At 46.8% G+C, this 144,179-nt stretch overlaps 1 protein-coding gene across 1 annotated transcript; it reads left to right on the top strand.

Annotated features, from left to right (window-relative positions):
* The first annotated feature begins 66,643 nt into the window (after positions 1-66,643).
* Positions 66,644-131,087, top strand: lta4h (leukotriene A4 hydrolase). The gene is made up of 19 exons (XM_070897690.1): positions 66,644-66,864; positions 70,740-70,870; positions 72,516-72,636; positions 80,307-80,375; positions 83,328-83,432; positions 85,143-85,195; positions 88,189-88,261; positions 90,276-90,416; positions 90,709-90,732; positions 96,069-96,139; positions 104,153-104,264; positions 112,077-112,221; positions 112,343-112,446; positions 119,045-119,115; positions 120,865-120,919; positions 122,692-122,787; positions 123,858-123,940; positions 124,777-124,881; positions 130,752-131,087. Exons 1-19 carry the CDS (start codon positions 66,709-66,711, stop codon positions 130,867-130,869), a joined length of 1,833 nt encoding a protein of 610 aa, XP_070753791.1. The 5' UTR covers positions 66,644-66,708; the 3' UTR covers positions 130,870-131,087.
* The last annotated feature ends 13,092 nt before the right edge of the window (positions 131,088-144,179 follow it).

Genomic DNA, 144,179 nt, shown 5'->3' with positions numbered 1-144,179 from the left:
ACTCATTGCATCTGTCTGAACTCACTGCATCTGTCTGAACTCACTGCATCTGTCTGAACTCATTGCGCCTGTCTGAACTCACTTCGTCTGTCTGACCTCCCTGCATCTGTCGGAACTCACTGCATCTGTCTGAACTCATTGCGTCAGTCTCAACTCACTGTGTCTGTCTGAACTCACTGCGTCCGTCTGAACTCACTGTGTCTGTCTGAACTCCCTGCGTCTGTCTGAACACCCTGCATCTGTCTGAATTCACTGCGTCTGTCTGAACTCCCTACGACTGTCTGAACTCACTGTGTCTGTCTGAACTCCCACCATCTGTCTGAAATTACTGCGTCTGTCTGAACTCACTGCGTCTGTCTGAACTCGCTGCGTCTGTCTGAACTCACTGTGTCTGTCTGAACTCATTGCGTCAGTCTCAACTCACTGTGTCTGTCTGAACTCACTGCGTCTGTCTGAACTCCCTGTGTCTGTCTGAACTCGATGCGTCTGTCTGAACTCTGTGCGTCTGTCTGAACTCACTGCGTCTGTCCGATCACCCTGCATCTGTCTGAACTCATTGCGTCTGTCTGAACTCATTGCGTCTGTGTGAACTTGCTACGTCTGTCTGAACTCCCTGCGTCTGTCTGAACTCACTGTGTCTGTCTGAACTCACTGCGTCTGTCTGAACTCATTGCGTCTGTTTTAACTCCCTGTGTCTGTCTGAACTTCCTGTGTCTGTCTGAACTCACTGCGTCTGTCTGAACTCCGTGCATCTGTCTGAACTCAGTGCGTCTGTCTGAACTCCCTGTGTCTGTCTGAACTCGATATGTCTGTCTGAACTCCCTGTGTCTATCTGAACTCCCTGCATGTGTCTGAACTCACTGCGTCTGTCTGAACTCACTGCGTCTGTCTGAACTCACTGCGTCTGTCTGAACTCACTGCGTCTGTCTGAACTCACTGCGTCTGTCTGAACTCCCTGTGTCTGTCTGAACTCGATGCGTCTGTCTGACCTCATTGCGTCTGTCTGAACTCCCTGCGTATGTCTGAACTCCCTGCGTATGTCTGAACTCTCTGCGTATGTCTGAATTCCATGCATCTGACTGAACTCCCTGCGTCTGTCTGAACTCCCTGCGTCTGTCTGAACTCCCTGCGTATGTCTGAACTTCCTGCAGCTGTCTGAACTCATTGCGTCTGTCTGAACTCATTGCGTCTGTCTGAATTCCCTGCGTCTGTCTGAACTCACTGCGTCTGCCTGAACTCACTGCGTCTGTCTGAACTCATTACGTCTGTCTGAACTCCCTGTGTCTGTCTGAACTCCCTGCATCTGTCTGAACTCACTGCGTCTGTCTGAACTCCGTGCGTCTGTCTGAACTCACTGCGTCTGTCTGAACTCCCTGTGTCTGTCTGAACTCGATGCGTCTGTCTGACCTCATTGCGTCTGTCTGAACTCCCTGCGTATGTCTGAACTCCCTGCGTATGTCTGAACTCTCTGCGTATGTCTGAATTCCATGCGTCTGACTGAACTCCCTGCGTCTGTCTGAACTCCCTGCATCTGTCTGAACTCCCTGCATCTGTCTGAACTCCCTGCGTATGTCTGAACTTCCTGCAGCTGTCTGAACTCATTGCGTCTGTCTGAACTCATTGCGTCTGTCTGAATTCCCTGCGTCTGTCCGAACTCCCTGCGTATGTCTGAACTTCCTGCAGCTGTCTGAACTCATTGCGTCTGTCTGAATTCCCTGCGTCTGTCCGAACTCCCTGCGTCTGTCTGAACTCCCTGCGTCTGTCTGAACTCCCTGCGTCTGTCTGAACTCATTGCATCTGTCTGAACTCACTGCATCTGTCTGAACTCACTGCATCTGTCTGAACTCCCTGCATCTGTCTGATCTCATTGCGCCTGTCTGAACTCACTTCGTCTGTCTGAACTCCCTGCATCTGTCGGAACTCCCTGTGTCTGTCTGAACTCACTGCGTCTGTCTGAACTCACTGCGTCTGTCTGAACTCATTGTGTCTGTCAGAACTCCCTGCGTCTGTCTGAACACCCTGCATCTGTCTGATCTCCCTGCGTCTGTCTGAATTCACTGCGTCTGTCTGAACTCCCTACGACTGTCTGAACTCACTGTGTCTGTCTGAACTCCCAACATCTGTCTGAAATTACTGCGTCTGTCTGAACTCACTGCGTCTGTCTGAACTCGCTGCGTCTGTCTGAACTCACTGTGTCTGTCTGAACTCATTGCGTCAGTCTCAACTCACTGTGTCTGTCTGAACTCACTGCGTCTGTCTGAACTCCCTGCGTCTGTCTGAACTCCCTGCGTCTGTCTGAACTCATTGCGTCCGTCTGAACTCACTGTGTCTGACTGAACTCCCTGCGTCTGCCTGAACTCTCTGCGTCTATCTGAACTCATTGTGTCTGTCTGAACTCCCTGCGTCTGTCTGAACTCCCTGTGTCTGTCTGAACTACCTGCATCTGTCTGAACTCACTGCGTCTGCCTGAACTCACTGCGTCTGTCTGAACTCCCTGCATCTGTCTGAACTCACTGGGTCTGTCTGAACTGCGTGCGTCTGTCTGAACTCACTGTATCTGTCTGAACTCCCTGTGTCTGTCTGAACTCGATACGTCTGTCTGAACTCAGTGCGTCTGTCTGAACTCACTGCGTCTGTCTGAACTCACTGCATCTGTCCAAACTCTCTGCGTCTGTCTGAACTCCCTGCGTCTGTCTGAACACATTGCGTCTGTCTGAACTCGCTGTGTTTGTCTTAACTCCCTGCGTCTGTCTGAACTCATTGCATCTGTCTGACTCACTGCATCTGTCTGAACTCCCTGCGTCTGTCTGAACTACCTGCGTCCGTCTGAACTCACTGCGTCTGTCTGACCTCCCTGCGTCTGTCTGAACTTCCTGCGTCTGTCTGAACTCATTGCGTCTGTCTGAACTCACTGTGTCTGTCTGAACTACCTGCGTCTGTCTGAACTCACTGCGTCTGTCTGAACTCACTGCGTATGTCTGAACTCATTGCGTCTGTCTGAACTCCCTGTGTCTGTCTGAACTTCCTGCATCTGTCTGAACTCACTGCGTCTGTCTGAACTCCGTGCGTCTGTCTGAACTCACTGCGTCTGTCTGAACTCCGTGTCTCTCTGAACTCGATGCGTCTGTCTGAACTCAGTGCGTCTGTCTGAACTCACTGCGTCTGTCTGAACTCACTGCATCTGTCCGAACTCCCTGCGTCTGTCTGAACTCACTGCGTCTGTCTGAACTCACTGCGTCTGTCTGAACTCACTGCGTCTGTCTGAACTCCTTGCGTCTGTCTGAACTCCCTGCGTCTGTCTGAACTCATTGCGTCTGTCTGAACTCCCTGCGTCTGTCTGAACTCCCTGCATCTGTCTGAAATCATTGCGCCTGTCTGAACTCACTGCGTCTGTCTGAACTCCCTGCATCTGTCTGAACTCACTGCGTCTCTCTGAACTCATTGCGTCTCTCTGAACTGACGGCGTGTGTCTGAACTCAGTGTTTGTCTGAATTCCCTGCGTCTGTATGAATTCACTGCGTCTGTCTGAACTCACTGCGTCTGTCCGAACTCACTGCGTCTGTCCGAACTCCCACCATCTGTCTGAAATTACTGCATCCGTCTGAACTCCCTGCATCTGTCGGAACTCACTGCGTTTGTCTGAACTCACTGCGTCTGTCTGAACTCCCTTCATCTGTCTCAAATCCCTGCATCTGTCTGAACTCACTGCGTCTGTCTGAACTCCCTGCGTCTGTCTGAACTCACTGCGTCTGTCTGAACTCCGTGCGTCTGTCTGAACACTTTGCGTCTGTCTGAACTCCGTGCGTCTGTCTGAACTCACTGCGTCTGTCTGAACACATTGCGTCTGTCGGAATTCCCTGCGTCTGTCAGAACTCTCTGCGTCTGTCTGAACTCATTGCATCTGTCGGAACTCCGTGCCTCTGTCTGAACTCCGTGCGTCTGTCTGAACTCCCTGCGTCTGTCTGAACTCCCTGCGTCTGTCTGAACTCCCTGCGTCTGTCTGAACTCATTGCGTCTGTCTGAATTCACTGCATCTGTTTGAACTCCCTACGTCTGTCTGAACTCCCTGTGTCTGTCTGAACTACAACCATCTGTCTGAAAATACGGCGTCTGTCTGAACTCCCTGCGTCTGTCTGAACTCACTGCGTTTGACTGAACTCCCTGCGTCTGTCTGAACTTCCTGCGTCTGTCTGAACTCATTGCGTCTGTCTGAACTCACTGTGTCTGTCTGAACTACCTGCGTCTGTCTGAACTCACTGCGTCTGCCTGAACTCACTGCGTCTGTCTGAACTCATTACGTCTGTCTGAACTCCCTGTGTCTATCTGAACTCCCTGCATGTCTGAACTCACTGCGTCTGTCTGAACTCCGTGCGTCTGTCTGAACTCCGTGCGTCTGTCTGAACTCCGTGCGTCTGTCTGAACTCACTGCGTCTGTCTGAACTCACTGCGTCTGTCTGAACTCACTGCGTCTGTCTGAACTCACTGCGTCTGTCTGAACTCACTGCGTCTGTCTGAACTCACTGCGTATGTCTGAACTCATTGCGTCTGTCTGAACTCCCTGTGTCTGTCTGAACTTCCTGCATCTGTCTGAACTCACTGCGTCTGTCTGAACTCCGTGCGTCTGTCTGAACTCACTGCGTCTGTCTGAACTCGATGCGTCTGTCTGAACTCACTGCGTCTGTCTGAACTCACTGCGTCTGTCTGAACTCACTGCGTCTGTCCGAACTCCCTGCGTCTGTCTGAACTCACTGCGTCTGTCTGAACTCCCTGCGTCTGTCTGAACTCCCTGCGTCTGTCTGAACTCATTGCGTCTGTCTGAACTCACTGTATCTGTCTGAACTACCTGCATCTGTCTGAACTCGCTGTGTTTGTCTTAACTCATTGCGTCTGTCTGAACTCATTGCGTCTGTCTGAACTCCCTGTGTCTGTCTGAACTCCCTGCGTCTGTCTGAACTCACTGCGTCTGTCTGAACTCACTGCGTCTGTCTGAACTCCGTGCGTCTGTCTGAACTCATTGCGTCTGTCTGAAATCCCTGCGTATGTCTGAACTCTCTGCGTATGTCTGAATTCCATGCGTCTGACTAAACTCCCTGCGTCTGTCTGAACTCCCTGCGTTTGTCTGAACACCATGCGTATGTCTGAACTTCCTGCAGCTGTCTGAACTCATTGCGTCTGTCTGAATTCCCTGCATCTGTCCGAACTCCCTGCGTCTGTCCGAACACCCTGCGTCTGTCTGAACTCCCTGCGTCTGTCTGAACTCCCTGCGTCTGTCTGAACTCATTGCATCTGTCTGAACTCACTGCATCTGTCTGAACTCCCTGCGTCTGTCTGAACTCATTGCGCCTGTCTGAACTCACTTCGTCTGTCTGACCTCCCTGCATCTGTCGGAACTCACTGCATCTGTCTGAACTCATTGCGTCAGTCTCAACTCACTGTGTCTGTCTGAACTCACTGCGTCCGTCTGAACTCACTGTGTCTGTCTGAACTCCCTGCGTATGCCTGAACTCACTGTGTCTGTCTGAACTCCCAGCGTCTGTCGGAACTCCCTGCGTCTGTCTGAACTCCCTGCGTCTGTCTGAACACCCTGCATCTGTCCGATCTCCCTGCGTCTGTCTGAATTCACTGCGTCTGTCTGAACTCCCTACGACTGTCTGAACTCACTGTGTCTGTCTGAACTCCCACCATCTGTCTGAAATTACTGCGTCTGTCTGAACTCACTGCATCTGTCTGAACTCCCTGCGTCTGTCTGAACTCATTGCGCCTGTCTGAACTCACTTCGTCTGTCTGACCTCCCTGCATCTGTCGGAACTCACTGCATCTGTCTGAACTCATTGCGTCAGTCTCAACTCACTGTGTCTGTCTGAACTCACTGCGTCCGTCTGAACTCACTGTGTCTGTCTGAACTCCCTGCGTATGCCTGAACTCACTGTGTCTGTCTGAACTCCCAGCGTCTGTCGGAACTCCCTGCGTCTGTCTGAACTCCCTGCGTCTGTCTGAACACCCTGCATCTGTCCGATCTCCCTGCGTCTGTCTGAATTCACTGCGTCTGTCTGAACTCCCTACGACTGTCTGAACTCACTGTGTCTGTCTGAACTCCCAACATCTGTCTGAAATTACTGCGTCTGTCTGAACTCACTGCGTCTGTCTGAACTCGCTGCGTCTGTCTGAACTCACTGTGTCTGTCTGAACTCATTGCGTCAGTCTCAACTCACTGTGTCTGTCTGAACTCACTGCGTCTGTCTGAACTCCCTGTGTCTGTCTGAACTCGATGCGTCTGTCTGAACTCTGTGCGTCTGTCTGAACTCACTGCGTCTGTCCGATCACCCTGCATCTGTCTGAACTCATTGCGTCTGTCTGAACTCATTGCGTCTGTGTGAACTTGCTACGTCTGTCTGAACTCCCTGCGTCTGTCTGAACTCACTGTGTCTGTCTGAACTCACTGTGTCTGTCTGAACTCACTGCGTCTGTCTGAACTCATTGCGTCTGTTTTAACTCCCTGTGTCTGTCTGAACTTCCTGTGTCTGTCTGAACTCACTGCGTCTGTCTGAACTCCGTGCATCTGTCTGAACTCAGTGCGTCTGTCTGAACTCCCTGTGTCTGTCTGAACTCGATATGTCTGTCTGAACTCTGTGCGTCTGTCTGAACACACTGCATCTGTCTGAACTCATTGCATCTGTCCAAACTCTCTGCGTCTGTCTGAACTCCCTGCATCTGTCTGAACTCACTGCGTCTGTCTGAACTCGCTGTGTGTGTCTTAACTCCCTGTGTCTGTCTGAACTCATTGCAACTGTCTGACTCACTGCATCTGTCTGAACTCCCTGCGTCTGTCTGAACTCCCTGCGTCTGTCTGAACTCCCTGCGTTTGACTGAACTCCCTGCGTCTGTCTGAACTTCCTGCGTCTGTCTGAACTCATTGCGTCTGTCTGAACTCACTGCGTCTGTCTGAACTACCTGCGTCTGTCTGAACTCACTGCGTCTGCCTGAACTCACTGCGTCTGTCTGAACTCATTACGTCTGTCTGAACTCCCTGTGTCTATCTGAACTCCCTGCATGTGTCTGAACTCACTGCGTCTGTCTGAACTCCGTGCGTCTGTCTGAACTCACTGCGTCTGTCTGAACTCACTGCGTCTGTCTGAACTCGATGCGTCTGTCTGACCTCATTGCGTCTGTCTGAACTCCCTGCGTATGTCTGAACTCTCTGCGTATGTCTGAATTCCATGCATCTGACTGAACTCCCTGCGTCTGTCTGAACTCCCTGCGTCTGTCTGAACTCCCTGCGTATGTCTGAACTTCCTGCAGCTGTCTGAACTCATTGCGTCTGTCTGAACTCATTGCGTCTGTCTGAATTCCCTGCGTCTGTCTGAACTCACTGCGTCTGCCTGAACTCACTGCGTCTGTCTGAACTCATTACGTCTGTCTGAACTCACTGCGTCTGTCTGAACTCATTGTGTCTGTCAGAACTCCCTGCGTCTGTCTGAACTCCCTGCGTCTGTCTGAACACCCTGCATCTGTCTGATCTCCCTGCGTCTGTCTGAATTCACTGCATCTGTCTGAACTCCCTACGACTGTCTGAACTCACTGTGTCTGTCTGAACTCCCAACATCTGTCTGAAATTACTGCGTCTGTCTGAACTCACTGCGTCTGTCTGAACTCGCTGCGTCTGTCTGAACTCCCTGCGTCTGTCTGAACTCATTGCGTCCGTCTGAACTCACTGTGTCTGACTGAACTCACTGCGTCTGTCTGAACTCCCTGCGTCTGCCTGAACTCTCTGCGTCTATCTGAACTCATTGTGTCTGTCTGAACTCCCTGCGTCTGTCTGAATTCCCTGCATCTGTTTGAACTCCCTGTGTCTGTCTGAACTACCTGCGTCTGTCTGAACTCACTGCGTCTGCCTGAACTCACTGCGTCTGTCTGAACTCCCTGCATCTGTCTGAACTCACTGGGTCTGTCTGAACTGCGTGCGTCTGTCTGAACTCACTGTATCTGTCTGAACTCCCTGTGTCTGTCTGAACTCGATACGTCTGTCTGAACTCAGTGCGTCTGTCTGAACTCACTGCGTCTGTCTGAACTCACTGCATCTGTCCAAACTCTCTGCGTCTGTCTGAACTCCCTGCGTCTGTCTGAACACATTGCGTCTGTCTGAACTCGCTGTGTTTGTCTTAACTCCCTGCGTCTGTCTGAACTCATTGCATCTGTCTGACTCACTGCATCTGTCTGAACTCCCTGCGTCTGTCTGAACTACCTGCGTCCGTCTGAACTCACTGCGTCTGTCTGACCTCCCTGCGTCTGTCTGAACTTCCTGCGTCTGTCTGAACTCATTGCGTCTGTCTGAACTCACTGTGTCTGTCTGAACTACCTGCGTCTGTCTGAACTCACTGCGTCTGTCTGAACTCACTGCGTATGTCTGAACTCATTGCGTCTGTCTGAACTCCCTGTGTCTGACTGAACTTCCTGCATCTGTCTGAACTCACTGCGTCTGTCTGAACTCCGTGCGTCTGTCTGAACTCACTGCGTCTGTCTGAACTCCCTGTGTCTCTCTGAACTCGATGCGTCTGTCTGAACTCAGTGCGTCTGTCTGAACTCACTGCGACTGTCTGAACTCACTGCATCTGTCCGAACTCCCTGCGTCTGTCTGAACTCCCTGCGTCTGTCTGAACTCACTGCATCTGTCTGAACTCCCTGCGTCTGTCTGAACTCACTGCGTCTATCTGAACTCCCTGCATCTGTCTGAACTCACTGCGTCTGTCTGAACTCCCTGCTTCTGTCTGAACTCATTGCGTCTATCTGAACTCCCTGCAATAGTCTGAACTCACTGCGTCTGTCTGAACTCCCTGCGTCTTTCTGAACTCACTGCGTCTGTCTGAACTCACTGCGTCTGTCTGAACTCACTGCGTCTGTCTGAACTCCCTGCGTCTGCCTGAACTCACTGTGTCTGTCAGAACTCACTGCGTCTGTCTGAACTCACTGTGTCTGTCTGAACTCACTGTCTATCTGAACTCCCTGTGTCTGTCTGAACTCCCTGCGTCTATTACCCGCTCTTGCCCACTACCACCCACTATTTCCCACTATTGCCCACTACCGCTCACTATTGCCTGCTATTGCCCAATACTTCCCACTATTACCCACTATTGCAATCTATTGCCCACTATTGCTCACTACCGCCCACTATTGACGTATTGCCCAGTATTGCCCACTATTGCCTGCTATTGACCACTATTGCTGACTATTGCCCACTATTGCCCACTACTGCCCATTATTGCCCACTACTGCCCACTATTGCTCACAACCACCCACTACCGCCCACTACTGTCCACTATTGCCCATTACTGCCTACTCTTGCCCGCTATTGCCCACTATTGCCCATTACCACCCACTATTGCCCACATTTGTTCTCTACTTCCCACTATTGCACACTATTGCTCACTACTGCCCACTATTACCCACGATTGCCATTTTTACCTACTATTGACCACTATTGCCCACTACTCCCGCTATTGCCCACTATTGCCCAGTATTGGCACTACCACCCACTATTGCCCATTCTTGCCCACTACCGCCCACTATTGTGCACTTTTTCCCAGTATTGACCGCTATTGCCCACTATTGACCACTATTGCCTTCTATTGCACACTATCACCCACTACCGCCCACTATTGCTCACTACCGCCTATTATTTCCCAGTACCACCTACTCTTACCCGCTATTGCCCACTATTGACCACTATTGACCACTATTGCTCACTACCACCTACTCTTGCCTGCTATTGCCCACTATTGACCACTATTGCCCACTACCACCCACTATTGCCCACTATTACCCACTTTTGTTCTCTACTGTCCACTATTGCACACTATTGCTCACTATTGCTCACTACCACCCACTATTGCCCACAATTGCCCATTTTTACCCACTATTGACCACTATTGACCACTATTCCCGCTATTGCCTACCATTGCCCAGTATTGGCACTACCACCCACTATTGCCCATTCTTGCCCACTACCGCCCACTATTGCGCACTTTTGCCCAGTATTGACCGCTATTGCCCACTATTGCCTTCTATTGCACACTATCACCCACTACCGCCCACTATTGCTCACTACCGGCCACTATTGCCCAGTACGACCCACTATTGCCCACTACCACCCACTATTGCCCACTACCGCCCACTATTGCCCACTAATGCCCACTAGCGCCTACTCTTGCACGCTATTGCCCACTATTGACCACTATTGATCACTATTGCCCATTACCACCCAGTATTGCCCACTATTGCCCACTTTTGTTCTCTACTGTCCACTATTGCACACGATTGCCCACTATTGATCACTACCACCCACTATTGCCCAAAATTGCCCATTTTTACCCACTATTGACCACTATTGCCCACTATTCCCGCTATTTCCCACTATTGCCCAGTATTGGCACTACCATCCTCTATAGCCCACTATTCCCACTATTGCCCGCTATTGCCCACTATTGCCCACTATTGCCCCCTACCGCTCACTAATGCCCACTACTGCCCACTACTGCCCACTATTGCCCATTGCCCACTACTGCCCACTATTGCCCACTATTGCCCTCAACCACCCACTATTGCCCACTATTGCCCACTACTGCCCACTATTGCCCACTCTTGCCTACTACCGCCCACTATTGCCCACTATTGCCCACTATTGCCCACTACTGCCCACTATTGCCCACTATTGCACAATAGAGCCCACTATTGCCCGCTATTGCCTATTTCCACCCACTATTGACCACTCTTGCCCACTATTGCCCACTTTTGCCCACTATTGCCCACTATTGCCCACTACCGCCCACTATTGCACACTATTTCCCACTATTGCCCTACCGTCAACTATTGCCCACTATTGCCCACTACTGCCCACTCTTGCCTACTACCGCCCACTATTGCCCACTACCGCCCACTATTGCCCACTATTAACCACTACTGCCCACTATTTCCCACTATTGCACAATAGAGCCCACTATACCCGCTATTGCCTATTTCCACCCACTATTGACCACTCTTGCCCACTATTGCCCACTTTTGCCCACTACCGGCCACTATTGCTGCAATTGCCCACTATTGCCCAGTATTGCCACTACCGCCCACTATTGCCCACTATTGCCCACTACTGCCCACTATTGCCCACTCTTGCCCACTACTGCCCACTACTGCCCACTATTGCCGACTACTGCCCACTACTGCCCACTATTGACTACTATTGCCCACTATTGCCCACTACCACACACTATTGCCCACTATTGCCCACTACCACACAATATTGCCCACTACTGCCCAGTATTGTCCGCTATTTCCCACTGCCACCCACTAGCGCCCACTATTGCCCACTATTGCCCACTATCGCCCACAAACGTCCACGATTGTCCACTATTGCCCACTACCGTCCAATACTGCTCACTATTGCCCACTATTGCCCAATCTTGCCTACTACCACCCACTAGCGCCCATTATTGCTCACTATTGCCCACTATTGCCCACAATTGCCCACTACCGCCCACTATTGCCCACTATTGACCACTATTGACCACTGTTGCCCACTATTGCCCACTACTGTCCACTATTGCCCACTATTGCTTATTACCACCCACTATTGTCCAATATTGCACACTACCACCCACTGCTGCCTACTATTGCCCATTACTGCCCACTATTTCCCACTTCCGCCCACTATTGCCCACTACCGCCCACTATTTTCCCCCGCTATTGCCCACTACTGTCCACTATTGCCCACTATTGCCCACTATTACCCACTAGCGGCCACTATTGCCCGCTATTGCCCATTATTGCCCACTATTGCCCACTATTGCCCATTACCACCCACTATTGCCCACTATTGCCCACTTTTGCCTACTACCGCCCACTATTGCCCATTATTGCCCACTATTGCTCGCTATTCCTGCTATTGCCCACTATTGCCCAGTATTGCCACTACTGCCCACTATTGCCCACTACTGCCCGCTATTGCCCACTATTGTGCACTATTGTCCAATATTGCCCACTACATCTCACTACCACCCACTATTGCCCACTACTGCCCGCTATTGCCCACTATTGTGCACTATTGTCCAATATTGCCCACTACATCTCACTACCACCCACTATTGCCCACTACTGCCCACTATTGCCCACTATTGCCCATTATTGCCCGCTATTGCCCACTATTGAGCACTATTGTCCAATATTGCCCACTACATCTCACTACCACCCACTATTGCCCACTATTGCCCACTACCGCCCACTATTGCACACTATTTCCCACTATTGCCCTACCGTCAACTATTGCCCACTATTGCCCACTACTGCCCACTATCGCCCACTCTTGCCTACTACCGCCCACTATAGCCCACTATAGCCCACTATTGCCCACTACTGCCCACTATTGCCGCCTATTGCCCACTCTTGCCCACTACTGCCCACTATTGCCCATTATTGCCCACTATTGACTACTATTGCCCACTATTGCCCACTACCGCACACTATTGCCCATTATTGCCCACTACCACACACTACCACCCAATATTGCCCACTACTGCCCAGTATTGCCCGCTATTGCCCACTGCCACCCACTAGCGCCCACTATTGCACACTATTGCCCACTATTGCACACTATTGCCCACTATCGCCCACAACCGTCCACGATTGTCCACTATTGTCCACTACCGTCCAATACTGCTCATTATTGCCCACTCTTGCCTACTACCACCTACTAGCACCCACTATTGCTCACTATTGCCCACTATTGCCCACAATTGCCCTCTACCGCCCACTATTGCCCCCTATTGCCACTATTGCCCACTTCCGCCCACTACCAACCACTATTGCCCACTATTGTCCACTACCGCCCACTATTACCCGCTATTGCCCACTATTGTCCACTAATGCCCAGTATTTCCCTCTCCTGCCCACTATTGCCCGCTGTTGCCCGCTATTGCCCATTACCATCCACTATTGCCCACTCTTGCCCAGTTTTCCTGCTACCGCTCATTATTGCCCACTATTGCACACTATTGCCTACTATTGCTCACTACCACCCACTATTGCCCACTATTGCCCATTATTACCCACTATTGCCCACTATTGCCCACTATTGCCCACTATTCCTGCTATTGCCCACTATTGTCCTCTATTGCCCACTCTTGCCTACTACCACCCACTATTGCCCACTATTGCCCACTTCTGCCCACTACCGCCCACTATTGCCCACAATTGCAAACTATTACCACTATTGCCCACTATTGCCCGCTATTGCCCACTGCCACCCACGCGCACCCACTATTGCCCACTACCGCCCACTATTGCACACTATTTCCCACTATTGCACTACCATCAACTATTGCCCACTATTGCCACTACTGCACACTATTGCCCACTATTGCCCACTATTGCGCAATAGAGCCCACTATTACATACTATTTCCCACTATTGCCCACTATCACCCACTACCGTCCATATTGCCCACTACCATCCACTACCGCCCACTATTGCCCACTATTGCCCACTATTGCCCACTATTGCCCACTATTGGCCACTACCACCCACTACCGTCCACTATTGCCCACTGCCGCCCACTATTGGCCACTATTGCATACTACCGCCCACTATTGCCCACCATTGCACACTACCACCCACTACCGCCCACTATTGCCCACTACTGCCCACTATTGTCCACCATTGCCCACTATTGACTGTTATTGATCACTGATGCCCACTACTGTCCACTATTGCCCACATTCACCCACTACCACCCACTATTGCCCACTGCTGCCCAATATTGTCCCCTATTGCCCACTACCGCCCAATATTGCACATCATTTCCCACTATTGCCCACTACTGCCCACTATTGCCCACCATTGCACACTACCACCCACTACCGCCCACTATTGCCCACTACTGCCCACTATTGTCCACCATTGCCCACTATTGACTGCTGTTGATCACTGATGCCCACTACTGTCCACTATTGCCCACATTCACCCTCTACCACCCACTATTGCCCACTGCTGCCCAATATTGTCCCCTATTGCCCACTACCGCCCAATATTGCACATCATTTCCCACTATTGCCCACTACTGCCCACTATTGTCCACCATTGCCCACTATTGACTACTATTGCCCACTGTTGCTCACTATTGTCCACTATTGCCCACTACCACCCATTACCACCCACTATTGCCCACTGCTGCCCACTATTGCCCATCATTGACCACTATTGCCCACTATTGCCCATTACCACCCACTATTGCCTACTTTTGCCAACTACCGCCCACTATTGCCCACTATTGCTCACTATTTCTGCTATTGCCCACTATTGCCCAGTATTGCCACTACTGCCCACTATTGCCTACTACTGCCCACTATTGCCCACTACTGCCCATTATTGCCCGCTATTGCCCACTATTGAGCACTATTGTCCAATATTGCCCACTACATCTCACTACCACCCACTACTGTCCACTATTGCCCATTATTGCCCGCTATTGCCCGCTATTGAGCACTATTGTCCAATATTGCCCAGTACATCTCACTACCACCCACTATTGCCCACTACTGCCCAGTATTGCCCACTACCGCCCACTATTGCACACTATTTCCCACTATTGCCCTACCGTCAACTATTGCCAACTATTGCCCACTACTGCCCACTATCGCCCACTCTTGCCTACTACCGCCCACTATTGCCCACTATTGCCCACTACCACCCACTATTGCCCACTATCGCCCACTCTTGCCTACTACCGCCCACTATTGCCCACTATTGCCCACTACCGCCCACTATTGCCCACTACTGCCCACTATTGCCCACTATTGCGCAATAGAGCCCACTATTGCCCGCTATTGCCTATTTCCACCCACTATTGACCACTCTTGCCCACTATTGCCCACTTTTGCCCACTACCGCCCACTATTGCCCACTATTGCCCATTATTACCCACTATTTCCCACTATTGCTCACTATTGCTGCAATTGCCCACTATTGTCCAGTATTGCCACTACCGCCCACTATTGCCCACTATTGCCCTCTATTGCCATCTATTGCCCACTATTGCCCACTACTGCCCACTATTGCCCACTATTAACCATTATTTCCCACTATTGACTACTATTGCCCACTATTGCCCACTACCGCACACTATTGAACACTATTGCCCACTACCACACATTACCACCCAATATTGCCCACTACAGCCCAGTATTGTCCGCTATTGCCCACTGCCACCCACTAGCGCCCACTATTGCCCACTATCGCCCACAACCGTCCACGATTGTTCACTATTGCCCACTACCATCCAATACTGCTCACTATTGCCCACTATTGCCCACCCTTGCCTACTACCACCCACTAGCGCCCACTATTGCCCACTATTTCTCACTACCGCCCACTATTGCCCACTATTGACCACTATTGCCCACTATTAACCACTACTGTCCACTATTGCCCACTATTGCTTATTACCACCCACTATTGTCCAATATTGCACACTACCACCCACTGCTGCCTACTATTGCCCATTACTGCCCACTATTTCCCACTTCCGCCCACTATTGCCCCTACCACCCACTATTTTCCCCCGCTATTGCCCACTACTGTCCACTATTGCCCACTATTGCCCACTACCGCCCACTATTGCCCGCTAATGCCCATTATTGCCCACTATTGCTCACTATTCCTGCTATTGCCCACTATTGCCCAGTATTGCCACTACTGCCCACTATTGCCCACTACTGCCCACTATTGCCCGCTATTGCCCACTATTGCCCATTATTGCCTGCTATTGCGCACTATTGAGCACTATTGTCCAATATTGCCCACTACATCTCACTACCACCCACTACATCTCACTACCACCCACTATTGCCCACTACTGCCCACTATTGCCCACTACTGCCCACTATTGCCCATTATTGCCCGCTATTGCCCACTATTGAGCACTATTGTCCAATATTGCCCACTACATCTCACTACCACCCACTACTGCCCATTACTGCCCAGTATTGCCCACTATTGCCCACTGCCGCCCAATATTGCACACTATTTCCCACTATTGCCCTACCATCAACTATTGCCCACTACTGCCCACTCTTGCCTACTACCATCCACTATTGCCCACTACTGCCCACTTTTCCGCCTATTGCCCACTCTTGCCCACTATTGTCCAATATTGCCCACTACATCTCACTACCACCCACTATTGCCCACTACTGTCCACTATTGGCCATTATTGCCCGCTATTGAGCACTATTGTCCAATATTGCCCAGTACATCTCACTACCACCCACTATTGCCCACTACTGCCCAGTATTGCCCACTACCGCCCACTATTGCACACTATTTCCCACTATTGCCCTACCGTCAACTATTGCCCACTATTGCCCACTACTGCCCACTATCGCCCACTCTTGCCTACTACCGCCCACTACTGCCCACTATCGCCCACTCTTGCCTACTACCGCCCACTATTGCCCACTACCGCCCACTATTGCCCACTATCGCCCACTCTTGCCTACTACCGCCCACTATTGCCCACTATTGCCCATTACCGCCCACTATTGCCCACTATTGCCCACTATTGCGCAATAGAGCCCACTATTGCCCGCTATTGCCTATTTCCACCCACTATTGACCACTCTTGCCCACTATTGCCCACTACCGCCCACTATTGCCCACTATTGCCATCTATTGCCCACTATTGCCCACTACTGCCCACTATTGCCCACTATTGCCCATTATTTCCCACTATTGACTACTATTGCCCACTACCGCACACTATTGAACACTATTGCCCACTACCACACATTACCACCCAATATTGCCCACTACAGCCCAGTATTGTCCGCTATTGCCCACTGCCACCCACTAGCGCCCACTATTGCCCACTATCGCCCACAACCGTCCACGATTGTCCACTATTGCCCACTACCATCCAATACTGCTCACTATTGCCCACCCTTGCCTACTACCACCCACTAGCGCCCACTATTGCTCACTATTGCCCACTATTGCCCACAATTGCCCACTATTGACCACTATTGCCCACTATTAACCACTACTGTCCACTATTGCCCACTATTGCTTATTACCACCCACTATTGTCCAATATTGCACACTACCACCCACTGCTGCCTACTATTGCCCATTACTGCCCACTATTTCCCACTTCCGCCCACTACCGCCCACTATTTTCCCCCGCTATTGCCCACTACTGTCCACTATTGCCCACTATTGCCCACTTTTGCCAACTACCGCCCACTATTGCCCGCTAATGCCCATTATTGCCCACTATTGCTCACTATTCCTGCTATTGCCCACTATTGCCCAGTATTGCCACTACTGCCCACTATTGACCACTATTGCCCACTATTGCCCACTATTGCCTGCTATTGCGCACTATTGAGCACTATTGTCCAATATTGCCCACTACATCTCACTACCACCCACTATTGCCCACTACTGCCCACTACTGCCCACTATTGCCCATTATTGCCCGCTATTGCCCACTATTGAGCACTATTGTCCAATATTGCCCACTACATCTCACTACCACCCACTATTGCCCATTACTGCCCAGTATTGCCCACTATTGCCCACTGCCGCCCAATATTGCACACTATTTCCCACTATTGCCCTACCATCAACTATTGCCCACTACTGCCCACTCTTGCCTACTACCATCCACTATTGCCCACTATTGCCCACTACTGCCCACTATTGCCGCCTATTGCCCACTCTTGCCCACTATTGCCCACTATTGACTACTATTGCCCACTATTGCCCACTACCGCACACTATTGCCCATTATTGACCACTACCACACACTACCACCCAATATTGCCCACTACTGCCCAGTATTGCCCGCTATTTCCCACTGCCACCCACTAGCGCCCACTATTGCCCACTATCACCCACAACCGTCCACGATTGTCCACTATTGCCCACTACCGTCCAATACTGCTCACTATTGCCCACTATTGCCCACTCTTGCCTACTACCACCCACTAGCGCCCACCATTGCTCACTATTGCCCACAATTGCCCACTACCGCCCACTATTGACCACTACTGTCCACTATTGCCCACTATTGCTTATTACCACCCACTATTGTTCAATATTGCACACTACCACCCACTGCTGCCTACTATTGTCCATTACTGCCCACTATTGCCCACTACCGCCCACTATTTCCCACTATTGCCCGCCATTGCCGACTACCACCCACTACTGTCCACTATTGCCCACTACCAACCACTATTGTCCACTACCGCCCACTATTACCCACTATTGCCCACTATTGTCCACTAATGCCCAGTATTTCCCTCTCCTGCCCACTATTGCCCGCTGTTGCCCACTATTGCCCATTACCATCCACTATTGCCCACTCTTGCCCAGTTTTCCCGCTACCGCTCATTATTGCCCACTATTGCCTACTATTGCTCACTACCACCCACTATTTCCCACTATTGCCCATTATTACCCACTATTGCCCACTATTCCCGCAATTGCCCACTATTGCCCTCTATTGCCCACTCTTGCCTACTACCACCCACTATTGCCCACTTTTGCCCACTACTGCCCACTATTGCCCACAATTGCAAACTATTACCACTATTGCCCACTATTGGCCACCATTGCCCACTATTGCCCACCATTGCCCACTATTGCCCACTATTGACCACGAACCGCCCACTATTGCCCGCTATTTCCCACTGCCACCCACTAGCACTCACAATTGCCCACTACCGCCAACTATTGCACAGTATTTCCCACTATTGACCACCACCGTCCACTATTGCCCACTATTGTCCATATCGCCCACTATTGCCCACTTTACCCCACTACCGCCCACTATTGCCCAGTATTGCACACTATTGCCCGCTATTGCCCACTACCACCCACTATTGCCCACTATTGCCAACTACTGCCCACTATTTCCCACTATTGCCCACTCTTGCCCACTACCATCCACTATTGCTCACTCTTGCCCACTATTGCCCACCATTGCCCACTACCGGCCACTATTGCCTATTATTGGCCACTATTGCCCACTATTGCACAGTACCGCCCACTATTGCCCACTACCACATACTATTGCCCATTATTGCCTAGTATTGCCCACTATTGCCCACTTTTGACCACTATTGCCCACTACCACCCACTATTGCCCACTACCACCCTACCATCCATTATTGCCCACTATTTCCCACTACCATCCACTATTGCCCACTATTCACCACTATTGCACACTATTGCCCGCTGCCATCCACTACCGCCCACTATTGTCCACTACTGACCACTATTGCCCACTGCCGCCCATTAGAACGCACTATTGCTCACTATTGCCCACTGCTGCCCACTATTACACACTATTTCCCACTATTGCCCACTACCGCCCACTATTGCCCAGTTCCGCCCATTTTACCCACTATTGCCCACTACTGCCCACTATTGCTCACTATTGCCCACTATTGCCTATTATTACCCACTATTGCCCAGTATTGCCCACTACCGCCCACTATTGCACACTATTGCCCACTACCGCTCACTATTGCCCATTATTGCCCAGTACCGCCCATTTTACCCACTATTGCCCACTACTGCCCACTATTGCACGCTATTGCCCACTATTGCGCGCTATTGCCCACTATTGCTCACTATTGCCCACTATTGCCTATTATTACCCACTATTGGCCAGTATTGCCCACTCTTCCCGCTAGGGCCCACTATTGCCCACTCTTGCCCAGTATTTCCACCACCACCCACTTTTGCCCACTACTACCCACTATTGCCCACTATTGCTCACTCTTGCCCACTACCGCCCACTATTGCCCACTCCTGCCCACTTTTGCCCACTACCACCAACTATTGTCCATTATTGCTCACTAGCGCCCATTATTACCCACTATTGCCCACTACCGCCAACTATTACCCACTCTTGCCCACTTTTCCCCACTACCACCCACTATTGCCCATTATTGCTCACTAGCGCCCATTATTACCCACTATTGCCCACTATTCCCCACTATTGCCCATTATTACCACTATTGCCCACTATTGCACACTACCGCCCACTATTGTCCACTGTTGCCCACTATTGCCCACTACCACCCACTATTGCCTAGTATTGCCCACTATTGCCTGGTATTCCCACTATTGCCCACTCTTGCCCACTATTGCCCACGCTTGCCCACTATTGCCCACTACCACTCACTATTGCTCCTTACCGCCCACTGCCATCCATAATTGCCCACTATTGCCCACTATTGCCCACTTCCAACCACTGCCACCCACTATTGTTCATTAATGCCCACTGCCACTCACTATTGCCCACTATTGCCCACTACTGCCCACTATTGCTCACTACCACCCACTATTGCCCACTACCAACCACTACCGCTCACTATTGACCATTAATGACCACTACCGTCCACTATTGCCCACTACCGCCCACAATTGCCCACTACCACCCACTATTGCCCATTATTGCTCACTAGCGCCCATTATTACCCACTATTGCCCAATATTGCCCACTATTATCCACTCTTGCCCACTACCACCCACTATTGCCCATTATTGCTCACTAACACCCACTATTGCCCACTATTCCCCACTATTACCACTATTGCCAACTATTGACCATTATTGGCCACTATTGCACACTATTGCCCACTACCGCCCACTATTGCCCATTATTGCCTAGTGTTTCCCACTATTGGCCATTATTGGCCACTATTGCCCACTACCGCCCACTATTGCACACTATTCCCGCTATTCCCCACTATTGCACAATATTACCACTATTGCCCACTATTGCCCACTACCGCGCACTATCACCCACTAGTGCCATCTATTGCGCACTTTTGCCCACTACCACCCACTATTGCCCACTTTTGCCCGCTATTGCGCACTACCGCCCACTATTGGCCACTATTGCCCACTATCACACACTAGTGCCCACTATTGCTCACGTTTGCCCACTACCACCCACTATTGCCCACTACTGCCCACTATTGCCCACTGCCGCCCATTAGCACCCACTATTGCCCACTATTGTCCACTATTGCCCACTACCGCCCACTATTGCACACTATTTCCCACTACCGTCCACTATTGCCCAATGTTGCCCACTACCGTCCACTACTGCCCACTAATGCCCACTATTACTTACTATTGCCCGCTATTGCCCACTATTGCCCACTATTCCCGCTATTGCCCACTATTACCCAGTATTGCCACTACCGCCCACTATTGCCCACCATTGCCCACTATTGCTCACTACCACCCACTATTGCCCACTAACGCCCACTATTGCCCAGTATTGCCCACTATTGCCCACTACTGCTCACTACTGCCCACTATTACCCAGTACGGCCCTCTATTGCCCTCTATTGCCCACTACCGCCGAGTTACCACACAAAAATCCCAGTTTGGCGGAGACAACTCACGGACCGCCGACCTACTGCCCAGCCACTGCCCGGCGGGAAATCCATTGGAGATGTACCGCCATGGGTAGACCATACTGCCCGCCTAGGGGGAAATCCCCAAAATGCCAGTTTGAACATTAGGATCCTGTAAGATCCCGTTACTGCCCACTAGAAAGACCATTCTGAAAAAGGTTGTCTTAGTCGATCTTGAGCGGACGGTGCAGACAATGGAGCTGATCCATCCAGAACAGCATGCCCTAGGTCTGACTCACTATTTGAGTGGTAGTAGGGATCACTGTAACGGTCTCTGCTCACACCATTACACGATGTAAGCCTGTGTTGAGGTAGAACAAATTCATTTTTTGGGACATGAAAATTTCGTCCGACCATTTTTTATTCCAGACGCCTCCGGAATTGAATGTTGTAGTAGGGAATGCAGGGATCAGAGTTTGGCTGCATGATCTTGGTCATTTCAATATTGATGTTCATCTCCGAGCTGTCAGTTTGTCTTTGCGGTTTGAGAACGACTCCTGGGATAGATTCACAGGCAGGTAGAGTATGGTGCCGTCCAAAGCGGTGACTTGTCCAGTAACTGGGCAATGCTGCTTCAACATACCACAGTGTATATTCCGAAATTTTATATTGGGCCTGAGGGTGACATGGTACTGATACACGGCCTTGTTCCTGCAGGGTATTTTGAGATCGTTTACTGCCAGAGTTATGGGCGTCTCCGATGATTCTTCTTCACTGCCAGCTCCTTGTGAGTTATCTTCTGATTGGGCATCTGAAAAGCCCACTTGGTCATTGAGACCCACTTGGTCATTGGCTTATTCAGTCTGGCAACGTACCACCGACCGACTGCTTTCCCCCCACAGCCCTCAACAGTGGCTCAGCAGCAGGAATTATCGGGAGCTGGCAGGGAACGTGGTCATTTTATTACACTGCACTACATTTAAAGGACATTTGTGTGTTTCTCAGCACAAACCCCTCATTATCTAAAAGTTAGATACTGACCAAGAATGGTAAAGGAAAATATCTGTGTTGAATTGTGCAACATTCAAAAATGGCAGAAGATTCAAACATGTCAAGCAAAATATTTTACACTATTTCCAAAAACAGGACAAAAGGCAACATCTTGAACATCAAAAACAACATGAACAATATATACAAACATCACCAACACCCAACCCTCTACCCATGCCCACCACCTCTCTCCCCCCCCCCCCCAACCCCTCCAAGTGAACCCCACTCTCCTGTTGATGGGTTGGCCATCCCCAAGCCGACCCGCACACAGCCCCTCACTGTGTCGGTACCAGCACGTGGGGCAGGAGTGCCCCCGGAGCGTGCTGTCATGTTTGTCGGGGAGAGAATGGAGGCGATGAGATGGAAGACACTGGCATCTCTGAACCCTCTGGTTCTGTCGGCCTGGCTGGTATGGCATCGGGAAGGTTCCATGCCATATCCTGAGACCATCGATTGCCGCATGGCATCGACAGAGTCGCCGGTTCGCTGCTGCTCTGCAAACATAGCGATGTTGGCAGCTATCCCAGCCGTGGTCAGAAGCAGCTCTCGACCTAGGCCGACGCTTGTCCTCGACAGCTGTACCATTTCCTGCATTGCTTCCGCCCATCTGGCATCATCATCTCCTGGCTGCATCAACCTGGGTGGATGCGGCTTGGTGACTATAACGGTACGGTGCAGCACTGCACAACGCTTGGTCCCACTTCCTCTGACTCAAAACCCTAAAACTCGGACCGCGACACCGATGTTGGGCACACGGGTGGCACACATGTCAGGAGGGAGGAGTCCTCCTCTTCCACCTCCTCGAGCTCAAGTGAGACAAACACTAGGCCTTCTCCCTGCTCTTCCTCCTGGTCTTCGTCTTTGTGGGTTGCGGAGGTGGATGCGGGGGCTATGGAGGATGTTGAGGGGGGTGGGGGAAGAAGGAGCTGCTGATGAGGTCGAGCTGGACGGTGTTGGTATTGCATGTGGCCTTTGCTTTCCAGAGGCGGATGGGGTGCCTAAGTCGGTGCTCTCCGATTCATCATCTGCAAGTACAAGACAACATTTCAGTATTTAGCAACGGTGGTCGGACTGGTTCGTAATGCTGACATGAGTACCGTGACGTTTCACAACGCGGTCCGTCAGGAGCTGCAGGTGGATGCACTTCCCGCACACGTAGTCGTCAGGGACACCGGAAGCGTCCCTGACTTACCACATAGTACAGGAGGAGCATATCACGTGTCCGAGCTGTTCTGCCATTGACTTAGTGGCATTGGTGAGGCCTATAAAAGGCCCAGCAGCAGCGAAAGGCGGCAGCAGTTGAGAGCCGGGAGTTCGTGGCGTTGGTGAGGCCTATAAAAGGCCCAGCGTGGTGAGTTCGGCGAGAGGCAGCTTGTTAGCTTCAACGAGGAGAGAAGGCAAAAAAGAAGTAGAAAGAAATTGAAAGGTGACATCACAGCCAAGGGAGTAAGTGATTGGCTGGTGATTGGTGAGTAGCTTTTCTTTTTTCTTTTCTATATCAGTAAGTAACCTTTAACCTTGTTGTTGCCAGATTAAGTTTATCTAAGGATTAAGTCAATGGCAGGACAGCTCGGACACATGTTATGCTCCTCCTGTAAAGTCCTGTCCCCTCAGTACAGATTCACACGAGGCATGTAGTGAAGTCAAGGTCACTCTGGACCTGCACCTTTATTTCACAGCTCTGGAATGCTGCACTTGCCTGAGACCTGTCCTTATATACCTGTCTCTTGCAAGTGCACCCTGGTGGTAAGGTATGCTGGTGGTTACAGGTCATATCTTATTACAGTCATGTATAGCATGTTAGGATACAGTTATATATAATAATGTAAGATACATGACACCTCCTGTACTATGTGGGAAGTCAGGGACGCTTCCGGTGTCGCTGACGACTACGTGTGCGGGAAGTGCATCCGCCTGCAGCTCCTGACGGACCGCGTTGCGAAACTGGAGCTGCGGGTGGATTTACTCTGGAGCACCCACGATGCTGAGAATGACGTGAATAGCATGTTTAGTTAGTTGGTCTTACCACAGGAGAAGGGTACACAGCCAGATAGGGAATGTAAGAACAACAGGAAGAGCAGTGCAAGGAAGGTAGTGCAGGGGTCCCCTGCGGTCATCCCCCTGCAAAACAGATACACTGTTTTGGGTACTGTTGAAGGGATGACTCATCAGGGGAGGGCAGCAGCAGCCAAGTCCATGGCACCGTGGGTGGCTCTGCTGCACAGGAGGGCAGGAAAAAGAGTGGGAGAGCGATAGTGATAGGGGATTCAATTGTAAGGGGAATAGATAGGTGTTTCTGTGGCCGCAACTGAGACTCCAGGATGGTATGTCGCCTCCCTGGTGCAAGGGTCAAGGATGTCTCAGAGCGGGTGCAGGACATTCTGAAAAGGGAGGGTGAACAGCTAGTTGTCGTGGTACATATAGGTACCAACGATATAGGTAAAAAAAACGGGATGAGGTCCTACGAGACAAATTTATGGAGCTAGGAGTTAAATTAAAAAGCAGGACCTCAAAGGTAATAATCTCAATATTGCTACCAGTGCCACATACTAGTCAGAGTAGGAATCGCAGGATAGCTCAGATGAATATGTGGCTTGAGGAGTGGTGCAGAAGGGACGGATTCAAATTCCTGGGGCATTGGAACCGGTTCTGGGGGAGGTGGGACTAGTACAAACTGGACGGTCTGCACCTGGGCAGGACCGGAAGCAATGTCCTCAGAAGAGTGTTTGCTGGTGCTGTTGAGGAGGAGTTAAACTAATATGGCAGGGGGATGGGAACCTATGCAGGGAGACAGAGGGAAAGAAAATGGAGGCAGAAGCAAAAGACAGAAAGGAGCTGAGTAAAAATGGAGGGCAGAGAAACCCAAGGCAAAAAACAAAAAGGGCCAACTTGCAGCAAAATTCTAAAGGGTCAAAGTGTGTTAAAAAGACAAGCCTGAAGGCTCTGTGCCTCAATGCGAGGAGTATTCAGAATAAGGTGGACGAATTAACTGCGCAGATAGCAGTTAACGGATACGATGTGATTGGCATCACGGACACATGGCTCTAGGGTGACCAAGGCTGGGAACTCAACATACAAGGGTATTCAACATTTAGGAAGAACAGACAGAAAGGAAAAGGAGGCGGGGTGGCGTTGCTGGTTAAAGAGGAAATTAATGCAATTGAAAGGAAGGACATTAGCTTGGATGATGTGGAATCTGTATGGGTGGAGCTACGGAATACCAACGGGCAGAAAACGCTAGTGGGAGTTGTGTATAGGCCACCAAATAGTAGATAGGCCACCAAATAGTAAGGTTGGGGACAGCATCAAAGAAGAAATAAGGGATGTGTGCAATAAAGGTACAGCAGTTATCATGGGCGACTTTAATCGACATATTGATTGGGCTAACCTAACTGGTAGCAATGCGGTGGAGGACTATTTCCTGGAGTGTATTAGGGATGGTTTTCTAGACCAACATGTTGAGGAACCAACCAGAGAGCTGGCCATCCTAGACTGGGTGATGTGTAATGAGAAGGGACTAATTAGCAATCTTGTTGTGTGAGGCCCCTTGGGGAAGAGTGACCATAATATGGTAGAATTCCTTATTAAGATGGAGAGTGACAAAGTTAATTCAGAAACTAGGATCCTGAACTTAAGGAAAGGTAACTTCTCAGAGAGCTGTGGAAGCTGGGATATTGAATAAATTTAAGACAGAAATAGACAGGTTCTTAAATGATAAGGGGATAAGGGGTTATGGGGAGTGGGCGGGGAAGTGGAGCTGAGTCCATGATCAGACCAGCCATGATCTAATGGCAGAGCAGGCTCGAGGGGCCATATAGCCTACTCCTGCCCCTATTTCTTATGAAACTTAAATTTTAACTGTCACCAAGATGATGCATGAGCTGCAGACACAGCAGTGATGCAGCTTTGTAAATACCAGCAATGTTATTTCAAGCAAAGCGCCCATTTATGAGTCTTGCAGCTATGTAGCCACCATGGGCCCTTTCCTGCGGTCTAGAGGGGGGCGGGGGCATGGTTTCAGCGTGAGCCTGATTGTCTGGCCCGAGGTCAGCGTCCACCTCCTCGTCCTCCTCTTCCTCTCTCCCCTGAGGTGGACCGGCAGTCCCTTCTGGCAATTCTTGTCCTCTCCTGATAGTCAAGTTGTGCTGCATGGAGCAGACCACCACGAATTAAGCTACCTGCTCAGAGTGGTATTGTAGCTCACCTCCTGAGTGGTCCAGGCATCTAACGCGCTGCTTAAGCACTCCAATGGTCTTCTCCATGATATTGCGTGTGGCTCTGAGGCTCTCGTTGTATCAATTCTCGGCTTCTGTCTGGGTGTTACGCAGAGGGGGTCATCAGCCAGGTGGCGAGGCCATATCCTTTGTCACCAAGCATCCAGCATTGACCTTGTGGCTGACTGGTAAACATGTCAGTTACAGCGCTCTCACGCAGGATGTGAGCATCATGGATGCTGCCCGGAAATTTTGCATTCACTGCCATAATAATTTGCTGGTGGTCGATAACGAGTTGCACATTCAGGGAGTGGAATCCCTTTCAGTTCCGAAAAACCTCTGCATCCTGAAAAGGTGCCCTCATGCCGATGTGTGTACAGTCTATTTCTTCCTGCACCTTGGGGAAGTTTGCAATTCGGTAGAATCCTAGAGCCTTCTCAGTCTGTGCCTCCCTGGTCATAGGGAAGCTGATAAAGTCCATCCTGCAGGCGTAAAGGGCTTCAGTCACCTGTTGAATGCAGCACTGTATGGCATGCTGAGATATAGCGCCAATGTCGCCAGCTGAGGCCTGAATGGAACCCGATGCGTAGAACGTAAGTGCCAGGGACAGTGTGGTCCTGATGGTGCTGGCAGGCTGCACATCTCCCCTGATGAGCTGGCATACCTCACTGATAACCTCTTTGTGGAAGCGCAGTCTCCTAAGGCACGTGTTATCGGACAAGTTCAGGTAAGACGGCTTCTCCCTGTAAGTGCGTGGGGTGTAAGATCTCGTCCTCCTCAGCAGTCTGGCACGTCCTAGACTGGGCACATAATGCTGTTGAATATATCTTCTGCCATCTCTAGTCTACAGCATGTGCATGGTCATCAAGACAGGCTGAGAAATGACAAGCCCCATTCCAATAACAGACAATAATATTTCCCACTAAGACAGCTAAACTAACCTAAATTAAATTCCAATCATCCACAGTATAATAAGATGTTTGTTCAGATGTTCACGTCACCGTAAAAGAACACCACAGTACATCAAAACTCCCCAGAAGTTGAAGCAGCCTTTTATATGAACCGACCTCCGATTTACAAAATGGCGTACATAGCGCTGGGTTTAGGTCAGGTGTGAGCAACTTTTTCTCAGCGTTTTTTTCGGCGATCGATATTTTCGCCGATATGTGGGCGAGGTGTAGAAAGTAACGCGCGGTGATATTATGGGCGTTAGTTTCGCCCATTCTGATCTTTACGGCAAAATAAGTGGGTGGGCGGTATTATTAATTCTCGGCATTAACTACATGCTGAAAGTAACGTTGGGCGATAAGTGAGCGCTATACCTCATCTCAGTGTTAAAATGGACGTTAAGTGGGCGGTATCAATGCAAAAATAATGGAACGTCTAGTCCCATATCTTTTGTTATGTATAACTATGCATGTTATGTATGATGATTATTTTGTTATGATTACTTCTTCATTAAGGAGGGAGAATTGTGGACTACTGCTCCACCTAGTGGACTAATGTGGTAATGCAACTGCTGATGTATTTAATAAAAGCATCATGTGACAAGGTCACATGGCAAGTTCCTTTAGGGCTATCTTGTAGTCAGTGTGTTTGTGATATTGTAAATAATATATTACACTGTATAAAACACTGGTTAGGCCGCAGCTGGAGTATTGAGTCCAATTCTGGACACCACACTTTAGGAAGGATGTCAAGGCCTTGGAGAGGGTGCAGAGGAGATTTACTAGCATGGTACCAGGGATTAGGGACTTCAGTTATGTGGAGAGACTGGAGAAGCTCGGTTTGTTCTCCTTAGAGCAGAGAAGGATAAGAGGAGATTTAATAGAAGTGTTCAAAGTTATAAGGGATTTTGATGGAGGAGATAGGTCGAAACAGTTTCCACTGGCAGGAGGGTTGGTAACCAGGAGGAAATGAGCAGACATTATTTATACAGCGAGTTGTTGTGGTTTGGAACGCACTGCCTGAAAGGCCAGTGAAGCACCTTCAATAGTAACGTTCAAAAGGGAATTGGATATCAACTTGAAATGGGAACATTTGCTGGGGTATGGAAAAAGATGAGAGGTATGGGGCTAAAGGGCTGACAGAGGCATTATGGGCCCAATGACCTCCTTCTGTACTCTATGATTCTATGATCCCGGGTGACTTTGACTGGAATTTTCTGGGGTACGTGCGGATACGATTGAAGGCAGATCGAGAGGGAAATTTGAAAAACCTTGGAGTGGGTCGGGAACCCACCGCCCTCCTGCCCCCACGCACCTTTCCCGCGTTGCAGGTGCGGCACTGAGCTGAACGGCAGAGGCGGGCGAGGTCATTGAGATCATTATCTCGTACTTGTCGGACCCTTAAACCTCTTTTTAACCCAAGCTTTCAAATTTCCCTGGATGAGCTCGAGATTCACACAGCTCAGGAACCATGTCTGTGAACCCGAGGCAGAAGTTCAGTGGCCATTGATCCAGCTGATTAGTGCTTAGCATGGAAAGCACAATAAATACTCCCACCTCACACCTGCTCACTTTGCTCAGGCAGGTGCTGTTGCTAAGTGAATTATCAGCACAGATTTAGCTTTCTAGAGGTTGCAAGTGTTTTCAGAAAAGTCGGGATCCACTATTGATCGAGCCTATCACACTATTGACAGATTGCTTCTCTCATCTCTACCTGACTTCCATCAATTACATCAGAATGGATGCTATTTATACTGTCTCACCTTGGTCCTCAGAATTGGACCACGATCAGCCCCAACACCAGCAGCACCAGGCATACCAGCAGCACCAATACCACCAACCTTCTCCACACCAACCTTCTCCGCACCAACCTGATGCTGCACAAGACAGAGGGCATCAACGTGGAGCTTCATCACGCCAGAGGCGATAGCCCCAACACAAGGTATACAGGCAGAGGATGAGCTTCCTCAAAGGAGGCTTGGCTATTGCTCCATGTCATTGCAGACATTTGCACAATGCTGGAGCAATACCTGAGCCCAGAGGAGCGAGTGAACATGCCTTATCACTGGCTATCAAAGTCACCAGCACCCTCAACTTCTTTGCCTCAGGTTTCTTCCAGGGATCTGCAGCAGATGTTTGCAGCACCTCGCAGTTGGCCACCCACAGATACATTACACCGTTCACCAATGCCCTGTTTGGCAAGTCAGCCGATTATATCAACTTTGCCACATATGAAGCCAGTGTTACCGAGCGGGTGCTTCGCTTTGCCAATCTGGCTAGCTTCCCACGGGTGCAAGACGTCATCGACTGTACACATGTGGCCATCAGGATACCCCATCATCACCCAGGAGACTTTGTCAACCACAAGGGCTTCCACTCCTTCAATGTGCAGCTTGTCTCCAACCATAGGAAGATCATCATGCAATTCCCTGGCAACTGCCATGACTGTTTCATCCTGCATCAGTCTACACTCCCTCAGCTCTACGCTCCTCCAAACAGACTTTCCGGCTGGCTGCTTGAAGACAAGGGCTACCCTCGGAAGACGTGGCTCATGACACCTTTGAGGAGGCCAAGTACTGAGGCCGAGGAGAGATATAATGAAAGCCCCATTTCCACCAGATGTGTCATAGAACAGACAATAGGCATGCTGAAAATACGCTTCAGGAGGAGCCCTTCAATACGTACCAGCCAGGGTCTCCAGAATCATCATCGTCTGCTGCGCTCTGCAGCAAAGATTAGTACTGTATGAGGAGCAAGGCTCTGAGCACAAAGCCTCTTCAGAGGAGGAGGAGGAGATGCATCAGCTGGATGAGGAGGAATCTGAAGTTCAGATCCCACCAGCACCCAAACTCATTGCTGCTTGGGAGGCCACGGATGGTCTCATCATGGCCAGATTTATTTATCTTCAGGCATTACACCCAAATGGCTGCCATATGCTGCACTAGGCTCCCAACACCACACAGCAACATCATAAAGCATCCCCACCATGACCAGGTCATTCCTTTCACACTGACCACCATTGCTGGAGGTATCGCTATGTATCACCATTCACTCCAACTCACTAAGCCACTTCTAAAGTTGCAGACGCAATTGGCATGACTGGAAAGTGGTGAAAATAAACAATTTTATCGGTGACATAACATTAGCAGAAACGTCACAGTTATTAAAACACCCCAGTGATTACTCTTGTGCATCTACTTGTGTGTCATCTTTTTTTCTTTCGTGTGCTTCTACAAGGTGCGACCCCTGTGGCTTCAGCAGAGGTAGAGGCAGCCTGCTCACTTCCCCGCTGAGACCACACAGGCACTTTTGACAGATGTCCTCTGGGTCTTGGAGGCCGTGAGTGCCTCGCCAAAGTGTGCTCCTTCTGCGACTGTGCAGGGGCAGACTTGGCCATCGCGATCCCTGGAGGTATGTGGAGCTCTGACTGAAGAGGAAGCAATGGGAGAGAAGTGAGAGTGGAGCCCCCACTTCCATGTCCTCTCTCACCGTCATCCCTCTCAAAGGCCCACCCGCACTTCCCTGCTAGCAAGAGCTGGAGGGCATCTTACTGCACGACAGGGTTCCCCTTGTCCTCACCTTTCACCCCACCAGCCTCCACGTTCAACGGATCACCTTCCGCCATTTCCGCCACCTCCAGCGTGATCCCACCACCAATCACATCTTCCCCTCTCCTCCCCTCTCAGCATTCCAAAAGGACTGCTCCCTCCGCGACACCCTGGTCCACTCCTCAATCACCCCCAGCACCCCCTACCCTTCCCACAGCACCTTCCCATGTAAGCGCAGGAGATGCAACACCTGCTCTTTTACCTCCTCCGTCTTCTCTACATCGGGGAGACCAAACATAGATTGAGTGAGACGCTTTGCGGAACATCTCCGTTCAGTCCATAAACGTGACCCCGAGCTTCTAGTCGCCTGTCACTTTAATTCCCTGCTCCACTCCCACTCCGACCTCTCCGTCCTCGGCCTCCTACACTGTTCCAATGAAGCTCAACGTAAGCTCGAGGAACAGCAGCTCATCTTTCGATTAGACACTTTACAACCTTCTGGACTCAACATCGAGTTCAACAACTTCAGAGCATAACCTTTACTTCCATTTTCTCACACGGTAGTTGTTGATCATTCTGCGTTCCTACTTACACCCTATCCAGACTCATCTTTTGTTTCTTTACTTGTCCTATTAGCGTCTCCTTTTGCCTCACACCATCATCCCTTTTGTCTCTCTAATCTCTCCTGCCTTCCACCCTACCACAGACCTTCCCTTTTGTTCTTTCCTCCCCTCCGCCTTTCCCTGCCCTTACACTTCCGCAAAACCTGTTACATCTCAAACTTATTCCAGTTCTGATGAAAGGGCATCGACCCGAAACGTTAACTCTGTTTCGCTCTCCACAGTTGCTGCCCGACCCACTGAGTATTTCCAGCATTTTCTGTTTTTATTTCAGATTTCCAGTATCCGCAGTATTTTGCTTTTGTCTTAAGTTCTTATAACGCCCCTGCTCTTCTTCAAAATAGTGTCATGGGATCTTTTAAGTCCACCCAGAGAAGCAGGTGGGGCCTCGGTTCAACATCTCATCTAAAAGACGGCACCTCTGACAGTGCGGCGCTCCCTCAGCACTGCCCTGGAGTGTGAGTCAAGTCTCTGGAGTGGGATTTGAACCCACAACCTTATATAGACAGAAAGACTAAAAGAAATACTTACATTTATATAGCGCCTTTCACGATCACCGGACGTCGCAAAGCGCTTTACAGCCAATGAAGTATTTTTGGAGTGTAGTCACTGTTGTAATGTGGGAAATATAGGTGCTAGCCAGTGAGCCAAGCTGTTAAATTCTCATCCATGTTTTCCATATCCTTCATGGCCTCACCCCTCCCTATCCCTGTAACCTCCTCCAGCCCCTGTACCCCTCCCTATCACTGTAACCATCTCCAGCCCCTACATCTCTCCCTATCTCTGTAACCTCCTCCAGCCCCTGTACCCCTCCCTATCTCTGTAACCGTCTCCAGCCCTACATCCCTCCCTATCTCTGTAACCTCCTCCAGCCCCTACACCCCTCCCTATCTCTGTAACCTCATCCAGCCCCACCCCCATCAATATCTCTGTAACCTCCTCCAGTCCCTACACCCCTCCCTATCTCTGTAACCTCCTCAACCCTACACCCCTCCCTATTTCTGTAAACTCATCCAGCCCCTACACCCCTCCCTATCTGTGTAACCTCCTCCAGCCCTACACCCCTTCCTATCTCTGTAACCTCCTCCATGGCCTTACCCCTCCCTATCTCTGTAACCTCCTCCAGCCCTACACCCTTCCCTATCTCTGCAACCAATCCATGGCCTCAGTACTCCCTATCTCTGTAAACTCCTCCAGCCCTACACCCCTCCCTATCTCTGTAACGTCCTCCAGCCCTACACCCCTCCCTATCTCTGTAACCTCCTCCAGCCCAACACCCTTCCTATCTCTGTAACCTCCTCCAGCCCAACACCCTCCCTATCTCTGTAACCTCCTCCAGCCCAACACCCTTCCTATCTCTGTAACCTCCTCCAGCCCTACACACCTCCCTATCTCTGTAACTTCCTCCAGCCCCTACACCCCTCCCTATCTCTGTAACCTCCTCCAGCCCCTACACCCCTCCCTATCTCTGTAACCTCCTCCAACCCTACACCCCTCCCTATCTCTGTAACTGTTATGTATGCATGTTAATGTATGTACTGTAACACTAGACCATTGAATGTACCTTCACCCTGTATGCACTATACCTGTACCACCAGAGGGTGCTGCTGCTGGAGACCTAAGGGTCACCTATATGCTGCAGGTAACCAAGTATAAAAGGGAGCTCACCTCTTGGTGTCCTCACTCTAGGAACTGCAATAAAGGACTAAAGTCACTACTGTTCAAGTACTATACCCTTACCTCATGGAGTTGTTATTAGCGTGCTTGCATACACAACAACTGGCGATGAGGTTACAAATTTCCACGCCCAATATGCCTAACCTAAGCAACTCCCAACAATTCACTGATGGGGAAGATTGGGGTGCCTTTGTGGAAAGGCTAGAACACTTTTTCATTGCGAACGACCTGGCTGGGGACTCACCGACTTTGCTGGCAGAGCCATCCTGCTCAGCAGTTGTGGACCCAAAGTCCACAGCCTCGTCAGAGACCTGCTAGCCCCAGCGAAGACGACAACCAAGAGCTATGTGGAGCTCGTAACTTTAATACAAGAACAACTCAAACCTAGAGAGCATCCTCACAGCCAGACACCGGTTCTACACCCACAGGCAGCCCGAAGGCCAAGAAATTGCTAAATATGCTGCAGATCTGAGAAGATTGGCTGCACCGTGTGATTTTGGTGACCACCTCACCGAAGCACTAAGGGACATCTTCGTTATTGGAATTGGCCACGAGGGCCTCCTCCATAAACTGCTCTCTGCGGACACTACGGTCACCCTGCAGAAGGCAATCAAAGTGAGCCAGGCTTTCATGATTTCGGTCTGTGACTCCAAACGGTCGATGACTCATACCCAGGACTCTAACCCGACGAGTACAGTGAACCGAATGGCGACTTTCAAAGGCAAGGCTGCTGCCCCGAGTCCCGCAACCCTGAGTCCGCCACATGGGGCCAACCGGCTAGCCCTGTGCTGGTGCTGTGGAGGAAACCACAAGGCCCACCAGTGCTGATACAAAGACTATACCTGCAAAGCTGCAACACTAAAGGTCACCTTCAGCAAATGTGTAGAAGAAGTTTTACTCACCGAGTCGCTGAAGAGTTGGCCAATCTCCTGGGCTCCAGCACTGATGAACACAAAGCTGCTCCTCCACCGAGAGTTCCACGTGGAAAATGGAAGTAGAATTCAATGGTGTTCCAGTTTCGATGGAGATCGACACAGGGGCGAGCCAGTCATTGATGAATCAGACGGCCTTTGAGACACTCTGGGACAATCCCGCCAAACGATCCAAAATGTCCCCAATCCAGGCGAAGCTGCTCACCTGCACAAAAGGCACCATCCCAGTAGTTGGCAGCGTGGAGGTCCAGGTGTCCCATGGTGGCGCGATACACAAGCTTCCCTTGTGGATCGTTGCCGGTGATGGTCCAACGTTGCTGGGAAGAAGATGGATGAAGCAAGTCCAAATCCGTCGGAGCGATGAAGGCCTCCGGGCCCCAACGATCGACATCCTACGCGGCCCCAAACTTGGATCCATCGCAGCACCTGAAAATCCTACCGTCCGACTCAACTGTGTGGCGACGACACAGGCTGCACAACTCAACGGCGAGCTGATCCAACCTGAACGACCAGACCTCACCTTCCGGGCTCCAGTGGCAGGACTCCGAGGAAGAAGATCGACGCAGAAAGTAGATTCCCAGCGTCCGTGGCAGAACCTGGGGAGAAAAGGATCACCGCAGCCTACCTCATGGAGAGAGAGAAGATGGAGCCCGCACCATGAGGCGAAACACCTGGAATCAAGATGGCCGTGATCAGACCACGAGGGGCAGCGTTGAGGGAGCAACACATGTCACTGAATGGCGAACCGGATTGGGGTAAAGATTGCAAGGCCCTCTTAAAGGAGACCGGCAACCCAGAACAGTTAAAGGGACAGTTCCACTCCTGGCACAGCGATGCCGGTGATATTAAAGATAAAAGTGTAATTAATGAATGCAGGTATATAAATGTACTATTGAATGGTGATGCCAGCAATACTAATGGGAGAAATATAACGAATGCTTCAAAGAGTGATGTAAGTGACAAGTTTGTACTGTTGAACAGTGATGCCAGTACTGCTAACATGACACATGTAACCAACAAAGGCAGGTATCCTAATGTAACCTTGTACAGAGATACTGATAGCACACAAGAAAACATTGTAAGTGGCGAATGTGAAAGTGTAAAAAAGTATAACAATGTCGAGTCGGCTAGTTGCGATCAGAGCCAATGTGTCATGTGTGCTAATGATAGAATGAGAAATGATACCGGGTTCTACATGTGTACTGACAATCGCAAAGGTAACCCCCCGTGGGAAACACCCCGGTCCAGCGGGCTACCTGATCATGTAGCCTGTGCTTCCGCGACCAATGTGATGCCCCAGGAAGGGTTCACACACACACCCTGTGGGAGCATACCCACTGCAGGGACAGCGGTCAATGGGCAGCACAGCCAGCACCACTGGCAACCTGCCTAGGATCGGCCTTACCCCCCCCCCCGGCCACCAGGGCCAGCACCGGGAGCAAGAGGCCAGTACCCTCCAGCTTTCCCGGTGTAACCTGGGATGACCAGACTTCCATCACCAATGGAGGACAAGGAGACCACACCACCCTGTGGCCCTGCCCACCAGTAAACACCACCACCTACCCATTCTACAATGTATGTACCTTACCCATAACAACATGTACTTGCTCCACCACTGCGGAATCCTCCAACAGTGACACCCACATGGTCTATGTATGGGGGGAGAAAATGGATGTGTTCAGCCACAGACACATGGATCACACCCGGCACACACACAACCCTTACCACAACCTCCCACTGTCCACTACTGATCACCTCCCCATGTCATGGCAATAAGGACTTGGGAAAGGTTAGGGGGGAGTGTTGTTATGTATGCATGTTAATGTATGTACTGTAATACTAGACCACTGAATGTTGCTTCACCCTGTATACACTATATCTGTACCACCAGAGGGTGCTGCTGCTGAAGACCTAAGGGTCACCTGGACACTGCAGGTAACCCAGTATAAAAGGGAACGCACCTCTTGGTGTCCTCACTCTAGGAGCTGCAATAAAGGACGAAGGTCACTACAGTTCGAGGACTATACCCTTACCTCGTGGAGTCGTTATTAGAGTACTTGCACACACAACAGTAACCTCCTCCAGCCCCTACAGCCCTCCCTATCTCTGTAACCTCCTCCAGCCCCTACACCCCTCCCTATCTCTGTAACCTCCTCCAGCCCCTACACCCCTCCCTATCTCTGTAACCCCCTCCAGCCCCATAACCCTCAGATCTCTGCGCACCTCCAATTCTGGCCTCTTCTGCATCCCCAATTTTAATCGCTCCACCATTGGTGGCCGTGCTGTTAGCTGCCGAGAACCTAAGCTGGAATCCCTTCCTGAGTCTGTCTGTCACTCTACCCGTCTTTCCTCCTTTCAGACGCTCTTTAAAACCTGTCTCTTTGACCTTCATCTGCCCTAATATCTCCTTACATCATGTGTCATGTATTTAACCATCTTGCAATGACATAGTCATGTAACTGTAACTCATGTACATTGTACCTGTACCCTAGAAATGCATACCCTGACCACAGGGGATGAACTTGCAGGAGACACTCCTCACCTGGGTTTTCAGGTATAAAAGGGGAGGTCCCACCCAGGGTCAGCACTCCTTGGTCCTGGCAATAAAGGTGAAGGTCACAGAGTGACCGTGTCTGATATATCCATGCCTCGTGTGAGTTTGTAGTAAGGTGCAGGGACACTACGTCATGTGTCAAATTTTGTTTGATAAGGCTCTTGTTTGATAAGTGCTTTGGGACGTTTTACTGCATAAAAGGTGCTACATAAATGAAAGTTGTTGTTGTTGGAGCAGAAACCTGAAACTGGACAAGCTGAAGCCTGTGACAAAAAGGCAGCGTTGTGCTACCTCCTTAAATCAAACTCAAACTGGAATAAAGGACCTATTGCAAACCTCGGAGAGACCATCAGAGGGCAGCAAATGGCCACATTTTCAAAAAGCATTTGATTTTCTGACGATAGCTGCAATAGAGATGTAGAGCCCGGAATTCATTCTCTCGGTAAGGCCCATAACTGACCGTTTGCAGTGTCCATGCGGCAGAATCCCGTGGCCGTCACTTGTGATCAACTGGCCACTCCGACCCAAATTCAGCTCGGGGATTTTTCGGCCTGTCCCCACTCCTGCCCCGCTGCTGCCAACCGCCGCAAGCGCGTCATCAAAGCGTGCACCGCTGCTATCGCTCACCGCCATTTTATTCCAACGGAAATTCAACTAAAAAAATCCACGAGGCGGTGGATGGTGCCCCCGGTAGCTTTTTCTGTCGGTGCACCTTGCAGGTACAGCAAGTGATCAGGAAGGCCAATGGAATCTTGGCCTTTATTGCAAAGGGGATGGAGTATAAAAGCAGGGAAGTCTTGCTACAGTTATACAGGGTATTGGTGAGGCCACACCTGGAATACTGCATGCAGTTTTGGTTTCCATATTTACGAAAGAATATACTCACTTTGGAGGCAGTTCAGAGAAGGTTCACTCGGTTGATTCCGGGGATGAGGGGGTTGACTTTTGAGGAAAGGTTGAGCAGGTTGGGCCTCTACTCATTGGAATTCAGAAGAATGAGAGGCGATCTTATCGAAACGTATAAGATTATGAGGGGGCTTGACAAAGTGGATGCAGAGAGGATGTTTCCACTGATGGGAGAGACTAGAATTAGAGGGCGTGATCTTAGAATAAGGGGCCGCCCATTTAAAACAGAGATGAGGAAAAATTTCTTCTCTCAGAGGGTTGTAAATCTGTGGAATTCACTGCCTCAGAGAGCTGTGGAAGCTGGGACATTGAATAAACTTAAGACAGAAATAGACAGTTTCTTAAACGATAAGGGGATAAGGGGTTATAGGGAGCGGGCAGGGAAGTGGAGCTGAGTCCATGATCAGATCAGCTATGATCGCATTGAATGGCGGAGCAGGCTCGAGGGGCGTATGGCCTACTTCTGTTCCTATTTCTTATGTTCTCCTCTCTCTCAGCCCTTGGGTTGTGGTGGACGTTAAAGGGGAGGGCCGAATGCAACGGGCAGCCTGGCACACACCACCTCTTGGGTACCAGGCCGCTGGCACGGTCGAAAACGTCCCTGGTGGCCCAGTGGCCGAAGTTAGAAAATGGCCAATTCGCTCCTCTTTAACGGAGGGGACAGAGCGTGGTGACGCACACGCACTGTGACATCACCACTGAGTCCCGATCCCACCCCAACTTCTGCCTTCACTATGACCGACTTCCGGTCCAACTTTAAAAAAATGGCAAAGTCCCGAAAATCATAGAATCATAGAATCATAGAAGTTTACAGTTTACAGCACGGAAGGAGGCCATTTCGGCCCATCGTGTCCGCACCAGCTAACAAGAGACTACCCAGCCTAATCCCACTTTCCAGCTCTCGGTCCGTAGCCCTGTAGGTTACAGCACTTCAAGTGAACATCCAAGTACTTTATAAATGTGGTGAGGGTTTCTGCCTCTACCACCCTTTTAGGCACTGAGTTCCAGACACCTACCACCCTCTGGGTGAAGAAATTTCCCCTCAAATCCACTCTAAACCTCTACCAATTATTTTAAATTTATGACCCCTAGTTGTTGACCTCTCTGCTAAGCAAAATAGGCCCTTTCTAACCACCATATCTAGGCCCCTCATAATTTTATACACCTCAATAAGGGAATTAAGGGTTACGGGGAGCGGGCGGGTAAGTGGAGCTGAGTCCACGGCCAGATCAGCCATGATCTTGTTGAATGGCGGAGCAGGCTCGAAGGGCTAGATGGCCTCCTCCTGTTCCTAATTCTTGTGTTCTTATGTTTTATGAGTTCTCCCCTCAGCCTCCTCTATTCCAAGGAAAAAAAATCCAGCCTATCCAATCTGTCCTCATAGCTAAGATTCTCCAGTCCCGGCAACATCCTTGTAAATCTCCTCTGTACCCTCTCCAGTGCAATCACGTCCTTCCTGTAATGTGGTGACCAGAACTGCACGCAGTACTCCAGCTGCGGCCTAACCAGTGTTTTATACAGTTCAAGCATAACCATCTGCTCTTATATTCTATGCCTCGGCTAATAAAGGCAAGTATCCCGTATGCCTTCTTAACCACCTTATCTACCTGGCCTGCTACCTTCAGGGATCTATGGACATGCACTCCAAGGTCCCTTTGTTCCTCTACACTTCTCAGTGTCCTACCATTTAATGTATATTCCCTTTCCTTGTTAGCCCTCCCCAAATACATTACCTCACACTTCTCCGGATTGAATTCCATTTGCCACTGTTCTGCCCACCTGACGAGTCCATTGATATCTTCCTGCAGTCTACAGCTTTCTCCCTCATTATCAACCACACAGCCAATTTTAGTATCATCTGTAAACTTCTTAATCATCCCCCCTACATTCAAGTCTAGATCATTGCTATATACCACAAAAAGCAAGGGACCCAGTACTGAGCTCTGCGGAACCCCACTGGAAACATTCTTCCAGTCACAAAAACACCCATCGACCATTATCCTTTGCTTCCTGCTCTGAGCCAATTTTGGATCCAACTTACCACTTTGCCCTGGATCCCATGGGCTTTTACTTTCGTGACCAGTCTGCCATGTGGGACCTTATCAAAAGCTTTGCTAAAATCCATATACACTACATCATATGCACTGCCCTCATCGACCCTCCTGGTTACCTCCTCGAAAAATTCAATCAAGTTAGTCAGACACAACCTTTCCTTAACAAATCCATGCTGACTGTCCCTGATTAATCCATGCCTTTCTAAATTAAGATTTATCCTGTCCCTCAGAATTTCTTCCAATCATTTTCCCACCACTGAGGTTAGGCTGACTGGCCTGTAATTACTCGGCCTATCCCTTTCTCCCTTCTTAACAAGGGTCCCACATTAGCAGTCCTCCAATCCTCCGGCACCACACCTGAAGCCAGAGAGGATTGGAAAATGATGGAAATCAACGGAAAGGCCGCCTCAACGATCCCAGTGGAAAAAGCCTCAAGGAAAAGGTTGGTTTGCCAGCTTTCTGGTGGTCCTGAATTTTGGCCCTGTATACTTCAGTGCATTCACAGTGCTGCAGTAACAGTCTCTGGATACAGCTTACCATATAAAGCGTTTATGTCTAGATACGCTTAAGGAATGATTGCATATTAATCAGAGATGGAAAATGCAATGACAAGTTTCTGAAACTGTGAAAATGCTATTTCAGTCAAGAGTACCTTTCACCTCCTCAGCATATTCTGATGCACTTTACCTCACTTTTATGTCGATCAAACAGAATGGCCAATTTGCACATAGCCAGCTCCCACAAACAGCAATGAGATAAATGACCAGGTAATCTGTTTTGGTGATATTGGCACAAGGATAAATGTAGGCCAGAGCACCATGGAGAACTCCCCTGCTCTTCTTCAAATAGAGTCGTGGGATCTTTTACACCACCTGAGGGGGCAGACATTTAACGTCTCATTAGAAAAACGGCACCTCTGACACTGCAGCACTCCCTCAGTACTACACTGGAGTGTCAGCCTAGATTATATCCTGGAGTGGGGCTTGAACCCACGACCTGCTAATGATAGGAGCTGAGAGTGTCACCACTGAGCCGAGGCTGATACTGGCATACTGCAAGGATAAGAACATAAGAACATAAGAACATAAGAATTAGGAACAGGAGTAGGCCATCTAGCCCTTTGAGCCTGCTCCGCCATTCAACAAGATCATGGCTGATCTGGCCGTGGACTCAGCTCCACTTACCCGCCCGCTCCCCGTAATCCTTAATTCCCTTATTGGTTAAAAATCTATCTATCTGTGATTTGAATACATTCAATGAGCTAGCCTCAACTGCTTCCTTGGGTAGAGAATTCCACAGATTCACAACCCTCTGGGAGAAGAAATTCCTTCTCAACTCAGTTTTAAATTGGCTCCCCCGTATTTTGAGGCTGTGCCCCCTAGTTCTAGTCTCCCCGACCAGTGGAAACAACCTCTCTGCCTCTATCTTGTCTATCCCTTTCATTATTTTAAATGTTTCTATAAGATCACCCCTCATCCTTCTGAACTCCAACGAGTAAAGACCCAGTCTACTCAATCTATCATCATAAGGTAACCCCCTCATCTCCGGAATCAGCCCAGTGAATCGTCTCTGTACCCCCTCCAAAGCTAGTATATCCTTCTTTAAGTAAGGTGACCAAAACTGCACGCAGTACTCCAGGTGCGGCCTCACCAATACCCTATACATTTGCAGAAGGACCTCCCTGCTTTTGTACTCCATCCCTCTCGCAATGAAGGCCAACATTCCATTCGCCTTCCTGATTACCTGCTGCACCTGCAAACTAACTTTTTGGGATTTATGCACAGGAACCCCCAGGTCCCTCTGCACCGCAGCATGTTGTAATTTCTCCCCATTCAAATAATATTCCCTTTTACTGTTTTTTTTCCCAATGGTGGATGACCTCACACTGGTTTCAATGCTGTCTGTAATATTCAGTATTGTACAGGACAGAATCTTTTAGATGATGTAGCGTCAATGAGGGAACTTGTCCAATTGAAAGAGAAATTCAAGTTGTCAAGTGGAGGATAGAAATAATATTTGAAGATTTCCAACACCCAACATGTAATGTATTTGCTTCATGGGCTCTTTGCTTAACAATCCATAGCAACACATTGCTATTAAGAACTAGTTGGTTTATTAGCAACAGTTTAACAATCACACTACACATTACCGGTTCATCCACCAGGTTCATAACCTACTACTACTGGACAGTCCCTCAAAACCAGGATGACACTCTTCACACCAAAATAAGATGGGCTCACAGGTGTTACAATGAGTTATATGTTGAAGGGTGGAAGATGCCTGTGCGTGGATTTTTTTAACTTGTGGTGACCATTGCACGCCAGCCACCACACGGGCTTGACTGAGCTAGGTCTTGGTCCAGTGGCAAGGGTTAACCAAGACAACTGGAGGTCAAGCTCTGTTGCACCTCCCCTGGGCCCCGACCCCACCGCTGTTAAATGCTGCACCGTCCCTCGCTGGGCTCGACCTCCGCCCCTCGCTGGGCTCGACTTCCACCCCCCCGCTGGGTCTGACCTCCGCCCCTCGCTGGGTCTGACCTCCGCCCCTTGCTGGGATCGACCTCCACCCCCCCCGCTGGGCTTGACCTCCGCCCCTCGCTGGGCTCGACCTCCGCCCCTCGCTGGGCTCGACTTCCACCCCCCCGCTGGGTCTGACCTCCGCCCCTCGCTGGGTCTGACCTCTGCCCCTCGCTGGGATCGACCTCCACTCCCCCGCTGGGCTCGATCTCCGCCCCTCGCTGGGCTCGACTTCCGCCCCTCGCTGGGCTCGACTTCCACCCCCTTGCTGGGCTTGACCTCCACCCCTCGCAGGGCTCGACCTCCACCCCCCCCCCCCCCCCCGCTGGGCTCGACCTCCGCCCCTCACTGCGATCGACCTCCACCCCCCACCGCTGGGCTCGACCTCCGCCCCTCGCTGGGCTCGACTTCCAACCCCTCGCTGGGCTCGACCTCCGCCCCTCGCTGGGCTCGACCTCCGCTCCTGCTGGGCATGATCCCAACGGAGCGCTGAGAGCCGAGCCCAGCAGGAGCAGCGTCCAAGCTCAGCTCACAACCACCTGCCTCAATGTGGATCCCCTGAACCCAACTGGCTGGGGTTTTATTGAGGCTTGTGAACATCACGTGACTGACTAAGCCACTCCCAACTGAACAGCTCTACAACTATTTTAATGAAACTATAAAGCCGAGTGCCCCTTTCGGGCCACTAGACCCGACAAATTAACAAATAAAACTTTGTAAACCTTAATTGAGCAAGGGTGTCTCGGAGCGGGTGCAGGACATTCTGAAAAGAGAGGGTGAACAGCCAGTTGTTGTGGTGCACATAGGTACCAACGATATAGGAAAAAAACGGGATGGGGTCCTACAAGGAATTTAGGGAGCTAGGAGCTAAATTAAAAAGTAGGACCTCAAAAGTAGTAATCTCAGGATTGCTACCAGTGCCACATGCTAGTCAGAGTAGGAAACGCAGGATAGCTCAGATGAATACGTGGCTTGAGGAGTGGTGCAAAAGGGATGGACTCAAATTCCAGGGGCATTGGAACCGGTTCTGGGGGAGGTGGAGCCAGTACAAACCGGATGGTCTACACCTGGGCAGGACCGGAACCAATGTCCTGTTTGCTAGTGCTGTTGGGGAGGAGTTAAACTAACATGGCAGGGGGATGGGAACCTATGCAGGGAGACAGAGGGAAATAAAATGGAGGCAGAAGCAAAAGATAGAAAGGAGAATAGTAAAAGTGGAGGGCAGAGAAACCCAAGGCAAAAAACAAAAACATTACAGCAAAATTCTAAAGGGGCAAAGTGTGTTAAAAAGACAAGCCTGAAGGCTCTGTGCCTCAATGCGAGGAGTATGCGTAATAAGGTGGACGAATTAACTGCGCAGATAACAGTTAATGGATACGATGTAATTGGCATCACGGAGACATGGCTCCAGGGTGACCAAGGCTGGGAACTCAACATCCAGGGGTATTCAACATTTAGGAAGGATAGGCAGAGAGAAAAAGGAGGCGGGGTGGCGTTGCTGGTTAAAGAAGAAATTACTGCAATAGTAAGGAGGGACATTAGCCTCGATGATGTGGAATCGGTATGGGTGGAGCTGCGGAATACCAAAGGGCAGAAAACACTAGTGGGAGTTGTGTACAGACCATCAAACAGTAGTAGTGAGGTTGGGGACAGCAGCAAACAAGAAATAAGGGATGTGTGCAATAAAGGTACGGCAGTTATCATGGGCGACTTTAATCTACATATTGATTTGGCTAACCAAACTGGTAGCAATGCGGTGGAGGAGGATTTCCTGGAGTGTATTAGGGATGGTTTTCTCGACCAATATGTCGAGGAACCAACTAGAGAGCTGGCTATCCTAGACCGGTTGATGTGTAATGAGAATGGACTAATTAGCAATCTTGTTGTGCGAGGCCCCTTGAGGAAGAATGACCATAATATAGTAGAATTCTTTATTAAGATGGAGAGTGACACAGTTAATTCGGAAACTAGGGTCCTGAACTTAAGGAAAGGTAACTTCAACGGTATGAGGCGTGAATTGGCTAGAATCGACTGGCAAAGGATACTTAAAGGGTTGACGGTGGATAAGCAATGGCAAACATTTAACGATCACATGGATGAACTTCAGCAATTGTACATCCCTGTCTGGAGTAAAAATAAAACCGGGAAGGTGGCTCAAACGTGGCTAACAAGGGAAATTAAGGATAGTGTTAAAACCAAGGAAGAGGCATATAAATTGGCTAGAAAAAGTAATAAACCTAAGGACTGGGAGAAATTCAGAATTCAACAGAGGAGGACTAAGGGTTTAATTAAGAGAGGGAAAATAGAATACGAGAGGAAGCTTGCAGGGAACAAAAAAACTGACTGCAAAAGCTTCTATAAATATGTGAAGAGAAAAAGATTAGTGAAGACAAACGTAGGTCCCTTGCAGTCGGATTCAGGTAAATCTATAGTGGGGAACAAAGAAATGGCAGACCAATTGAACAAATACTTCAGTTCTGTCTTCACGAAGGAAGACACAAATAACCTTCCGAATGTACTAGGGGACAGTCGGTCTAGTGAGAAGGAGGAACTGAAGGATATCCTTATTAGGCGAGAAATTGTGTTAGGGAGATTGATGGGATTGAAGGCTGATAAATCGCCAGGGCCTGATAATCTACAGCCCAGAGTACTTAAGGAAGTGGCCCTAGAAATAGTGGATGCATTGGTGATCATTTTCCAACAGTCTATCGACTCTGGATCAGTTCCTATGGACTAGAGGGTAGCTAATGTAACACCACTTTTTAAAAAAGGAGGGAGAGAGAAAACGGGTAACTATCGACTGGTTAGCCTGACATCAGTGGTGGGGAAAATGTTGGAATTAATAATTAAGGATGAAATAGCAGTGCATTTGGAAAGCAGTGACAGGATCGGTCCAAGTCAGCATGGATTTATGAAAGGGAAATCATGCTTGACGAAACTTCTGGAATTTTTTGAGGATGTAACTAGCAGAGTGGACAAGGGAGAACCAGTGGATGTGGTGTATTTGGACTTTGAAAAGGCTTTTGACAAGGTCCCGCACAAGAGATTGGTGTGCAAAATCAAAGCACATGGTATTGGGGATAATGTACTGATGTGGATAGAGAACTGGTTGGCAGACAGGAAGCAGAGAGTCGGGATAAACGGGTCCATTTCAGAATGGCAGGCAATGACTAGTGAGGTGCCGCAGGGCTCAGTGCTGGGACCCCAGCTCTTTACAATATACATTAACGATTTAGATGAAGGAATTGAGTGTAATATCTCCAAGTTTGCAGATGACACTAAACTGGGTGGCGGTGTGAGCTGTGAGGGGGACGCTAAGAGGCTGCAGGGTGACTTGGACAGGTTAGGTGAGTGGGCAAATGCATGGCAGATGCAGTATAATGTGGATAAATGTGAGCTTATCCATTTTGGGGGCAAAAACACAAAGGCAGAATATTATCTGAATGGCGGCAGATTAGGAAAAGGGGAGCTGCAACGAGACCTGGGTGTCATGGTTCATCAGTCATTGAAGATTGGCATGCAGGTATAGCAGGCAGTGAAGAAGGCAAATGGTATGTCGGCCTTCATAGCTAGGGGATTTGAGTATAGGAGCAGGGAGGTCTTACTGCAGTTGTACAGGGCCTTAGTGAGGCCTCACCTGGAATATTGTGTTCAGTTTTGGTCTCTTAATCTGAGGAAGGACGTTCTTACTATTGAGGGAGTGCAGCGAAGGTTCACCAGACTAATTCCAGGGATGGCTGGACTGTCATAGAAACATAGAAACATAGAAAATAGGTGCAGGAGCAGGCCATTCAGCCCTTCTAGCCTGCACCGCCATTCAATGAGTTCATGGCTGAATTTGAAACTTCAGTACCCCCTTCCTGCTTTCTCGCCATAACCCTTGATCCCCCGAGTAGTAAGGACTTCATCTAACTCCCTTTTGAATATATTTAGTGAATTGGCCTCAACTACTTTCTGTGGTAGAGAATTCCACAGGTTCACCACTCTCTGGGTGAAGAAGTTTCTCCTCATCTCGGTCCTAAATGGCTTACCCCTTATCCTCAGACTGTGACCCCTGGTTCTGGACTTCCCCAACATTGGGAACATTCTTTCTGCATCTGAGGAGAGACTGGATCAACTGGGCCTTTATTCACTGGAGTTTAGAAGGATGAGAGGGGATCTCATAGAAACATATAAGATTCTGACGGGACTGGACAGGTTAGATGCGGGAAGAATGTTCCCGATGTTGGGGAAGTCCAGAACCAGGGGAGATAGTCTTAGGATAAGCGGTAGGCCATTTAGGACTGAGATGAGGAGAAACTTCTTCACTCAGAGAGTTGTTAACCTGTGAAATTCCCTACCGCAGAGAGTTGTTGATGCCAGTCCATTGGATATATTCAAGAGGGAGTTAGATATGGCTCTTATGGCTAAGGGGATCAAGGGGTATGGAGAGAATGCAGGAAAGGAGTACTGAGAGAATGATCAGCCATGATCTTATTGAATGGCAGTGCAGGCTCGAAGGGCCAAATGGCCTACTCCTGCACCTATTTTCTATGTTTCTATGTTTCTATTGCATCAACCATAGCTGACGGAGACATCCCCATGAACCGAAGCATGGCTAGTCTGCGCAGTACTTAACATTTAGCAAAGCCAGACTGTGGAATTTGCAGGACTTACCCTTTCTCTCGAGTGTGGGCCCAGCTTGTGCCATGGTGGTTGCTTTTCTCCAGGCAGGACCCATCAAAGCAACGACCCTCTCTTCCAAGTGTGTCAGTGGGTGCAGATTTGCCGGTCCTCCTCCTGTTCGAGTTCTTCCTCGTTTGTTGCGTGCCACTTTCCTCTGCAAAGATGAAAACATAACTTTTTAGAAAGGGTGTCTTTCTGCTGGGTGGGACATATACAGCTGGTCACATTTACAATTGCAATTCCATTGAATAAATGAAAATGTACTTACACTAACTACTTGACCAAGGTCCTGCCACTTTTTGCACTGGCCTCCTGACCTCAGGATGGTCACCATTGCACAGTAATTTCCTGCAAGTTGGTTCCAGCGTTTTTTCATTTCTTTTGTGGAACTTTTATGTGACTTCTGCTGGTGTCCAGCTCGTGCAATCTGACCTCAATCACAATAACCAGTGCCTCCCTTCATCCTGTGAGAAATTCTTGGTCCTTGATCTGCATTGCATCTTGTATTGCAGCTCCGATTTTCCAACAAGAATTAAAGTTCTCACACATACAACTGGCTCGTTAAAAATGTCCGATTGCAGACCGGGAGCTGTACTGGGCATACGCGCCCAGAGCAATTACGTCAAAAACGTCACTTTTTTTTTCGCGCATGCGTAGAAGAGGCAATATCGTTTTTTCAGTGCCGACATTAGGCTCCACCCCCCGAGACTACAGGACAGGCTGCGCGCCACCAATTTCAAAAATAGAATGGGTAAACTTGCTACTTTTTTTTGGAGTAGTCGGGTGTAACTCTGGCAATACGCCAAAAAACGACATTGGAGAAAATTGAGCCCATGGAGTCAGTTTCCACATGTACACAGACGACACCCAGCTCTACCTTTCCACCACTTCTCTCAACACCTGCTTGGTATCTAAGTTGTCACGCTGCTTGTTCGACATCCAGTTCTGGATGAGCAGAAATTTTCTCCAATTGAATATTGGGAAGACCGAAGCCATTGTCTTTGGTCCCCGCCATAAACTGCGTTCCCTAACCACTGACTCCATCCCTCTCCCTAGCATCAATCTGTAGGTGTCATATTTGACCCCGAAATGAGTTTCCAACCACACATTCACGGCATAACTAAAACCACCTTTTCCCACCTCCGTGACATTGCCCACCTCTGCCCCTGCCTCAGCTCTTCTGCTGCTGAAACCCTCATTCATGCCTTTGTCACCTCTAGGCTTGACTACTCCAACTCACTCCTGGCCGTCCTCCCACATTCTACACTACGTAAACTTGAGGTCATCCAAAACTCAGCAGCCCGTGTAATAACTTCCACTAAGTCACGATCACCCATCACCCCTGTGCTTTCTGATTTACATTGACTCGATTTCAAAATTCTCATGCTTGTTTACAAATCACTCCACGGCCTTGCCCCTCCCTATCTCTATAATCTTTCTCAGCCTCACAACCCTACAAGATGTCTGCGCTCCTCAAATTCTGCCCTCTTGAACATCCCTCATTATAACTGCTCAACCATCGGTGGCCGTGCCTTCAGCTGCCTGGGCCCCAAGCCTTGGAACGCTCCCTAAACCTCTCCGCCTCTCTACTTCTTTTCCTCCTTTAAGGCACTCCTTAAAACCTACCTCTTTAAACAAGCTTTTGGTCATCTGCCTTAATTTCTTCTTTTGTGGCTCGGTGTCGAATTTATCTGTTTTGTCTTGTAACACTGCTGTGAAACACCTTGGGATGTTTTGCAACGTTAAAGGCGCTATATAAATAAAAGTTACTATGATTAATAAACCTAACCTTTCCATGATCAAACACCTTGACCAAATATGTGCGAGGACCACATATCTTCACTAATCTTCCTGGTAACGACTTTAACCATTTATGGTGATGGTTCTTCACTCTCACCTTCTGATTTAATTTGACACTTCTCTCTCTTACTCTCCCTCTATCATGATTCTCTTTCTGTCTTAATTGTTTCTCTTCTACTGACTGTGTCAAGTTCAGCTTTAACAATGAGAACCTGGTTCGTGGCTGTCGTTTGAGAACCAACTCTGCTGGTGTTCTACCAGTAGTTGTATGAGGAGTATTACGATAAGTAATTAGAAAATTTGCTAGTTCGTGATCTAATTACAACTGCCGTTTCTTTTGATTTTTAATTTGTACTGTGCACTCTGCTGCACCATTGAAGCAGGGTGATACGGTGGAACTTTAGTATGTTTCACACCATTTCTGCTCATGAACTGTGCAAATTCTTCTGAACAAAATTGCAGCCCATTATCAGACACAATTTTTCTGGGAGGCCATATGAAGAAAACAATCTTCGCAAATTGTCTAGTGCTTTACTTGTTGTTATTTTCCGCATCGGAAATACCCTTAACCACTTCGAATGGCTATCAATCACAATGAACAATTGCTGTCCTTCTAGCTCAGCAAAATCTACAGGTAACCTTTCCCACACCCTGGGTGACCATTTCCATGACTCTAGTGGTACTGATGGTAGTTTCTTGCTTACCGATGGACAAGTTGTACACTGACCAACGATGTACTCTGTGGGCCCGAAATTCATCGACTACCGCCCGCGTACCGCCCAAAAATGCGATTTTGATGAAAAAACACCTACATACCGCCGACATACCGCTCAGCGGAATATTCATCATTGACGTACCGGCCAAGTGGTATGCACACCGTCCACCGTGCAGGACCGCCCACATACCGCCCAAAAAGTCCGATTTACATGGCATACCGCTGACATACCACCGGAGCTGCATACCGTCCTGGAAAAAGTGGTTTTACCCAGCGTTAAGTGGGCAGGAATGGGCGGAGTGCTTGGAGCCACCATTTTGGAAATCAGGAACTGTCAGCTAAAGCAGCACCTCAGTATTTCAGAGGTGAACAGTGACTTTACAGTGCGATTTAGAGTGGAAACTGTATCTTTATTGGTACTGAGTAACTTATTTAGAAGACATTTTAGTTATATTTTTTTCATTGAAAAATATTGTGGAGGTTTAAAATGAATGGGGCCTGTACTAGCTCAGCCTGTATTGCTGACTACCTGTCTAATGGAGGAACCAGATGTGAGAAGGTTTATAAATGAACCCTTTGCTTGAATGTGGAGAGCTGCATTTTGGGACCCTGATGACTGTTACCCCAAAAGTTTGACACTGTACAAGAGTACTTAAATTCAATTCAAACATTTATGTAAAAATATCAAAAATATACAACAATTTTAAAACTTTGTAAAACGTATAACTATAAAACAACTGTAACAACTTTAATAACAACTTTAACAAAACTTTAACAACTTTAATAAACTTTTACAAATCAAACTTCAATTATTCAATGAACAAGTACAACAAAAGACCCTTTACTGTCCTCGGCCACGACCACGACCTCGACAGCGCGCTACACCACCCTTGGGCCTATTCCCCCCTTTCTTACTCCCAACTTTCCCTTTCCCAGTGCCCCTGAGACCTTACCTTCCCGTGGTGATACCAAGCCGGTGTGCAGCACCCCCAAGTACTGTTGCTGTCGTTGTGGGTGAGACTTTGCAGACGCAATAAATGGGGCTTCAGGAGAAGCTCGTGATGTGGAAGGCACGGCTTCAGGGCTGGAAGCTGCTGTCAGCTCCCCACCCTCAGGTGCTGTTGACCCGACTACTATGGCACAGGGGGATTCTGCACCATGTCCCAATCCTGTTGATTGCCGCATGGCTTCAACGGAGTCGGCGCTTCGCTCCATCGCGGTGATCATACGTGACATATCCTCGGACTGCCGCTCTGATAGAGCCGCGATGTTTGCGGCTATCATAGCCAAGGCCTTGAGCAGCTCTCGACCGATGTCGACGCTGTCCTGTGACAGACACACCATGTCCTGGTACACGCCTAGCACAGCAACCGACCTCCATCGCTAAGGCAAAGGTGCTGCAACACTGAGGATGCCTTGCTGCGCACTACTTGGTCAGGCAGAATCAGAGGAGCCATGGGGGAATCCCCTGAATACAGACTCGGTGGTGGAGGATGTTCCAGCTGGCCCACATGGAGCTGGTGTATCCTCCTCCGTCTCTACCCCCACCTCCACTGGCTCCAGGATCAGCGCCTCTTCCTCTTCCTCTTCATCGTCATCATCTCTGCCAGTGGTGAAGTCGGGAGAGGGCTGGGTGTCGCCAGAGGTGGAGGCAGTGGGTCTGTCGTCTGGTCTCTCTGTGTCTGAAAGGTCAAAATTCATGAGAACCCCCCAGTGTTTGGGCTCATTGGAAAGGAAATTTAATTTGGGACTACCTACCAGAAAGTTTGAAATCCTAAAGTGTTTATGGAAGAAACTACAAACTTTAATCAAATTTTAGACTTTTACAGGACAAATTCAAGTCTGTGGGCAGGCTTAAGGAACTAAAGAAGTTAACTTGATTATTGGAATTGTCTGGGTGTTGGGACTAAGGTAAATTGTCTGGAGGAATGGATACTCGAAAACACTTCTCCACAACAGACATTAACATTACAACAATAACTCAGAGATGGCCAGCCATTTCCAACATGAATAAGAACAAAGAGCCCACTACAGCCTGTATGCAAAAACCAAGCACAAAAGGACATTGCGATTACCAAGCTAATATTTTCATCAGGAAACAGATTTAAAAGAGCAACCCACCCAAGACATATTAACTTTTAACGAGCCCACCAAAATATTACAAAGAAAATTCGAGCCCGCCAAATTTAAACAAAGAATTCTGGACTGATTTGGCACGAAGATTATGACAACTCAAACCGTATAACTGGCCCCCTGTTTTAACAGAGGGTATGCCATACTACGCCAGATGCCATACTAAGCGTTTGCCATACTGTGCCTATGTCATCAGAAGGGAGAGAAATCAATGCGACAGTTGTAAACTAACTTCTCCAGCCTCGAAGTCCTGAAGTCCAAAAGGAAGGAAGAACATCACCATCGCGGCAGCAACTGACCACAGCCAACGTGGTACCACCGAAAAACCACCGCGATCGACCAAACTCGAAACAAAACTCCAACAGAAAGAAACCGAGGAATCGAAAGTTTACACTCTACAATCTAAGTCCTGACTACCAACAGGTGAAAACATTACCTAAAGAGACTTTGAACCTATTTCTATCAAAGAAAACTCGGTACTTGCCCCATAGATCCAAAACACGCCTTACCGCATCAGCGGACTCAACCCAACTGAAGATTGCGCAGTAAGAAGTCTTCTCCAACGTTCAGGGTACGGCAAGCAGAACCTACAGAATTCAATGAACCCCGAAATCGCGAACTACTGCTAACTGACCAGAAAGGATTGGTAAGCATAGTCCATGCCTGCCCTGGAGTCTCACCTAGCTAGGATTAGGTATTGGGAGGTGGGAGGTGTAATTTGTACTGTAACCCCCTTTGAATGTGTAATGTATTGTTCTTTATTAGAGTAATTATAAGTTTGACATTGTATTTTCTTGTCTGTAATAAAATCAAAGTTCTTTTGCATCAAACCAGTTGTCCTTTGCACTTGATCACACCCCCAAATAAATCCAGAGTCTAGAACCCAAGGGAGTGGGAGCGATTCGAACTGCTCAAGTAGGTCAGAGGTGAACCTGATCCCCAGAACCACCCCTTACAAAATGGCGACCGCGGCAGGACTCTGGTACAAGGGGTGTGATGTGGAGAGTGTTGGTTTGGGGCAAAGAACCAAGATGGAAGAGAGAATTTCCTCCTATGTGTATAAGAAGGTCAATGTCACTAAAGAATGGGTGCTTGGTCTATTGCGCGCTGAGCATCCAGCGGACACTGCAGCCCAGTGGACAGCAAGCAAGGATCAGAAAGAAGCAGTAAAGAATGCAATCTGGTTGGTCTGTCTACAGCGACAGGTCCAACTCCTGGACAAAACCAATGAGACACTACAGGCAGAGTTATGGGAATGCGCAGAGAACGCCCAAGAGAGGAAGAAAGATTATGGGGAGAACTCCGTAAGCTAAAACAGGAAAGGACCCAGCTAATGGAAAGGTTTAAAAACAGTCAGGACTATTTTCAATGTCAAGTTACCGAGGCCAAAAATAATGAACAGTCACTACGGGGGGAAAGCACTCGCCTCACCCTACAAGTAAAAGAGCGCCAGGGAAAATTAAAAGATGTGCAGGCAGCGTATAAAGTAGCTAAGCACTAATGGATTTGAATTGGGAGACCACGGTCCCTGCCAGCAACAAATCAAAAGTTTAAACCTTGCTCTATCCAAGGCAAAAGACATGGTATGCCTAATAAGCCCAGGTACGCCCAAGGTAAGTCTGGAAGAGAAGGCACCGGTGACTACACTGGTGCAGCAGCAGGAGCGGCAAATGAGCTGTGAGGCAGACAGGGATAGTGAACCACCACCACCTCTGGCACCGAGTTTCAGCTCGGTCTGGCAGTGGGGAGGAGGGGTAGATGAGCCAGAAGAGGGAGAGCCAGAACCAGGGCCAATGTGCCCGGTCCGGCAACAGAGGTTTGGCCCGCCCACCAGTGCCAGGGGTCCAGAGCACCTGGAAAGTCAGTTTGTGGGCTATGATAAGCCACCTGGGAAAGCTAACTCCAAAGGGAGACCACTCGGTCCACTTTATGGAGGCAGAACAGGCAGGGGATATTAATGGGTGCGATGAAGAAGAAATGGCAAAGGTGCTCCTCCTATCCCTAGACAACAAACTGTCCCAGTCCCTCTCTACTGAGAGCAAAAGGGGACGGAGAACGTTTGCTGCCGTCCAGAAAGACATTTTAGAAGCCATGGGCTGCAATGATGGGAGTCACTTCTCCAGAGTAGAGAAAATGGTGCAGCTCGCAGGGGAAACCCCACAGGCTTTCACAGACCGACTGTGGCCTGGTACCAGAGCACCTGTCGTGGGGATATCGACCGAGATAACTTAAGCCCGAACGAGTTAGCCCACTGGCTCCGAAGCCAGTAGCTAACAGTTTACCCCGAATAAGAGCCAAGGCTGAGGCCTGGTTCGACCCCAGAGATCCCCAAGCCACCGAACAGGAAGTGGTCAGGCAACTGACCCGAGCTTACAGAAACGGCAGAGGGACAGAAGAGCACCCACAAAAGAGAAGGGTTCACGAAATCCGATCTAGCCAAGATAAGAGGAAATGGCGCCATGAGGGGGGCAACCCCTCGATACAAAACGTACCTGCTATGGGTGCGGAAAAAATAGGCACTAGAGAAAGGATTGTAGAAATCCTTCGAAGAATAGCGCAGGAAAGAGTTCTCCAGCCCAGGCCAAAAGAGCTGAGACAGATAAGCCAGTCCCTCCCCACTCATTCGATACCTTCCTAACCGCACTCCGAAGCATGTTAGATGGCCCTGGGAAGGTAGCCACCACCACCGATACCGAAATCCCATCTGCCCCCTCCCAACCAAAACCGTGACTAGGACAGGCACAGCCTGTCCACCTGTGTGCCCTCGAGTATGATGCATGGGGGAGACCGATTGTTCAGATGGAGGTGAAAAAGGTGAAAGGGACTTATCTGCTGGACACCGGTGCCTCAAGCACCCTTTTCTATGCAGCTAACCCCGCCACCTCACCTCTGTCTAGTGGGGTCCCCTACAGCTTGATGGGTTTCACAGGCGCTCATTCTCCGTCCCGCTCTCCATTCATTTAGGTACACTCCACACTAAGTGGACTTGTGTCCAGATGAAGTGGGAGCAGGAAGGGAGAGGGATCCTGGGGGCTGACTTCATCCTAGGCCACGGAATCCTAGTGGATTTAAGGAACCACTGTCTTTGGGGGTCAGTCTGTACGAGACAGGAGAGTGAGGTCATGGCTATCCCGGGAAAACAGGGAAAAGGGACTGTGTGCACCATGAAGCCAAAGGAGGGTTACGACCTTGAATCACTGGTCAGTAACACCCCTGTAGAATATCAAGAATATGTAAGGAAAAACCTTGTAGCTTTTGCCACTCACAAACACGACTGGGAGAATAAACGGGGTCGAGGTTAGCATAGATGGAGACCCCATGACCCAACCACAGAAACAGTTCAACTTCCCCAGGGAGGCGGAGGCAGACATGGAAACAGCCTTGGGTTCGCTAGTTAAACAGGGGATATTGAGACCAATAGCTACCCATGTGAACTCTCCGTTGTGGCCGGTTAAGAAACCGGACAACTCCTGGAGAGCCACGGTGGACTATCGAGTACTCAACCGTAACAACCCCGCCTGTGCACCCACTGTTGCTGCTGTCGCCGACCTCATTGGAAGTATCCCAGCCTCCGCAACCACCTTCACGGTGCTGGATATTTCCAACGGGTTCTGGTCCATACCGTTAAGAAGGGATGATCAATACAAGTTTGCTTTTACCTTTAAAGGGCAGCAATACACTTGGAACTGTCTCCCTCAGGGCTTCCACAACAGCCCCAGTATTTTCCATCAGTGTATGCCCAACTGTTTAAGGAGTTTCAGCAGACCCCAGCAGCGAGTACAGTATGTGCTCCTGTTCACCGATGAGGGGGAGGAGTATGGCCCACTGCTGGCTGAACTGCTGCAGCTGCTGAAAGAAGAAGGGTTTAAAGTAAACCCCAAGAAGGCACAGATCGACCTGAAGGAAGTGAAATTCCTGGGACTGGCTGTGCGCACTGGGGAAAGAGCCATAGACAAAGCTAGAAGGGAAGCAGTGCAGAAGTTACCCGCTCCCAACACAGTAACAGGAGTAAGATCTTTTCTAGGGCTAACCGGGTACTGCAGAGACTTCATTGAGGATTATGCAGCCACCGCAGCCCCTCTGCACCGACTCCTACACAAGGGAGTGGAGTGGGAATGGGACAAAGATTGCGAGGCAGCATTTATCCAACTCGAAAGACCTGCAGACCGCGCCAGCTCTCGGGGCTATCGATGGGGGTAAAGAGTTTTTCCTGGCGGTAGCAGCCAGTGGGGACAGCCTGAGTGCAGTACTGCTCCAAGAGCGGCACGGCCAGCTGAGACCAGTGGCCTACTCCTCCAGGATACTCACAGATGTGGAAAAGGGATACTCCAACTGTGAGCGGCTCCTCCTAACCACTCACTGGGCTGTGAAAAGATCACAGGAGGGTCCCCTATCACACTCCTTACCCACCATACACCCACCCAAATGCTCCTGGATGAGAGAATCAAGGATGGGACAGTGAGCACTGCCCGCATTGCTCGCTGGACCCTGCTCCTCTCTCAAATGGACCTAAGGGTAAAGGGTCTCTGCGAACCAAGACTCGCAGCCAACATGATTTATCCAGGGACAGCCCACCTGTGTTCCGTAGAAGGGGTATGGGAAATTAACATAGGCTTTCGGGCTGGGTTACACCCCACAGGTCGAGAGATCTATGTCGACGGTTCAAGCACAGTATCTGCAAGTGAACGACTCACAGGCTGCGGAGTTTATGACCCCAAGGCAGGCATTGCCCTGGCGATTAAACTCCCCAGCACTATGTGTGATGTCCCTGCACCGTACTACAAACTCACACGAGGCATGTATTGCAGACACAGTCACCTCGTGACCTTAACCTTTATTCCCAGGACCAAGGAATCTTGACCCTGGGTGGGACCTCCCCTTTTATACCTGGAAACCCAGGTGAGGAGCGTCTCCCACAAGTTCACCCCCTGTGGTCAGGGTGTGCATTTCGAGGGTATAAGTACAGTGTACAGGTTACAGTTGCATGAAGGTTACAGTTACATGAAGATTACCGTTGCATGATGATAACATACATGACATCACCTCCCCCCTTACGTCTTTTTGTGTCAAAGGTTAAGTCTTTCAAGTGGTCGACGCTCTCTCGTGGAGCGCCGCAGTTGGAGCTCTGGTGGCTGAGTCTCGGCATGCGTCTCTGTCACCTGAGATGATTCCGGCCTGTCCGCAGGGACTGTGCATGCTGTGGACTGTCCTTGTTGCTCGTACACTGGCAGTGGTGTGGGTGACATCTCATGTTCTTCTTCAGGTTCCTCCGTGTCTAAGCTGAACCTTTTCTTTACTTGGTCCAAGTGTTTGCGGCATATCTGCCCATTGTTCAGTCTGACCACTATCACACTATTCCCTTCTTTGCCGATTACTGTGCCCTCAAGCCACTTGGGTCCCAAAGCATAGTTAAGAACAAACACCAGATCATCTATTTCTATACACCTCCCCTTTGAGTTTCGATCATGGAACTTGGTTTGGGACTGACGCTTGCCCTCAACAATGTCTGCCAGGTCTGGTGAATGAGGGACAGCCGCGTTTTAAGCGTGTGTTTCATGAGGAGTTCCGCTGGCGGGACTCCCGTGAGCGAGTGCAGGTGGGATCTGTAGGCCAGCAGGAGGCGAGATAGGCGGTACTGAAGGGAGGGTCCTTGGATGCGTAGTATGCCCTGTTTTATGACTTGGACCGCACGCTCCGCCTGGCCATTGGAATCCGGCTTGAATGGTGCTGTCCAGACGTGTTTGATACCATTGCCCGACATAAACTCCTGGAATTCATGGCTGATGAAACACGGGCCATTGTCGCTGACCAAGATGTCCGGCAAGCCGTGGGTCGCGAAAACCATACGCAGACTCTCCATGGTGATGGATGTCATGCACGAGTTTAATATGATGCACTCGATCCATTTCGAGTATGCATCGACAACGATCAGGAACATTTTCCCCATGAATGGGCCCACATAGTCTATGTGAATACGTGACCATGGCCCGGTGGGCCAGGGCCACGGGCTGAGTGGGGCCTCCCTGGGGGCATTGCCCAGCTGGGCATACGTCGTGCACCTGCAAACCCAGTGTTCCAGGTCTGAGTCAATCCCCGGCCACCATACATGTGACCGGGCAATGGCTTTCATTAACATGAAGCCAGGGTGCTCGCTGTGGAGTTCCCTAATGAACGCTTCCCTACCTTTCTAGGACATGAGTACCCGGTTGCCCCATAGCAGGCAGTCGGCTTGGATGGAGAGCTCATCCATCTGTCTCTGAAACGGTCTGACCTCCTCGGGGCACACCCTGTGTGCGGGCGCCCAATCCCCAGTCAGGACACATTTCTTTATCATGGATAGGAGGAGGTCTCTGTTGGTCCAGAGTTTGATCTGGCAGGCTATGATGGGGGAGCCTGCGGTGTCAAAAGCCTCAATGGCCTTGACCATCTCAGCGCTTTGCTCCGCTGCCCATTCGGTGGTGGCCAGTGGGAGCCTGCTGAGCGCGTCAGCGCAATTTTCGGTGCCTGGCCGGTGCCGTATGGTGTAGTCATAGGCATCCAGCGCGAGAGCCCATCGCTGTATGCGAGCTGACGCATTGGCATTGACAGCCTTGCTGTCGGATAACAGGGATGTTAATAGCTTGTGGTCCGTCTCTAGCTCGAACCGTCTACCGAAAAGGTTCTGGTGCATCTTTTTCACACCATAAACACAAGCGAGTGCTTCCTTTTCGACCATGCCGTATCCACGCTCTGCCTGGGAGAGTGACCTGGAGGCATAAGCCACCGGTTGGAGTCGGCTGTCATCATTACCCTGCTGCAACACACACCCAACCCCGTAGGGCAATGCATCGCAAGTTAAAACCAGTTTTTTACAGGGGTCATACAAAATCAACAGTTTGTTAGAACACAGCAGGTTCCTCACCTTATTGAAAGCCCATTCTTGACAGTCCCCCCAAAGCCATTCACAACCTTTACGCAGGAGCATGTGTAACGGCTCCAACAATGTGCTTAAGTTCGGCAGAAAGTTCCCGAAATAGTTCAAAAGTCCCAGGAATGATCGCAACTCCGATGTGTTACCGTGCCTGGGCGCCCGGCGGATCGCCTCCATTTTTGATTCAGTGGGTTGGATCCCATCTGCGGCAACCCTCCTGCCCAAAAACGTGACCTCTGGGGCCAAAAACACACACTTGGCCTTTTTCAGCCGAAAGCCTACCCGGTTCAGTCGGTATAGCACCTCCTCCAAGTTGTGGAGGTGTTCCTCAGTGTCTCGACCCGTTATAAGGATGTCGTCTTGGAATACGATTGTTCCAGGAATGGATTTGAGCAAGCTTTCCATGTTCCGCTGAAAGATAGCTGCCGCCGAACGAATGCCAAACGGACACCTGTTGTAGATAAATAATCCCTTGTGCGTCGTGATGATGGTCAGAAGCTTGGATTCTTCAGCCAGTTCCTGAGTCATGTAGGCCGAAGTGAGCTCCAGCTTCGTGAACAGCTTGCCACCTGCCAGCGTGGCAAAAAGGTCCTCCGCTCTCGGGAGCGGGTATTGGTCTTGCAGCAACACTCGGTTGATAGTGGCTTTGTAGTCGCCACAAATCCTGACCGAGCCATCTGTTTTAAGGACAGGAACGATGGGACTTGTCCAGTCGGTGAATTCAACGGCTGAAATTATGCCCTCTCTGAGCAGCCTGTCCAATTCACTTTCAATTTTCTCACGCATCACATACGGCACCGCTCTGGCTTTGTGGTGCATTGGTGTGGCATCTGGAGTGATGCGTATCACTATTTTAGTGCCCTTGAATGTTCCGATACCGGGTTGAAACAGTGACCCGAATTTTTGTAGGACCTGTGAGCATGAACTTCGCTCCACAGATGAAATGGCGTGCACATCCCACCATTTCCAATTCATCTCGGCTAGCCAACTCCTCTCCAAGAGGGCGGGGCCATTTCCCGGGACGATCCAGAGTGGCAGCCGGATATATGATCCATTATGTATTACCACCAAGTTTGCACTGCCCGGCACTGGGATGATCTCTTTGGTGTACATCCATAGCTGCGTGTCAATGCGTTCCAGTTTGGGCCTGCTAGATCTGTGTGGTTATAGTCTCTCAAATTGTTGGGCGCTCATAAGTGACTGGCTAGCTCCCATATCCAGCTCCATAGAAACATAGAAAATAGGTGCAGGAGTAGGCTATTCGGCCCTTCTAGCCTGCACCGCCATTCAATGAGTTCATGGCTGAACATGCAACTTCAGTACCCCATTCCTGCTTTCTCGCCATACCCCTTGATCCCCCTAGTAGTAAGGACTTCATCTAACTCCTTTTTGATTATATTTAGTGAATTGGCCTCAACAACTTTCTGTGGTAGAGAATTCCACAGGTTCACCACTCTCAGGGTGAAGAAATTTCTCCTCTTCTCGGTCCTAAATGGCTTACCCCTTATCCTTAGACTGTGACCCCTGGTTCTGGACTTCCCCAACATTGGGAACATTCTTCCTGCATCTAACCTGTCTGAACCCATCAGAATTTTAAACGTTTCTATGAGGTCCCCTCTCATTCTTCTGAACTCCAGAGAATACAAGCCGAGTTGATCCAGTCTTTCTTGATAGGTCAGTCCCGCCATCCCGGGAATCAGTCTGGTGAACCTTCGCTGCACTCCCTCAATAGCAAGAATGTCCTTCCTCAGGTTAGAAGACCAAAACTGTACACAATACTCCAGGTGTGGCCTCAGCAAGGCCCTGTACAACTGTAGCAACACCTCCCTGCCCCTGTACTCAAATCCCCTCGCTATGAAGGCCAACATGCCATTTGCTTTCTTAACTGCCTGCTGTACCTGCATGCCAACCTTCAATGACTGATGTACCATGACACCCAGGTCTCATTGCACCTCCCCTTTTCCTAATCTGTCACCATTCAGATAATAGTCTGTCTCTCTCTTTTTACCACCAAAGTGGATAACCTCACATTTATCCACATTATACTTCATCTGCCATGCATTTGCCCACTCACCTAACCTATCCAAGTCGCTCTGCAGCCTAATAGCATCCTCCTCGCAGCTCATACTGCCACCCAACTTTGTGTCATCCGCAAATTTGGAGATACTACATTTAATAAAACTTTCATCATCATGGGTAGCGTTTTAGTGTATGAGCTGTGGACGTCAGCCTCGTGAACCCGCTGAATTTCAGCATCCATGGCTTTTCCCCAGGCATCATCCTGCATTGCAGACCCCTTGTCTGGTTCCTCTGTCTCACAGATTAGCCTCGCCACAGCCTTTTTGCACATCCTGACCAAGTGTCCACTGACGTTACAAATCCTACAGATATACTGTTGGAACCTGCAGCTTTTCGCAGTATGTCTACGCCAGCATCTCCAGCATGAGCTGAGATTGTTATTAACAAAGGGACTGCTACCAGGCATTCCTCTCGATTGCCCATTTGGTTGTTTCTAAGCACTCTGATGGTGGGTGTTAATGGTCCCATCGCGGGACGCATTGTTTCTCGTGATGGCGTGAATTGCCGATCCCCTTTCCATTGTCCCTGTTGTGGGCCCACCCTAGAGTCTGTTGCTGCCTGGGCGGTTTCGAAATGCCCTTGCCTGTCTGCGGGGTCCCGAGCCGCGTTTACCATGTTAACTCCCTGGTCCATCGCCACGTTGGGACCAGGGCTGCGCGCGTAAATTAGCTTGGTTGCCTCTTCCCCTGCCATGAAGGTCTGAGCTATCAACGCCGCCCCTTCAAAAGTCAAATTCTTGGCCTCTATGAGCTTCCTGAAAATCCCGGCATGATTAATGCCCTCAATGAAAAAGTTCCTTAACATCTCCCCCCTGCAGGCGTCTGTGAACTTACAGAGACTTACCAAGCGCCGCAGGTCCGCAACGAAGTCCGAGATGTATTGTTCCTCCCGACGCCGGTGAGAGTAGAACTGGTACCGGGTCATGTGTACGCTACTCGCCGGCTTGAGATGCTCACTGATCAGCTGGCTGAGCTCTTCAAAGGACTTGTCCGCCGGCTTTTGGGGTGCGAGCAGGTCTTTCATCAGCGCATACGTCTGTGGACCACAGCTGGTCAGTAGATGGCCCTCCGCTTGTCAGCCGCTGTCGCTCCCAGCCAGTCCTTCGTGACAAAGCTCTGCTAGAGTCTTTCCACAAAGTCGTTCCAGTCCTCACCCACACAGTAACGTTCCTCTGTGCTACCGGTGGCCATCCTCGTGGTTCGTTGATTCCCGTTTCTCGTCACCAAATGTGGTGTCCCTGCACCTTACTACAAAATCACACGAGGCATGTACTGCAGACACAGTCACTCTGTGACCTTCACCTTTATTCCCAGGACCAAGGAGTGCTGACCCTGGGTGGGACCTCCCCTTTTACACTTGGAAACAGGTGAGGAGTGTCTCCCACAAGTTCACCCCCTGTGGTCAGGGTGTGGATTTCTAGGGTATAAGTACAGTGTACAGGACTTGCATGAAGGTTACAGTTACATGAAGATTACCGTCGCATGATGGTTACATACATGACACAGTTTTGAGGACGGGGACAGTTTTGGGGACAGCAGGGAAGGCAGGGATATCTTTGCCCCCGGACCTAAAAATGGTTCAGACCCAAGACCCCATCCTCAAAACTGTCCTGAACGCGCTAAAGGGGAAAGGATAGACGGCCCGTACGGCATCGCAGCAATTGCCATTAAAGAAGGCATGCTGTTCAGGGGGGAGCAATGGGTAGTACTGCAACAACACCGGAGAGAATTCCTCCAGCTGGCCCACGAGGGTCCAGGAGCAGGACACCCCGGACCTGAGACCACTTGGCAATGAGTGGAACAGGCAGAGTGGTGCCAGGACTCAGGGAAGACGTCCGCGAGTTCTGTGCTAGCTGTCTGGTGTGCGCGGCCAACAACACCGACCCCCAGAAAAGAAAGGTGTCTATGGGACATATCAGGAGGGTAGAGGGACCCTGGCAGTCGATCCAAATCGATTACATCGGGCCCCTACCTACTGCCCAGGGAGGTTACAAGTACTGCCTAGTATTGGTGGACGTATTCACCAAATGGGTGGAAGCCTTCCCATGTCGAACAGCCACTGCCCTGGGAACAGCCAGGATCCTGGACAGAGAAGTGTTCTCCCAATGGGGACTACCACAATTCGTGGAATCTGACCAAGGGAGTCACTTCACCAGGCAGGTGATGCAGGAGACCCTTAAGGTACTCGGCATCAAAGGAAAATGGCATGTCGCCCACAACCCGCAGTCATCCGGGCCTGTGGAGCATTTAAACCGCACCATCAAAGAAAGGCTGTGCAAGGAGACAGGGGACTCACCCAAAGGGTGGGTAAAGGTCCTACCACTTGTCCTCATGGGGATCCGGGCCAGCCAGCCAAAGAGCACGGGGTACTCCCCGTATGAGCTCTCGACCGGCAGAGCCATGCGAACCCCCACCCATGTGTTAGCCCCGGGACTCACGGAAGGTCAGCTTAGGGAGGCGAATCGGGACAGCTTTGTCAGGAATCTGTTTGAACACCTTAAACAGATTCACTGGCAGGCTGCTAACAACATGGGAAAACAGCATCGGAGCAACCGACTGCTGCTAGAACCCCGCAAGCACCACGAGTGGGAAATAGGGGACCAGGTTATGGTGAGAAACTACGCTAGTGTAGGGGTCTTTGAGGCACTGTACATGGGACCGTACCACATTGTCGACAAGGAAAGCCCCATGGTCTATGCCATAAAATTGCCCCACCGAACAAAGTGGTTCCACATAAATCAGTGCAAACTTTTCAACCCAGGGCAGCAGCAAAATGTAAGGGACAGCCAAAAACTGTAAACCGTACAAAAAACAGGGACCCCCAGCCAACAGCCCCCGACTGTGGAATTCCCACAGAGGACGTGGCAGAGCCACAGACTGCACCTAGCGGAGCGGTGGACTGTGTTACTGGAGGAGCTGTCCCCCGAATTATTTGGGACTCGGACACACCCCCAGCAACCGGAGACTTAAGAAGGACTCTCCACACACCACGGCCAAAGACACCGTGGTCATCAGTGCTCCAATTTGAATGGTTCAGCTCCGGGAAAGGGACCAGCCGCAAAAGGTTAGAGACCAGCCAGCAAGCAGGGACACCCAGCCGGTAACCTCGGGCAACGAGGGATCCTCAGAAGAGATAGCGGTGGACCAGCCACCAAGTGGGAGTCCCCAGCCTGTAGCCCTCGACCAGGCAGAACCCCCAGGGGACGAAACGAACCAGGCAGCCACCCCCAAAGGAGCGGTGTGCTGTAGCACAGAGGGGACGTACCCCAATAGTGTGGGACTCAGACCCACGTCCGGTCAGGACACTCCGGGTCCTGCAGTACAGGCCGATTTACTACCGGCCCCGCTGGACACCCAGAGGCAAAAGAAGAAAGAAAGAAGGCAGGAATTAACCTGGCCACCCGGAGACGGGTGGCAGATGTACATATATAGTACAATATGAATTTAAGAATGTTTAATAAGTAATTTAGAGTAGTGTAAGATCGCCTAGGTAATGATAGCGATATATGTATGTTACTGGGGTAAGGAAAAGAATCTACCTGTGCAACTATTAAAAGAGGCACAGGCCGGGTAACACCCGGGAGTGAGAAGAATCTACCGGTATAACTATTAAGGGAAGCACCGGTGAGATAACAACCAAAACGGCTGTGAGCTAAAAGTTAGAAGCAGACATCAGTCCACAAGGAACTGAATAAGACAGCCAGTCAAGTAAAGATATACTATGTCTGACTGGAAGAGAGCCCAATTTGAAACTCGGTCACCTTTGTCAAGCCAGAGAGCTTTCTCAGGGCGAGACAATCTGTTTTATGTGCCCCTACAGGAAAGAGATTAACATGAGAAGGGTCCTGTTCCTGCTCGCCCTGATAAGGATGAGCAGCGGCGACCGAGGAGACGTGGAAGAATCCCTCATTTACGGATGTTCAGGAGAAAGAGCACCGATCGTAACTGCCGGGGGTGGCTCCGAGACGTGGAAGAACTCGCCATTTACGCCAACGAGGGAAGATGGCCAGGGTGGCTGGGATCTAACTCTACCCGCTACTCCAGCCAGGAAGGGTTTACCTACTGGGAGGCTTCACTTCCATGCCCCTGGATACGGATCATCGCTGCCCGAGTCAGTCTTACAGAGGGAAAACGTGTATGTTTGACTTGCAAAGGAAAGATTCCCCTGGGAAGATGGTGGTGGCTCAGAAAGCTCAGCAAGGACGCATGGGACCAGGAATCGGACTGGGAAAGACCCGGTAATGATACGTACCGCACCATCACGGGGACACGGGGAGGAGTAACAGTGTGTTGGAACAAATGGTGAGAATCCGAACAAGGAATTTATGTTTACATGTGGGGATCAGAGAATATTTATCCCGCAGGCATATCGATCGCCTTCGCCAGGCAATGGCAAGATGAAGGGGAAGGGATGGGGTGGGATTCTAGCCTACACGGTGCGCGGTCCCACACTCCCCACTCCCAATTAACGCCACCGAACTAAGAGCACACATTAAGAAACCCCTTCCTAGACCAGGCCAACATCCCCAGCATCAAAGCACTGACCACACTTGATAGCGCCGCTGGGCAGACCACATAGTCCGCATGCCAGACACTAGACTCCCAAAGCAAGGGCTCTACTTGGAACTCTTTCACGGCAAACGAGCTAAAGGTGGACAGAGGAGCCGTTACAAAGACACCCTCAAAACCTCCCTGATAAAGTGCAACATCCTCACTGACACCTGGGAGTCCCTGGCCAAAGACCGCCCTAAATGGAGGAAGTGCATGCGGGAGGGCGCTGAGCACCTCGAGTCTCATCGCCGAGAGCATGCAGAAATCAAGTACAGGCAGCGGAAAGAGCGTGCAGCAAACCTGTCCCACCCACCCTTACCCTCAACTACTATCTGTCCCACCTGTGACAGGGATTGTGGTTCTTGTATTGGAATGTTCAGCCACCTAAGGACTCATTTTAAGAGTGGACGCAAGTCTTCCTTGATTCCGAGGGACTGCCTATGATGATGATGAAGATTGGGAACGCAATACCTGTTTCGATGTTCCAGTGTCACCAAGTGTCAGCCCAGTATGACTCTATTGGTCACTCCATTGGTCAGACCCAGTGTGACTCCAGTGGCCAGGCCCAGTGACCGGTTCCCGCCCTGTGCCACTCCAGTGGCCAAGCTCAGTGTGACTCCAGTGGTCAGGCCCTGTGCCGCTCCAGTGCTCAGGCCCAGTGACCGGTTCCCGCCCTGGGCCACTCCAGTGGTCAGGCCCTGTGCCGCTCCAGTGGCCAGGCCCAGTGCCCGGTTCCCGCCCTGTGCCGCTCCAGTGCTCAGGCCCAGTGACCGGTTCCCGCCCTGGGCCACTCCATGGTCAGGCCCAGTGACCGGTTCCCGCCCTGTGCCACCCCAGTGCTCAGGCCCAGTGACCGGTTCCCACCCTGGGCCACTCCATGGTCAGGCCCAGTGACCAGTTCCCGCCCTGTGCCGCTCCAGTGCTCAGGCCCAGTGACCGGTTCCCGCCCTGTGCCGCTCCAGTGCTCAGGCCCAGTGACCGGTTCCCGCCCTGTGCCGCTCCAGTGCTCAGGCCCAGTGACCGGTTCCCGCCCTGTGCCGCTCCAGTGCTCAGGCCCAGTGACCGGTTCCCGCCCTGTGCCGCTCCAGTGCTCAGGCCCAGTGACCGGTTCCCGCCCTGTGCCGCTCCAGTGCTCAGGCCCAGTGACCGGTTCCCGCCCTGGGCCACTCCATGGTCAGGCCCAGTGACCGGTTCCCGCCCTGTGCCGCTCCAGTGCTCAGGCCCAGTGACCGGTTCCCGCCCTGGGCCGCCGTGTGCTGGCCTTTCGCGGCTCGGAGTGGGCGGGAAGCTCGCGGCGCCTGCTGGGAAATCAGGAGCCCTGGGGGGACTACAACTCCCAGCGGCCGCGCGCCGCGCCTGCGCAGTGTCGTGAGTGCCCAGTGTGTGTAACGGGCAGCACGGCGGGCACGGCACGGTATGGCGGAGCGGCAGGACAACAGCTCGCACGCGGCGGTGGGAGAATGCACCACCCGGCACCTGTCGCTGACGTTACGCGTGGACTTCCAGGCCCGCTGCATCCAGGCTCGCGCCGCGCTCACAGTCGAAGCGGAGCGGGACGGGCTGTCCGAGCTGGTGAGTACTGGCTCGTGAGGGGCGAGGGGCATCTCCCGGCCCCGGGGTCTCGGGGTCCGCCCTTCACTCGCTCCTTGCACCTGCCCGCCCGGCGCCGGTTCCCCTTCAGCCGGAGCCGCTGTACATTGCTGGTATCCGCGATCCCCGCTGCTTCTCATTCCGAAACTGTGGCTCTGGGCACTGGTTTCTATATGGGGGGGGGTGGTCTGGGCACTGGTTTCTATATGGGGGGGGGGTCTGGGCACTGGTTTCTATATGGGGGTCTATGGGCACTGGTTTCTATATGGTTCACTGGGCGCTGCTTTCTATATGGGGGTCTCTGGGCGCTGCTTTCTATATGGGGGGGTCTGGGCAATGGTTTCTATATGGGGGTGTCTGGGCACTGGTTTCTATATGGGGCGTCTCTGGGCACTGGTTTCTATATGGGGGTCTCTGGGCGCTGCTTTCTATATGGGGGTCTCTGGGCGCTGCTTTCTATATGGGGGTCTCTGGGTGCTGCTTTCTATATGGGGGGGTCTGGGCACTGGTTTCTATATGGGGTTCACTGGGCGCTGCTTTCTATATGGGGGTTTCTGGGCGCTGCTTTCTATATGGGGGGGGCGTCTGGGCACTGGTTTCTATATGGGGGGGGGTCTGAGCACTGGTTTCTATATGGGAGTCTCTGGGCACTGGTTTCTATATGGGGGTCTCTGGGCACTGGTTTCTATATGGGGATCTCTGGGCACTGGTTTCTATATGGGGGTCTCTGGGCACTACTTTCTATATGGGGTTCACTGTGCGCTGGTTTCTATATAGGGGTCTCTAGGTGCTAGTTTCTGTATGGGGGTTATTTGGTGCAAGGAGCAGCCCCTATTGTAATTGATAGTGGCCGTTGCTTGATGTGATGGCTGCTGTTTTACAATAAGGAATTAACCCATTGAAAGTATAATCGATAGTGAACTGAACGTCTGTCAGAATAGTTTCAGGCAGGAGAAGCCCTTCGATCCATCTCGCCCACCTGTCTGCAGTATCCCCTTGGTAGGTTTGAACCTGTCCAGTTCATCCTTAAAGCCCATTAGGTTTCTTGTTCCATCATCTGTGCCAGTAATCTCTTCGACCCTATTAGTTTTATTTAAAAACATTTCTGCAGTTCCTATAGCAGACAGAGTAATGTTGTGAATGCATTAAGCACCTGTCTTATTGGTACAGTATTGATATTTTAAAAATGTATGTCTGATATTGCAATAGGATGTCAAGACCAAGTACAGTATTCAGGTCAAACGGTTGGAGGGTGGGCTCTCGTAATGCAATTCTACAGACAAAAACTGCAAACAGTTGTACTCTGGTTAAAATTGCTCTTTTTATGACCAACACAATTCTTGTCAGCTCAGCTGGATTGACTGCTCTCTGGACTATATTGACGCCTCAGATTAACGGAATGGGATGTATGCATCTAAATGTCTCGTTGTCTGCAAACTTTCTCACTCCAAAGTCCACCTAAATTTTCTCCGTGGAAAGTTGCTCATGTTTGTCCTGTCTTTTGGAAAGAGATTCCAATTCCCTTCCAACTATCCCTATTATTGGAAATTGCTATTAACTTCAAAATTATGCATCACCTTGAAAGTTCTGACCTGGTCCACGATTGCTCGTATTGTTTTCAGTGACATTCATCCACTGATTATCATCTTACCTGTGTTACCCACTTTTGGAACCCTGAATGCATTGGTTTGGATCTGTCCAAAGCTTTTGACTGGGTTTGGCACCGTTGACTTGTAAATGTGTTAGCATTATATGGATTCCCATCTAGTTTCCTCTTTAATCACTTTATCCGTGCTATAGCTCATTTTGCTAAATTAAATATTTGTAATGCTTTGTTTGAAAATAACAGTGGATGACTAAAATTACTACCAGGATTTAGACCTCAGAGACTCGTGTGATCAATGACTCACAGGTGAATTTCCGAGGAGGTTGTCCTGATCGGCAAACCTTGCTTTTTGAGCCACTGTATAAACCGTGTTTTCGCTAAAGTTACGACTAGCTGATTGAGAACTCCTGAGGAAATTCTCAGCAAAAGTATTGGCTGAGGAGTAAGCCAGTTATTGTCGTCTTCCATTAGATCATTTTGGCGAGCCCCTTCCTAAATACAACCTTGGTACATGGACTTTGCGATTATGATGTGATAATTAACTCTCTGAATTTTGCTTATGTGCAATTTAATATCGCACATGGTTGTAAAACAGAATGTCCCCAACGCTGATAAGCCATTATCACTGTTGAAACGCTGCTAGTGATGACTTTGCATAATTGATTTCTAAAAATAAGTACGTAGTGTTGCTACCATTGTTTTTTTCCAATTTTCTCTTCTCTGGGACCTTTCCCAAGTGTCCATTTCTTCTCTACAGCTAGTTCTTTCTAAATGGGTTTATAATTTTGTTGCACCTAGCAAACACAGGAAATCTTTGCCACCTTGGTATTTGAGCATTTTAATTTTTACAATGTGGCATGCAGTTGTGAAAGACCCTTAACTTAAGCGGTAATCTTATCTAAAAGATCAGTTGATCCAAGGTCCGGTAAATCACGTGTAGTTGTCTGAAGATTGGGCCTATTCACTTGCACATTAACTGTTCATTCAGTGCTGAAAGTGTTGGGCGTTTTACATTTATTGTTTACTCGTCAATCTCCCATGGTGTTGCCCAAGGGGGTTCTCTGAAAGTGCAATCATTTTGAAGTAAAGTCAATCAAACAGGCTGGATTTTGCATTCGGTGGCATACCTAGAGAGTACGCAGGCATCCAAATAGAATTTGCACTTACCTGATGGGGACCCTCCTTCATCAATCTGCTCTTTGACGCTGCGTACTAGATGGCAGCTTAATGACCCACGGCTCCCGGGGGTGCAGCGCACACTGGCACGTATCTGCGATCACGTGGGCCGGTGCTCCAATCAGCAAACAGAAGCAACATGTATTTGGAGGATTGATTTTTTGAAGCTTTACATTTGGTGAATTAATCTTTGCCACTTTCTCAAAGAATAAAACTAACTAAAAAGAGTAAACAATCCAAGACAGAGAGGAGGCAGATTCCAGTAGTTGACTGGCACTCTGGAGAACCAGGGTAAAATTCAGTTAAATTTATGCCAAAAGTCTATTTCCCCCCCCCACCCCCCTCCATGCCCAGTGCTACTCCTAACCCTGGCCGAAAAGCCTTTCTTCCTCCCCCCGCCCCCGCCCCCGCCCTTCTCTCTCCTCTTTACCCCCCACCACCTCTGCTGCTGCTGCCTGGGCCGTGGAACTGCATCTGCTGTGCTGATTCTCTGACCTGTGCTGATTTTGTTAACTCCCAGAAGGTTTTTCCAGAGCGGTCACATACGCCGTTCTAAGAAAAATTGGAGTAAATCGGAGCTGGCCAAACTTGCTTAAATGGCGAGGGTGACCGGTTACGCCCCCAATGAGGTTTAAAAAAAAAAATCGTAGCCTAAAAAAATCCTACCTAAGTGAATTACACTAGTGCAGAAACTTTAGGGAAACTTGGAGATTTGAATTTACTCAAAAAAAAACAGTGCACGCCAAAAAAATGGCACCGATAATTGGGGAAAATTGAGCCCAATGTATGGTACACCAGTTACACCAAAAGCGGAATAAATGGAGGTTATTTCAAAACAGCTGGCTTTGTTGCAGTCCTGATGCCACACAGTATAACAACCTATGTGGTTGACAAGCAGTAGTGAACCTTTGGGGTTTTCAGTTGCTTAGTTAAAGGCAAGTTTTTAAATAGGGCTTAAGATCCCTGTTCATTTGATTTAGCTAAAACGTCAATGGAGCTGATTTATGTAAAACTGAGTGTTGATATTTAGCTGTGATTATTTTGTATAGTTTCAATATTTGCATTTTATTTACAGACTTTGGATACAAGAGACCTTAAAATTCTCAAGGCTACCACCAATGGACTGGAAGCCAAGTTTTCACTTGGAGATAAGCACTCCTTTAAAGGAACACCCTTGACGATTACACTTCCATTTAAATTGCTACGGTACGGATGTTAAAACCTAGGAAAAGCTCTCTCTCTACTTTGTTTAATCTTCACTCATTTAATATTGGTGTTGGATCTTGTCATTTAATGCTGCTCGATTTTCCATGGAGTTGCAGATGGGAGTCAAGATTGAGTAGTTTTCGGATGAAGCGAGGTTAGAGGGTGGGGGTAATTGGACCAGACTGAAAGGATTTAGCCTCCATTTTAAAGGAATATATTGTGTCCTTTATTTTTATATGCTTTCATTATAAACTTCTAAGTCTACATTTATAATAACTGCCTTTCTAAAGCTTGTTGCACTTTAATTACCCCCTCCTGCTCATGATGCTGCAGCTGTGCCTCGGCAGAGTTTGTCATTCTAACCTGACCAGTATAACATCGGCAGTTTCCATTATAAATCTGGAGACAGGAATAAGGACATTTAGAATAGTTCTTTCACTGTACTTTGTTTTTAAATTTGTTTGTTAGGATTCCATTTGTCTTTGTGTTCACACCCAGATCTGGAATTGATATACCAACACGTGGCATGTTTACACTGAACCAGAGATATTTTTAAAGACAATTGTTTTCAGATTTCTTTTACATTCATTTTCTATGGTTCTGAAGAGCCCAGTTTTGCCCATCCCTCCCTGCCCCTTCTGCAGACAGCAGCTTCTGAACATACGAAAAGACCAGCTCGTCCATCAAGCCCGCCCCACACTCGTGACTGCTGGAGCATCATGACTAGACACTTCCCAACCCCTGCAGCCATATGATCTCCTGGGATAAGTAGAAAACAAGAGAAAAACTCAGCACTAATAAGGGAAAAAATACTCTGGAAATTTTCTCTTGTACATATATATGGTTCCAAGGGTAGAGACTAAAGGCTGTGGGTGTTGGGAGTCAATGACATTTTCAGACAGATCGATAGAATTTTGTTCGGTAAGGGGATCAAGGGATATGGAGTTATATGTGGTAATCTACACACTGAATGTTGGTAAAGAAAGAAAAAGGAACTTGCAATTATAAAGCAGCGTTCATGTTCTTGGGACATCCTAATGTGCTTTTGAATTCACAAACGAGCCAGTCGACATGCACAGCATGATCCCACAATAACAAATTAGCTAAATCATCAGTTTGTCTGTTTTCATATTGGCAAAGGGATGAATATTGGCCAGGGAGAGTTCCCCTACTTATCCGAGTAGTGATATGGGAGCCTTTTATGCCCACTAGAGCAGGCAGACATGGCCTATGTTTTAAGTCTCATCTGAAAGGTGACACTCCTTCAGTAGTGCATTAAAATATCGGGCTAGATTGTGTGCTCAAGTCCTGCAATGGTTTGTGCCTCTGACGGATGAGAGTGCTACCATCTGAGCTAAACTGACGCAGGTGATCGAGTCCAACATGGGCGGCATTACAGCTGAGCCCAATCCTGTTTTCATTCCATATCCGCATACAAGCTTCTCACAGGAAACACAAGTGGAAGTGGGAATCCTGGCGTATTTACTTTTTCCTCCATTCGGGGCAATGAAGGCAGTTGAACTACTGTAGTTGCTCAGACCTGGGATCTTCTGGTCTCTGTGCTTTGTACTGCACTATGCTATTGAAAGAGTGATGTGAGACTCATGCTAACGGCTACTAATTTATACAATTTCTAATCCTACAGAGGCCAGCAGGCAGTGGTAGAGGTTTCATATGAGACATCGCCAGAAGCTTCAGCTCTGCAGTGGCTCACTGCTGAGCAAACGGCTGGGAAGGCGCACCCCTACCTGTTTAGCCAATGTCAGGTACGGTCCTTATGATAACCCACCCTTTACTAAGTAATACTGTGCGATAGACTTTTCTGCATTTCAATGCAGATGACATTTTTTTTATTAGTTTAAACAAGCTTGACCAAGTTTCTGATGAGTATGAGTTCACACCCTAAATTGCTCACAATTAGTACTAAATTGAGAATTTTACTCCGAACTTGGAACAATAGCTGCTGTGGGAAATTTATAAAAACACTGGTGTATCATTGTTGTTGAGTTTGCATTGAGGCATATTGTTGGGAACAGTAGAAAATGCTTTGTTTGTTATTTAACTTAGAAACATAGAAAATAGGTGCAGGAGTAGGCCATTCGGCCCTTCGAGCCTGCACCGCCATTCAATGAGTTCATGGCTGAACATGCAACTTCAGTACCCCATTCCTGCTTTCTCGCCATACCCCTTGATCCCCCTAGTAGTAAGGACTACATCTAACTCCTTTTTGAATATATTTAGTGAATTGGCCTCAACAACTCTCTGCGGTAGAGAATTCCACAGGTTCACCACTCTCTGGGTGAAGAAGTTTCTCCTCATCTCGGTCCGAAATGGCTTACCCTTTATCCTTAGACTGTGACCCCTGGTTCTGGACTTCCCCAACATTGGGAACATTCTTCCTGCATCTAATCTGTCTAAACCCGTCAGAATTTTAAACATTTCTATGAGATCCCCTCTCATTCTTCTGAACTCCAGTGAATACAAGCCCAGTTGATCCAGTCTTTCTTGATATGTCAGTCCTGCCATCCCGGGAATCGGTCTGGTGAACCTTCGCTGCACTCCCTGAATAACAAGAATGTCCTTCCTCAAGTTAGGAGACCAAAACTGTACACAATACTCCAGGTGTGGCCTCACCAAGGCCCTGTACAACTGTAGTAACACCTCCCTGCCCCTGTACTCAAATCCCCTCACTATGAAAGCCAACATGCCATTTGCTTTCTTAACCGCCTGCTGTACCTACATGCCAACCTTCAATGACCGATGCACCATGACACTCGGGTCTCGTTGCACCTCCCCTTTTCCTAATCTGTCACCATTCAGATAATAGTCTGTCTCTCTATTTTTACCACCAAAGTGGATAACCTCACATTTATCCAATTATACTTCATCTGCCATGCATTTGCCCTCTCACCTAACCTTATCCAAGTCACTCTGCAGCCTCAAAGCATCCTCCTCGCAGCTCACACTGCCACCCAACTTAGTGTCATCTGCAAATTTGGAGATACTGCATTTAATCCCCTCGTCTAAATCATTAATGTACAGTGTAAACAGCTGGGGCCCCAGCACAGAACCTTGCGGTACCCCACTAGTCACTGCCTGCCATTGTGAAAAGTACCCATTTACTTCTACTCTTTGCTTCCTGTCTGCCAACCAGTTCTCAATCCATGTCAGCACACTACCCCCAATCCATGTGCTTTAACTTTGCACATTAATCTCTTGTGTGGGACCTTGTCGAAAGCCTTCTGAAAGTCCAAATACACCACATCAACTGGTTCTCCCTTGTCCACTCGACTGGAAACATTCTCAAAAAATTCCAGAAGATTTGTCAAGCATGATTTCCCTTTCACAAATCCATGCTGGCTTGGACCTATCATGTCCCCTCTTTCCAAATGCGCCGCTATGACATTCTTAATAATTGATTCCCTCATTTTACCCACTACTGATGTCAGGCTGACCGGTCTATAATTCCCTGTTTTCTCCATTTTTAAAAAGTGGGGTTACATTGGCTACCCTCCACTCCATAGGAACTGATCCAGAGTCTATGGAATGTTGTAAAATGACGGTCAATGCATCCGCTATTTCCAAGGCCACCTCCTTAAGTACTCTGGGATGCAGTCCATCAGGCCCTGGGGATTTATCGGCCTTCAATCCCATCAATTTCCCCAACACAATTTTCCGACTAATGAGGATTTCCCTCAGTTCCTACTTCTTACTAGACTCTCTGACCCCTTTTATATCCGGAAGGTTGTTTGTGTCCTCGTTAGTGAATACCAAACCAATGTACTTGTTCAATTGGTCTGCCATTTCTTTGTTCCCCGTTATGACTTCCCCTGATTCTGACTGCAGGGGACCTACGTCTGTCTTTATTAACCTTTTTCTCTTTACATATCTATAGAAGCTTTTGCAGTCCGTCTTAATGTTCCCTGCAAGCTTCCTCTCGTACTCTATTTTCCCTGCCCTAATCAAACCCTTTGTCCTCCTCTGCTGAGTTCTAAATTTCTCCCAGTCCCCGGGTTCGCTGCTATTTCTGACCAATTTGTATGCCACTTCCTTGGCTTTAATACTATCCCTGATTTCCCTTGATCGCCACGGTTGAGCCACTTTCCCTTTTTTTATTTTTACACCAGACAGGGATGTACAATTGTTGTAGTTCATCGATGCGGTCTCTAAATGTCTGCCATTGCCCATCCACTGTCAACCCCTTAAGTATCATTCGCCAATCTATCCTAGCCAATTCATGCCTCATACCTTCAAAGTTACCCTTCTTTAAGTTCTGGACCATGGTCTCTGAATTAACTGTTTCATTCTCCATCCTAATGTAGAATTCCACCAGATTATGGTCACTCTTGTCCAAGGGGTCTCGCACAACGAGATTTCTAATTAATCCTCTCATTACACAACACCCAGTCTAAGATGGCCTCCCCCCTAGTTGGTTCCTCGACATATTGGTCTAGAAAACCATCTCTTATGCACTCCAGGAAATCCTCCTCCACCGGATTGCTTCCAGTTTGGTTAGCCCAATCTATATGCATAATAAAGTCACCCATGATAATTGCTGCACCTTTATTGCATGCACCCCTAATTTCCTGTTTGATGTCCTCCCCAACATCACTACTACTGTTTGGAGGTCTGTACACAACTCCCACTAACATTTTTTGCCCTTTGGTGTTCTGCAACTCTACCCATATAGATTCCACATCATCCAAGCTAATGTCCTTCCTAACTATTGCATTTATCTCCCCTTTAACCAGCAATGCTACCCACCACCTTTTCCTTTTATTCTATCCTTCCTGAATGTTGAATACCCTTGGATGTTGAGTTCCCAGCCCTGATCATCCTGGAGCCACGTCTCTGTAATCCCAATCACATCATATCTGTTAACATCTATTTGCACAGTTAATTCATCCACCTTATTACGGATACTCCTTGCATTAAGACACAAAGCCTTCAGGCTTGTTTTTTTAACACCCTTTGTCCTTTTAGAATTATGATGTAGTGTGGCCCTTTTTGTTTCTTGCCTTTGTTTACTCGACCTTCCACTATTGCTTTTTACCTTTCTACCATCTGTTTCTGACTCCATATTACTTCGCCCTGTCTCGCTGCATAGGTTCCCATCCCCCTGCCATATTAGTTTAAACACTCCCGAACTGCATTAGCAAATGTTACCCCCAGGACATCAGTTCCAGTCCTGCCCAAGTGTAAACCGTCCCCTTTGTACAGATCCCACTTCCCCCAGAACTGGTTCCAGTGTCCCAGGAATTTGAATCCCTCCCTCTTGTACCACTGCTCAAGCCACATATTTATTCTAACTATCCTGCTCCCTCTACTCTGATTAGCACATGGCACTGGTAGCAATCCAGAGATTACTACCTTTTGAGGTCCTACTTTTTAATTTAACTCCTAGCTCCCTAAATTCAGCTTGTAGGACCTCTTCCTGCTTACCTATATTGTTGGTACCTACATGTACCACGACAACTGGCTGTTCACCCTCCCTCTCCAGAATGCTCTGCAGCTGCTCCGAGACCCTTGCACCAGGAGGCAACATACCATCCTGGAGTCTCGGTTGCGGCCGCAGAAACTCCTATCTGTTCCCCTTACAATAGAGTCCCCTATCACTATAGCTCTCCCACTCTTTTTCCCACCCTTCTGTGCAGCAGAGCCACCCATGATGCCATGAACCTGGCTGCTGGTGTCTTCCCTTGGTAAGTCATCTCCCCCAACAGTATCCAAAATGGTATATCTGTTTTGGAGGGAGATGACTGCAGAGGACTCCTGCACTACCTTCCTGCTCTTGCCTTGTCTCTTAGTCACCCATTCTCTATCTGTCCTGCGGTGTGACCAACTCACTAAATGTGCTATCCACAACATTCTCACCACCGCGCATGCTCCAGAGTGAGTCCATGCGCAGCTCCAGTGCCGCAATGCATTGTGGGCATTGCTGGCAAGGCTCGCATTTATTGCCCATATCTAGTTGCATTGAGAAAGTGATGGAACCTTTGAACTGCCAGTAGCATTTTGTTACAACAGGGGGTTGATATGGACAGCATGTTGCTTTCTCTAAAGATCATTGATGAACCAGTTGGATTTTTATGACTTTCTGGCAGCTTTATGGTCACTTACTGATACCAGCTTTACATTTCCAGATTTTTTTAAGTTGAATTCAAAGTCTCAAATTGCCATGGTGAGATTTTAACTTATTGAATCATAGAAAAATTATGACACAGAAGGAGGCCATTCGGCCCATCATGTCCGTGCCAGTCGAAAAAGAGCTACCCAGCCTAATCCCACATTCCAGCACTAGGTCCGTAGCCCTGTAGGTTACGGCTCTTTAAGTGCACATCCAAGTACTTTTTAAATGTGATGAGGATTTCTGCCTCTACCACCCTTTCAGGCAGTGAGTTCCAGACCCCACCACTCACTGGGTAAAAATTGTTTTCCACATCTTCCCTCTAGTCTTTCTACCAACTCCTTTAAATCTATGTCCCCTGGTTATTGACCCCTCTGCTAAGGGAAATAGGTCCTTCCTAGCCACTCTATCTAGGCTCCTCATCATTTTATACACCTCAATTAAATCTCCCCTCAGCCTCCTCTGTTCCAAAGAAAACAAACCCCAGCCTATCCAATCTTTCCTCATACCTAAAACTTTCCACTCCCGGCAACATCCTCGTAAGTCTCCTCTGTACCCTCTCTAGTGCAATCACATCCTTCCTGTAATGTGGTGACCAGAACTGCACGCAGTACTCAAGCTGTGGCCTAACTAGTGTTGTATACAGTTCAAGCAAAGCTTCCCTGCTCTTATATTCTATGCCTCGGCTAATAAAGCAAAGCATTCCATATGCGTTTTTAACTACCTTATCGACCTGTCCTGCTACCTTTAAGGATCTGTGGACATACAATCCTAAGGTCCCTCTGTTCGTCCATACCTCTCGGTATCCTCCCATTTATTGTGTATTCCTTTGCCTTGTCTTTCGGATGAGACGTTAAACCGAGGCCCCGTCTGCACTCTCAAGTGGATGTAAAAGATCCCATGACATTATTTCGAAGAAGAGCAGGGGAGTTATCCCCGGTGTCCTGGCCAATATTTATCCCTCAATCAACAAAACAAAAACAGATTATCTGGTCATTATCACATTGCTGTTTGTGGGAGCTTGCTTGTGTGCAAATTGGCTGCAAGGGACTGAGTACTGAGTCATGTGAAGCCCCACTGGAAACAGTCTTCCAGTCGCAAAAACACCTGTAAGCCATTACCCTTTACTTCCTGCCACTGAACCAATTTTGGATCCAATTTGCCACTCTCCCTTAGATCCCATGGGCTTTTACTTTTTTGATCAGTCTACCATGTCATCATCATCATCCTAGGTGGTCCCTCGTATCGAGAATGACCTGCCCAAAAGGAATGAGTTTGCAGGTGTTTCAATGAAGTACCTAATATTCCAGGTCCTGAACTGCATGTTGAAGGGTGGGAGATGCCTGTGCGTGATTTTTTTTTTTAAACGTGTGGTGACCGTTGCACACGGTCCTTGCCAAGTGGGTCCTTGTCAAAAGCCTTGCTAAAATCCATGTAGATGACATCAAATGCAATGCCCTTATCGACCCTCCTTGTTACCTCCTCAAACAATTCAATCAAGTTAGGCAGGCACGACCTTCCCTTAACAAATCCATGCTGACTGTGATTAATCTGTGTCTTTCTAAATGAAGATTTATACTGACCCTCAGAATTGATTCCAATAATTTGCCTATCACCAAGGTTAAACTAACAGGCCTGTAATTACTCGGTTTATTCCTTCCTCCCTTTTTTAACAATGGTACAATGTTGGCAGTTCTCCAATCCTCTGGCACAACTCCTGCAGCCAGGGAGGATTGGAAAATGATGGTCAGAGCCTCCGCAATCTCCTCCCTTTTTTTAAATAGCCTCGGATATAGTTCATCTGGTCCTGGCGATTTATCTACTTTCAAGGATGCTAAAACACCTTAATAATTCCTCTCTTACTATGTTTATCCCGTCCAATATTTCACTCTCTTCCTGCTTAATTACAATGTCGGCAACGTCCCCCTCTTTGTGAAGACAGCCGCAAAGTATTCATTAAGTTCCTAGCTGCGAAACAAACTTACAAAAAAATGTTCATCTGAGAGAATCTAGGTGAGGGAGATGATTTGGACAGCTGTGCTTTCTTTAATTGAAATTTAGAATTTGAAACTTTTTATAGAAAATATATTTATTTTCTCAGTGGGAAAAGTCAGATTGTCTTTTTTGACCCAAAGCTTCACAAGGAAGCTAGTATCTTTTATTTTACTTCAGAAAGATAGTCTATCTGAAAGAGAGGCCTGGATTACAGCTCTTAATATTGAGAATTCCAAAACAGTTATTGTTTACATAAAGAATGTGTGTTTATATAACACCATATTCAATCCCCAGGCCATCCATTAGCATTTTACAACAGTCGCTGTGAGTAGGCAAACATGGCAGCCAATTTTACACACAGCAAGTCCCACCAACAGCAAATACATTAATGACCAGGTAATGTTTTCTGGTGGCGCTGGTTGAGTGAGAAGTGTTGACCAAGACTCCGGGGGAAACTCACTGCTCTTCATCTTTCTCCTTGCCCTCTCTCTCTCTCTCTCTTACTTTCTTTTTCTCTCTCTCTCTCTCTCTCTCTCTCTCTCTCGCTCTCGCTCTTTCTTTCTTTCTTTCTTTTTCTCTCTCCCCTTGCCCCCGTGCCCTCCCCTCACGCCCGCCTCGCGCTCTCGCTCTTGTCCTCTCGCCACAAGCGCGCACGCACGCGCTCTCGCTCTCTCTCACACGCTCGCTCACTCGCATCACTCACAGGGCTGTGGATGCTCAGTCGTTGAGTATATTCAAGACAGATTCATACATTGTTGGATATTAATGGAATCCAAGGTTATGGGGATAGTGCAGAAAGGTGGATTTGAGGTAGAGGATCAGCCAGCAATAGCGGAGCAGGCTTGAATGGATGAATAGTCTACACATGCTCCTATTTATTATGTTCCTAAAAACAATGTGATACTATGGGTAAATAATCACCTCCCGTTTCTGATTGGTTGTTTCAGTCCTTGTTACTATGAAATGACAAAACTGGAACATTCCTGTTGCTGAACAAATTAGTGCGTTTTGATATGGTTTCCAATCCGACCCGCTGCTGGAGGACTCCGTTTTATTACAACGATATGTCTGAATGATGCTTATGCTAATGATAAAACAAGATTTTGGTTCTGAGAGTTGCCCTCCAGTAAGTCACTGTTTGGGATTGTAGCTTTACAATAAAAGTTGAGTATCCCTAATCTACAAAATTATAGTGGGGTTGATTTTTTTTTTCCAATTCATATAAATGCACAGGTGTTAGATTATTTCTATCTATTAAAGCTGAGTCTTAGTGACTGGACTGTGTAACTTTATTCTGTTTTTATATATTTATAGGCTATACATTGCAGAAGCATGATCCCTTGTCAGGACACACCAGCTGTGAAAAGCACGTACTCTGCTCGGGTATGTAACTACACATATAACCATAAAATGAATGGAGATTTATTGCCCAAAGCAAACTAAGGTGATGACATGATTGCATTGGTGGCAGTACCTGGGTGCTAGAGCTTGTTGCTCAGTACTTGCTACCTTTCTTTAAGCAGTGCTCAATTTATGTGGAAAGAGCAGACTTATCTATATTTGGTTCGTTTTGATTGGTCACTTTTCAAGTTTCAATAGGACAATTTGTAAAACTGATCAACTTTACAACCTAGTCTCTGTGTGCTGTCTCCTCTTGCCTGGAAAGGTCACTGAGTCTTGGGCTATAGCTTGCTGTAAGCATTGCTTTTATTGGACAACAGAAGGCATGTCTCTTGGGGTGCGATCACTCTTTGACATTTTTCTGACACTTAACTTACCCAATCTGCCTGATCACACCTCTCCCTCCCAAAATATGTTCATGCTATTAGATGCTTTGGAGACAAGCTGACATTTATTGAAGCTTGGCTGTGCTGAAGAGTATTTGTCTTGGCACGGTTTTTGTTTCCATTTATACAGTCTTTCACTTGCTCTTTAGAACAAAAAGTGAAAATGAACTTGTGCAAAAAGTGGAAGATTACAGTAAAGAACGAAATTGAGGGGACTGGATACCAGCACTCAATTTAAGGATAATATTCATGCTGTTATCCTCCTCGGAGCTCTGCTTTTTAATTAAATGTGTTTGTTTCACTGCTGTATCTACAGATATTGTTTTTAAAGTTAAAAACCGCTTTACCATCCAAACAAGCCGTTGTAACTTCAGTAAATTATTTGACTTTTTATTTCACTATGTAGTTCGTAGTGTTAGGAATATTTTCCAATGGATCATTGCTACTGGATAGAGAGGCTTCTCTTGCTTCCAGTATAATCTAATTTATTCTCTTTCCCCCTTTTTAGCAGCAGTTCTTTAATATCCATGTTAATATAACTGTTGAGGAAGCAATCTGTTCCCAGCTTGTAACTTTGGGGCACTGTATTTGAGCAGTAGTACAGGGGTTCACAACCTTTTTGCTTCTGAGGCCCCCCTCCCTTGTTACAAAAATTCCACAGACTCCCTGTGACACAACACAAGTATTTTTTCTGTACAAAAAATTATTTTACTATTGTTTAACTTACTTAATGTGAAACTTGTTGCTGGTGCTGAACAGCCATTTTCAAGAGGTGGAGGTATCTTGGACAAGTCGTCACTCCACTGTCCACCAGAGCGGCCTGACCAGGAGGGAGAGCCTCCACAAGGCTGAGCAGGTTGCGAGACAGTTGCTACTTTTTCAACAACAAAAAACAACCAGAAAAGGAGAGCACTTTAAAGTTTTAAAAGTTTGTGTTGGGATTGTTAGTGCAACTTTTTTTTTTTTAGAGGTGCAAACAAACATTGTGTGTGAACTTCACCGACTTTGCCCTCTTTCGCAGTACAATAACAATTTTAATACTAAGCTTTTGCTTGAGAAATAAAAAATCGGGATTTTATCTCGCATACTGACATGAGCAATAATCTTTAGCTAAAGAGCAAAGCCATTATAACTCTTCTTACCACTAAAAAAAAAAGTCCTTTTACTCGTTCCAACCTAAATTAGCAACAGCGTGCCTGCTATCGTGCACTGTTGCTTTCTCAAATTCCTATTGGACTCCCTCGACTATCAATCACGGCATTGCCCCGCCCAAGTCATGCTCTTTATTTGCTCCATTGGTCGGTTGCATCCGGCGTTTTGCTCGCAACACCCTGGGATGTAAACGGATGAAGGTTGTGACCTGAGCAAATGGCGACAGTTGTGGCGTGGAATCTGATGCTTGAGCCTTCTCGTGTGGGTCGGGACGTGGTGCTGGGCAATAGTGAGGGAAGATTGGGTATGACTAACTGAGTTCAGACTTCTAGTGGGTACAGTACGGGTTTATTATTTACAGAATGGAATCACCAACTGATGAATTTGAAATTCGAAGATGCACAGCAGGTCAGCCAGAAACTAGGCTTTCTTTATCGTGGTGGGATAGTTGGTCTGTATATTTTTGGCGGACCTCTTGAAACCTACTCGTGGATCCCTAGGGGCCGCACCCCCCCCCCCGGTTGAGAACCTCTGAACTAAATGGTACGATTTTAAAATGGGTGCAAGAACAAAGATCTGGGGCTTCACATACACAAATCTTTGAAGGAGGCAGAACAACTTGATAACGCAGTTTTTAAAAAGAAAAAGTGCATGGGATCCTTGGCTGTATAAATAAAGTACAAAAGTAAGGAAGTTATGCTAAACCTTTATAAAACACCCAGGTTAGACCTCAGCTAGAGCATTGTGAACAATTCTGGGTACCACACTTTAAGAAGGTGTCATGGCCTGGCAGAGGATGTAGAGGAGGTTTACCAAAATAATACCAGGGATGAGGATCTTCAGTTATGTAGAGAGACTAGAGAGCTGAAATTGTTCTCCTTTAGACAGAGCAGTTTGAGGGGAAATTTAAGAGGTGCTCAAAATTATGAGGGGTTTTGATGGAATAAATAAGGAGAAGCTGTTTCCAGTGGCAGAAGGGTTGGTAACCAGAGGACACAGATTTATGATAATTGGCAAAAGAACCAGAGCGGAGATGAAAGGTTTTTTTTATTCAGCAAGTTGTTATGATCTGGAATGCACTGCCTGAAAGGGTGGTGGAAGCAGATTCAATAATAACTTTCAATGGAGAATTGGAGATAAACTTGAAAAAGAAAAATTTGCTGAGCTCCGAGCAGGGAAGTGAGTTTAATTGGATAGCTCTTTTAAAGAGCAACACAGACACGCTGAGCTGAATGGTCTGTGTTGTAAGATTCTATGATTGCCTTTGTCTGAGGGAAAGCAGTTAACTTTTGCTTCAGAATTGTATTAAAACTATTGTATTTTTATCCATTGGGCTATTACTTTTCCACACTAAATACTGAGATAAGTGGACAGTTCTCTTATTTTTTCCAATTAGGTATCTGTTCCAAAAGAGCTTATTGCCCTTATGAGTGCTAACCGAGACGGGGAGTTGGTTGATGACCAGGATGAGAGCAGAAAGATTTACTGCTTTCGGCAAATGGTAAGCATGGGATATAAGATACTTGGAACTGTATACAGTAGAATCTCATTACAAGATCGCGGCTAAAATGGTGAAAAACATTTTACCTCAAAATAGTTTAGCAGGGTTGGAGTTTTGAATCAAAAAGCTTCAGTCTGTAATGCTTTAAATGGTTACCATGTTCACAATAAATCATTCTGTGTGCATGTATGTGTGTTGAAGTAAATAGCTATTTGTAACATTTTAAAGTTTGGGGACCAGAGTAGCAAAACAATGTCTCGTTTCTACGCTGCTCTCTCTCTCCATGGCGTACTCTTGGTCGATGTACTGGAAACCTTGTACAGTAGGGAGCGAGCAGTCCAATTGAGCATTTAAGCTTTCTTGGTTACATTCTTAATTTTTGTTTTGGATGGGGAGAGGGCTGTGGTGGCAGTGATGTAATTTTTGAAACCAAGGAAGTTCCTAGTTTTTGTTGTCTTGATGCCTTTGCTCCCTCAAGGTATGTAATGGTTATGTAAAGAAAATGGAATAATGTAGAAATCTATGTTGCCTGAAACAGCCCCCCTCCCCGATCTGTGAGCTAGATACATCTTAAAGTAGTGTGCGGAACAAAAACTGAAGATGCAACTAGATTCGTAAAAGGATTTTGATATTTAATGGGGTTGGGAATACAAATAGCAAATTAAATGTACAGTGACTGCTGCCAATGTATCGGAAGTTGCGCAGAAACATTCTGCACATAACTATTAACTCAACAGTTAGAGGACCTGATGGTGATAAACACACTCTGCAAGAGTACACTAAAACTTTCTCAATCTAACAACATTCTAATATCACCAAGTCACATTACAGACCTCAATATCTCACATTTCCACCCCCTTACCAACTTTCCTTCACCAATCTGTGGGACGTCCAGCGAGAACAGCCAAAAAAACCACTGGAACAGTGCAACTACTTTATTTCATTGGCAGCAGCCATGCCCTTATGTTTAACACTGATCAGTGTAAAGTATTCTCCCAAGGCTTGAATGTCCAGGCAATATGGTGAAGCAATTTAAAAAAAGATAACCATATTGAGGATACATAGCAAGAAGTGTGGAAGTTATGGTAAGATCACACTGAAGAGTACTGTGCTGAGTATGTTCAGGCCCAAGGAAGAATATCCTTTGATCATCGGGCCGGCCTCTTGGGTGGTGCAGCGTCGCGTCTGGGGCCTGAAAACAGACCCAGTCTCATTTCTAGGCCCATACTTCTCACTAATCCAGGAAATTGTTGAAAGGTAACTTTAAAGAAAGAATATCTGAAAGAAATTACTCAAAGTATGATAAATGTGTAGAGGGAAAAGCTCTGGGATTGTTCAAAATATAATTACATACTGTGATGGGGGAGTTATGGTTGATGGAACAAATGATTTTATTCCTAGCTGGCGTCTCTTATGTTAGTGAACCACTTAATCAAAACAGCATTTTATGAATTTCTCCATTACCAATTACTGAAATACAGTTTTAAAATTAAAGTGGAAATCACATGGACAACATGCCGCTCCCCCAGTAATATTGTCGCAGATTTGCATGTTGTTAAAGTGAGAAGTGAAGCTTGTGTGTTAGATTTTATATATCGTGTTCTAACCATTGCTATTTGTTATTGCGAAATCTTGGCAACAGACCGCGAATTTATGGAACAACTACAAAAAGTATTGTCTCCAACATTGAATTATATTTTTTTTCTCTAGGTTCCAATGCCAAGCTACTTAATTGCATTGGTTGTTGGATCTTTGGAGAGCAGGTACGTTGTTGAAATGATTTCAGTATTTAAATACCAGACCTAACATTTCCTGAAAGTACATAATCCTGACTTTACTTGTTTTATTTAGATATGAGTAATTGTAGGAAGTGTGAAATATTCAGCTTGCTAGTCTTAAGTGCCATGTCCTCTCTGTTCCTGAATGGTGTGCTGCAGTTAGAATGTGCTGATCGTTTTTGGTTTTCTTGGTAATTTTTTGAATCTGTATCCTGTAAACTTTAACAATGGTGTTAGCCAATGTTCCCTGCGCAGCTGTCTGGAGGTTCAGCACAGGCTGCTCAGTTGGTCACCGACCACGTGAGAAATTTTGAATGGGTTGTGCAGTCTGTTAAAAGAATGGCATCCCCCCCCGCCCCCCCCCCCAAAAAAAATTGGGGCGAACATTGGTGTTAGCTGTCCAAAGTAGCTCCAAAAAATGTTTTTCAGTAGCCTTTTTTCTTTTTCGGTAGACTATTGCAGTTTCGGGTGTTACCATATCAGCTTCAGGAGGGGAAAAATCCTCTTCTGTTTCTGTACTTGACCTTCGACCTTGATACAGGACATGTTTCACAGAAAGCATTAGCTGAACTGCAGGGGAAGTTGAGTCTTTTGAGTTCATAAATTGTTTACAAGTATAAAATGTTCAAGCAGATCGCACTGATTGCATTTTAAGGACATCATGTGGAAGGATGACCATTCTATGTGGTGCAGTAAAGGACAGAGATGCTAAAGGAAATTGAACTGATTACTTGCATCAAAGTGGAAGAGTACTCTAAACACTGTTTCACACTGGCCAATGAGAGAGCCTGATTCCGACTGGTATGTGTGCAGACATATTCCTTGTTGCAGGTGAAAGTAACTTGCTTACAGTGCAATCAACTATTGTCTAACACAGGATCAGAGAATTGTGGATGAGGAAAGTCATTCAACCCATCTTGATTCATCCATCCAGAAAAGCCCTACAGCTCCTCCATTGTGGTTCTTAAATGATCTGGGCTTTTCACCTCCATTGCTCTCTCTGGAGTCCATTCAGAGTGTTGATCTGTCTTTGTTTGCAGAAGAACTTCCTGAAATCAGTTCAGTAAAATGCCTGACGATTAGGGTTTTTAAAGTTTACAAAGTTGGCTTTGCGGCAACTGCTTGGGAGGGTAGTGAGGGATAAGTGGATAACGTGACCTTCCTAGTACAGAGGGGCTGGTGGGATAGGAAGCTTGGGTTGCATTAGCCAACAGGAAGAAATCCACATTGTTTGGTTATGTTACCAGCACGAGGCACAGTCTGTGTTTATATGTTCAGGTTACACATGCTTTTCCACAATATGTCTGTAGCTGAGGGGTTGCGTTGTGCCATTGCTGAGTTATGCATCTTCAGAAGCTGGAAATCTGAAATAAAAACACACAATGCCAGACAGACCATCCCTTTTGTTCTTTCCTACTCCTTCTTTCCCTGCCCCTGCACGTGCAGAAAAGCTGCTATATCTCTTAACTTTTTCCAGTTCTGATGAAAGATCATTGATCTGAAAAGTGAACTGTTTTTGTAAACTCTTTCTCTCTCCACAGATGCTGCCTGACCTGCTGAGTATTTCCAGCATTTTCTGTTGTTATTATGTCTTGTTGGTAGTGATGAGCATGTATGTGTGCATGCTCCAGGAATGCTTATCTTTGATCATTTATTTTCCAAGCATTTACTGAAGCAGATGGTGACTCCACCACGGATTGGGGGCGACATAGGCAGAAAGCACTGCCTGATGTAGTATTGAGGGATACAGAATGGTTCATTGATTGCAGATTTAACCTATCTCAGCTGGGACAGCAGTGGGAGAGCTGCAATTGGCCGATGTTCCGAGGCTAGAGTGAGGATAAATCCAAGTTCCTGATTTGGATCCAGTGGCTCTTGCTGGAAAGTGCACGTGGATATCAGTGAGAACTGGCTTTGAGCTGATATCCCCCATGGGTGAATCCCCTGCCGACATTTACTGTCTTTGCTCATACATGAAGTATGTTGAGATGTCAGCTTGGTTCAGTGGTGTCATTCGCCTGAATCGAGCTTGTGGGTTCAAGCCCCGCTAGAGTCTTCAGCACATAATAAGAACATAAGAAATTGGAGCAGGAGTAGCCCATACGGCCCCTCGAGCCTGCTCCGCCAATCAATAACATCATGTCTGATCTGATCATGGACTCAGCGCCACTTCCCCGCCCGCTCCCCATAACCCCTTATCGCTCAAGAAACTGTCTATTTCTGTCTTAAATTTATTCAATGTCCCAGCTTCCACAGCTCTCTGAGACAGCAAATTCCACAGATTTACAACCCTCAGAAGAAATTTCTCCTCATCTGTTTTAAATGGGCAGCCCCTTATTCTAAGATCAGGCTCTCTAGTTCTAGTCTCCTCATCAGTGGAAACATCCTCTCTGCATCCACCTTGTCAAGCCCCCTCATAATTTTATACGTTTCGATAAGATCACCTCTCTAGGCAAACACTGGAGTGCAGCACTGTCTGAGGAGTCGTCCTTCAGATGAGACATTAAACCGAGGCCCTGTCTGATCTCTGAGGTGGATGTAAAACATCCCGTGGCACTATTCAAAGAAGAGCAGGGAGCTCTCCTGGTGTCTTGGCCAATATTTATCCCTCGACCACCACCAAAAAAGCAGATAATCTAGTTCTTTCTTTTATGATCACTTTGACGAGGTACCCCAACATGAGTCAGCACTTTTGAGAATAGAGTACCCAAAAAGGGGAGAAAAATTGAGAGCAGGCATAAAGCAGAGTTCAACTGAGTACTGCAATATCGAGATCAATTAGTGCCCATTGGAGGACCTGGAATGGATTTTACACTATTTAAATGTAGTCATTACCAATTCCAGTGCAGTTGCTAAACTATAACCATAACCTTTTAATGCTCCCCTCCTCAATCAGAAACTAGGTATGTGTGTCACACTTTTATTTAAAAAAAATCTTATCTATTACTTATTTATATAAAACTGAATTTGCTTTGCAGAGTAATTGGCCCAAGGTCTAGAGTCTGGTCAGAGAAAGAGATGGTGGATGCTGCTGCATATGAATTTGAAGAGGTTTGTTTCAAGTGCTTTTTAATGTGTACTGTTCCTGGAGTGCAGTTCTTGTAGTATACCTTATCCACCTTACTGCAACCACACCATCCTCCTCCAACACATCCTGTTGTCCAGCTCGTTGGCACTGTCCTTGGTTGGTTCCACTCTTACCTATTTGATTGTAGCCAGGGCATCTCCACCAATGCTCCCATATCTGGAGTCCTCCATTTCCCCTGCCCATCTTAATCAACATGCTGCCCATTGGTAACATCATCCAAAAACATGGTCAGCTTCTACATGTACGCTGATGACCCAGCTCTACCTCGCCACCAACTCTTATCGACCCTCTTTTAGTCGGACTGCTTGAAAATATTCAGTCTTGGATGAGCTGCAATTTCCACCAGCTAATCATTAGGAAGACTGAACCATCATCATAGTTCTTGCCACAAACTCTCTCTTTGTTACCAATTCCATCCCCCTTCCCAGCCACTGTCTCAGGCTGAATCAGACTCTGCAACCTACTTGATCCCGAGCTGAGTTTCTAACCCTATACCATCTCCATCACAAATACTGCCTACTTCCACCTCCATTAACATCATCTGCTGCCACCCTTGCCTCATAAACCTTCACCCATGCCTTTGTCACCTCCAGACTCAACTATTCCAATGCTGTCCTGGCTGAATTCCCATCCTCCAACCTTCATAACTTCAGCTCTTCCAAATTGCTGCTGCTTTACCTACCCTGCTGCAGTTCTGCTTGCCCATCACCTTGTCCTTGCTGACTCTCAGTGGCTCTCAGTCCCCCAACATCTCAAGTTTAAATTCTTCCTCTTGTTTAAATCCCTTCACAACCCTGCCCTTTCTTACCTCTCTCACCTTTTCCAACCGCCTCCTAAACTCTCCATTCCTCTATCTCCCTCTTGTGCATCTTCCCCCTCCATCCTCAAACACCCAGCCATTGGCAACTGTGCTTTCAGCTGCATAGGCTCCACACTGTGGAATTTCCTCCCTAAACACCTCTGCCACTCCATCTCAGTTCCTTCTTTACGACACTACTTAAAACTCACCCTTTGACCACGCTTTTGGTCAGCCCTCCTAGGCCTGGGGGACAAAATTCAGGGTCTCGGAAACCTGTTGGTGCCCATTTGTAGCGGCCATTCCTAAAAATCGAATGGCCGCCGCTTTGGGGTCAACAGGCCGACTCGACCTAAATTCAGGTCGGGGATTTTTCGGCCTGGACCCAATCCCACCCAAGTGGTTGCATTGCCAATGAAAACAATTTTAAAAAAGCAATAAAAATACTTACTCATCAATTTTCACCTGAATCTGTCGTGGCCGCCCTTAAAGGGGAGGGCCCACTGCCGTGGCCGCAATGGAAACATTTTTGCCGGCCGACTTGCCGATCGGGTGGCAAACTGCTGCCCCCGGGCCGCCAACGAGCAGCCTGGCACCCCCTCTTGGATGCCAGGCCGCTGGCCCGGCCCAGTGGCTAAAGTTTAAAAAATGATAGAATCTCTCCCCTTTTAACAGAGGGGAGAGAGCGTGGTGACACATGCGCTGTGACATCACCGCGACTCCAGCGCTGTGGCGAATGGCCCCGACCGACCCATTTTCAGCCAGTCAATCTGGCTTTGAGTCTAAGACCCGCCCCCATTATGATCCATTTCCTGTAGGACTTTGAAAAGTACCACTCCAAAACTCATAAGTTCGCCAGCTTTCTTGTGCACCTGAATTTCGACCTCCTGGTCTTTCCACTATAGAACAGCAAGGGAAATTGGAGGGAGAGTTGTTGAGGCACACTCATGAAGATCCTAGCATCGATTTTACAGCAGCATTGCTGGAGAGGGGTCTGAGAATACAGTATGCTTTCTCCTGAAAAAGTGGCAAAGGGATAAGCTTTAGTAGTTACACATGGGTTTAACTTGTTGAAGAGAAGCTCACAGTATTTGTAACTGGCAAAACAGAATGCCTTCCTGAAACGCTTCGTCTGCATGTCCCAAATACACATGTACTAATAAATTATTTGTGGTTAACAGACTGAAACCATGCTGAAGACTGCTGAAAATCTTGTGGGCCCGTATGTGTGGGGACAGTACGATCTCCTGGTCCTTCCTCCATCGTTTCCCTTTGGTGGAATGGAGAACCCTTGCCTCACCTTTGTCACACCAACTTTGCTGGTAAGATGTGAAAATGCACATTTGGTTTTATGGCAGCTGTTTGATTCTGTCCCAAAATGCATGTGTTCCTTTGAACTGATGGATGGAACTAAATCTGATATTTGGCCATAAATGATTATTTGTAATTGTTTGTGCCAAAATGTTATCTTTAAAATTCTTAGGAATTTTATTGAATCTTGATTTATTTGGGTTCAGGGTAATTAACATCATAGTGATAACATGTAATGAGTATTAATTTCTCGTTCAGCTGGCTAAAGGTTGTAGAATGTAATATATTTTTATCTTGTTCTAGGCCGGTGATAAAAGTCTTTCTAATGTAAGTATAATATTTTATTAAAATGAATCATACTGAATAACCTGCTCATAACAGGACCGACAAGACTATCTCTTCAGATACTGTCATTGGCCTATATCAGCAACTTGAGCAAAAAAAATCAAACATAGTGAAAGCATGTCTTGTTGTCAGATTTCAGCTTACATACATTGATTGTTCCTTGAATTGTGAATGTGTTTTGTAGTGGAAAGGGGAAGAACAGCTGTGAGCAGTTTCCTTTTTATGGTTTGCTAAGTATTTTTGTTTTACTTGACACTAAAGCAGCAAATGTTAACCATTTTTGCAAGGGGGTTACAGTACAAGGTAAGGAGGTCTTGCTGCAATTATATAGAGCTTTGGTGAGAACACTGGAGTACTGTGCACAGTTTTGGTCTCCTTACCTAAGGAAGGATATACTTGCCTTAGAAGGGGTGCAATGAAGGTTCAGCAGACTAATCCCTGGGATGAGAGGGTTGTCCTATGAGGAGAGATTGAGTAGATTGGGTCTATACTCTCGAGTTTGGAAGAATGAGGTGATCTCATTGAAAAGTATAAAATTCTTTGAGGGCTTGACGGGGTAAATGCTGAGAGGCTGTTTTCCCTGGCTGGAGAGTCTAGAACCAGGGGTCACCGTCTCCGAAAAAGGGATCGATAATTTAGGACTGAGATGAGGACAAATTTCTTCACTCGGAGGGTTGTGAATCTTTGGAATTGTCTACCCTGGAGGACTGTGGATGCTCAGTCGTTAAGTATATTCAAGACTGAAATAGATAGGTTTTTGGGCACTGAGGGAATCAAGGAATATAGGGATCGGGTGGGAAAGTGGAGCTGATGTAAAAGTTCAGCCATGATCTTATTGAATGGCAGAGCAGGCTTAAGGGGCTGTAAGGCCTACTCCTGCTCCTATTTCTTATGTTCTTGTGTACTTGTGTTCTTAATTGCTTTTTGTCCTGGCTGCTATGTAACATAGAAAATAGGTGCAAGAGTAGGCCATTCGGCCCTTTGAGCCTGCACCACCATTCAATAAGATCATGGCTGATCATTACCTCAGTACCCCTTTCCTGCTTTCTCTCCATACCCCTTGATCCTTTTAGCCATAAGGGCCATGTCTAACTCCCTCTTTAATATATCCAATCACCTGGCATTAACAACTCTCTGCGGTAGGGAATTCCGCAGGTTAACAACTCTCGAGTGAAGAAGTTTCTCATCTCAGTCCTAAATGGCCTACCCCTTATCCTAAGACTGTGTCCCCTGGTTCTGGACTTCCCCAACATCGGGAACATTCTTCCCACATCTAACCTGTCCAGTCCCATCAGAATCTTATGTTTCTATGAGATCCCCTCTCATCCTTCTAAACTCCAGTGAATACAAGCCCAGTTGATCCAGTCTCTCCTCATGGGTCAGTCCAGCCATCCCGGGAGTCAGTCTGGTGAACCGTCGCTGCACTCCCTCAATAGCAAGAACGTCCTTCCTCAGATTAGGAGACCAAAACTGAACACAATATTCCAGGTGAGGCTTCACCAAGGCCCTGTACAACTGCAGTAAGACCTCCCTGCTCCTATACTCAAATCCCCTAGCTATGAAGGCCAACATACCATTTGCCGCCTTCACTGCCTGCTGTACCTGCATGCCAACTTTCAATGACTGATGAACCATAACACCCAGGCCTTGTTGCACCTCCCCTTTTCCTAATCTGCCGCCATTCAGATAATATTCTACCTTCGTGTTTTTGCCCCGAAAGTGGATAACCTCACGTTTATCCACATTATACTGCATCTGCCATGCATTTGCCCACTCACCTAACCTGTCCAAGTCACCCTGCAGCCTCTTAGCATCCTCCTCACAGTTCACACTGCCACCCAGTTTAGTGTCATCTGCAAACTTGGAGATATTACACTCAATTCCTTCATCTAAATCATTAATGTATATTGTAAAGAGCTGGGGTCCCAACACTGAGCCCTGCGGCACCCCACTAGTCACTGCCTGCCATTCTGAAAAGGACCCGTTTATCCCGACTCTCTGCTTCCTGTCTGCCAACCAGTTCTCTATCCACGTCAGTACATTACCCCCAATACCATGTGCTTTAATTTTGCACACCAATCTCTTGTGTGTGACCTTGTCAAAAGCCTTTTGAAAGTCCAAATATACCACATCCACTGATTCTCCCTTGTCCACTCTACTGTTACATCCTCAAAAAATTCCAGAAGATTTGTCAAGCATGATTTTCCTTTCATAAATCCATGCTGACTTGGACCGATCCTGTCACTGCTTTCCAAATGCGCCACTATTTCATCTTTAATAACTGATTCCAACATTTTCCCCACTACTGATGTCGGGCTAACCGGTCTATAATTACCCGTTTTCTCTCTCCCTTTTTTAAAAAGTGGTGTTACATTAGCTACCCTCCAGTCCAAAGGAACTGATCCAGAGTCGATAGACTGTTGGAAAATGATCACCAATGCATCCACTATTTCTATAGCCACTTCCTTAAGTACGCTGGGATGCAAACTATCAGGTCCTGGGGATTTATCGGCCTTCAATCCCATCAATGACCCTAACACAATTTCCTGCCGAATAAGGATATCCTTCAGTTCCTCCTTCTCACTAGACACTTGGTCCCCTAGTACTTTCAGAAGGTTATTTGTGTCTTCCTTCGTGAAGACAGAACCAAAGTATTTGTTCAACTGGTCTGCCATTTCTTTGTTCCCCATTATAAATTCACCTGAATCTGACTGCAAGGGACCTACGTTTCACTAATCTTTTTCTCTTCACATATCTATAGAAGCTTTTGCAGTCAGTTTTTTTTATGTTCCAGGCAAGCTTCCTCTCGTACTCTATTTCCCCCCTCCTAATTAAACCCTTTGTCCTCCTCTGCCGATTCTAAATTTCTCCCAGTCCTCAGTTTTGCTGCTTTTTCTGGCCAATTTATATGCCTCTTCCTTGGATTTAACACAATCCTTAATTTCCCTTGTTAGCCACAGTTGACACCGTCAACCCTTTAAGTATCATTTGCCAGTCTGTTCTAGCCAATTCACGCCTCATACTATCGAAGTTACCTTTCCCCAAGTTCAGGACCCCAGTCTCTGAATTAACTGTGTCTCTCTCCATCTTAGTAAAGAATTCTACCATATTATGGTCACTCTTCCCCAAGGGGCTTCGCACAACAATATTGCTAATTAGTCCTTTCTCATTACACATCACCCAGTCTAGGATGGCCAGCCCTCTAGTTGGTTCCTTGACATATTGGTCTCGAAAACCATCCCGAATTTACGGCAGGAAATCCTCCTCCACCGTATTGCTACCAGTTTGTTTAGCCCAATCTATATGTAAATTAAAATCGCCCATGAAAACTGCTGTACCTTTTATTGCACGCGTCCCTAATTTCTTGTTTGATGCTGTCCCCAACCCCTCTACTACTGTTTGGTGGTCTGTACACAACTCCCACTAGCGTTTTCTGCCCTTTGTTATTCCGCAGCTCCACCCATACAGATTCCACATCATCCAAGCTAATGTCCTTCCTTACTATTGCGTTAATTTCCTCTTTAACCAGCAACGCTATCCCACCTCCTTTTCCTTTCTGTCAATCCTCCCTGGATGTTGAGTTCCCAGCCTTGGTCACCCTGGAGCCATGTCTCTGTGATGCCAATTATATCATATTCATTAATTGCTGCCTGTGCAGTTAATTCATCCACCTTAGTATGAATACTCCTCACAATGAGGCACAGAGCCTTCAGGCTTGTCTTTTTAACACACTTTGCCCTTTTGGAATTTTTCTGTAATGTGGCCCTTTTTGATTTTTGCCTTGGGTTTCTCTGCCCTCCACTTTTACTTTTCTTCTTTCTATCTTTTGCTTCTGCCCCCGTTCTACTTCCCTCTGTCTCCCTGCATAGGTTCCCATCCCCCTGCCATATTAATTTAACTCCTCCCCAACAGCACTAGCAAACACTCCCCCAAGTTGGGGGACTCCCCCAACATTGGTTCCGGTCCTACCCAGGTGCAAACCGTCTGGTTTGTACTGGCCCCACCTCCCCCAGAACCGGTTCCAATGTCCCAGGAATTTGAATCCCTACCTTCTGCACCACTCCTCAAGCCACTTATTCATCTGAGCTATCCTGCGATTCCTACTCTGACTAGCACGTGGCACTGCTAGCAATCCTGAGATTACCACCTTTTGAGGTCCTACTTTTTAAATTTAGCTCCTAGCTCCCTAAATTCATCTTGAGGACCTCATCCTGTTTTTTACCTATATTGTTGATACCTATATGCACCACAACAACTGGCTGTTCACCCTTCTGCTCCAAAATGTCCTGCAACTGCTCCGAGACATCCTTGACCCTTGCACCAGGGAGGCAGCATACTATCCTGAAGTCTCGATTGCGGCCGCAGAAACCTCTATCTCTTCCCCTTACAATAGAATCCCCTACCACTATAGCTCTCCCACTCTTTTTCCTGCCCTCCTGTGTAGCAGAGCCACCCACGGTGCCATGGACGTGGCTGCTGCCCCCCTCTCCTGATGAGTCATCCCCCCCTGCCCCCCCCCCCCCCCCAAAAATACCCAAAACGATGTATCTGTTTTGGAGGGGGATGACCACAGAGGACCTCTACACTACCTTCCTTCCACTGCTCTTCCTGTTGGTGACCCATTCCCTATCTGGCTGTGTAACCCTTACCTGCGGTCTGACCAACTCACTAAACGTGCTATTCACGATATCCTCAGCATCGTGGATGCTCCAGAGTGAATCCACCCGCAGCTCCAGTGCTGCAATGCGGTCTGTCAGGAGCTGCAGGAGGACACGCTTCCCGCACATGTAGTCGTCAGGGACACTGGAAGCGTCCCTGAGTTCCCACATCGCAAAGGAGGAGCATAACACATGTCTGAGCTCTCCTGCCATTACTTAACCCTGTGTACATTGCTTTGAAGTATGATGTAATGTTCTTCATTGAGTACCATTTTGAATTTAGTCATGTTGAAATTGTTTTTTGCTCTTCTGAAGGCTGGGCTTTCGCAGTGTTTTTTGAGAAGCATGTGGGATAGGGAGGAAATGAAACAAAAGCAGTAATTTGTGTTCAGCTGTTATTGGTTATCGGCTGTTCAAAGTGAATTTGATTTTATGTTTTAAAGTTTAATTTGTTTTAATTGCTGGGTTTTAGTGTCCCCCTCCCCTTTTATAGGGGGCACTTGTAAATTATATGATTTTAATGCCCCAAAAAAATCAGTGTTAGAAATGGAGAACCTCTTCAGGTCCGTGAGCACAGCTGCTTTCATTCTAATGCATAAACATTAATGATTGAATATCTAAGGTTTAAGTGATTGAACAGGAAAACATTTGTATTTGTAGGTAATTGCACATGAAATTTCCCACAGTTGGACAGGAAATCTGGTCACCAACAAAAACTGGGAGCATTTTTGGTATGTACATGAACAATGACTGGAATCTAAGTGAATACTTTTCCCTTGTTTGATCTTAGTGGTTCTTAATCACTTGAAAGTTGAACATATTTGGCAGAAATGATGCAGCGTCTTAAATTTTCTTCATTTATGGACTAAATATTGAGAGGGGGGAGGGTAATTTTCAACTTTTCCACCTGGGCACTAACCTGGCAGGGCAGATTATCTGCCCGTTGTAGAACCTGCCCGATGTCTGTTTCATTGAAACCAATGGATGAAAATTAGGCATTTTCAATCAAGGCTGGCCAATCCATTGGCAAAGTGGGAAAATTTATATCAATGGCTTAAATTCAAAAATGAATGCAAATTAGTCAAACTTGTAGGCCTAATGCAATCTAAGGAGGCAGGGGTTAGATAAATATGTATGTGGACAGAATAATGGCAGATAACTTTTAATGCAGATGAGTATAAACTCCTGCACAAAGAAAAGAGTAACGGATAATCAATGTTGTTAGAATAAGTAAGGATGACCGTGTTGTCTCCTCCCAAATCTGTGCCGATCTTCCCACAATCAGGTTTCCGCCCCTGCCACAGTACTGAAATGGCCCTTTCAAAGTCACAAATCACATTATATGTGACTGTGACCGTGGAAACTATCCCTCCTCATCCTCTTGACCTGTCTGCAGCCTTTGTCATGGTTGACCACATTATCCTCCTCTAACGCCTTGTCATCCAGCAGGGTGGGACTGCCTTTGCCTGGTACCATTCTTATCTATCAAGTCGTAGGTAGAAAATCACCTGTAATGGTTGCTCTTCCTGCTAATGTATTGCTACCTCGAGTGCCCCCAAGGATCTATCCTTGGCGCCCTCCTATTTCTTTTCTACATGCTGCCCCTCTGTGACATCAACTAAAAAGACAATGTCAGGTTCCACATGTACACTGACGACTCCCAGCTCTACCTCACCATCACCTCTCTTGCCTCTGTCAGACTGCTTGTCCGACATCCAATCCTGGATGATCAGAAATTTCTTCCAACTAAATATTGGGAAGACCGAAGCTCTTGTCTTTGGTCCTTGCCACAAGCTCCGTTCCGTAGCCATCGACTCCTCCCTGGCAACTGTTTGAGGCTGACCCAGACCATTTGCAACCTTGCTGTCGTATTTGACCTTGAGATGAGCTTCCGACCACATATCCGCTCCATCAAGGGGTATGGTGAGAAAGCAGGAATGGGATACTGAAGTTGCATGTTCAGCCATGAACTCATTGAATGGCGGTGCAGGCTAGAAGGGCCGAATGGCCTACTCCTGCACCTATTTTCTATGTTTCTATCACCAAGACTGCCTACTTCCACCTCTAACATCAGCCAACTCTGCCTCTGCCTCAGCTCATCTGCTGCTGAAACCCTCATCCATGTCATGATAGATTTTTGTTGGGTCAGGGTGTCAAGGGATATGGAATAACAGTGGTTAAATGGAGTTGAGGTGCAGATCAGCCATGATCTAACTGAATGGCAAAACATATTCGAGGGGCTGAATGGCCTATTCCTGTTCCTATATAAGTTTGTTTGTCTGCTTTCTTCCTTCCATTCTCCCTCCCCAAATCCCTAACAATTTGAGTTCACCTAATTATCTTTTGTGTGGAACTTTGACAGGAGCCTTTGTACATCTAGGTACATCATATTATAGGACTTCCCATGGGCCACTTGGTTTGTTACTTCCTCAAAGAACTTGACCAATTGTCAGACTGGATTTTTCCCTCTGAAGCAGTGTTCACTGCTGTTCAGTGGGTTATTATTATACAGATAATATTCCAGTTTTCTCCTGATTGATTCTATTGTTTTACGTGGAATAGATGCAAGACTTGTGGGTCTGTCATTGTCTGCACCTGTGGGCAAATTACTGGAATCAATTTTGAGGGACAGTATAAACCTTCAATTAGAGACACAGATTAATCGAGGACAGTCAGCATTGATTTGTTAAGGGAAGGTCGTGCCTGACTAACTTGATTGAGTTCTTTTGAAGAGGATCGATGAGGGCAGTGCATTTGATGTAGGCTACGTGGATTTTAGCAAGGCTTTTGACAAGGTCCCACATGGCAGACTGATCAGAAAAGTAAAAGCCCAGTGATCCAAGGGGGAGTAGCAAATTGGATCCAAAATTGGCTCAGTGGCAGGAAACAGAGGAAGCAGGAAGGTTGAGGGGAGTTTTTGCGACTGGAAGGCTCTTTCCAATGGGTTTCCACAGGGTTCAGTACTCGGTCCCTTACTTTTTGTCGTATATATTAATGATTTAGATTTAAATGTAGGGGGCGAGATAAAGAAATTTGCAGATGATACAAAAATTAGCCGTGTGGTTAACTGTGAGGAGGAAGATATCGATGAACTGGTCAGTTGGGCGGAAAAGTGTGAGATCATGCATTTGGTGAGGTACAATAAGGCAAGGAAATACGCAATAAATGGGAGGATACCGAGGTGTGGAGGGACGTTGGAGTATATGTCCAGGGATCCTTAAAGGTAGCAGGACAGGTCGATAGGGTAGTTAAAAAGGCATACACAATGCTTTCCTTTATTAGCCGAGGCATAGAATGCAAGAGCAGGGAGGTTATGCTTGAACTGTATACAACACTAGTTAGGCCACAGCTGGAGTACTGCATGCAGTCCTCGTCGCCACATTACAGGAAGGATGTGATTGCATTAGAAAGGATGCAGAGCAGATTTATGAGGATGTTGCCTGGACTGGAAAACTTTAGCTATGAGGAAAGATTGGATATGCTGGGGTTGTTTTCCTTGGAACAGAGTAGGTTGAGTGGAGATTTAATTGAGGGGTCTAAATAAAGTGGATAGGAAAGACCTATTTCCCATTAGCAGAGGGGTCATTAACCAGGGGGCATAGCTTTAAAGTAGTTGATAGAAGGATTAGAGGGTAGATGAGGAGGAATTTCTTCACCCAGAAGGTTGTGGGGGTCTGGAACTCACTGCGTGAAAGGGTGGTAGAGGCAGAAACCCTCACCACATTTAAAAAATACTTGGATGTGCATTTGAAGTGCCATAACCTACAGGGCTATGGACCAAGAGCTGGAAGATGGGATTAGGCTGGGTAGCTCTTTTTAAACGGGCACGGACACGATGTGCCGAATCATGTTCTGTGATTCTATAACATAAAACTAAAAGGAAAAGCATGCAAAAACTGGTACAGATCCTGGCAACTATGAGAGATTCCAAAGAACAACAAAGGTGACAAAATAGCTGGGGCAAGAACTACAAAAAGGAGTATGAAAAGAAACTTGCAAGGGATATCAAAATCAACACAATTTTCTACAATTGTATTCGGGAAAAAAAGGGTCATCAGGGGCAATGGTAGGTCCCTTAAACGGATATCGGCGATATTGTCAATTAGAGGACTATTGAATAATTACTGTCAGTATTTACAGTAGAAGAGGATAGCATGCCGGACATCCCAAGGAAACTAATATTGAATCAAGGATAGGGGCTCAACAAAATTAACGTAAGCAAAACAACAGTAATGAAGAAAATAATGGCACTAAAGGGGGGCAAATCCCCAGAATCAGACGGTTTCCATCCCAGGGGTTTAAAGGAAGTAGGTGAGAACATTGCAGATGCCCTAACTAAAATCTTCCAAAGTTCTCTCTTCGGGAATGATTCCTTTACATTGGAAAATTGTGCATGTTACTCTGCTATTTAAGAATGGTGAGAGAAAGAAACCAGGGAATTATAGACCAGTTAGCCTAATGGCTGTAGTCGGGAAATTACTGGAGTCTATAATTAATGATAGTGACTGACTACCTTTAACATTTTCAGCTGATCAGAGAGGGCCAGCGTGGATTTGTAAAGGTAGGTTATGCCTGGTGAACCTTAGTTCATTTTTTGAAGAGGTGACTAAAGTAATGCACACAGGAATGTTATTTATCTGGATTTCCAGAGGCATTTGATAAAGTCCCACATAAGAGTTAAGTTGAAGTTCATGGAATTGAAGGCAAATTATTGACCTAGTTAGGAAATTGGCTGAGAAGAGAGTAGGGATAATGGGCAGGTACTCTCATTGGCATTTGTGACTAGTAGTGTCCTGCAGGGGGTCTGTGTTGGGGCCTCAACTATTCACCGTATTAACGAGTTACAGATGATGGCTTAGAAAGTCACAAAAACAAATTTGCTGAAGCCACAGCGATAGGCGGCATTGTAAACAGTATAGATGGAAGCATAAAATGACTAAGATATTAAATAGATTAAGTGAATGGGCAAAACTGTGGTAATGGATTTCAGTATGGAGAAGTGTGAGATCATCCACTTTGGACCTAAAAAAGATAAAACAAGATACGTTCTAAATGGTGAAAAGCTAAATACATTGGAGGTCCAAAGAGACTTGGGGTCCAGGTACATTGTCCATTAAAATGTCATGGACAGGTACAGAAAATAATCAAAAAGGCTAATAGAATGCTGGCCTTAATATCCAGAGGACTAGAATACAAGGGGGTAGAAGTTATGCTGCAGCTGTAACAAAGCCCTGGTTAGACCACACCTGGAGCACTGTGAGCAGTTCTGAGCCCCACACCTGGAGCACTGTGAGCAGTTCTGGGCCCCACACCTGGAGCACTGTGAGCAGTTCTGGGCCCCACACCTGGAGCACTGTGAGCAGTTCTGGGCCCCACACCTGGAGTACTGAGACCAGTTCTGGGCCCCACACCTGGAGCACTGTGAGCAGTTCTGGGCCCTGCACCTGGAGCACTGTGAGCAGTTCTGGGCCCTGCACCTGGAGCACTGTGAGCAATTCTGGGCCCCACACCTGGAGCACTGTGAGCAGTTCTGGGCCCCGCACCTGGAGCACTGAGCAGTTCTAGGCCCTGCACCTGGAGCACTGTGAGCAGTTCTGGGCCCCGCACCTGGAGTACTGTGAGCAGTTCTGGGCCCCGCACCTGGAGCACTGTGAGCAGTTCTGGGCCCTGCACCTGGAGCACTGTGAGCAGTTCTGGGCCCTGCACCTGGAGCACTGTGAGCAGTTCTGGGCCCTGCACCTGGAGTACTGTGAGCAGTTCTGGGCCCTGCACCTGGAGTACTGTGAGCAGTTCTGGGCCCTGCACCTGGAGCACTGTGAGCAGTTCTGGGCCCTGCACCTGGAGTACTGTGAGCAGTTCTGGGCCACCACACCTGAGGAAGGATATATTGGCCCAGGAGGGACAGCAAAAATTTATCAGAATCATTCTCGGACTCCAGGAATTAAATTACAAGAGATGACACAATCTAGAGTTGTTTATACCTTGAATTTAGAAGGTTTAAGGGGTGATCTGATCGAAGCTTTCAAGATATTAAGGGTACAAAAGCAAAACATGACAGATGCTGGAAATCTGAAATAAAACCAGACAATGCGGGAAATACTCAGCAGGTCAGGCAGCATGTGTGGAGAGAGAAATAGAGTTAGCGTTTCAGGTCGATGACGAAAGATCAACAACCGAAACGTTAACACTGATTCTCTTTTCACAGATGCTGCCTGATCTGAGTATTTCCAGCGTTTTCTGAAGATATTAAGGGTAACTGATTGAGCAGATAGAGAGAAACTCTGCATTTTGGGAGTCTAGAACTAGGGGGCATAGTCTAACGATTAGAGCCAGACCTTTCAAGAGTGAAGTTCGGAAACATTTCTACGCTCAAAAGGTAGTAGAAGTTTGGAACTTTCTTCCGCCAACGGTAATTAATGCTAGGTCAGTTGTTCATTTTAAATCTGAGATGGATACATTTTAGTTAACCAGAGGTACAAGGAATATGGACCAAAGGCGGGTATAAGGAGAGCGGTCACAGATCAGCCATACACTCATTGGCCAGAATCTTCTCAGCCCTGCGAATGCCAGTTTGGAGGCGGGCCTGCTGTTAAAATGGCCCTGATTGACAGCAGGGCGGAACAGTGATCTGAACCCGCTTCCGTGTCAGTTTCTCAGCCTGCGGCTCTCGGACCCGGCAGCAAGTGGCCGGCCCGTCAATTAAGATACTTTATGGGTAGTTTAAAGGTATTTAAGAGGATTATAACCAGGCATTTCCCATTTTACCAAAGGATCCTCTGAGGAGTCTTGTTCCTCTTGCTCCAGATGGACCTGTTGGAGAGTAAAGACATGATTTAAATATGAGACATCTCTGGTGCAGACCATAATACACATCATCACCATTAATTTTCTGATCACATAATACCCTATATGAATGCCTGATGAAAGGCATGTAACTGTATGCATGGATAATAATTCTGTCACCAGCTTCTATTGAGCCGCTCTCTCCGGCCCCCACTTCCTACACCACACCAGCAATATCGAGTGCTGCCTCCTCCGCGCTTGACAACTGAAAGATCGACTGAGGGCCTCCTTCCATTCTCTCCCTCTTATTGTGAGAAATCTTTTCCTGCAAGGAGGCAAAGAGAAGGTTTAAAGAGACAGATGGAATTACCGTCATTAATGGAATGGCATACAGCTTCACAGGGACACTTGGATGGAGTGGCTTGGCGATACCAAGTTGCCTCCTTTTGTGCTGTTACTTGATTTCATTGCATAACGATGATGTGGAGTGTGAGGGGTGGAAATTAAGATGGGGACCTTGTACTGTAATGTAAATAGAGATGGGTGGATGAAGGTCTAAGGGATTTTGAGCTGAGTAACATCGTGCAGGAGTATGGTTGGCAATGCACAGTGGTGGGGAAGTGATTACAGGCACAGCATCATCAAGGTAAGTGTAGGTTTATACTTTTCCTGATCTTAGAAGATCATGAAACCTTTTCCTGCACTGTATCCAGGTGCGAGGCACTACTGAATTCGCCGTAATCTCTTCGGCTATATGAAGTCAAGCTGATTTAGTCTGTTGGGGAGGCCTCTTCCTGCCATCTGCAGGGAAGAGAACCTCCCTACATGCCCTCACTCCCTCAACAAGATGCTGGAGGGACTCATCAGTAAAACGAGGCACAGATCTGCCTTTCAGATGTCATGGTACAGATCCCCACTCACTAACACAAGGTTCACGAAAGAAAGTCCAACGGTCAGCAAACGGGGCCATGGTCGTTTTAAATATACCGGCAAGAAGCGTGTTATCCGGTGATGTCACCAGGACCCGCTTTCATTAATGGAAACGCGCAGGATGGTCCTAACCAGGCCCTTTATGGTAAGATCTTATTTTTGGCCGGGATTGCCACAGGAGCGGGTCCGTCACCCGCCACCGCCATCTCCCGCCTTCACTCCACCCAGGTAGGGAAAATCACAGCCACCGAATGGCGCAACAGGCTCAAAGGGCTAAATGGTCTACTTCCTGTTCCTATGGTATCTGACCATTGTCCAGTGACTCCCTCATAGTCATCAGTGCCTCCTAAATCAGATCATTTAAGAAAAAATTAGATGCTGCAATGAGGGTAATTAGAGTCTTTCTGGATGGATGGACTGAATGGCTTACATGGTGTGTAATGGTCTCAAAGATGCAGTTAATATAGCTCCTTGGCTGACCCACCAGCAGGCTTGCTTAACTGCTCCACATCATCTGTACCTATTTGCATTCAACTTAGTAGTTGACTGCATCTTGTTTTCTTGCTATCGTACCTGACTCCGCTACTTCTGTTCACAAAGAAAATCGTTTCTCTGAAGGGAAGGATTGTGTGTCAACTATTATTTGGACATAGTTTAGAGACTTGCTTTATTCTGTGTGTGTTTTTATACATAACTTCATTGTGCTAGGCAATTCAAAGTCATGTTGCCAGTTTTAAGTTAATTTTCTAATTTTGTTATGACTGATCGTTTTTTCAGGTACATAGCGTTAGCATATTCTAATGCCACAGAAAGCTTGCTGCACCAATTGGGGGTGTGCTGGTTATAAATTGTGCTCCCTTGGAGATTGAGTAGCTGGCTGCTCTTCCAGTCAGACATGCGTGAAGACTAACTTCTCTAGTCATAAAATAATCCTCTGTTGGTCCTAGCATTGCATTAAAAAGTGTTTTTTATGGAGCTCTTGATCACATTTGATGAAGTGAAACAGTGATATATTTCTTTAATGATGCTAGGTTAAATGAGGGCCATACAGTGTACCTAGAGCGCATGATATGCCGTTCCATGTTTGACGAGAAATTCAGGCAATTTGTAGCCATGGGAGGCTGGAAGGATCTGCTCGAAGCGGTGAGTTCACTCATGGTTATAGTAGCCTTTCTAATAACTGCACAGTGGTGTACATGTTATGGGTTTATTCTCATTCTGACTATAGCGTATTTTGTACTTAAAAAAAAATATAGTAATTAGACCATTCAGATGCTTAGTACAATGTTGCACCCCTCTCCAGGTAATTGGAGAGAAATTGGAATAATGTTGCTCACCATTGATTGGAGTGATATTTTGTATATGTAAGTTGATGTGAGATGAAGACTGACCACAGTACCTCTGTTGGATCCCTCTTTCTGCCATTCTATGACGACCATTTTGAGTCCTCCTTTGTGCCTGTGATTACAGCCCCTTTTCTTTACTATCTTGCTATCGGCACAGCAGGAGCGGGGGTCAGGTATGAGCTGGGGCTAAGGGGCAGGCAGACTGGACAAGGAATTGGCTCAACAGTGGCAGCAGCTGATAAGGGTGGTATCAGACATTCCTGATGACTGGAACAGCATTGTCAATGACCACAAGTGCATTTATATAGCACTTTTAACATAGTAAACTATCCCAAGGAGCTTCACAGGAGTATAATTGGACAACAATTGAGACTGAACCAAAGAAAAAGACATTAGGACAGGTGCCCAAATGCTTGGTCAAAGAGGTAGGTTTTAAGGAGCGTCTTAAGGAGGAGAGAGAGGCGGAGAGGTTTCGGGAATGAATTCCAGAGCGTGGGCCCTAGACGGCTGAAGACATGACTGATGATGATACGGGGGCGGGGGGGGGTGGTTGCACAAGGGATTCATGAATAGACATCACTAGAGAGAAACGACCAAAGGAGGTTTCCAGGATCTGTATGTATGTCGGTGACCATTTTTAAAAGTCTGTCTTTCGCTTGTTCCTGCAGCATTATCTTTCCAGTGGGTGGTGCTGTTGGCTTGCTTAAATTGTGTGTGAACTTTTATCACAAGTTTTGTGTGGAGTTCTCAGCTTTACCTAGTTCTAACCCTAACCCTAAATGCAGAAGTGAAAAGTATTCTTTTCCTTTCCTTCATTTGAGAACATTATTTACTAATTTCCACTTTCTAAACTGTGCACAAGTTTGTAATTATTTGTACAAATATAACTAAACAGCACATCTAGTGGACAGAATTGTTTCTGCATTTTTGTGGGCTCCAATGGCTAAAATTATGCAGTTGTACCTCTCATGTATCGAGGCAATGCAACTTGTACTGGATAATTTAAATCTGGATTTTTATAAAAACCTTTTTAATCAAGATATTTGTATTCACTTCCAAGCTGAATTTTCCTTGCTTTGAAAATAAAAGACAAAGTAAGGTCAGTTTCAGCAAGGTTTCTATTACACAAAGGTCAGCTCTCTTGAGAAATTCCAGTACTTTATCTTGTACATTTCTGAAAAGCTAGAGTTAGAATAGATACCTTCCTAAAATACAAAATGGAGGTTGGGAATCCTGGTCTACAAGTGAGGATATGGAGCTTTTGTTCCACTTGCTAATGAATTTGTACATGGCCACAAAATTAATAGGTCCTCAGAAATATATGCACCAGTTTGCACCATTATGTCTTTAATTAGGGATGATGGGTAATGAACATAAGAAATTAGGAGTAGGCCATACGGCCCCTCGAGCCTGCTCTGCCATTTAATAAGATCATGGCTGATCGGGTCCACTTCCCTGCCTGCTCCCCATAACCCCTTATTCCCTTATCGGTCAAGAAACCGTCTAGCTCTGTCTTAAAATTTATTCAATTATCCAGCTTCCACAGCTCTCTGAGGCAGCGAATTCCACAGATTTAGAACCCTCTGAGAGAAGAAATTTCTATTCATCTCAGTTTTAAATGGGCGGCCCCTTATTCTAAGATCATGCCTTCTAGTTCTAGTCTCCCCCATCAGTGGAAACATAGTCTCTGCATCCACCTTGTCAAGCCCCCTCATAATCTTATACGTTTCATAGAAACATAGAAAATAGGTGCAGGAGTAGGCCATTCAGCCCTTCTAGCCTGCACCGCCATTCAATGAGTTCATGGCTGAACATGCACTTCAGTACCCCCTTCCTGCTTTCTCGCCATACCCCTTGATCCCCCGAGTAGTAAGGACTTCATCTAACTCCCTTTTGAATATATTTAGTGAATTGGCCTCAACTACTTTCTGTGGTAGAGAATTCCACAGGTTCACCACTCTGGGTGAAGAAGTTTCTCCTCATCTCGGTCCTAAATGGCTTACCCCTTATCCTTAGACTGTGACCCCTGGTTCTGGACTTCCTCAACATTGGGAACATTCTTCCTGCATCTAACCTGTCTAAACCCGTCAGAATTTTAAACGTTTCTATGAGGTCCCCTCTCATTCTTCTGAACTCCAGTGAATACAAGCCCAGTTGATCCAGTCTTTCTTGATAGGTCAGTCCCACCATCCCGGGAATCAGTCTGGTGAATCTTCGCTGCACTCCCTCAATAGCAAGAATGTCCTTCCTCAAGTTAGGAGACCAAAACTGTACACAATACTCCAGGTGTGACCTCACCAAGGCCCTGTACAACTGTAGCAACACCTCCCTGCCCCTGTACTCAAATCCCCTCGCTATGAAGGCCAACATGCCATTTGCTTTCTTAACCGCCTGCTGTACCTGCATGCCAACCTTCAATGACTGATGTACCATGACATTCGGGTCTCGTTGCACCTCCCCTTTTCCTAATCTGTCACCATTCAGATAATAATCTGTCTCTCTGTTTTTACCACCAAAGTGGATAACCTCACATTTATCCACATTATACTTCATCTGCCATGCATTTGCCCACTCACCTAACCTATCCAAGTCACTCTGCAGCCTCATAGCATCCTCCTCGCAGCTCACACTGCCACCCAACTTAGTGTCATCTGCAAATTTGGAGATACTACATTTAATCCCCTCGTCTAAATCATTAATGTACAATGTAAACAGCTGGGGCCCCAGCACAGAACCTTGCGGTACCCCACTAGTCACTGCCTGCCATTCTGAAAAGTACCCATTTACTCCTACTCTTTGCTTCCTGTCTGCCAACCAGTTCTCAATCCACGTCAGCACACTACCCCCAATCCCATGTGCTTTAACTTTGCACATTAATCTCTTGTGTGGGACCTTGTCGAAAGCCTTCTGAAAGTCCAAATATACCACATCAACTGGTTCTCCCTTGTCCACTTTACTGGAAACATCCTCAAAAAATTCCAGAAGGTTTGTCAAGCATGATTTCCCTTTCACAAATCCATGCTGACTTGGACCTAACATGTCACCATTTTCCAAATGCACTGCTATGACATCCTTAATAATTGATTCCATCATTTAACCCACTACTGATGTCAGGCTGACCAGTCTATAATTCCCTGTTTTCTCTCTCCCTCCTTTTTTAAAAAGTGGGGTTACATTGGCTACCCTCCACTCGATAGGAACTGATCCAGAGTCAATGGAATGTTGGAAAATGACTGTCAATGCATCCGCTATTTCCAAGGCCACCTCCTTAAGTACTCTGGGATGCAATCCATCAGGCCCTGGGGATTTATCGGCCTTCAATCCCATCAATTTCCCCAACACAATTTCCCGACTGATAAAGATTTCCCTCAGTTCCTCCTCCTTACTAGACCCTCTGACCCCTTTTTATATCCGGAAGGTTGTTGGTGTCCTCCTTCGTGAATACCGAACCAAAGTACTTGTTCAATTGGTCTGCCATTTCTTTGTTCCCAGTTATGACTTCCCCTGATTCTGACTGCAGGGGACCTACGTTTGTCTTTACTAACCTTTTTCTCTTTACATACCTATAGAAACTTTTGCAATCCGCCTTAATGTTCCCTGCAAGCTTCTTCTCGTACTCCATTTTCCCTGCCCTAATCAAACCCTTTGTCTTCCTCTGCTGAGTTCTAAATTTCTCCCAGTCCCTGGGTTCACTGCTATTTCTGGCCAATTTGTATGCCACTTCCTTGGCTTTAATACTATCCCTGATTTTCCTTGATAGCCACGGTTGAGCCACCTTCCCTTTTTTATTTTTACGCCAGACAGGAATGTACAATTGTTGTAGTTCATCCATGCGGTCTCTAAATGTCTGCCATTGCCCATCCACAGTCAACCCCTTAAGTATCATTCGCCAATCTATCCTAGCCAATTCATGCCTCATACCTTCAAAGTTACCCTTCTTTAAGTTCTGGACCATGGTCTCTGAATTAACTGTTTCATTCTCCATCCTAATGCAGAATTCCACCATATTATGGTCACTCTTCCCCAAGGGGCCTCGCACAATGAGATTGCTAATTAATCCTCTCTCATTACACAACACCCAGTCTAAGATGGCCTCCCCCCTAGTTGGTTCCTCGACATATTGGTCGAGAAAACCATCCCTTATGCACTCCAGGAAATCCTCCTCCACCGTATTGCTTCCAGTTTGGCTCGCCCAATCTATGTGCATATTAACGTCACCCATTATAACTGCTGCACCTTTATTGCATGCACCCCTAATTTCCTGTTTGATGCCCTCCCCAACATCACTACTACTGTTTGGAGGTCTGTACACAACTCCCACTAATGTTTTTTGCCCTTTGGTGTTCTGCAGCTCTACCCATATAGATTCCACATCATCCAAGCTAATGTCCTTCCTAACTATTGCATTAATCTCCTCTTTAACCAGCAATGCTACCCCACCTCCTTTTCCTTTTATTCTATCCTTCCTGAATGTTGAATACCCCTGGATGTTGAGTTCCCAGCCCTGATCATCCTGGAGCCACGTCTCCGTAATCCCAATCACATCATATTTGTTAACATCTATTTGCACAGTTAATTCATCCACCTTATTGCGGATACTCCTTGCATTAAGACACACAGCCTTCAGGCTTGTTTTTTTAACACCCTTTGTCATTTTAGAATTTTGCTGTACGGTGGCCCTTTTTGTTCTTTGCCTTGGGTTTCTCTGCCCTCCACTTTTCCTCATCTCCTTTCTGTTTTTTGCTTTTGCCTCCTTTTTGTCTCCCTCTGTCTCCCTGCATTGGTTCCCATTCCCCTGCCATATTAGTTTAACTCCTCCCCAACAGCACTAGCAAACACTCCCCCTAGGACATTGGTTCCGGTCCTGCCCGCGGCCGGTTTGTACTGGTCCCACCTCCCCCAGAACCACCTTCCAATGCCCCAGGAATTTGAATCCCTCCCTGCTGCACCACTGCTCAAGCCACGTATTCATCTGCGCTATCCTGCGATTCATTCTCTGACTAGCACGTGGCACTGGTAGCAATCCCGAGATTACTACTTTTGTGGTCCTACTTTTTAATTTAGCTCCTAGCTCCTTAAATTCGTTTCGTAGGACCTTTTTTTACCTATGTCGTTGGTACCAATGTGCACCACGACAACTGGCTGTTCTCCCTCCCTTTTCAGAATGACCTGCACCCGCTCCGAGACATCCTTGACCCTTGCACCAGGGAGGCAACATACCATCCTGGAGTCTCGGTTGCGGCCGCAGAAACGCCTATCTATTCCCCTCACCATTGAATCCCCTATCACTATTGCTCTCCCACTCTTTTTCCTGCTCTTCTGTGCAACAGAGCCAGCCACGGTGCCATGAACTTGGCTGCTGCTGCCCTCCCCTGATGAGTCATTCCCCCCCCCCCCAACAGTACTCAAAGCGGTGTATCTGTTTTGCAGGGGGATGACCATAGGGGACCCCTGCACTACCTTCCTTGCACTACTCTTCCTGCTGGTCTTCCTTTCCCTATCTGGCTGTGGACCCTTCTCCTGCGGTAAGACCAACTCGCTACACGTACTACTCACGTCATTCTCAGCATCGTGGATGCTCCAGAGTGAATCCACCCTCAGCTCCAACTCCGCAACGCGGACCGTCAGGAGCTCGAGGCGGACACACTTCCCGCACACGTAGTCGTCAGGGACACCGGAAGTCCCTGAGTTCCCACATGGTACAGGAGGAGCATAACACCCGACCGAGCTCTCCTGCCATGACTTAACCCTTAGATACACTTAAATAAGATCACCTCTCATTCCTCTGAATTCCAATGAGTAGAGGCCCAACCTACTCATCCTTTCCTCATAAGTCAACCCTCTCATCTCCGGAATTAACTGAGTGAACCTTCTCTGAACTGCCTCCAAAGCAAGTATATCCTTTCGTAAATATGGAAATCAGAACTGCACGCAGTATTCCAGGTGTGGCCTCACCAATATCTTATATAGCTGTAGCAAGACTTCCCTGCTTTTATACTCCATCCCCTTTGCAATAAAGGCCAAGATGTCATTGGCCTTCCTGATCACTTGCTGTACCTGCATACTAACCTTTTGTGTTTCATGCACAAGTATCCCCAGGTCCCACTGTACTGCGGTACTTTGCAATCTTTCTCCATTTAAATAATAACTTGCTCTTTGATTTTTTTTCTTACCCCCCCCCCTTTCTCTTACACCCCTTCCTTTCTCTCTTTACTCCCCTCCCACCCCCCCACCTCTCCCTCCCTCTCTCTCTCCCTCTCTTTCTCCCTCTCTCTCTCCCTCTCTCCCTCCCTCTCTTTCTCCCTCTCTCCCTCCCTCTCTTTCTCCCTCTCCTTCCCTCTCTTTCTCCCTTTCCCTCTCTTTCTCCCTTTCCCTATCTTTCTCCCCTCTTTCCCTCCCCCTCTCTTCCCTCCCCTCTCTTTCCCCCCTCTCTTTCCTCCCCCTCTCTTTCCTCCCCTCTCTTTCCTCCCCCTCCCTTCCTCCCCTCTCTTCCTCCCCCTCTCTTTCTCCCCCTCTCTTTCTCCCCCTCTCTTTCCTCCCCCCTCTCTTTCCTCCCCCTCTCTTTTCCTCCCCCTCTCTTTCCTCCCCCTCTCTTTCCTCCCCCTCTCTTTCCCTCCCCCTCTCTTTCCTCCCCTCTCTTTCCTCCCCCTCTCTTTCCTCCCCCTCTCTTTCCTCCCCCTCTCTTTCCCCCCTCTCTTCTCCTCCCCTCTCTTTCCTCCCCCTCTCTTTCCTCCCCCTCTCTTTCCTCCCCCTCTCTTTCCTCCCCTCTCTTTCCTCCCCCTCTCTTTCCTCCCCTCTCTTTCCTCCCCCTCTCTTTCCTCCCCCTCTCTTTCCTCCCCCTCTCTTTCCTCCCTCTCTTTCCTCCCCCTCTCTTTCCTCCCCTCTCTTTCCTCCCCCTCTCTCCTCCCCTCTCTTTCCTCCCCCTCTCTTTCCTCCCCCTCTCTTTCCTCCCCTCTCTTTCCTCCCCCTCTCTTTCCTCCCCCTCTCTTTCCTCCCCCTCTCTTTCTCCCCTCTCTTTCCTCCCCCTCTCTTTCCCTCCCCCTCTCTTTCCTCCCCCTCTCTTTCTCCCCTCTCTTCTCCCCCCTCTCTTTCCTCCCCCTCTCTTTCCTCCCCCTCTCTTTCCTCCCCTCTCTTTCCTCCCCCTCTCTTTCCTCCCCTCTCTTTCCTCCCCCTCTCTTTCCTCCCCCTCTCTTTCCTCCCCCTCTCTTTCCTCCCCCTCTCTTTCCTCCCCCTCTCTTTCCTCCCCCTCTCTTTCCTCCCCCTCTCTTTCCTCCCCCTCTCTTTCCTCCCCCTCTCTTTCCTCCCCCTCTCTTTCCTCCCCCTCTCTTTCCTCCCCCTCTCTTTCCTCCCCTCTCTTTCCTCCCCCTCTCTTTCCTCCCCCTCTCTTTCCTCCCCCTCTCTTTCCTCCCCCTCTCTTTCCCTCCCCTCTCTTCCTCCCCCTCTCTTTCCTCCCCCTCTCTTTCCTCCCCCTCTCTTTCCTCCCCCTCTCTTTCCTCCCCCTCTCTTATATTTTTCTGTGTATAAGAATGAAGCATAAACTTTAAACTGGTCCATATAACATTAGTTGGTGGTAGGAATTGATTGTTAATTGAAATCCATGTTTTGTTAGATTGAGACATTTGGTCCTACTGATCCACTGACCTGTCTGGTCCCTGGGCTCCGTGACACTGATCCTGATGATGCATTTTCATCAGTTCCGTATGAAAAGGGATTTGCTTTACTTTATCATTTGGAGGAGCAGCTTGGAGGACCAGGTAAATGCTACACATTGGGAATTAATATTCAGCTTTATAAATGAACATTTTTATCTGAATTGCTATAAATTTGTAAACAGAAGAAATCTGTTTCTTTGTATTTTTCTGTGCTTATTGCTAGATATCTTCATGGGGTTCCTCAAGGCCTATATTCAGATATTTGCCTACAACAGTGTAACCACAGAAGAGTGGAAGAAATGCCTGTATTCATATTTTAATGATAAGGTGAGTGCCTTTAGAACAGTATGTGGAATAAACCTTGTAGAGGCCCCCACGCTGCCCATGGCCGCTGCTTGCCGCTCCTTTTATGGCCCCGACCTGCCACTGGACCAAGACCTCGCTCTGTCAAGCCCGTGTGGTAGCTGGTGTGCAATGGCCACCCCACGTTAAAAAAAATTCATGCACAGGCATCTTCCATCCTTCAGGATGTAGTAGGGTCCTTCATCGAAACACCTGTGAACTCATCCATTTTTTGGCGTGAAAGCAAGTCATCCTCGTTTCGAGGGACCGCCCATGATGGAATAAAATAATTAAGAATTTCTCTGTGTCTCTGTAAATGTCAGTGATCCCGAAAATTGAAATCTGAAAGTTATCAGCTTGTAGATGGAATTAGTGATGGGGAACATGGAGATGGCAGAAACTCTGAACAAATATTTTGTGTCTGTCTTTACGGTAGAGTGCACTTTTTAAAAAATGTTTTTAAAAATCCCAACTGTGGATAGTCAAGGGGCTATGGAGTGGGGAGGGGGGGGGGAGAGGAACTTAACACAATCACTAAGGAGGTGGTACTCAAGTAAGATAATGGGACTAAAGGCGGATAAATCCCCTGGACCTGATGGCTTGCATCCTCGGGTCTTAAGAGAAGTAGCAGCAGGGATAGTGGATGCATTGGTTGTAATTTACCAAAATTCCCTGGATTCTGGGGAGGTCCCAGCAGATTGGAAAACTGCAAATGTAACACCCCTATTTTTTTTTAATAAAAAGGAGGCAGACAAAAAGCAGGAAACTATAGACCAGTTAACCTAACATCTGTGGTTGGGAAAATGTTGCACTCCATTATTAAAGAAGCAGTAACAGGACATTTGGAAAAGCGTAATTCAGTCAGGCAGAGTCAGCATGGATTTATGAAGGGAAAGTCGTGTTTGACAAATTTGCTGGAATTCTTTGAGGATGTAACGAACAGGGTGGATAAAGGGAACCAGTGAATGTGGTGTATTTGGACTTCCAGAAGGCATTTGACAAGGTGCCACATAAAAGGTTACTACACAAGATAAAAGTTCACGGGGCTGGGGGTAATATATTAGCATGGATAGAGGATTGGCTAACTAACAGAAAACAGAGAGTCGGGATAAATGGTTAATTCTCGGGTTGGCAATCTGTAACTAATGGGCTGCCGCAGGGATCAATGCTGGGACCCCAACTATTTACAATCTATATTAACGACTTGGATGAAGGGACTGAGTGTAACGTAGCCAAGTTTGCTGACGATACAAAGATGGGAGGAAAAGCAATGTGTGAGGAGGACACAAAAAACCTACAAAAGGACATCGACAGGCTAAGTGAGTGGGCAAAAATTTGGCAGATGGAGTATAATATTGGAAAGTGTGAGATTATGCACTTTGGCAGAAAAAAATCGAAGAGCAAATTATTATTTAAATGGAGAAAAATTGCAAAGTGCTGCAGTACAATGGGACCTGGAGGTCCTTGTGCATGAAACACAAAAGGTTAGTATCCATCATCATCATTATCATCATCATCATCATCATAGGCAGTCGCTCGAAACGAGGATGACTTGCTTCCAGGCCAAAAAGGGATGAGTTCACAGGTGTTTCAATGAAGGACCTAATATTCCAGATCCTGAACTACATGTTGAAGGGTGGAAGATGTCTATGCGTGGATTTTTTTAACATGTGATGGCCGTTGCACACCAGCCACCACACGGGCATGACCGAGCTAGGTCTTGGTCCAGTGGCAAGGATTAACCAAGATGACTGGAGACCTGCTCTGCTGCAAGTCCTGGTGCGCACACATATTGCAATGTGGGCTGGTCCGTGCTGCCCCTGGGCCCTCGCCTCTCCTGGGCCCCGATTATGTTGTTCCACGATCACTCACCGCTCCTTCGTCCCGACCTCGCCGCTCCTGCTGTACCTGCCCACGCTCCAATCACTGACCTGAACCTTGGTGACGTCCCTTTTCGCTGCAGTCTCTCTCCTGCACCAGCTCGCGCTGTACCTTGAAGTGGTATGTCGCCATGTTGTCCAGGGGTCGCTGCTCCTTTTATGGCCTCGACCTGCCGCTGATGGTCTCTCGCATGCCGGGGCCGCCACGGAAAGGTTAGTATACAGGTACAGCAAGTGATCAGGAAGGCCAATAGAATCTTGGCCTTTATTGCAAAGGGGATGGAATATAAAAGCAGGGAAGTCTTGCTACAGTTATACAGGGTATTGGTGAGGCCACACCTGGAATACTGCGTGCAGTTTTGGTTTCTATGGGCCCAAGTTTCCACACAATAAAAAACGGGCACCCCTCCGAGCTGGGTGCCCGTTTTTCGTGCCGAAAACAGCGCCGGAAAAAAAACACGCGATTCTGCACGTAGCCCCAGTGAGGCCATCCGGCCAGGGCTAGTGGCTGCGTGCTTCGGGCCCCTCCCACACAGTTTTGGGCACCTGGAGCTACTGCACATGCGCGTCCACTGTAGAGCGCCTGTGCAGCGGTCCCGGCACTGTTTTCGGCGCAGGGACCTGGCTCCGTCCCCAACAGCTCATGCTGCGCTATGCCCGGCTGCAGAAGACCTGCAGGGAGCCGGAGAATAGGGAAGGTTTTTTTAGGTGCACTTTCTGGCGCGAAAAACGGGCGTCCAGGTCCGGGCTGCGCCGTTTTAGGCGCGTCCCGAAACTTGGGCCCCATATGTCTACTGGAACTTTGTTAAAGGTGTTTGACATCGGACTCTAGAAATTCAGTGGCGTCGTGCCCTTTTTACGGGCACAAAACGAGCAACTAAACCTCCAACATGATGGGCAGGGTGCATGTGGTCATGACGGGTCGGAGGGGCACCGTCTGCCATATTAATATCGGCAGAAATAAACATTCGAATGTAGGAGGTTGTTCTGCAAGACAATCCATTGATTGGGCAACTGTAACATGTTCATTGTATTGCATCATTGCGTGAATAAGGTTGTTCTGACTGAATGGAGTGAGTCCGATCGCAACTTGCTTTGCCTGTTCTCTCTTGGAAATAAAATGGCTTAATATTTTGATTCGGCCTCAATGGCTTTCCCACCCATAACTCCTCCCTGCTTGGAAACCCTATCCCAGTAAATAGGGACAGAAATATCTTATTTGTATGTCAAGACATAAGAACATAAGAATTAGGAACAGGAGTAGGCCATCTAGCCCCTCGAGCCTGCTCCGCCATTCAACAAGATCATGGCTGATCTGGCCGTGGACTCAGTTCCACTTACCCGCCCGCTCCCCATAACCCTTAATTCCCTTATTGGTTAAAAATCTATCTATCTGTGATTTGAATACATTCAATGAGCTAGCCTCAACTGCTTCCTTGGGCAGAGAATTCCACAGATTCACAACCCTCTGGGAGAAAAAATTCCTTCTCAACTTGGTTTTAAATTGGCTCCCCCGTATTTTGAGGCTGTGCCCCCTAGTTCTAGTCTCCCCGACCAGTGGAAACAACCTCTCTGCCTCTATCTTGTCTATCCCTTTCATTATTTTAAATGTTTCTATAAGATCACCCCTCATCCTTCTGAACTCCAACGAGTAAAGACCCAGTCTACTCAATCTATCATCTCCAGAATCAGCCTAGTGAATCGTCTCTGTACCCCTCCAAATCTCGGATATCCTTCCTTAAGAAAGGTGACCAAAACTGCACGCAGTACTTAAGGTGCGGCCTCATCAATACCCTATACAGTTGCAGCAGGACCTCCCTGTTTTTGTGCTCCATCCCTCTCGCAATGAAGGCCAACATTCCATTCGCCTTCCTGCACCTACAAACTAGCTTTTTGGGATTCATGCACAAGGACCCCCAGGTCCCTCTGCACCGCAGCAGGTTGTAATTTCTCCCCATTCAAATAATATTCCCTTTTACTGTTTATCTTTCCAAGGTGGATGACCTCACATTTTCTGACATTGTATTCCATCTGCCAAACCTTAGCCCATTCGCTTAACCTATCTAAATCTCTTTGCAGGCTCTCTCTGTCCTCTACACAACCCGCTTTCCCACTAATCTTTGTCATCTGCAAATTTTGTTGCACTACACTCTGTCCCCTCTTCCAGGTCATCTATGTATATTGTGAACAGTTGTGGTCACAGCACCGATCCCTGTGGCGCACCACTAACCACCGATTTTCAACCCGAAAAGGACCCATTTATCCCGACTCTCTGTTTTCTGTTAGCCAGCCAATTCTCTATCCATGCTAATACATTTCCTCTGACTCCGCGTACCTTTATCTTCTGCAGTAACCTTTTGTGAGGCACCTTATCGAATGCCTTTTGGAAATCTAAATACACCACATCCATCGGTACACCTCTATCCACCATGCTCGTTATATCCTCAAAGAATTCCAGTAAATTAGTTAAACATGGTTTCCCCTTCATGAATCCATGTTGCATCTGCTTGATTGCACTATTCCTATCTCGATGTCCCGCTATTTCTTCCTTAATGATAGCTTCAAGCATTTTCCCCGCTACAGATGTTAAACTAACCGGCCTATAGTTACCTGCCTTTTGTCTGCCCCCTTTTTAAAACAGAGGTGTTACATTAGCTGCTTTCCAATCCGCTGGTACCTCCCCAGAGTCCAGAGAATTTTGGTAGATTATAATGAATGCGTCTGCTATAACTTCCGCCATCTCTTTTAATACCCTGGGATGCATTCCATCAGGACCAGGGGACTTGTCTACCTTGAGTCCTATTAGCCTGTACAGCACTACCCCCCCTAGTGATTGTGATTGTCTCAAGGTCCTCCCTTCCCACATTCCCGTGACCAGCAATTTTTGGCAAGTTTTTTCTGTCTTCCACTGTGAAGACCGAAGCAAAATAATTGTTTTAAGGTCTTGGCCATTTCCACATTTCCCATTATTAATTTCCCATTCTCATCTTCTAAGGGACCAACATTTACTTTAGTCACTCTTTTCCATTTTATATATCTGGAAGCTTTTACTATCTGTTTTTATGTTTTGCGCAAGTTTACTTTCGTAATCTATCTTTCCTTTCTTTATTGCTTTCTTAGTCATTCTTTGCTGTCGTTTAAAATTTTCCCAATCTTCTAGTTTCCCACTAACCTTGGCCACCTTATACGCATTGGTTTTTAATTTGATACTCTCCTTTATTTCCTTGGTTATCCACGGCTGGTTATCCCTTCTCTTACCGCCCTTTTTCACTGGAATATATTTTTGTTGAGCACTATGAAAGAGCTCCTTAAAAGTCCTCCATTGTTCCTCAATTTTGCCACCGTTTAGTCTGTGTTTCCAGTCTACTTAGCCAACTCTGCCCTCATCCCACTGTAGTCCCCTTTGTTTAAGCATAGTACGCTCGTTTGAGACACTACTTCCTCACCCTCAATCTGTATTACAAATTCAACCATACTGTGATCACTCATTCCAAGAGGATCTTTTACTAGGAGATCGTTTATTATTCCTGTCTCATTACACAGGACCAGATCTAAGATCGCTTGCTCCCTTGTAGGTTCTGTAACATACTGTTCTAAGAAACAATCCCGTATACATTCTATGAATTCCTCCTCAAGGCTACCCGGTGCGATTTGATTTGACCAATCGATATGTAGGTTAAAATCCCCCATGATTACTGCCGTTCCTTTTTCACACGCCTCCATTATTCCCTTGATTATTGCCCGCCCCACCGTGAAGTTATTATTTGGGGGCCTATAAACTACGCCCACCAGTGACTTTTTCCCCCTTACTATCTCTAATCTCCACCCACAATGATTCAACATTTTGTTCATTAGAGCCAATATCGTCTCTCACAACTGCCCTGATATCTTCCTTTATTAACAGAGCTACCCCACCTCCTTTCCCTTCTTGTCTGTCTTTCCGAATTGTCAGATACCCCTGTATGTTTAATTCCCAGTCTTGGCCACCCTACAACCACGTTTCTGTAATGGCCACCAAATCATACCCATTTGTAATGATTTGTGCCGTCAACTCATTTACTTTATTTCGAATGCTGCGTGCGTTTAGGTAGAGTGTTTTAATACTAGTTTTTCAATCATGATTTTTAGTTTTGACCCTTCCTGAAGCCCCTTTATATTCATACATATTGTCCCTTCCTATCACCTTGTGGTTTACACTTACCCCAGTGCTACTCTGCTCTGTTGCCTCCTGCCTTTTGCATTCTTTCTTGGGGTCCTGTTCATCTGAGCTCCCACCCACTCTAACTAGCTCAGAGCCCTCTCCTGGGTTCCGAATACTCCTTGCATTGAGGCACCGAGCTTTCATGCTTGCCTTTTTATTGCACTTTGACCCTTTAGAATTTTGCTGTACAGTGGATTGGATTGTGATATCAGTTCGGTTTTGCTAGCAGATATTTGGCAATGTGAGTCAACTTCCGAATGTCGGGATCTATTTACAGGAGTGACTGATGCTACTGAACCCAAGGTACCTTGGGCAGACTCAAATTTGTCACGTGGGTTATGAATGCTCAAAGAGCCCGACATGAAACTGCAACCTTAAATGTATTCTGATCGATTACATTAGAGAATCAAATGAGAATATTTTCTTTACATTAGAAGCTAGGACATTGATCAATATACGTGTTATACAGCACTATTTATTCATTATTTTTACTTTTCACTAGACTAAGATTTTGGATCAGGTTGACTGGAATGCCTGGTTTCATTCTCCTGGGATACCACCATTCACACCACAGTGAGTCTCTTCTCCCTTATGTCAGAAAGGTTTCTGAATTTAAACCATGGCATATAAATAGGTTTAACACTTCTGCTAAAATTGAGTGGAATTTCAGCATATGATTGCTTAAATGTGTTCAACTAATATTTCAGGGCTAAATTATGTCCGCAAACACAGAAAGACTAGCACTTCCTTTACAAAGTGGCCAGATGGTTCACACAATTAAAACTATTTGGAATTCTATAATTTGGTAGTTTTTAAAATTCCCTACATTGGACTGAAAACCTTTTGATAACTTAATTTAAAAGAAATCATTGTAGAACCCGAGTGAACAAATGCATACAGTGTATTCTCTTCAGTGTAAAAATGCGTTTATATAGAATGATGCCACCTGGCAGGGTCTCCTCTGCCTGAGAGGGGAGGGCAGTTCATAAGTTACTTTTGTAGTTTATTCAATTCTCCTGCTGATTTTCCATTTCACTTCAAGAAGACCATGCTGCACATCATTTTTAATCGTTTCCATCTCTATTCGAAGTGTTATGTCTTGGAGAGGTAAACTTAAAAATCATTTGACCCGTTTCAATTCCCCCAACAGCTCCCACAGTGTTTCTTTATATATATATATATATATATATATACACCTGTAATTGGCAGCATGTCACTCCAACAACTTTAAACTGCGCTTTGGGAGAATTTTCACTACATTTCACAGTAATTTATCCTGTAATTTTTGGAAATAAGGATACTGAGCGATTTATGTTTTGGTTCATATGTCTAAACATTCCTGATCTGAGCATTAACTTGTCAACATTTTATTTTAAACGTTTTATCGGATTGTATGGGCTGGATGTTGTGCTGGTCTCCCTTCACACATTTGATCCCTTTCCACACCATATCAGACAAACTGAAAACCATATCTACATATGCTTGTGCCACAAGTACACATATGTTACTTTACTCAAAAAAATTGTTGCTTTTAAAAGGACTTAAATGGCTTTTCAAAATAAGGCTCTATTCGCTTTACTAAAGTAATCAATACCTTGGGCTAAACATTGCTGGAACCCATTCCACCACCGAGGTGTGATGGGTGGGACATTTGGCTACATCTTGGGGACAGGGTCATTTCAATATTCAGTGCAGGCCTAGTCTGGGGGCACTCCCAGACACACCCAATTCTGGCATGGAGTATTCCCGGGTTAATCCAGGAGCACTCCCAGACACACACCCAATGCTGGCAGGTGGAAGACTCCTGATTGGAAATTTGGATACTATAAATAGATCTGGGTTTTTGCCTCAAATTCCTGTGCTCTGCCCTACAAATTCCAGTCCCTTTGTCCTTCAACATTAAGTTTAATCTCATTAACCATTATCCTAAACTCATGGACCTGTCTTCACGTGGTCATAGTGCAAAATGACCTGACCAAAAGCTGCCATGTTTGGCTATTTTAGAAAACCGCTAAACACGTTTGCTTTATAATACTTTGAAGTCAGATTTGTTTTTTGATCAAAGCTTATGTGCTTTCTTGCATTGACCTTGTTACTGTTGGAACCTATAACCATAGGTGCATAATTGTGCAATTCAGTTCTCATTTGACACAAACAATGTGTTTCATACCTATATTTAAGGAAAATATCCAAAGGTAAACTGGTTACTTTCTGAAAAAGTACTTTATCATCACACGGGTTGTTGTTGAATCGATCTGCTTTGATCTTTTAGGGTCAACTCTCAGGACAAAGCTAATGAGTATCATGGCATTTGTTTTGCAGTTACAACACCTCTATGGCTGATGCTTGCATAGCTCTTTGTAAACGATGGCTCACAGTGAGTAAAATTGTTCTTGTTTAAGTAAAGAGAAACTACAAATGCTGGAAATACACAGTCAGCCTCCAGTTATTAACGTTTTGAGGTATTTGGTTCTGATGATAGGTAAACACCCAAACGTCAGTATCTTTATAGATGCTGACTGACCAGTATATTTCCATCACCTCCGGGGTTAAAGTGATTCTGTGTACCGTTGCTAACTCTATTGCAATGGCCCACTGTTGTCTGTTTCTGATCTTCTGATCACATTGCACCTCTGCACAATTGCTGGAGCGTATCTTCCCAGGAATTAAGTCATGAGAAATTAAAATGTAATTAAAAAAATAAATAAATAAATGACACAAATTGAAAACTTAATGGGCTGGATTTTCGGTCTTTTGCTGCCCCTCTTAGTGCCTCGGAGGGCAGTGGTAAGCGTTTCCGGGCGGGTTCTCGGGACATTCTGTGCTGGTTTCAAGTGGGCACAGAGCATTACCGCCCAGAAGAAGCGAGCCAGGGTTCGATTTTTGGCTGCTGCCCGATCCGTAGCGCCCCATAAAGCGCCATGGCGGGGAACTCCTGTGGAAGCTGGCGTTCCGAGCTGTAGCGGCTGCAGTGAGGTAAGTAATATTGACCTTGGGTAAGTGATTGATTTTCTTGTGATTTATGTTGTGGTGGCGTGAGTTACTTGTTGGGAATATTTTTGGTGGGTTTTTTCAGGTTTCTTTTTGCCCCCGAGGCCTCTCTTACGACGCTCAGAGGCCGGCTGTTTAGCTCGGAATTTTCACTTGCTCAGCCGGCCTAGCGCCCGAAGAGAGGTGTGCAACGCCACCCCAAACTCCAGGTCCAGCTGATGAATTTTGCGACAGCAGACGCAATCCATTTGCCAGCGCAAAATTTACCGCTCTGCCCAGATTAACGCCGCAACAGAGGCGGGACCAAATTTCCACCCCATAGCATTGCATTCAGAATCCACTGCCCATTGAGGCATCTGTTTCCCTTGGAAAATAATTTTCTGTGATTGGATGGTCTAAACTACACACATTCCCCAAGATCATCCGTTTACATAGGCAGCCCAGTACTTAAATAAAAACAGAAAATGCTGGAAATCTCAGCGGGTCAGGCAGCATCTGTGGAGAGAGAAACAGTTAACGTTTCAGGTCGATGACCCATCGTCCGAACTGGCAATAGTTCAAAATGTAACCGATTCTTAAGGAAGTGATGGGGGGAGAGGCCTAGTACTTGTTGTCACTGCAGGTAAGTATTGGATTGTTAGTTTGATAGTTATATCCGAAACCTTCAGTCTCTTTCCCCAATAGCACACTGTTGTATTGATCCATTTAGCAGATAGTCTGTTCCTGATAATCTGAAGCTTTTGTGTTTTTAAAAAAAAAATGGAATTATCGAATATTTGCATTAAGCAGCGTAATGCAGCAAAGTAGAAATTTAATGCAATACGGTTCAATCATCCAGAAATTTTGACTTGTGATTTTTGAATTAAGTATAGACAGTTTCAGTTGATTTGTTACTTCTTTAATTAAGCTTACACAAGCCCGCCACCTATTGGCCCAGCTGCTTAAAAGATCCACAGTGTTCTGAATCTGGTTGCATTGTTTTACCTTCTGTTTTTGAATTTGTAAACCTGAGATTTTATTGACTTCTATTTTTATACCTTTAATTTACATATGTAAATTAAAACGGGTTTTGATGTTGATACTGAGGCTCATTTGTAAAATTGAAGTTTGATCTATGTTAAAATATGAACATATATTAAACAAAATCATTGTTTGCAGACCTCCGATGCTGAGTTGGGCTGTTTCAGTGGAACGGATCTGAAGGAAATGTCATCACAGCAAATCATTGAATTTCTTTCTCTCTTGCTATTGGAGGTAGGCTCTCGGTTTCGGTGTATTGAAGTGCATTCATCCAATGTGTCAGAGAAGTGACTTTGGATTGACTTACTGAAGTGGAGATAATCAATCAAAAGCTGGAAATCTGAAATAAAAACAAAAAATGCTGGACATACTCAGAAGGTCAGGCAGCATGTGTGGAGAGAGAAACTGTGTTAACGATAGGTCATCGACCTGAAACGTTAACTCTGTTTCCCTCTCCACAGATGTTGCCTGACCTGCTGAATATTTCCAGCATTTTCTGTTTTTATTGGCGATAATAAATGTTTACTGACTTATGCATCTTGAAGAATTATAAGAGTGCAATCTTTTTAAGGATAAGCAGGATTTTAGATTCACTTGTATAGTTTCAATAGCAATTAAAGGCTTCCCTTTAATCTTTATGGACTTCACAAAAATACAGTATTAAAACTTGATCTTAGAAAATTGCTTAGTAATATATTTATGGTTCTCAATTCCTCACTTTTCTGATTAGATATTCATTTTTTTAAACTGCCTATGTAAAAGAACATTTGTAGTAAGATCTGAACTGTAGTTGGTGTTCAGTGGCGTTTTTATCTGTAGGATTTGGGATTTAAATTGTGCCAATGTTACACATTATCTTAATTTAGCTAATATGCCCCTCCCCCCAAAAAGCCGTTTAAATTCAGCACGGTATTTGTAGTGTCTGATTACAAAGTTAGCGAATTAATTTCACTTGCAAGAAGGATTTCTAAGTGCTACACTTTATAATGAATTGATTGGACACTGTTCATAGTTGTGAAATTATACTTGGAAAAATGCAGTGAATATGAATCGTTCAGCACATCATTAACACTTTCTATTAAAAGATTCTATTCCATAACTAATATTTCGGAGCAGGTTAGAAAAATGTATGTAAATGATGCTCAGGTTAGCTGTTCTTTAGAGGAATTTTATCTAATAATTTTTGTTGCAATGAAGGGGAGTGGTTGTTCAAATGGTAAGAAAATGATCTTGGAACAGTTAATGTTAAGTAAATATGCAGTGGTGTTATTTGTTGCAGTAATCACTTCTCTTTTGGTCTTTAGCCTCCACTGCGTCTTAATAATGTGAAACGAATGCAGGAGGTTTACAAATTCAACTGTGTCAAAAATGCAGAGATAAAATTCAGGTATAATTTAGTGAAGAGCATGAAACTGATGGGGTGCTGCTGTTGGCTTCAGTGTTCATTGGTTAGGGATACGTAAGTCGATCAGGACTCCTAGTCCTCATCACTATTTGGTTTATTCCCTGTTGGAAAAAAAAATGTGCTCAGCTGTGGTAGCCCCATCTTCCCAAATTCAAACAGCTACATAGGTTCGCACATGATGAACGAGCTACTGGAGGGTTACTGCTGTCTGTGGAACGGCATCCCAGCATGAGCCAGTGCTTTCGGTCTAAGACAGTGGTGGTGGGGTGGGGGAGGGGGGCGAAAAGACAGGATGTCTACAAAAGAACAACTAATTTGTTAAAATATTTCATTCGAGAAATGTAGTCAGCAGAGATTACAAACTAGCAAGTAGACTAAATGCAATAAAATACATTGATTAGAGTTTCATTTTGAGGGGAGCAAAATGAGGTGATAAATTAAGGGCATCATACAAGAAGCGTATACAGTCTAATGCTCGTAATTCAAAGTTTTTGTGCTTAAAATGTGAATTATCCAATAATTTAAATTAACTAATGTCAATAACAGCAAGGTGGGAATTTAGAGCTACTGAATTAAGTGACTATCGAGCAGTAGCACCATAAAAGTTTACAGTACAGAAGGAGGCCATTTGGCCCATTGTATGTGCTGAGCAGTCCAAAACTAATGCCATTGCCCTGTAGTCTCTCCATAGCCCTGTAGACTATACAACTTAATGCCAGTATATTACCATTTTTGAGTCTAGTGATGGCAATTTAATTTAAATTTCTAAGATTTTCTTTGATTGAATAGTCATTAAGTTTTTTTGTCTTCCACACAAGATGGCTGAGATTGTGCCTTCGAGCCCAATGGGAAGAAGCCATCCCTCTTGCTTTGGAAATGGTTACCGTACAAGGCAGAATGAAGTTCACTCGTCCTCTTTACAGGTACCATTTAAATTTACAATTAAATAATTGCTGTGCGATCTTTGCTTTAGTGTGTTGAACTGCACTGGACTTGCCCTCCTTTTGGGTAGTGTGTAAGATGCAGGTTGGCAAGGCGAATACACAAAATAGAAGACTACTTGATAAAGTTTTAAATATAAAAATCATAGCTCCTTTTAATTATGCAACATATTAATGAAAGTAGTTAAATTGAATCGGGTCGGTTGATGAAATGTAGCAATATTTTAAGCCATGATTAGTTGTGCATCCACCTTGTCAAGCCCCCTCATAATCTTATACGTTTCGATAAGATCACCTCTCATTCTTCTGAATTCCAATGAGCAGAGGCCCAACCTACTCAACCGTTTCTCATAAATCAACCCCCTCATCCCCGGAACCCCCTCTGAGCTGCCTCCAAAGCAAGTATATCCTTTCATAAATATGGAAATCAAAACTGCACGCAGTATTTCAGGTGTGGCCTCACCAATAACTTACATAGAAACATAGAAAAATAGATGCAGGAGTAGGCCATTCGGCCCTTCGAGCCTGCACTGCCATTCAATAAGATCATAGCTGATCATTCCTTCAGTACCCCTTTCCTGCTTTCTCTCCATACCCCTTGATCCCCTTAACCGTAAGAGCCATATCTAACTCCCTCTTGAATATATCCAGTGAACTGGCATCAATAACTCTCTGCGGCAGGGAATTCCACAGGTTAACAACTCTCTGAGTGAAGAAGTTTCTCCTCATCTCAGTCCTAAATGGCTTACCCCTTATCCTAAGATTATGTCCCCTGGTTCTGGACTTCCCCAACATCGGGAACATTCTTCCCGCATCTAACCTGTCCAGTCCCGTCAGAATCTTGTATGTTTCTATGAGATCCCCTCTCATCCTTCTAAACTCCAGTGAATAAAGGCCCAGTTGATCCAGTTTCTCCTCATATGACAGCCCAGCCATGCCTGGAATCCGTCTGGTGAACCTTCGCTGCACTCCCTCAATAGCAAGAACGTCCTCCCTCAGACTAGGAGACCAAAACTGAACACACTATTCCAGGTGAGGCCTCACTAAGGCCCTGTACAACTGCAGTAAGACCTCCCTGCTTCTATATTCAAATCCCCTAGCTATGAAAGCCAACATACATTTGCCTACTTCACCGCCTGCTGTACCTGCATGCCCACTTTCAGTGACTGATGAACCATGACACCCAGGTCTCGTTGCATCTCCCCTTTTCCTAGTCTGCCGCCATTCAGATAATATTCTGCCTTCGTGTTTTTGTCCCCAAAATGGATAACCTCACATTTATCCACATTATACTGCATCTGCCATGCATTTGCCCACTCACCTAACCTGTCAAGTCACCCTGCAGCCTCTTAGCGTCCTCCTTACAGCTCACACCACCACCCAGTTTAGTGTCATCTGCAAACTTGGAGATATTACACTCTCTTTCTTCATCCAAATCGTTAATGTATATTGTAAAGAGCTGGGGTCCCAGCACTGAGCCCAGCGGCACTCCACTAGTCACTGCCTGCCATTCTGAAAAGGACCCGTTTATCCCGACTCTCTGCTTCCTGTCTGCCAACCAGTTCCCTATCCACGTCAGTATATTACCCCCAATACCATGTGATTTGACTTGCACAACAATCTCTTGTGCGGTACCATGTCAAAAGCCTTCTGAAAGTCCAAATACACCACATCCACTGGTTCTCCCTTGTCCACGCTGCTAGTTACATCCTTAAAAAATTCCAGAAGATTCGTCAAGCATGATTTCCCCTTCATAAATCCATGCTGACTTGGTCCGATCCTATCACCGCTTTCCAAATGCGCTGCTATTTCGTCCTTCATGATCGATTCCAACATTTTCCCCACTACTGATGTCAAGCTAACCGGTCTAGAATTACCCGTTTTCTCTCTCCCTCCTTTTTTTAAAAAGTGGTGTTACATTAGCTACCCTCCAGTCCATGGGAACTGATCCGAAGTCAATAGACTGTTGAAAAATGATCACCAATGCATCCACTATTTCTAGGGCCACTTCCTTGAGCACTCTGGGATGCAGACTATCAGGCCCCGGGGATTTATCGGCCTTTAATCCCATCAATTTCCCTAACACAATTTCCCACCTAATAAGGATATCCTTCAGCTCCTCCTTCTCACTAGACCCACTGTCCCTTAATATTTTTGGAAGGTTATTTGTATCTTCCTTCGTGAAGACAGAACCGAAGTATTGGTTCAATTGGTCTGCCATTTCTTTGTTCCCCATTATAATTTCACCTGAATCCGACAGCAAGGGACCGACGTTTGTCTTTACTAATCTTTTTCTCTTCACATATTTATAGAAGCTTTTGCAGTCATATTTTATATTCCCTGCAAGCTTCCGCTTGTACTCTTATTTTTCCCTTCTTACTTAAACCCTTAGTCCTCCTCTGTTGAATTCTAAATTTCTCCCAGTCCTCGGGTTTGTTGCTTTTTCTAGCCAATTTATATGCCTCTTCCTTGGCTTTAACACTATCCTTAATTTCCTTTGTTAGCCACGGTTGAGCCACCTTCCCAGTTTTATTTTTACTCCAGACAGGGATGTACATTTGCTGAAGTTCATCCATGTGATCTTTAAATGTTTGCCATTGCTTATCCACCGTCAACCCTTTTAGTATCGTTTTCTCGTCTATTCTAGCCAATTCACGCCTCATACCGTCGAAGTTACCTTTCAATAAGTTCAGGACCCTCGTTTCCGAATTAACTTTGTCACTCTCCATCTTAACAAAGAATTCTACCATATTATGGTCACTTTCCCCCATAGCTGTAGCAAGACTTCCCTGCTTTTATACTCCATCCCCTTTGTAATAAAGGCCAAGGTGCCATTGGCCTTCCTGCTCATTTGCTGTCCCTGCATACTATCCTTTTGTGTTTCATGCACAAGTACCCCCAGGTCCCGCTGTACGGCGGCACTTTGCAATCTTTCTCCATTTAAATAATAACTTGCTCTTTGATTTTTTTTTTCTGCCAAAGTGCATGACCTCATACTTTCGAACATTATACTCCCATCTGCCAAATTTTTGCCCACTCACTTAGCCTATCTATGTCCTTTTGCAGATTTTTTGTGTCCTCCTCACATTGCTTTTCCTCCCATCTTTGTATCGTCAGCAAACTTGGCTACGTTATACTCAGTCCCTTCTTCCAAGTCGTTAATATAGATTGTAAATAGTTGGGGTCCCAGCACTGATCCCTGCGGCACCCCACTAGTTACTGGTTGCCAACCAGAGAATGAACCATTTATCCCAACTCTCTGTTAGTTAGCTAATCCTCTATCCATGATAATATATTACCCCCAACCCTGTGAACTTTTATCTTGTGCAGTAACCTTTTATGTGGCAGCTTGTCAAATGCCTTCTGGAAGTCCAAATACACCACATCCACTGGTTCCCCTTTATCCACCCTGTTCATTACATCCTCCAAGAACTCCAGCAAATTTGTCAAACATGACTTCCCCTTCATAAATCCATGCTGACCCTGTCTGACCGAATTTTGCTTTTCCAAATGTCCTGCTACTGCTTCTTTAATAATGGACTCCAACATTTTCCCAACCACAGATGTTAGGCTAACTGGTCTATAGTTTCCTGCTTTTTGTCTGCCTCCTTTCTTAAATAGGGGCATTACATTTGCAGTTTTCCAATCTATTGGGACCTCCCCAGAATCCAAGGAATTTTGGTAAATTACAACCAATGCATCCACAATCCCTGTCGCTACTTCTCAAGACCCTAGGATGCAAGCCATCAGGTCCAGGGGATTTATCCGCCTTTAGTCCCATTATCTTACAGTACCACCTCCTTAGTGATTGTGTTAAGGTCCTCCCCCGACCCCCCACCCCACCACCCCCATAGCCCGTAGACTATCCATTGTCGGAATATTGCTAGTGTCCTCTACCGTAAAGACTGATACAAAATATTTGTTCAGAGTTTCTGCCATCTCCATGTTCCCCATTACTAATTCCCCGGTCTCGTTCTCTAAGGGACCAACATTTACTTTAGCCACTCTTTTCCTTTTTATTAACCTAAAGAAACTCTTGCTATCTGTTTTTATGTTTTGTGCTAGTTTACTTTCGTAGACTATCTTACCTTTCTTAATCATTTTTTTAGTCATTCTCTGCTGGCTTTTAAAAGCTTCCCAGTCTTTTGTCCTCTCACTAGTTTTGGCCACTTTGTATGCCCTTGTTTTTAATTGGATACCGTCCTTTATTTCTTTAGTTAGCCACGGATGGCTATCTTTTCTCTTACACCCTTTCCTCCTCACTGGAATATATTTTTCTTGAGAGTTGTGAAATATCTCTTTAAATGTACACCACTGTTCATCAACCATCCTACACTTTAATCTATTTTCCCAGTCCCCTTTACCCAACTCTGCCCTCACACCTTCATAGTCTCCTTTATTTAAGCTTAGTATGCTGGTTAGAGATCCAACTTTCTCACCCTCCATCTGAATATTTGAAATATGATCACTCATTCCGAGGGGATCATTTACGAGGAGATTGTTTATTAATCCTGTTCATTACACAGGACCAGATCTAAGATAGCCTGCCCCCTGTTTGGTTCTGTTCCATACTGCTGAAAGAACCTGTCCCTTATGCACTCAATGAACTCCTCCTCAAGGCTACCCTGACCAATTTGATTTGTCCAATCAATATGGAGGTTAAAATCACCCATGATTATTGCTGTTCCCTTTTTACAAGCCCCCACTATTTCCTGGTTTATGCTCCGACCAACAGAGTTGCTTCTGTTCGGGGGGGCCTATAGACTACGCCCACCAGTGACTTTTTCCCCTTATTGTTCCTTATCTCCACCCAAACTGTTTCAATACCCTTATCATTTGAGCCAATATCGTTTCTCACTATTGCAGTAATTCCATCCTTTATCAATAGAGCTGCCCCACCTCCTTTTCCTTTCTGTCTATCATTCCGATTGTCAGGTACCCCTGAATATTTAATTCCCAGTCCTGGTCACCTTGCAACCACATCTCTGTAATGACTATCAGCTCATACCCATTTGTCTCAATTTGTGCTGTCAACTCATCTATCTTGTTACAAATGCTACGTGCATTTAGACAAAGTGCCTTTAAGTTTGTTTTTTTACCCTTTTTTCCTGCTTGTTTCCTCTCTCCCTCAAACTCACTTTCTTTCTTTTTGCTTTCTAATTCCAGCTTTACTCCCCTCCCTACTGAATCTATTTTCAGGTTACCATTCCCCTGCCAAGCTCGTTTAAACCCTCCCCAACAGCACTAGCAAACCCCCCCCCGCGAGGATATTGGTCCCGGTTCTGTTGAGGTGCGGCTTGTACAGGTCCCACCTCCCCCAGAAGCGGTCCCAATGCCTCAGGAAACTAAAGCCCTCCCGCCTGCACCATCTCTCCAGCCACGCATTCATCTGCTCTATCCTCCTATTTCTGTACTCTACTTAAATGGCTGACTTTCCTGTGTACATATGAATACACTAAGAAAAATATAGCAGCTTCTAAACTACGGGGATATTTTTGTCCGTGATCATAGTATTGCTTTGGTAGCTCACTGCTCCTTTAAAGCTCCCCGACAGTATTGCTCATGGCCACTAATCTCTCTTTATTTTGGTATTTATTATAAAAGTGGCCAGGAACCATACAACAGAACATTTGGTGTTTTGCTGTCTGAAGGAGAGTGTGGACCATTTGTTTCCCCTCTAACATTGCAAACATTACATTTGTAAGTGTTAGTATGGAGAATGAGCTAAAACTGTCATCTGCCTGAATCCTATGACTGTGTAAAGGCAGTAATTTTCCAGTGTTGAGATGGTTCATTAATTCTGTGCATATCAGGGTTGACTTCACGCATTTGTTTTGAAATGAATGTTACAGGGATCTGTACAACTTTGAAAAGGCTCGTCAGCAAGCAATTGATACCTTTATGAAGAACAAGCCCAGCATGCATCCAACCACAGCTGCACTGGTGGCCAAGGACCTCCACCTTGTCTAATTGACCATTACTGCAGTACTACTCATTTTTCACATTATGCAAAACCAAGCACTTTGATTACAGTGGCACCTTCTCAGCAAATTATGAACAAACTATTAGTTCCAATCAGTTTTCAGTGGAATAGAATTGTTCACGAAGGAACCTTGAATTTAGAATGTATTACATTGTACTGTGGAAAAAATAGATGCCTTGTTTGAAATAAAATTGTTGATCTTCAATTGTTTCTCCACTATTTGTCTTTTCTTTAGTATTCGGGATGTTACTGTCCCCATGATCCTAGCCTGTTTTCCTTTTGCTCTCTGGGTCCATACCTAGTCCTGGAGAATACTGTACTCCATATTGAACTGGTTCCTCTGGGGTTTTACCCTTCTCCCTTAACCTCCCTTGCTCCAAAGGTAACATGAACTCCCCCAGCCTTCCTAAGAAGCCACATGGTACTAAGTTAAGTTGGAAAATGTAGCAATTTAAGGTCTTAATTTAAGAACATAAGAAATAGGAGTAGGAGTAGGCCATTTCAGCCCTTGAGCCTGCTCCGCCATTCAATAAGATCATGGCTGATCGGATCATGGACTCAGCTCCACTTCCCTGCCCATTCCCCATAACCCTTTACTCCCTTATCGCTCAAAAATTTATCTATCGCCACCTTAAATATATTCAATGGCCCAGCCTTCACAGCTATCTGGGCCAGAGAATTCCACAGATTTATAACCTTCTGAGAGAAGTTCCTCCTCATCTCAGTTTTAAATGGGTGGCCCCTTATTCTGAAACGATGTTCCCTAGTTTTAATTTCCCCTATGAGTGGAAATATCCTCTCTGCATCCACCTTGTTGAGTCCCCTCATTTATAAGTTTCAATAAGATCACCTCATTCTTCTGAATTCCAATGTGTATAGGCTCAACCTACCTTCATAAGTCAACCGCCTCTCCGGAATCAACCTGGTGAACCTTCTCTGAACAGCCTCCAATGCAATATCCTTCCTTAAATACGGGGACCAAAACTGTAAGCATTACTCCAGGTGTGGCCTCACTAATACCCTGTACGGTTGCAGCAGGACTTCTCTGCTTTTATACTCTATCCCTCTCGCAATAAAGGCCTACATTCCATTTGCTTTCTTGATTACTTGCTGTACCTCCATGCTAACTTTTTGTGTTTCATGCACAAGGACCCCCAGGTCTCTCTACTGCAGCACTTTGCAATTTTTCTCCATTTAAATTATAATTTGCTTTTCTATTATTTCTGCCAAAGTGGATAACCTCACATTTTCCCACATTATACTCCATCTGCCAAATTTTTGCCCACTCACTTAGCCTGTCTATATCCCTTTGCAGATTTTTTATGTGCTCACAATTTGCTTTCCCACCTATCTTTGCAAACTTGGCTACATTACACTCGGTCCCTTCATCCAAGTCATAAATATAGATTGTAAATAGTTGAGGCCCCAGCACCGATCTCTCCGGCACCCCACTAGTTACTGTTTGCCAACTGGAAAATGACCCATTTATCCCGACTCTCTGTCTTCTGTTAGTTAGCTAATCCTCTATCTATGCTAATATATTACCTCCAACCCCGTGAGCTTTTATCTTGTGCAGTAACCTCTTACGTGGCACCTTATCAAATGCCTTCTGGAAATCCAAATACACCCCATCCACTGGTTCCCCCTTATCCAGCCTGCTCGTTACATCCTCAAAAGAACTCCAGCAAATTTGTCAAACATGATTTCCCTTTCATAAAACCATGCTGACTCTGCTTGATTAAGTCATGCTTTTCTAAATGTCCCGCTACTGCTTCCTTAATAATGGACTCCAGCATTTTCCCAACAACCGATGTTAGGCTAACTGGTCTATAGTTTCCTGCTTTTTGTCTGCCTCCTTTTTTTAAATAGGGGTATTACATTTGAGGTTTTCTAATCTGCTGGGACCGTCCCAGAATCCAGGGAATTTTGATAGATTATAACCAATGCATTCACTATCTCTGCAGCCACTTCTCAAGACCCTAAGTTGTAAGGCATCCGGTCCAGGGGACTTGTCCGCCTTTAGTGCCATTATTTTACTGAGTACTACTACTTTTAGTGATAGTGATTGTATTAAGTTCCTCCCGACTTATAACCCCTTGATTATCCACTATTCGGATGTTTTTAAGTGTCTTCCGATACCTTCCGTGAAGACCGTTACAAAATATTTGTTCAACGTCTCTGCCATTTCTGTTCCCCTTTATTAATTCCCCAGTCTCATCTTAAGGGGGCCAGCATTTACTTTAGCCACTCTTTTCCTTTTTATGTACCTGTAGAAACTCTTACTATCTGTTTTTATATTTCGTGCTAGTTTACTTTCATAATCTATTCTTTTCTTAATCATTTTTTTAGTCGTTCTCTGCTGGCTTTTTAAAATTTCCCAATCCTCTGGCCTCCCACTAGTCTTGGCCACATTGTATGCCTTTGTTTTCAATTTGACACCCTTCTTTATTTCCTTAGTTAGCCACGGATAGTTATTCCTTCTCTTACAGTTTTTCCTTCTCATTGGGATATATTTTTGTTGCAAATTATGAACTATCTCCTTAAATGTCTGCCACTGCTCATCAACCGTCCATTCTTTAGTCTCTCTTCCCAGTCCACTTTAGCCAACTCTGCCCTCATACCTTCGTAGTCTCCTTTATTTAAGCTTAGGACCCTGGTTTGAGACGCAACTTTCTCACCCTCCAACTGAATTTGAAATTCAACCATATTCTAGTCACTCATTGCTAGAGGATCATTTACTAATCTTGCCTCACTTGCGTGGTCCAAAGGCTGGGTAGGCTATTTCCGGGCTGGCTCAGTCTTTCCTGAATGGCAGCATTCATGAAGGTTTTAGCATATGCAGCTCTCCAAACACTCCCGGATGTTGAATATTCGGTTTGTTTGGGTCAGACTTGTTGGCCATATCATCTCTGGTTCGGAGTGTTATTTGAGGCAGCAAACACAAACCACGTATTTTCTGAGAGCAGGTGCTTCTAATTCGTGGTCTTTCACCACTCAACTGAGTCAGCCACTGGGTTACATTCACCACTGTTTAGTCTGCGCCGAAACAGTTTAAAGTTTGTCATCCCAGTACCCTGGCACCATTGGGATTATAGAGATGTTGTAGAAACATAGAAATTTACAGCGCAGAAGAAGGCCATTTCGGCCCATCGTGTCCGCGCCGGCCGACAAAGAGCTGCACAGCCCTCGGTCAGCAGCCCTGAAGGTTACATATAAACCTATGAACAATGGTGGAAAAGTAAAGAGCACCCAGCCCATCCAGTCCGCCTCACACAACTACGACACCCCTTATACTGAAACATTCTACACTCCACCCCAACCGGAGCCATGTGATCACCTGGGAGAGGCAGAAACCAGATTAAAAACCCAGGCCAATTTCGGGAGAAAAAATCTGGGAAAATTCCTCTCCAACCCATCCAGGCGATCGAAACTAGTCCAGGAGATCACCCTGGCCCTATTCGATTCCCTGGTGGGATATCTAAGTTTGCATAGTGAAAACCCCTTGAAGCTTTGTGGTCAGTCAGCAGATTGTGTAAAAGAACAGTATGCCCTTTAACGTTACTAAAATAGGTTGTGTAAGCGCTATTGCTGGTCATTGGCCAGTTATTCTGACGGCTGCCAGAGGTTCAGGCTCCCATTGACCTGTCTAACAGCCTACAAGGGATCTGGGAGAAGTCTGACCACATCCTCTTCCGTTTCCTCCCCCGCAATGCAGACCGATCGTGCTCCTCTTCTCCCATCATCACGGTCTTGCATCCCACAACCATTTCCTCAGTCACTACTCCAAGAACTGGGGCCCTCTTTCGCTGCTCAAACATTTCAGGAACAACCCTAAACTGGCCAAACTCCAGAACCTCCCCTCGTTTCCTCAAATCCAGGGATCACCCCGCCCCCACGCACACAAAATGTCTCCGGATGACATAACCACCCATGATTTCTCCCGTATAAGGGACCCGCCCCCATGACTGTACTGAGACTTGGATAACACCCCAGGTACCTCCCTTTTCCAATGCTTCCAAGCACCAGGACACACCCCACCTACTGCTCGCAGTTCTAGACCTTCGTACCCCCTCTGCACTATTCTCAAATCCTGCTCCTCACTTCCACTGCTCCTGTACTCAGTACTGCCGTCTGAACCTCACACCTAACACTCGAGACATTGCTCTCGGACTCTGAATCCCATCATTCTCCAATACTCTCAGACCCCAACAGCCTCCAAATCCCAGTATTACTACATGTGCTACCGAGAATGGTAGCGTTGGGTGAGTAATCCAGAGACCTGGACTAATGATCCAGAGACGCAACTCTTTTGGGGCAAACATAAACATTAAATCACTTGCCCCCCGATCTGGGGGACACTCCAAACATTTCCCAAGGCCCTTTTTTTTTTGTTTTTTTGGGGGGTTTTTGTATTTTTTTTGTAGGTTTTTTTTTGTGTTTTTTTTTAAAGGACATTAAAATTCCATATTTTACAAGTGCCCCCTATAAAAGGGGAGGGGGTCACTAAAAACACCAGCAATTAAAACAAATTAAACTTTAAAACATAAAATCAAATTAAAATTTGGTTGCTGGGCGTGATGATGCAATCCAGGCCCTCCGGCGCCCACCTCTCGCGGAAGGCCGCGAGCATACCGGTGGACACCGCGTGCTCCATCTCCAGGGACACCCTGGCCCGGATGTAGGTGCGGAAGAGAGGCAGGCAGTCAGGCTGAACGACCCCCTCAACCGCCCGCTGCCTGGACCGGCTGATGGCACCCTTGGCCGTGCCCAGGAGCAGTCCTACGAGGAGGCCCTCGGACATACCCGCTCCCCTCCACACAGGGTGCCCAAAGATCAGCAGTGTGGGACTGAAGTGCAACCAGAAATTGAGGAGCAGCCCCTTTAAATAGTGGAACAGGGGCTGCAACCTCACACATTCAGTAATGATCCAGAGACACAAGCTCAAACCCCACCATGGCAGCTGGGAATTTAAATTCAGTTAATTAAATAAATAAATAAGCTGTATCAGTCATGGTGACCATGAAACTATCTGCTTGCTGTAAAAACCCACCTATTTCACAGGAAATCTGCTGTCCTTGCCTGTTGAGGCATGTATGTGACTCCAGACCCACAGGAATGTGGTTGACATACCTGCCTAGCAAGCCTCTCAGTTGTAAAAAAAGAAAACGCTACAAAAAAAACAATAAGAATACAACCGGAGGGATCACCTCAGCAATGGCTACGGACACGACAACGGCACACCCACTCGACCCGGCTTCCGGCTCCAGCATCTGGAGACTTGTGCTAAAATTGAGAGAGCTGTCCCATAGGTTAGTTAAGAAACAGCCGGACATACTTTTCAGCCAATGTCCCAGACTCCTCCAGCAGCATCCCTGGGTATGTCCTGTCCCACCAGCAGAACAACCCACCAGGGCTGGTGGCACAGTGCTATACAGTCAGATGGCCATGGGAGTTTTCAACATTGACTCTGGACCCCATGAAGTCTCAAATCAAGCTTAGGCAAGGAAACCTCCTGCTGATTATCACCTACCGCCCTCCCTCCATTGATGAATCAGTACTCTGCCATGTTGAACATCACTTGGAAGAAGCACTGAGAGTAGCAAGTCCCGTCTTCACACTGAGGACATCCTCCATTGTATTGTATGGCATGATCACCATGCCAAAAGGGATAGATTCAGAACAGATCTAGCAGCTCAAAACTGGGCTTCCATGTGGCGGCTCTGGGCCATCAGCAACAGCAGAATTGTATTCCACCACAATCTGCAACCTCATGGCCCGCCATATCCCTTTACCAATACCGACAACCCTGGTATGGCAGGAGCAGCAACGGGTGTACCTAAAAATGAGGTGCCAATCTGGGGAAGCTGCAACACAGGCCGACATGCATGCTAACCAGCAAAAGCAGCATGTTATAGACAGGGCTAAGCGATCCCACAATCAACTGATCAGATCGAAGCTCTGCAATCCTGCCACATCCAGTTGTGAATGGTGATGGACCATTAAACAACTAACGGGAGGAGGAGTCTCCATGAATATCCCCATCCTCAATGATGGCGGAGCCCAGCACGTGAGTGCAAAAGACAAGGCTGAAGCATTTACAACCATCTTCAGCCAGAAGTGCTGAGTGGATGATCCATATCGGCCTCCTCCTGAGGTCCCCACCATCACAGAAACCAGCCTTCAGCCAATTCGATTCACTCCACATGATATCAAGAAACGGCTGAGCATACTGGAGACAGCAAAGGCTATGGACCCTGACAACATCCTGGATGTCGTGTTGAAGACTTGTGCTCCAGAACTAGCCACACCAATGCAGCTACAACAATGGCATCTATCCGACAATGTGGAAAACTGCCCAGGTATGTCCTGTCCACAAAAGCAGGACAAATCCAATCCGGCTAATTACCGCCCCATCAGTCTACTCTCAATCATCAACAAAGTGATGGAAGGTATCATCGACAGTGCTATCAAGCGGCACTTACTTACCAATAACCTGCTCCCCGACACCCAGTTTGGATTCCGGATCTCATTACAGCCTTGGTCCAAAAATGGACAGAAGAGCTGAATTCCAGAGGTGAGGTGAGAGTGACTGCCCTTAACATCAAGGAAGCATTTGATTGAGTGTGGCATCAAGGAGCCCTAGTAAAACTGAAGTCAATGGGAATCAGGGGGAAAACTCTCCACTGGCTGGAGTCATACCTAGCACAAAGAAAGATGGTTATGTTGGTTGGAGGTCAATCATCTCGGCCCCAGGACATCGCTGCAGGAGTTTCTCAGGGCAGTGTCCTTGGCCCAACCATCTTCAGCTGCTTCATCAATGACCTTCCCTCCATCATAAGATCAGAAGTGGGGATGTTCGCTGATGACTGCACAGTGTTCAGTTCCATTCGCAACTCCTCAGGTAATGAAGTAGTCCATGTGTGTGCCATCTACAAGATGCACTGCAGCAACTTGCCAAGGCTTGTTCAGCAGCACCTCCCAAACCTGTGATCTCTACCACCTGGAAGGACAAGGGCAGCAGGCACATGGGAACACCACCACCTCCACATTCCCCTCCAAGTCACAAACCATCCTGACTTAGAAGTATAAAATTCTGAGGGGGCTTGACAAATGCAGAAAGGATGTTTCTCCTCGTGGGGGAATCTAGAACTAGGGGGCATAGTTTCAGAATAAGGGGTCGCCCATTTAAAACAGAAATGCGGAGGAATTTCTTCCTCAGAGGGTCGTGAATCTGTGGAATTCTCTGCCCCAGAGAGCTGTGGAGGCTGGGCCATTGAATATATTTAAGGTGGAGATAGCCAGATTTTTGAAAGATAAGGGAGTCAAGAATTATGGGGAGCGGGCAGGAAAGTGGAGCTGAGGCCAGAATCAGATCAGCCAGGGATGTTCAGGAGGGCAGAATTAGAATTAGAAGAGCGCAGACATCTTGGTGGGTTGTGGGGCTGGAGGAGATTACAGAGATAGCGAGGGGTGAGGCCATGGAGGGATGTGAAAACAAGGATGAGAATTTTGAAATCAAGGAGTTGCTTAACCGGGAGCCAATGTAAGTCAGCGAGCACAGGAGTGATGGGTGAGTGGGACTTGGTGGGAGTTAGGACACGGGCAGCGAGCACAGGGGTGATGGGTGAGTGGGACTTGGTGCGAGTTAGGACACGGGCAGCCGAGTTTTGGATCACCTCTAGTTTATGTAGAGTAGAATGTGGGAGGCCAGCTACAGAATGGAATTGTGACAGGTACTGAAAACAATAGCTTCGGTCTAGTAAGCAAAGTTATTATTGTGACTAAATATAAGAGAATGGGCCTTTTTTCATGCAATCTGATCTATAGGTGTACGTGGCAAAAACTCTCTGCTCCAAATTGGTCACTGTGTCCATCAAACATACCTGGGAAGTACCTTATGTGCCAGGGTCCAATTAGGCAACTTATATGTCCACCTCGTACTCGGTGCTTTCTGTTCTGCTCACTGTAAAAGTTTAAAGGAAAGAAGCGGGCGGTGAGACAAACAAAAGTTGCCCGGCGGGAGATGTAATTACGAATAGTGCAGTTCCTCTCAATCAACTGAGATTGATTAATTTGCTGACCTTAGATTAAGGTACCAGAGTTCTGTATAAAAATCACCCTTTCTCTCAGGTTTTTGCATTCTAAAACTATTTATTTTCCAGCATGTGACAGGGTTGGAAACCAGCCATTTACAACAAAGTAGCTCTCTGTAATTTATGCATGGCTGCTGATGTATATGGGTAGCTCATAATAGATTCTGTCCTTAGCTGCTCCAATCCTGACACACATAATAAGTGTCTACATAATATGATGGCAGAACATTTCTGTCCAAATTGTGCATCTGTTTTTTTTTAAATTAGGAACATAGGAACAGGAGTAGGTGATTCAGCCCATTGCGCCTATTCTGCCATTCAATTAGATCATCACACAAGGATCAATCAGACTAATAGATATAGTCTACAGACCACCGAATAGTGGGAGGGAGGTGGAGGAAGAAGTATGCAGACAGATTAGGGAAATGAGTAAAAAACATAGAATAATAATCATGGGGGCTTTCAACTACCCTGATTTTAATTGGACAGAAGAGGTAGGTAAAAGGGATAAGGGAATGGAGTTCCTACAATGTGTGCAGGTCTCCTTTCTAAACCAATATGTTAAAAGCCCAACAAGGGAGGATTCGCTATTGGATCGAGTAGTGGGGAATGAATCAGAGCAGTAATTAGGGGAACATCTAGGCAATAGTGACCATAATAGTGACATTTTTAAGATGATAATTGAGAAGGACACAAGTATGACGAAAACCAGGGTAATAGATTGGAGAAAAGCTGATTTTGAGAGGCTGAGAATAGAACTTGGGAAAATAAAATGGGCAAAAATATTGGCAAAAAACAATGTAGAGCAGCAATTGGAAACATTTAAAACGGTGCTCAACAGAGTACAGCAACAATATATGTGGCTAAAAGGAAAGGATAAACTAAACTCCATGGATGAATAAAGCCATTAGGGTACAACTGAGAATAAGGAAAGAGGCATACATTAAGTACATGTATAATGTATGATAAGGGAGAATACGAAAAGATTAGGAGAAAAGTCAAAAAACAATTAGGAAGGCAAAGAGGAACTGTGAAATTAAATTATAAAACAAAATAGTAAAATATTTCACAGGCACATCAATAAAATAAAGAAAGGTTGGGATGGGAATAGGGCCATTAAGGGATAGACAGGATAATGCCACAGGTAACGATAGAGAGATGGCAGAAATATTAAATAATTATTTTGCTTCAGTATTTACCAGGGAGATAGAACAAGTGGACATGGCAGTGGATGATGGGATAAATAATGAAATATGTACATTTAAAATAAAAAGAGGGAATATAATAAACAAACTAATCAAACTCAAAGAGGATAAAACTCCTGATGGATTGCATCCACACATTTTAAAAGAATCTAGGGAAGAGATAGCAGAGGCCTTACTACACATATTTAATAATTCATTAGAAAAAAGTGTAGTGCCAGAGGACTGGCGGATGGCTAACGTAATACCTATATTTAAAAAGGGAGATAGAACATGTCCATGGAATTATAGACTAGTCAGCTTAACATCGGTGGTAGGAAAAATAATGGAGTCCGTACAAAAGGAGAAAATAGAAAAACATCTCGAAAGCAAAAATATAATAACGAATAGTCAGCATAGATTTCAAAAGGGAAAGTCTTGCTTGACCAACCTCATTGAATTTGTTGAAGAGGTAACAGAGAGAGTAGACAAGGGTAATGCAGTAGATGTAATTTATCTAGATTTTCAAAAGGCCTTCGATAAGGTACTCCATAATAGACTGATGAACAAGGTCAGAGAATGTGGAGTCAGGGGACAAGTAGCAGAATGGATCGCTAGCTGGCATCAAGACAGAAAGCAAAGAGTGGGGGTAAAGGGGAGCTATTCACAGTGACAGAAGGTGGGTAGTGGTATTTCACAAGGATCAGTGCTGCGACCACTGTTGGTCACAATTTATTATAAGCGATTGAGACTTTGAAATCAAAAACACAATTTCTAAATTTGCAGATGGCACCACATTGGGGGGATAGTCAATACTGAGGAGGACTGCAACAACTTACAGGAGGACATTAATACACTTGCAGAATGGGCATATAATTGGCAAGTACAGTTCAACACAGATAAATGTGAGGTATTACATTCGGTAGGAAGAATAGGGAGGTCACTTATACTTGGAGGGTGTGAGTCTGGTTGGGGTAGAGGAGCAAAGGGATCTCGGAGTACAAATACACAAATCACTAAAAGTTGCGACACAGATTAGCGAGGCCATAAAAAAGCAAACCAAGCACTTGGGTTTATTTCTAGAGGTAGCGAATTGAAAAGTAGGGAAGCTATGGCTCCAAGGTAACCAAGGCTGGGAACTCAACATCCCGGAGTATTCAATATTCAGGAAGGACAGACAGGAAGGAAAAGGAGGTGGGGTAGCGTTACTGGTTAAAGAGGAGATTAACGCAATAGTAAGGAAGGACATTAGCTTGGATGATGTGGAACCTGTATGGGTAAAGCTGCGAAACACCAAAGGGCAGAAAACATTAGTCGGAGTTGTGGACAGACCACCAACAATCGTAGGGAGGTTGGGGATGTGTGCAATAAGGGTACAGCATTTATCATGGGTGACCTTAATCTGCCTATTGATTGGGCTAACCAAACTGGTAGCAATATTGTGGAGGAGGATTTCCTGGCGTGTATAGGGGATGGTTTTCCAGACCAATATGTCGAGGAACCAACTAGAGAGCAGGCCATCCTAGACTGGGTCTTGTGTAACGACAGAGGATTAATTAGCAATCTGGTCTTGCGGGGGCCCTTGGGGAAGAGTGACCATAATATGGTAGAATTCTTCAGTAAGATGGAGAGTGACACAGTTAATTCAGAGACTCGGGTCCTGAACTTAAAGAAAGGAAACTTCGACGGCATGAGACGTGAATTGGCTCGGACAAACTGGAGAATGATACTTAAAGGGTTGGCGGTGGATAGGCAATGGCAGACAGTTAAATATCACATGGATGAACTACAACAATTGTACATTCCTGTGTGGCGTAAGAATAAAAAAGAGAAGGTGGCTCAACCGTGGCTAACAAGGGAAATTAGGGAAAGTGTTAAATCCAAGGAAGAGGCATATAAATTGGCCAGAAAAAGCAGCAAACCTGAGGACTGGGACAAATTTAGAATTCAGCAGAGGAGGACTAAGGGTTTAATTAGGAGGGGGAAAATAGAGTATGAGAGTAAGCTTGCAGGGAACATAAAAACTGACTACAAAAGATTAGTGAAGACTAACGTAGATCCCTTGCAGTCAGAATCAGGGGAATTCATAATGGGGAACAAGGAAATGGCAGACCAATTGAACAAATACTTTGGTTCTGTCTTCACTAAGGCAGACACGAATAACCTCCCGAAAATACTAGGGGACCGAGGATCTAACGAGAAGGGGGAACTGAGGGAGATCCTTATTAGTCAGGAAATGGTGTTAGGGAAATTGAAGGCCGATAAATCCCTGGAGCCTGATAGTCTGCATCCCAGAGTACTTAAGGAAATGGCCCCAGAAATAGTGGGTGCATTGGTGGTCATTTTCCAACATTCTATCGTTTCTGGATCTGTTCCTATGGATTGGAGGGTTGCTAATGTAACCCCACTTTTAAAAAAAGGAGGGGGAGAGAAAACAGGGAATTATAGACCAGTTCGCCTGACATCGGTAGTGGGGAAAATGTTGGAATCAATTATTAAAGATGTAATAGCAGCGCATTTGGAAAGCAGTGACAGGATCGGTCCAAGTCAGCATGGATTTATGAAAGGGAAATCATGCTTGACAAATCTTCTAGAGTTTTTTGAGGATGTAACTAGTAGAGTGGATAAGGGAGAACCAGTGGATGTAGTGTATTTGGACTTTCAAAAGGCTTTTGACAAGGTCCCACACAACAGATTAGTGTGCAAAATTAAGGCGCATGTTATTAGGGGTAATGTATTGATGTGGATAGAGAACTGGTTGGCAGACAAGAAGCAAAGACTGGGAATAAACGGGTCCTTTTCAGAATGGCAGGCAGCAACTAGTGAGGTGTCGCAGGGTTCAATGCTGGGACCCCAATTATATACAATATACATTAATGATTTAGATGAAGGAATTGATTATGATATCTCCAAGTTTGCAGATGACACTGAGCTGGGTGGCAGTGCGAGCTGCGAGGAGAATGCTAGGAGGTTGCAGGGGGCCTTGGACAGGTTAGGTAAGTGAGCAAATGCATGGCAGATGCAGTATAATGTGGATAAGTGTGAGGTTATCCACTTTGGTGGCAAAAACAGGAAGGCAGAATATTATCTGAATGGTGACAGATTAGTAAAAGGGGAGGTGCAACAAGACCTGGGTCTCATGGTACATCAGTCATTGAATATAGGCATGCAGGTACAGCAGGCAATAAAGAAAGCAAATGGCATGCTGGCCTTCATAGCGAGGGGATTTGAGTATAGGAGCAGGGAGGTCTTACTGCAGTTGTACAGGGCCTTGGTGAGACCACACCTTGAATATTGTGTGCAGTTTTGGTCTCCTAATCTGAGGAAGGACATTCTTGCTATTGAGGGAGTGCAGCGATGGTTCACCAGACTGATTCCCGGGATGGCAGGACTGACATATGAAGAAAGACTGGATCGACTAGGCCTGTATTCACTGGAATTTAGAAGAATGAGAGGGGATCTCATAGAAACATATAACATTCTGAAGGGATTGGACAGGTTAGATGCAGGAAGAATGTTCCCGATCTTGGGAAAATCCAGAACCAGGGGACATAGTCTAAGGATAAGGGGTAAGCCATTTAGGACCGAGGTGAGGAGAAACTTCTTCGCTCAGAGAATTGTGAACCTGTGGAATTCTCTACCACAGAAAGTTGTTGAGGCCAGTTCGTTAGATATATTCAAAAGGGAGTTAGATGTGGCCCTTACGGCTAAAGGGATCAAAGGGTATGGAGAGAAAGCAGGAATGGGGTAATGAAGTTGCATGATCAGCCATGATCTTATTGAATGGCGGTGCAGGCTCAAATGGCCGAATGGCCTACTCAGGCACCTATTTTCTATGTTTCTATGTTATGCTAAACTTGTATCGAACTTTGGTTAGACCGCACTTGGAGTACTGCGTACAGTTCCGGACGCCATATTATAAAAAGGATATAGAGGCACTGGAGAGGGTGCAGAAAAGGTTTACAAGGATGATACCAGAAATGTGAGGGTATAATATCAGGAAAGGATGAGCAGGCTGGGTCT

This window comes from Pristiophorus japonicus, chromosome 13, assembly GCF_044704955.1.
Source record: "Pristiophorus japonicus isolate sPriJap1 chromosome 13, sPriJap1.hap1, whole genome shotgun sequence".
NCBI classification, from domain to species: Eukaryota; Metazoa; Chordata; class Chondrichthyes; family Pristiophoridae; genus Pristiophorus; species Pristiophorus japonicus.
This window is presented reverse-complemented; position numbering and strand designations above follow the sequence as displayed.

What these genes read in the sequence shown, in the direction of transcription:
- lta4h (XM_070897690.1), top strand. Translation starts at nt 66,709, where the DNA reads ATGGCGGAGCGGCAGGACAACAGCTCGCACGCGGCGGTGGGAGAATGC. An exon ending in ACCTGTTTAGCCAATGTCAG is followed by an intron (nt 72,637 to 80,306) that starts GTACGGTCCTTA and finishes ATATATTTATAG; the next exon opens with GCTATACATTGCAGAAGCAT. An exon ending in GGAAGGATCTGCTCGAAGCG is followed by an intron (nt 104,265 to 112,076) that starts GTGAGTTCACTC and finishes ATGTTTTGTTAG; the next exon opens with ATTGAGACATTTGGTCCTAC.